The 134,552-nt window shown below is 53.3% G+C and overlaps 11 protein-coding genes, 1 long non-coding RNA gene and 1 other non-coding gene across 22 annotated transcripts; 7 read left to right on the forward strand and 6 right to left on the reverse strand.

Moving 5' to 3' along the window:
- The first annotated feature begins 20,235 nt into the window (after nucleotides 1-20,235).
- Fis1 (fission, mitochondrial 1) lies at nucleotides 20,236-24,263 on the forward strand. The gene is made up of 5 exons (XM_047533903.1): nucleotides 20,236-20,392; nucleotides 21,235-21,367; nucleotides 23,164-23,240; nucleotides 23,627-23,732; nucleotides 23,954-24,263. The coding sequence occupies exons 1-5, from the start codon at nucleotides 20,348-20,350 to the stop codon at nucleotides 24,049-24,051; spliced, it is 459 nt and encodes a 152-aa protein (XP_047389859.1). The 5' UTR covers nucleotides 20,236-20,347; the 3' UTR covers nucleotides 24,052-24,263.
- Trnaa-ugc (transfer RNA alanine (anticodon UGC)) lies at nucleotides 22,085-22,158 on the reverse strand. Its single transcript has one exon. It is a non-coding gene; the product is annotated as a tRNA-Ala (tRNA).
- Nucleotides 24,264-25,251: 988 nt separating the features above from the next.
- On the forward strand, nucleotides 25,252-30,359 carry Cldn15 (claudin 15). 5 transcript variants are annotated; one of them, XM_047533902.1, is made up of 6 exons: nucleotides 25,252-26,332; nucleotides 28,602-28,766; nucleotides 29,116-29,161; nucleotides 29,650-29,731; nucleotides 29,813-29,929; nucleotides 30,010-30,359. In XM_047533902.1, the coding sequence occupies exons 1-6, from the start codon at nucleotides 26,218-26,220 to the stop codon at nucleotides 30,079-30,081; spliced, it is 597 nt and encodes a 198-aa protein (XP_047389858.1). In that variant the 5' UTR covers nucleotides 25,252-26,217; the 3' UTR covers nucleotides 30,082-30,359. The 5 variants fall into 5 exon arrangements, with proteins under 5 accessions (XP_047389858.1, XP_047389856.1, XP_047389854.1 ...); XM_047533900.1 differs by having other exon boundaries at nucleotides 25,255-26,325; nucleotides 28,671-28,766; XM_047533898.1 differs by having other exon boundaries at nucleotides 25,263-26,325.
- Nucleotides 30,360-32,250: 1,891 nt separating this feature from the next.
- Nucleotides 32,251-39,223, reverse strand: Znhit1 (zinc finger HIT-type containing 1). 3 transcript variants are annotated; one of them, XR_007106073.1, is made up of 6 exons: nucleotides 38,349-38,866; nucleotides 34,582-34,752; nucleotides 34,106-34,185; nucleotides 33,822-33,991; nucleotides 33,562-33,731; nucleotides 32,251-32,667 (listed from the first exon to the last, which is right to left on the reverse strand). XR_007106073.1 is itself a non-coding variant. In XM_047533140.1 (5 exons), the coding sequence occupies exons 1-5, from the start codon at nucleotides 39,105-39,107 to the stop codon at nucleotides 33,710-33,712; spliced, it is 462 nt and encodes a 153-aa protein (XP_047389096.1). In that variant the 5' UTR covers nucleotides 39,108-39,223; the 3' UTR covers nucleotides 33,538-33,709. The 3 variants fall into 3 exon arrangements, 2 of the variants coding, with proteins under 2 accessions (XP_047389096.1, XP_047389095.1); XM_047533140.1 differs by lacking the exons at nucleotides 32,251-32,667; nucleotides 38,349-38,866 and adding an exon at nucleotides 39,089-39,223 and having other exon boundaries at nucleotides 33,538-33,731; XM_047533139.1 differs by lacking the exon at nucleotides 32,251-32,667 and having other exon boundaries at nucleotides 33,538-33,731.
- Nucleotides 38,903-46,261, forward strand: Plod3 (procollagen-lysine,2-oxoglutarate 5-dioxygenase 3). Its single transcript, XM_047533135.1, has 20 exons — nucleotides 38,903-39,010; nucleotides 39,042-39,410; nucleotides 39,797-39,888; nucleotides 40,028-40,164; nucleotides 40,270-40,433; nucleotides 40,562-40,674; nucleotides 40,836-40,899; nucleotides 41,401-41,498; nucleotides 41,674-41,775; nucleotides 41,915-42,040; nucleotides 42,137-42,258; nucleotides 42,473-42,577; nucleotides 42,649-42,774; nucleotides 42,992-43,133; nucleotides 43,240-43,353; nucleotides 43,513-43,581; nucleotides 44,631-44,735; nucleotides 45,116-45,262; nucleotides 45,482-45,607; nucleotides 45,824-46,261. The coding sequence occupies exons 2-20, from the start codon at nucleotides 39,293-39,295 to the stop codon at nucleotides 45,977-45,979; spliced, it is 2,226 nt and encodes a 741-aa protein (XP_047389091.1). The 5' UTR covers nucleotides 38,903-39,010; nucleotides 39,042-39,292; the 3' UTR covers nucleotides 45,980-46,261.
- On the reverse strand, nucleotides 44,286-50,109 carry LOC124970082 (uncharacterized). Its single transcript, XR_007106074.1, has 3 exons — nucleotides 48,846-50,109; nucleotides 47,399-47,474; nucleotides 44,286-44,767 (listed from the first exon to the last, which is right to left on the reverse strand). It is a non-coding gene; the product is annotated as an uncharacterized LOC124970082 (long non-coding RNA).
- On the forward strand, nucleotides 47,910-50,065 carry LOC124970079 (2-acylglycerol O-acyltransferase 2-B-like). 2 transcript variants are annotated; one of them, XM_047533136.1, is made up of 6 exons: nucleotides 47,910-48,069; nucleotides 48,276-48,454; nucleotides 48,572-48,776; nucleotides 48,947-49,121; nucleotides 49,217-49,401; nucleotides 49,581-50,065. In XM_047533136.1, the coding sequence occupies exons 1-6, from the start codon at nucleotides 47,988-47,990 to the stop codon at nucleotides 49,913-49,915; spliced, it is 1,161 nt and encodes a 386-aa protein (XP_047389092.1). In that variant the 5' UTR covers nucleotides 47,910-47,987; the 3' UTR covers nucleotides 49,916-50,065. The 2 variants fall into 2 exon arrangements, with proteins under 2 accessions (XP_047389092.1, XP_047389093.1); XM_047533137.1 differs by having other exon boundaries at nucleotides 47,911-48,069; nucleotides 49,654-49,881.
- Nucleotides 50,110-50,314: 205 nt separating the features above from the next.
- Mogat3 (monoacylglycerol O-acyltransferase 3) lies at nucleotides 50,315-53,353 on the forward strand. Its single transcript, XM_047533138.1, has 7 exons — nucleotides 50,315-50,454; nucleotides 50,693-50,800; nucleotides 50,883-50,953; nucleotides 51,200-51,404; nucleotides 51,790-51,964; nucleotides 52,826-53,028; nucleotides 53,112-53,353. The coding sequence occupies exons 1-7, from the start codon at nucleotides 50,340-50,342 to the stop codon at nucleotides 53,264-53,266; spliced, it is 1,032 nt and encodes a 343-aa protein (XP_047389094.1). The 5' UTR covers nucleotides 50,315-50,339; the 3' UTR covers nucleotides 53,267-53,353.
- Nucleotides 53,354-66,497: 13,144 nt separating this feature from the next.
- On the forward strand, nucleotides 66,498-74,575 carry Nat16 (N-acetyltransferase 16 (putative)). The gene is given in 9 exon segments (XM_053743327.1): nucleotides 66,498-66,733; nucleotides 68,600-68,711; nucleotides 70,223-70,291; nucleotides 70,683-70,816; nucleotides 70,884-70,984; nucleotides 71,692-72,009; nucleotides 72,632-72,833; nucleotides 72,836-73,027; nucleotides 73,030-74,575. Coding segments are annotated over 7 exon segments (1,116 nt in total). The 5' UTR covers nucleotides 66,498-66,733; nucleotides 68,600-68,711; nucleotides 70,223-70,250; the 3' UTR covers nucleotides 73,158-74,575.
- Nucleotides 74,576-77,924: 3,349 nt separating this feature from the next.
- On the forward strand, nucleotides 77,925-82,676 carry Vgf (VGF nerve growth factor inducible). The gene is made up of 3 exons (XM_047534216.1): nucleotides 77,925-77,996; nucleotides 79,555-79,774; nucleotides 80,274-82,676. Exon 3 carries the CDS (start codon nucleotides 80,294-80,296, stop codon nucleotides 82,145-82,147), a length of 1,854 nt encoding a protein of 617 aa, XP_047390172.1. The 5' UTR covers nucleotides 77,925-77,996; nucleotides 79,555-79,774; nucleotides 80,274-80,293; the 3' UTR covers nucleotides 82,148-82,676.
- Nucleotides 82,677-83,516: 840 nt separating this feature from the next.
- Ap1s1 (adaptor related protein complex 1 subunit sigma 1) lies at nucleotides 83,517-89,288 on the reverse strand. Of its 2 annotated transcripts, none has more exons than XM_047534217.1 (5): nucleotides 89,203-89,288; nucleotides 87,254-87,432; nucleotides 86,556-86,664; nucleotides 85,531-85,668; nucleotides 83,517-84,260 (listed from the first exon to the last, which is right to left on the reverse strand). In XM_047534217.1, the coding sequence occupies exons 1-5, from the start codon at nucleotides 89,203-89,205 to the stop codon at nucleotides 84,213-84,215; spliced, it is 477 nt and encodes a 158-aa protein (XP_047390173.1). In that variant the 5' UTR covers nucleotides 89,206-89,288; the 3' UTR covers nucleotides 83,517-84,212. The 2 variants fall into 2 exon arrangements, with proteins under 2 accessions (XP_047390173.1, XP_047390174.1); XM_047534218.1 differs by lacking the exon at nucleotides 89,203-89,288 and adding an exon at nucleotides 88,692-88,804.
- An 11,891-nt stretch (nucleotides 89,289-101,179) lies between these two features.
- Serpine1 (serpin family E member 1) lies at nucleotides 101,180-109,130 on the reverse strand. Its single transcript, XM_047533892.1, has 9 exons — nucleotides 109,011-109,130; nucleotides 107,817-108,088; nucleotides 107,014-107,247; nucleotides 106,399-106,593; nucleotides 105,186-105,384; nucleotides 104,023-104,123; nucleotides 103,820-103,906; nucleotides 103,109-103,192; nucleotides 101,180-102,806 (listed from the first exon to the last, which is right to left on the reverse strand). The coding sequence occupies exons 2-9, from the start codon at nucleotides 108,085-108,087 to the stop codon at nucleotides 102,769-102,771; spliced, it is 1,209 nt and encodes a 402-aa protein (XP_047389848.1). The 5' UTR covers nucleotide 108,088; nucleotides 109,011-109,130; the 3' UTR covers nucleotides 101,180-102,768.
- A 20,611-nt stretch (nucleotides 109,131-129,741) lies between these two features.
- Nucleotides 129,742-133,164, reverse strand: Trim56 (tripartite motif containing 56). Of its 2 annotated transcripts, none has more exons than XM_047533651.1 (3): nucleotides 133,051-133,164; nucleotides 132,131-132,251; nucleotides 129,742-132,023 (listed from the first exon to the last, which is right to left on the reverse strand). In XM_047533651.1, the coding sequence occupies exon 3, from the start codon at nucleotides 132,020-132,022 to the stop codon at nucleotides 129,752-129,754; it is 2,271 nt and encodes a 756-aa protein (XP_047389607.1). In that variant the 5' UTR covers nucleotide 132,023; nucleotides 132,131-132,251; nucleotides 133,051-133,164; the 3' UTR covers nucleotides 129,742-129,751. The 2 variants fall into 2 exon arrangements, with proteins under 2 accessions (XP_047389607.1, XP_047389608.1); XM_047533652.1 differs by having other exon boundaries at nucleotides 133,036-133,143.
- Nucleotides 133,165-134,552: the final 1,388 nt, after the last annotated feature.

Consider the following 134,552-nt stretch of genomic DNA (forward strand, 5'->3'; position numbering starts at 1 on the left):
TGTTAACTCCTTCCTCACACTGTCAAAAGGGAAATCTCTGGACTCGGTTTCACTGAAGAATTCTACTCATATTTGAAGAAATATTAAGACCAAGTCTACAGTCTCTAGAAAATAGGAGTACTTCTTAGAAATGTATTGCTGTGACATTAAAGCCATTCAAAGACTAGAGACCAATATCACTCTAAGAATACTTTTTCTTCTTTTGTGGGGTGCTGGGGATCAAACCCAAGGGCCTTGTTATGGTTTAGCTATCAGGTGTCCCTCAAAAAGTCATGTGTGAGACAATGCAAGAAGGTTTAAGGTGAAATGATTGGGTTTTGAGAGTCTTAACCCCATCAGTGAGTTAATCCCGATAGGAATTAAATTAAGTGGTAATTGAAGGCAGGTACGGTGTGACTGAAGGAGGTGGGTCATTGGGGGCATGTCTTTGAGGAATATATTTTGTCCCTGGTGAGTGGAGTGGCGCTCTCTCTCTCTCTCTCTCTCTCCCTCTCCCTCTCCCTCTCCCTGTCCCTCCGTCCCTCCTTCCCTCCTGGTACCATGTTTCCAGATATTTTCCTCCACCACACACATCCACCATAATGTTCTGCCTCTCAGGCCACAGGAATGGAGTCGGCCATGTGTGGACTAAGACCTCTGAAACCGGGGCCCTCAAATAAGCTTTTTCTCCTCTAAAATCATTCTTATCAGAGCCTTTTGATCACACTGATGGAAAAGTTGACTAAAGCAGGCCTCATACATGCTGTACAAGTACTCTGCCATTGAGCCACTTCCCTAGCCTGTCTGACTAATATCACTCATAAATAAGATGCAAAATTCATCAACAAAATATTATCAAATCAAACCTAGCACCATATAAAAACAACTTTACATCACATTCAAGTAAGGTTCATTCCAACAATACATGGTTGGTTTAGTTTTCAAAAATCAAATAATATAATCCACCAAATCAATAGGCTAGAGAAGAAAAATTGCATTAATTGAAGCAGAGAAACCTTTTTTAAAAATTCAGCACCCTTGTGTTGTTTTAAAGAGAGAAACTCCAGCTAACTTGAAATAGAAAGGAACTTCCTCAACCTAATAAAAGTGTTTCTACAAAAAATCTATAGCAAATATGGATTTTTGAACCTATAACTAATGGTACATAATCATACATAACAGTTGACGTACTTAATGGTAAAAGACTGAATGCTTCCTCCTGAGTGTCCCTTACAGGCATGGTCCCAAGGGAAGTGCTATTGAGAATGGTGGGAACTTTCAGAGTGAGAAGTATTCAGATCTTTGTGGGTATGCCCTTGGAAGAGATTGCGGGGCCCTAGCCCCTCTGTCTCTTTGCTTCCTGGCCATTAAATGAGTGACTGTACCCACACTCTCACCATGATGAGCACCTTGCGACCCGCTCAAAAGCAATGGGGTCAACTGAAACCCCTGAAATTGTAAGTAAAATAAACCTTTTCTCTTTAGAAGTTGATTATCTTAGGTATTTGTAATAGTAATGAAAAGCTGACTAATGCATCTCCTAAGATTAGGGACGAGGCGAGGATTTCTGCTCTCATGACCCTTATTCAACACAGTACTGGTGGTCTGAGACAGCACAATAAGGCAAGAAAAGGAAATAAAAAGCAAGCATACTGAAAAGGAAGAAATAAAATTGTCTCTGCTTTCAGATGACATGATTGTCTACATAGAAAATCTCAAGAAATCAACCATTTTTAAATACTCCTCTGTGGTTGGGGCATAGCTTAGTGGTAGAGTACTTGCCTGGCATGTGAAAGGCCCTGGGTTTGATCCTTGGAACTACTAAAAAAAAAAAAAAAAATCCTAGCACTAATAAGTGAGTTCATCAATGTCTTAGTATACAAGATCAACACAAAAAATTGATTGTACTTGAACATACTAGCAACAAACAGGTAGAAACTAATTTAAAACAACTTTTACAAGCACTCAAATACTAAGATATTAATCTAAAAAAAACATGCAGGAATTGTGTGCTGAAAACTAGAAATGGTAACCAGAAGCTCTAAATAAATGGAGAGGCAAACTGTACTCATGTACTGGAAGACTTAACATAGTAAAGATGTCAGTTCCCAAATTGACCTGTAGACTTGATGTAATTCTTGCCAAAATCCCATCAAGAATTCTTGTAGATATTGGCAAACTTGTTTTAAAACATCCACAAAGGCAATGGACCTAGAACAGCAAAAAACCCAAAACAACAACAACAAAACTTTCGAAAAGATTAAAACAGGAGGTCTCACTCTACCTTACAGGTAAGTCTTTCTATGGAGGTAGGTATGGTGGTGCACTTCTATATACTCAAGAGGCTGAGGTAGGAGGATTGCAAATTTGGGCCAGTCTCAGCCACTTAACAAGACCCTGCTTCAAAATGAAATATAAAAAGGACTGGAGGTATAGCTCAGTAAGTAAAGCACCCCTGGGTTCAATGTCTAGTACCAAAAACAAAAGTGAAACTTACTACATAGTTCCAATAGTCAAGACCATATGGAACAGGTGGAAAGACAGACACATAAATGACAGACACAGAGCTCAACAGAATAGAGAACCTAGAAATAGACCCATACAAATATATCTGACTAGTTTTTTTTTAATTACAAAATAAAATTAATAAAGAAAAGATAGTCTAACACAAATGGTACTGAGCAATTTGACCTTCATAGGCCAAAATCAAACCTCAACCTAAACCTCAGAGCTTATGCCAAATTAAATCAAAGTGAACCGTAGACTTCATTAATAATGCAAAACCATCCACCTTTTAGAAGAAAATACTGGGACTTGGGACTAGTTCTGCTCCCAGAGGACATTTGTCAGCGTTTGGGGACATTTTCTGTTGGAATTGAGTGCCCAGTTGAGAGAGCTCATCACAAAACAGGAAGCCAAAAAGCTGGATGGGGCCAAACTCACTCCATTTTTTTTTTTTTAAGTACATTTAAAAATTTTACTTTATAGGGCTGGGGAGATAGCTCAGTTGGTAGAATGCTTGCCTTGCAAGCACAAGGCCCTGGGTTCAATCCCCGGCACTGCAAAAAAAAAAAAAAAAAAAAAAAAAAAATTTTATTTTATAGTACATTATAGTTGTACATAATTCAGGGTTCATTGTGACACATTCATAAATGCATATACATAGTCTTCTCCATTTCAGTCCCCCTCCCCTCTCCCTCTGCTCTGTTAGTCTTCCTTTTATTTATTTTTAATCAATGCATTATAGTTTTATATATATATATATATATATATATATATATATATATATATATAATTGGAATGCATTGCGGGTAGAGTCATACATGCAACTGGCAAACTTTGGTCACTTGAAGACTTGTTCTTTTTATAACCACTCAGTCAGGGGTCCCATGAGAACTACCTTTTAATCTCTTCCAAGGGCAGTGGTCCCAGTGAACCAGGCTCCACCTCTTAAAGACCCCCCACCCCACCCCGCACCGCCACACTGAGGACCAGGCCTCCAGCACAATCCAGCCCTCACGCCTGCTTTTCTTAACCAATTCCCCTGGCTACGCAATAAGCTCGTGCTGGGGACAGGCGAGGCTTCCTTTATCTTTGTCATCCTCATACTTCATATATGATGCAGACATATGGCGGGTCTTGAATAAAGGTTAATTTGTATGTTGAATTCCTGGTTTTGTTGATTTACTAGCTTGTGTAAGCTTAGAATTATTTCACCTCCTTGGTGAAATTTTATAGTGCATTTATACAGGCTCATCTGAACCTGTTTTCTTATATGTAAAACAGGTATAATTATAGCTATTATGGAGAATTATTGTGAGAACGAAGGGAGAATTTATCTCCATGCCAGCATACAGTAAGTACTAAATAAGTGGTACTTATGCACAGAAAGGTTGGCTTCTCTGCTCTGCCCTTTGGACTAAACATCTTTCATCAGGGTCAACTGGGACCTGTTTCTAGCCCTGTGAGGCTGTGGGCGTATGACCAGAATAAAGACCCCAGATCTTGCCAGGTGCGGTGGCTCATGCCTGAAATCCCAGCAGATCAGGAGGCTGAGGCAGGAGGATCGTGAGTTCAAAGCCAGCCTCAGTAATTTAGCAAGGCCCTGAGCAACTTGGCAAGACCATGTCTTTAAATAAAATATTTTTTAAAAGGCTGGGGATGTGGTTTAGCGCCCCTGGATTCAATCCCCAGTACCTAAAAAAAAAAAAAAAAAAAAAAAAAAAAAAAAAAAAGCTCTTCCTGAAGGGTCAGCAGGGTTGACTGATGTGGGTGTGGGGCAACCCAAGCCTGGACAGAGAAGGGAAGGAAAGTGCTAGGCGCTCACAGGTCTCTGACTCTAGCCCCTTTCTGAGCTTAGAGAACCACCACCCGCTTGCTTCTGAAGGGTGAAGTTCACCAAAGCTCAGCTCCGTGCCCACCTCTGACTTCTTTCCAGACTCCCCAGGCCCCCACACCAGAATGCCAAGTATGTTCCTAGAATAGTACAGAACAAGCCGAGCCCTCTTCAGTGCCTCCCTGATCACAGATGTGCTAAGACCTTGGGGAGTTCAGGCCCATATCTGGAAAACCGTGTCAGCATCCCGAGTGACTGGCAGAAGCAAAGGGGCCAGGAACGCACAAGGCTTGCCTGGGAGTCATATCCAGAAAGTTCTGGAATAGAAAAGATGAAGCCAAAGGAGGACTGCACTGTGCACTCACCAGGACTTCATAAAGATGTCCCTGCATAATTGTAAGACGTGAGCTGTCTGACTTTTGCAAGGCATGTTAGTTTGTGAGGGCCACCACAACCAATGACCACAGATGGTGATGTGAACAACAGGAATTTATTTCCTCAAAGTTCTAGAGGCTGGAAGTCACGATCAAGGTATTGGCGGGGTTGGTTCCTTCGGAGGCCATCTTCTCCCTGTGCCTCCACGGGCCTCGCCTCTTGTGTGCCTGCCCTGATCTCCTCTTCTTATGAAGCCCCCTCTAATGACCTAATTTTAACTAAATTTCCTCTCTGAAGACTGTTTCTAATGGAGTCTATTCTGAGGTTCTGGAGGTGAGGGGTTCACCTCTGAAGGTAGCCGGGGGCGGGACACGACTCAGCCCATCACATACATAGAGCTCAGGCTTCTTTGTTCGCTGTTGAACAAAACCTTCCAAATATAGAAAACTTATCTAAGTGAGAGATTTCTTCACCCTTTTCCTCTGCTTTTATCCTATTTCAGCTGTTAAATCAACAAAAGTCTCACATTTTAAAAATACCTTAACAATTCTGACATTTTGGAAGGGTTCAATGCCTTAGTTAGCTCTCAGATTTGCCCAGCTTGATAGGATCTTGTTTTTCAGAGAAAGCAGCCTCCTCAGCTCTTAGTCACAGCTGGCCTTCTGGAACATCCTTTCTAGCATTTGAATACTTCCAAGTGGTGGGAGGGGATGTCTTTTATATACTGGGACATTTTGAGTGATCTGGTTCTAAAGACATTCCTCTTTACAAATGACTGAGCTACCTGATTTTTTTTTTTTTTTTTTTGCCAGAAATAGATGATTTTGCATCAAAATTACTTTTGGAAAAAGTTGATCTGCCACATATCAAGAGAAATGATGGTGCATAGGAAAATGTCCATGGGCTGAGTCAGAGACCAAGGAGGACTTCCATTACTGGCTAGTAAAATGGGAGAAAATTACCTAACCATCTGATCATGTTTCATCAATTGAAAAATGAGAAGCTGAATTAGGGATCTTTGATCACTTCCTGCTGTAAAATTCTAAGATTTTAATATAAAACAACACACAACTTTCATTACACTGGCATCTTCCTAACTTACACATCAAATAAAGAATATTCCATGAAGCTCTGAACTCAACTCAAGCAAAACTGCCCAAACAATACCCATGTGAAGTAATCCTTAATGATGCAGAATTGCAGTCCATGGAAATGACCAGATTTATAGGGCACAAATAAGCTGCAGTAATGTCAGACTTAGCAGATATAATTGAACCACAAGACTTCCTCTTGCATTTGTCTTCTTCTATTTTGTGTTGCTATAGGAAGATACCTGAGGCTCAGTATTTTATCAAGTAAAGAGGTTTATTAGGTTCACAGTCTTGCTGAGGGCCTTCTGATATGGCAGATGATATCACATGACAGGTATTTGGGTCATATGGCAAGGGAGTCAGGAGGGACCACACTCACTCTCTTCTAATAACCCTCTCTCAAGGGAACTAACACACTATTGCAAGACCTAACTCCCTCTGCCAGACCAGTATTAATCCCTTTACAAGGGTGGTCTTACCCAGATACCTCCCACGATGCCCCACATTTTAAAGTTCCACACCTTTCAATACAGCTATATTGAGAACCAAGCTTCCAGCACATGGACCTTTGGGGGACAGGTCAAATGTGAACCCCAGCAGTATTCAAAACACATTCTTCAGAGTTGACCCTTGGGCTTCTTCAATGTCCTATGGAATTCTGAACTTGCAAAGTTCCATGTTCTCCTGTATTTATTACTTCTTAGATTTAATAAATATGTATTAAAAATGGCCTGGTATGGAAGAAATTCTTATACAAGTCAAAATATAAGACCACGTATTAAATGGCATTTCAGAATTACAAGGTACTAAGAGATTTCTGAGAGGCAGAAGATGACTTCAGAGAGATGACTAGGCACATTAAAAATCTTAGTCCTTGAAACTAATCTTTGATATAAATGCTCTGATGTTTAGTAAACTTTCAGTGTCCCCTCCAAACTCATTTCTTCACTCCGAATTCTCTGGTAACTAATAAGAGATGAGCTTGAATGGGAAGTTCTTTCACATTCCTTACATTCCTAAGGGTTTTTTCCAATAGGAATTCTCAGATGATGGATCAGGCTGGATCATGAACTGGAGGCTTTCCCACATTCCCTGCACATGTAACTTTTCTTCTTCAGTAGGAAATTTTTGATGGTGAGAAAGGGTTGAACTTTCTCCAAACGTTTCCTGCATGCTTCGCACCAATACTTTTTCCAGTATAAATTATTTGGTGCTGAATAAGTTTTATGCTTTCTCAGAATGCATTTACACATATGCTACATTTGTATGGTTTCTCTCTTGTATGAGTGACCATATGTTGCTCCAGATTTGAGCACCAGCTGGAGTCCTCCAACAAACATCGCACACACAGGGCCTCTCTCCACTGAGAATTCTGTGGTTCCCAACTAACCATGTGAGTCAGCTTTTTGTTGTGATCGAAATACCTGACAAGAACAGTACAGAGAAGTTTCAGAGATTTAGTCTATGATCACTCTGGATCCAAGGCGAGGCAGAAAATCATGGCAGAAAGGCATGGTGGAGGAAAACTGCTCAGCTCAGGACAGCTGGGAGGGAAGCAGAGAGAAAAAGGGAGGAGCCAGGGACAAGATATAATCTCCAAGGGCAAGTGCCAGTCAGTGATCTACCTCCTGTAGCCATGCCCCCTCCTGCCTGCAGTTATCACCCAGTAGTCCATTCACATTGTTAATCCATCAAATGAATCAATCCACTGATGAGGTTACAACTCTTATAATCTAATCACTTCACCTCTGAACACTCTTACATTACCTAACACATGAGTTCTATGGAGGACATTAAAGATCCAAACCATTACAAGTTCTGCCTGAAGATTCCTTCACCTCTTTTACAGTCATCTTGTTTCTCTTTAGTGCAAATCCTCTGATCAATGTGGAAGAAAGTAGAAAAATCAAATGAGGGGCTGGGGAGATAGCTCAGCTGGTAGAGTGCTTGCCTCACAAGCACAAGGCCCTGAGTTTGATCCCCAGTACTGAAAAAAAAAATCAAATGAAAGATTTCCCATATTCAAGATATTAAAATGTTACCTCTCTGATATGAATTATCATATACTGAATGAGTTGTTATTTCCCTGAAAGTTCTTCCACATTGATCACATTCTTCTCTTGTGTGAATTACATACTGTCATTCAAAGTTTGGACTCTGGTTGAAGGTTTTCCCACGTTTATCACCTTCACAGAATTTTGCTACCTCAAACATTCTTATGTCTGATAGGCTCTGAGTTTCACTGAAATGCTTTCCCACATTCCTTACATTCATATGGCTTTGCTCTGATGTGGATTCTCTGTTGTATAAGATGTAAAAGTTTTCCCATACTCACTACATTCAAAGATTTTTATCTTCTGCATGAATCATATGTTGTGTTCCGAATACTGCTAAATACCTTGGGGTTTCTTTTCCATAAAAACTGCCTGATGTATAATAATCATTGAGCTCAGACTGCAATTTCTACTCCCAAATTTTTCTTATGCTGCTCCAAGTTGTTTCTCTAATCACAGACATGCTCAAACTCAGACATGGCTGTGTGGACGTCATCTCAGTGCAGTAATGGGTGATTTCATTCTGCTTCTTAGTCAGCATCTTGTTCTCACTTCCAGCCTCACATGCATAAAATGTAAATATCATCAGTGCCTGTTTCTTTTAATCAGTTTGTCGTCACTGTGACCAAAAGACCTGACAAGAACAATGTAAAGGAGGAAAATTTATTTTGGCTCACAGTTTCAGAGGTTCCAGTCAGCTGACTTGATAGCTCTGAGCCCAGGGTGATACAGAACATCATGGTGAAAGGATATGGTGGAGGAAAGCAGCTCAGGACATGGTAACAGAAAGCAGAGAGAGCTCCCTTACCAGGAAAAAAAAAAATAAACCTTAAATGAATGCCCCAATAACCTACCTCCTCCAACCACACTCTATGTGATTACAGTTACCACCTAGTTAATCCATTTCAGTGGATTGATCCACTGATTAAGTTCTAACTCATAATCTGACCATTACATCTCTGAACATTCTTGCATTGGCTCACACCTGAGCTTTTGGGGGACACCTCATAGTTAAACCATAACATATTGATTAGATATCCATGGAGTTTTAGATATGAGCTTAACTGTTTGGGGATGTTAATACAGTATGACAGTATTTGTCTCTGAAGCAACTTTACTTACAGTAAGCAACAGAAATTTTGTGAGTTGAACATAATAGGTAAATGGGCATCCTGTAAAAATAGCTTCAAGTTTTCTAGTTGACAAATATACTGATCATGTATATACATGATGGTGGTGGTGATGGTATGTTGATTTTTCTGTTGATCTATTTATCGATGGCATCTAGTCAGGGCTTTCTTCAGGATGACCTCGAAACAACTGACTAAAATTGGCTGTCTCAGATACTTAGGAAATTGGAGTGAGAACCCTATGAAGACAAAGTGGGGGAGGACCAGCAGAGGTTACAGAATAGCTATACAGAAATGATTGAGGGATGGGGAGCTGGTTGGAAGTGGGTGAAGCTGGCTAGGTTTTGTATCCTGAAGCCGTGTCTACACACTACACCTTTAGACTTTAGGAAGACTATCATGTGACTTGTTGGGGTGGTTTGGGGAAGGGAGGCTAATGGAGCCCATGGGGAGCTAGTCCTCATAGGCCATTTCTGAGGCTGCCACAGGTCTGCATCATCACAATAATAATTTAAATTCTGATCCAGAAGCAAAACATTCAGTAAGAGTATTTTTTTCCTTTCTTATAAAAGCAAAATGGGGGAAATAGTTTAATATTATTAGTAGCTTTAGACATTAAAAACTATATACAAAGCCACTAAGTATGCTGGTGATACCATCAAAGATAATGATCATAATTGGATTATCACTATTACCTTTTAGATATTTTTATTTCCTTTTAGATTTTTGGGAGGCAGATACCAAGAATGCTGTCCTTAACTGAGCTGAGTCAACTCTGGACTCATTTTTCCACCAATAATCTGCATGTATTGGATAAATATTAGCTAAATGAATAGGTGAGTGAGTGAATACATCTGGACTCTCTCTTGTGGCTTAATACTTATGCTTGGTAAAAACATTGCTGACTGTGTTTGAGTTTAAGGGAAAAATTGAAGGACAAAATAAAATGGAATATGCTGACAGATATTTGATTTCCAACTATTCATGCTCAGGGATAGCAATGGAAAGAATCACCTCTTTTACCCATCCTGGCCAGGAAAGCGCCCCCTTATTAGCACTTGACCACGAGAAATGAGGTGTTATGTTTTTGTCATTCTTCTGACTGTCAGTCACAAAGGCAAAACAGAAAGAAAACAATGGAGCCAAATGTGTACAGCAGGAAGGATGACCAAGAGGAAGTGAAGAAACAGAAATGGGAAGTTCAGGAAAAACACCAAGAGTCAGGTTAAGAAACCAGTCTAAGGAGGATGTTAGATCATCAGTGTTCATCCCAAATGGTACAAGACCAGGTGTTTTAGTCAGATTTGTGTTGCTGTGACCAAAATACCCAATAAAAACAGTTTAGGGGAGGAAAAGTTTATTTGGGGCTCATGGTTTCAGAGGTCTCAGTCCATAGATGGTCAACTCCATTGCTCTGGGCCCAAGATGAGACAGCACATCATGGCGGAAGGGCCTAGTGAAGAAAAGTTGCTGCCCTCATGACAGCAGGAAGCACTGAGAGGGGGAAAGGGAAAAGGGCCACAGAGAAGATGCACCCTTCCAGGGCATGCCCCCAGTGACCCACTTCCTCCAGCCATACCCCACCTGCCCGTAGTTACCACCCAGTCAGTCCATCCAAACTAGAATACACTGATTAGATTATAGTTCTTCTAATAATTTCATATCTGAATATTCCTGCAGTAACAGGAACTTTTGGGTGACACCCCATATCCAAATCATAACATTCTGCCCCTGGCCCCCAAAAGCTCATGTCCATCTCTCAATGCAAAATTCAATTTGTTCATCTCTAAAAGTCACATAGTCTTAACAGTTCAAGCATTGCCCAAGTCCAAAGTCTTCTTTGAGACCCAAGACAAATTCTTTGTTGTGAACCCCTATAAAAACTGAAAAGCAAGTTACATATACCTAATATACAGTAGCACAAGTGAATATCCCCAATCCAAAATGGAAGAATGGGGTACGGGAAGAAGAAATGAGGCCTAAGCAAGACCAAAACTCAGCTGAACAACACAGGTCCGGAGATTTTGTGCCTAACTTCTCCTATAGCAGCTAGGACACGTGGGTAAGAGATGTTATTCCTAAAGGACTTGGGCAGCCCTGCTCGTTTAACCTTGCTGGTTTCAGTACACATGGGCTCTAGCCTGGCTCTCTCTGTACCCAGCAGCTCCTTTCAGCAGATGGTTCACATTACTGGCATCTCTTAATTCCTGGTGTCTCATTCCTGCTTCGGCTTCACTTTTACAGCTTCATGCATTGCCCTCTCAGGGACAGCCTTTAGGAACTCTGACCCTGCTATACTCTGCCTGCACTCCCAGGCCTTCCTTTGAAATTCCAGTGACCACTTAACTCCAGAATCCTGCATTCCTTGGGAACCAGCAGCATGTGGTCAACTCAAGGTCTGCTGCCAGTTCACACAATACCTGGTTCCCCTGGGAACACAGCTGCAGTGGCCTCTGAGTGCCTGCACAGTTCAGCATAGTGAAATAACTTCCTTGGTGCCCCTGTGAAGGCAGGACACCCGCATGATCTCTTCTCAAAGGAATTTTCTCTTCTATACCTTGGTGCCTATAGTGGGTATGGTCTTGCAAATTCTTCAGATGCCCTCGATCCATCTTTCCTATCGTCTCTGTGCAAAGTACTTAGCGTATTTTTAGTGGTTGTAATATTTTCTTTCTTTTTTTTTTTTTTTGAGGTACTGGGGATCAAACTCAGGGCCTTGTGCTTGCGAGGCAAGCACTCTACCAGCTGAGCTATCTCCCCAGCCCGTGGTTGTAATATTTTCAACAAGCACACCTTTCTTGGTCCTAGCTTCACATGTGCTGTTCTGACATTTTTTAAATCAAACTTTAGCTCCATTTTCTGCTCCGAATTCTCACAGTAAACCTGGCTAGAAACTACCAGCAATATCCGTGCCACTGAAGGAATGGTGTAATTCCTTGAAATATCCCCTACCAGAGTAACTAAATTCAGCCTCACATAAGGTCTCAGAACATGGGCAACATATAGACAAGTTCTTTGCCAGAATATAACATGGCAGCCTTTATTCCAATTCCCAAGAGTCCTCATCTCCCTCTAAAACCACATAAGCACAACCCACATTCCTGTTGGCATTCTGGTCTTCTGAGCTCCCACCAGAATCACCCATTAAGCTCCACTTACAACATTCTAAAACTTTTACAGCTTGCATCTCTAAACTTTTCAAAATTCCCACAAACCAGCTCCAAAGGCTTCTGAACAACATGGTCAGATTAGACATGGCAACAACCCCACTTTTGGGCATGAATTTTGTTTCAGTCAGCTTTTGTGTTGCTGTGACCAGAATACCCAGCAAGAACAACTTAGAGGAGGAAAAGTTTATTTGGGGCTTACAACTGCAGAGGTCTCAGTCCACAGATAGCGACTCTGTTGCTCTAGGGCCAAGGTGAGGTAGCACATCATGATTGAAGGGCCCAGTAGGGGAAATCTGTTTCCCTCATGGCAATAAGGAAGGAAGAGAACGGGGGGAGGACCTTAGGCTTCATGGAAGATGCACCCTCCCAGGGTATACCCCCAGTGACCTGCCTCCTCCAGCCACCCCACATGACTATAGTTACCACCAGTCAGTCCATTCAACCTAGGATGGACTAATTAGGTTACATCTTTCATCATCTAATAATTTCATCTCTATTCCTGTATTAACAGGAACTTTTGGGAGACACCTTATATTCAAACCATAATACCAGGCAAGAGGGAAAAAAGTAAAAGTTATAGAAAAGCTTATTTAACTGAAAGGAAATAGAATATTAACTGTGATGCTTATTCACTCTACTACCTTGTTATAGCAGTTGAATTCAAATATATCCTCCTTTATGTTGCAATGTGTTCCTAAGAATCAAGATGCAAAGTTGTGCGTAGTTTTCCAACTAGTAAATTTGCACTCCAGACCAGAGACAGAGCATCAAAAATAATGACATCAACTAATAGTACAGCACAAAAGAAAGGAATCAGGCTTCATAAGATGACTTGCCTGTTAGCGTTTCTTTCCTATGGGCTGAGGCCTGGAGGCCAGGGTCTCAGTGACCTTATCTCTATGCAACATTTATGTATGATGACAGAAATTAGCACTCTTCAGAACAGCATTCTGCTCTGCCTGCTTCACTTTCGTTTTTAACTTAAACTTGGAAAAGTGAATATAGGAGGGTCTTGGAGGCTCGTATTGATAAAAGGCCCAGAAATTTGCTGTGCAGATCTTCAGGACTGGAATGCACCTTCTTTAAACTATGCATTAGAGTAATCCAGAAATGGGATGACATTCTGAGGAACGGAAAGAATGGTGCTCACGAGCAAATGTTAAGAGGGTGATGGTCTAACCTCTGAGGTGAGTGGCTCGTGTGGAGACCATTTGAAAGGAGTTTAAGTCAACTAGTGGAGACGCAGAAGGGGAGATGGCAGGGAGAAACGAGATGATGCATGATGCTCCTCTTAATCTTTGCCTAAGGCAAATATAAAACTACACATACACGTGTGTGTGTCCGTGTGTGTGTGTTGTTTTGTTTGTTTTGGTCAGAATAGCCCTTTCCCAATGCTAACCACGTTGAGAATCTGACGAACGCTCTTTCCCGCCTCCGGGGCGCACCTCGCCCCGCCCCTCCACCAAATCGCGCGCGCTAACTGGCCAACAGGGTTCCCGGCGCCCTCCCCAAGCTTCATTCGGACCCGCCTCCTCGTGGAGGGCAGCTACTACGCAGACGCAGACGACGGTCTCCCCACGGGTCGCTCCGGGTCCTCCAGACCACCGAGCCCTCCTCCTAGAGCATCCCCTGTGGGGATGCCCCTGGCCTCTCTCTCTCTCTCTCTCCCTTCCTCGGGAGCCAACGGATCAGCCACCCGGAAGTGCAGGCATCCCGGACACCGAGGGTCCGTTGGGAAGGCCTGCTGTGGCTCTTTCATTCACCCGACGGACGCTTCCCGGGGGCCTGTCCTTTGGCAGAGAGACGAGCGGGGCGCAGTGCGCGTCCGCATAGAGGGCCGTCCTCCAGGGCGCGGGCCGCTGTGCCTCCCCGGAGCTGGGTGGAAGAAACTCTCCTGGAGGGCAGCGGCCCCGGCCTCGCGTCGCCCGCCTTGTAGGCCCGCGGGCCTTGGCGGACGAGCAGGGAGCGTTCCGAGTCGAAGAGAGGCGGCCGTCACGAAAACGTGGGCCCGGAGATGGGGCTGGAAAGGTAAGCAGGGCGATCCTGAAGGGCTTCGTGTGCGTGGTGGGAAAATCAAACGGGGCCCCGAGTGACCTAGACGGCGTTTAAATCAGGACATAGCGGCTCTTGATTTTCACTGGGAAATACAGCTGGCAGCCAGGCAGGGTCGAGGCGGAAAGATGTGCAGGCTGGTTGTTGGAGCGTGGTGACAGAATGGAGGCGGGGACGGCCCGACAGTATGTATTGGTTAGCAGCCTTGTTTCTCCCCTAAGATGTAGCCTCCATTCATTCCTCTTGTCTAGCACTTAGAAGAATGCCTGGCACATAGTAAGGCCTTTGCTGGGTGGGTACATGAATGAAGGAAGGAATTTGCATTTCAAATTCCAACTGGGAAGCAGAGGGAACAGATTACTGAAAATTGGTAGAACACATAGTGGAAGCCTGGTGAGTGGGGATTCGGTGAGCTCTGTGTTGGGCCACCCACTGGACAACAGGCAGAACGGGCTCCAGCTGCTGGTGGGCTCCAGGGAGGGGCCCAGAGCCCAGAATCTGCAAATACCCAAACAAGTATCAGTTCAAGGTTTTAGTCTCACCATCTGAAATGTTAACTTCCCACATGACTCAATTTGAGAACCACATACCTGTTGTATTTTATTTAGAATCCTTCCATCTATGTGCATGGGATCAATATGACTAATTTTAAGGCTGTATAGTTTTACATTATATTGATAATCATCATTTAATAAAACCATTCCCTGGCATTTTTGTTGTTTGTTTGCCTTTTTAGAAACTGCAGAAATTATTATCTTCATGTCTTGCTCTTTTTTAATTTTTTTCACTGATTATTTTCACAAAGGAGTAGATAAGTTAGCCAAATATTACATCTTTTTTTGGGGGGAGGGGGAGAGTACCAGGGATTGAACTCAGAGGTATTCGACCGCTGAGCCACATCCCAGCCCTATTTTGTATTTTATTTAGAGACAGGTTCTCCCTGAGTTGCTTAGTGCCTCCCTGTTGCTGAAGCTGGCTTTGAACTCACAATCCTCCTGCCTCAGCCTCCCGAGCTGCTGGAATTACAGGCACGTGCCACCGCGCCTGGCCAAATATTACATCTTCCTTGTAGCTCTTCCTGTATACTTCATTGCTTTCCAAAGTGTTAATAATGACAGCAGCAATGTCTATGTACGCAACAATTATGAATTGAGTATTTCCTGGTTCTAGGCACTGAGCTGGGCAGTGGACAAGAAGCTGGCCCTCATGTAGTTTCCAATCTGGGACAGGAGGCCAGCTTTACACCCATCTCACGCAAGTATATAGTTACACACCGAGAAAGAGTGGGAAGGAAAAATATAGGCCATCATCCAAGAAGTTGAAATCCGTTTTGTAATAATTTCAGCAGAACTAGTGGTAGTTGGGGTTGGGAGTTCATTTTTAATCTTACTCTACTAGTTAAAAAATGGTTCCTCAGGATTGCTTTGCCTCTTTTGGTTTTAGACTAACCTGAATTGTTCCTTCCTGGTTCACCTACTGCTCAGGGGAAGTAGTGGGAGATAGCCCTAGTCCACAAAAAAAGGGCCAACATAGGCCTAAATTTTTCACAGATGAATAACTAGAGTATAATCAAGAATTCATCCAAACCTTTCTTCCTACTTTTTCTTTCTTTCTTTCTTTTTTTTTTTTTTTTTTTTTTTTGTGGTGCTGGGGATTTGAACCCAGGGCCTTGTGTTTGCGAGGCAAGCACTCTACCAACTGAGCTATATCCCCAGCCCCTCTTTCTTTCTTTTGGTACCAGGAATTGAACCCAATTCACCACTGAGCCACATCCCCAGCCCTTCAATTTTATTTAGAGACAGGGTCTCACTGAATTGCTTAGGGCCTCGGCTAAGTTGCTAAGGCTGGCTGTGAACTTGCAATCCTCCTGTCTCAGCCTCCCAAGTCACTAGGATTACAAGCATGCCCGTTGCACCCAGCTACTTTTTCTTTAATTGAGTTTTCCTCGCTAAGCACACAGCCCCATCTCTTTTCTCTTAACCTGAAAAGGCAGCAGGAATCTAGTGCACAGCGAGACTCAGGTTCAAATCCCAGTCCTCCACTTCTAGTTCTGTGACAGTGGGCAGATGACAGAACTTAGCCTTAGTTTCCTCATGGGTCAAGAACAGCGCCTTCCTGGGTGTGATTTTTGGCCACACATCACGCACCTGTGGGCATTCCATTATGTGGGAAGAAATACACAGAGCAGAATAGGGTCTGTGGCTCCCACACCCTAACAGGACCGAGTGGCTCCCAGCCATTCAGTGTGGCCAAGAAAGGAATGTGCAGAGGATGGCGCCTGGTCTCACCAAGACCACCTGTCAGTGCAGGCCTTTCCCCAGGAGGAGCCTTTGGGCTGAGAACTTGGACTAGAGTGGAAGTTCACCAGGTCCTGGTGTGCTGGTCTCCTCTCCTGCCTCTCTCCCTCTTGAATAGACTTCCTCACCTCTGTCACTTCAGCTGTGACCAGCTCTTGGCCTTAGGGAGGGTCCTGTCCATGGCCTACTCTCATTCTGGCCCTGGCAGCCTTTCTTCACTCCAGGCAGAGGAGCCTTCCTTAATGGTGGCTCCTTTCACCCCCTCGCTTCAAACCCGTCAGATGGAGACTTCGATCCCAGGCCTGCCCAGCGCCTCCAGGCCCTCCCTGGGCCTCCCATGACACTTCTCTGTCACCCTTTCCTCTGCTCATCCCTCCTCTTACACTGGCTTCCTGGCTGGCCTCACACAGCCCTCGTGTGCTCCCACCACAGGGCTCTCGCCCCCACCTGTCCACCTGGAATGCTCCGCCATCTACCTGGCAGCTCCCTCACTCGTGTTGGGACTCTACTCGGGTCACCCGCATGGCCGCCTTCGCTGGGCGCCTGTGCGGCTGCATCCTCCTCTCTGTCATCCTCTACCCTCCCTGTTCTTGTAGCATGTTCAGCTCCTGGCTTCGCTACGTGTAAGTGAAAAGACAGTGTCCCTGCTCTCAAAACACTTCTTTTTTAAATTTTTTTAAAATTATTGATGGACCTTTATTTTATTCATTTATTCACATGCGATGCTAGAATCGAACCCAGTGCCTGTCACGTGCTAGGCATGTGCTCTACCGCTGAGCCACAGCCCAGCCCACTCAAAACACTTCTGACCCCAGGCAGTTCTCCAGTTCCCCGAGGACACCATCTGGGTGCCCCACAGTTTAGTCCTGACACAATCTATCCACTGTTAGCCTCTGATCCACAAAGAGCTCAGTCCCAGAAGACTGTCTTCCCCTCACGTGCCAGTCACGAATCCCAGGTTTGCTACCTGTTACTTCTGACTGTAGCTGTTAATTGGGAGTTCCCATAACCTCCTCCCCAGGGTTGATAATTTGCTGTAATGGCTCACAAAACTCAGGGACACACTTTGCTTACCGTTAGCAGATTATTATAAAGGATACCGTTTTGTTAGCAGCTGAATGGGAGCGATGCCCAGGGCATCTGTGGATGCTGCACCCTCCAGCACTTCCATGCCCTCCCCAACCCAGAAACTCTCTGAACCCTGGAGTGGAGGGATTTTTATGGAGATGTCACCATGTAGGTGTGATGAATTATTAACTCAGCCTCCAGGCTCCCTCCCTCCCCCCCAGAGGTGTGGGACTGCAAGTTCCAAGCTTTTTTTTTTAATATATATTTTTAGTTGTAGGTGGACATGATACCTTTATTTTATTTTTATGTGGTGCTGAGGATGGAACCCAGAGCCTTATACATGCTAGACGAGCACACTGAGCCACAACCCCAGCCCAGTCTGAGCTTTTAATCATGCCTGCTTTTTCAGTGCCCAGCCCCCATCCTAGAGCTGTCCAGGAGTCACCTCATTAGAACAAAAGATGTTCCTCTCACACAGGAAGCTCCAGGGCATTTAGGAGCTCTGTGTGAGATGCTTTTATTATTCCCAGGAAAACAGGAATTGGGGCAGAGACCAAATATGTATTTCTCATTTTGTCATAATATTTTTATTTATTTACTGTTGAACTTTTCTGTTTTCCCCTCAAAAGTGTTAACTATAAGAGCTCAAACAGGAATTTTACCAGTGCTATCTATATAATTAAATAGTGCCTGTTTAATTATAGGAGGGACTCAGTGGGTGTTGAGTAAATCGAATCCTGAATGAACAAGTGAGCCAGATGAGAAAAGAAGGGGACAGATGTCCTTGATAGCAGGACCTTCACATGCAGGGGCCTGCAGCCACTGGGGGTTTCAGAACTGAAAGAAGGCCTGTGGGGTGAAGTACAGCCAGGGAGAGGCAGTGACGGACAGAGGCGGCAGAATATCGTGGACCAGACAGAGCACCTTGTAACTGTGTTAAAAATTTTGACCTTTGTTCTAAGGGCAAAGAGAAGCCATTAGAGGGTTTCATGTCAATTGAGAACTTATTCTACAGATCCTCTGACTTGTGGGTGGTAAATCGCTGGTAGTGGGGTACATGACAGGAGAGGACCGTGGGGTAGTTGTTGGAGTCATCCAGGCAGAGTTGGGGATGGGAGCTGTTGAAGAGGGATGATCTAGATGTAAAACAAACTGGGGCTGCTTCCCCTCCCATGACCAGACGTGGCCAGCTGTGCTAGCTGCACTGGAAAAGACAGCTCTTCATGGGCATAGCATTGAACCAACCGCCTGGGGCAGTCTTCTTCCCCTGTATATATTTTCAACAAATCGTGATGGAGCTTTTGCACCTCATGTGCCAAGAGGTGCAGCAAATAGAAAGATGAATAAAGGTGCAGCCACCCGCCAAAGGAGCATCCTTACAGGGAACAGGGCTCCTTGGGCCTTTTTATACTCCCTGCCTCTACAATGCTGCCCTCCTGTCTTCCATCTTGTTTTTGCTCTTCTGCTCCATCTTGAGTGCACCTTGTATCCTCTCTGCTGGTCCCAGTGCCCAGCCAAGGTCAGGTGCTCAATACATCTTTGAATGTTAATTTTTCTCAAGTATTATGCTAGTGGGCTTCAGGAAGCCAGTTCCCCAAACCGAGGTTTTTCCCTGAGTTTATCGAGCTCCTGATGTCAAAGTTGTGGACATCCTCTATGGCATCCTAGCCAAATAGGGAAGAAGAGAACATCCCTTGCCTACTTGACTCAAAAGACTAGTATAAGAGTTATACAAAAAAGAAAGAAAAAATAGTAAAGGGGCTTTGCAAACGTGAAAGGTGTGTGGACGGTAACCCCCGTGCTTGTACTGCCTCTTTAGTATTATTCGTTTTATTTTGTAGTTATTCAGATATTTATTGAGCATTCCCTATGGGCCTGTGCTAGGTGCTGGGTGGACAAGATAGTCTCTGCCCTCATGGAACTTACATTCCACTGTGTTCTAGAGCCCTGTGGGTCAAGGTGAAAAGAATCTGAAAGTCACTAACTACCCATCAGTGCACAGAACCCTAAAGCCCATGGATTTAGCAGCATGGGACCTTGCTCCTCGGCTAACTTCTCACTGCCTGTGACCCCAGGTGGCAGGTTTTCCCACTCAGGCACACCCGGAGGATGGCTGAGCTAAATAATATTTGAAAGACTGCACCCTGCAAGTAGTGGAACAATAGCTTTTCTTTAAGTTCCCATTGGTAGTGTCTGCTGTGACTATGAACCCAGTCTCTGGGCGTGGATTAACTGATTCAGTTCTCTGTCCTCTTGCATTATAAGGACCAGCAGAGGCCCTGGAAACCCTAGTACTAGTTGCGAGTTTGTTGCAGACAGTGAAGTCACTTAGCCTCCAAAGTCCTAGATTTATGTGTGTATATACATATGTACTGGATTGAACCCAGGGTCGCTGTACCACTGAGTTACATCCCCAGTCCTTTTTATTTTTTATTTTGAGACAGGGTTTCGCTAAGTTTTGAGGTACTCACTGAGTTGCCGAGGCTGGCCTCGAACTTGCAGTCCTCCTGCCTTAGCCGCCCTGTCACCACGCTGGGCAGAGTCTTAGATTTCTGCAGAGCGGATGGCAGGAAAACGATTTGCCCTCTGCGTAGTACGAGGCTGCAGGGACAGGTCGGAGTGTGTGCACTAGCGCCCCCTCGGCCAACTGCACGAGGAGGGGCGGAGGGGCGGGGCCTCGCCCAGTCGGGGGCCGCATCCGCCCGAAAGCCGGAAGTGCCTCTCCGCCCCTGCCACTAGACCATGGAGACTGTGTCACAGTAGAGTCCGGTGTGAGGATTGCGGGGGCAGTGGCCATGGAGGCCGTGCTGAACGAGCTGGTGTCTGTGGATGATCTGATGGTGAGGCCTGGTCCTGAGGGAGGCAGAGGGAAACGTCGGAGGGCGGGTCCTGAGGAGAACAGGGCAGGGGCTAAACCCTCTCTCCGGCGTCGGCGTCGCTGAAGGAAGCCGAACTACGGCTCCCGGCAGCCTCTGCGGCACCCAGCTCCTGCTCCGAATTGCTCTTTGTCCCAGAGGCTGATGGGAGTTGTAGTTCTTGAGTCTCCTCACCTCAGACATAAGGCCTGGAGTCTGAGGATGGAAAGGGTGACAGGTTGTGAGTTCGTGCAGAGTTGTAGCTGAGGATGCTCCTTCGGTGGCGGGGGAATACAAGGACTCTCATAAGCTTTAACACTGAATCCAGCATGGGGCTAAGTTCACAGGGTGCCAGATCTCAATCTTTGTATCTCTAGGAGATAAGCGCCGTTTTTAATCCTGTTTTGTAGATAGGATAAGGTCCAGTCCCGGCAGGGCGGGGCAGTGTGGGCCAGCAGCCTCAGGCTAGGAGTGCGTAGGCTGTTGAGCAGTTCGGACAGTGTGTTTACTGTTCAGCCGCTTGGGGTCAGCTGCTCCTGGAGCGGTGCCTGGAGCTGCCACCAGGTGGCATCTCCACTAGATACCAGTTGGGGGTGGGGTAGAGGAAGGGGCTCTCCCTCCGGGGAGGTCGTCCAGCAGCCCAGAGAGCACAGTACTTGGATCATGGGGTGGAGATGGCAGAAGCTGGGGTGCTAGGTACCAAGACCTGCGAGAGAAAAGAGACAGGGACAGGAAGATCGAGTGGAACTGGGACATGAGCAGCAGGTCCAGATGGAGTGGGGTGACACCCTTGATTTTTAAGTGATTCCTCTCCTCTCTCATGGCAGAAGTTTGAAAAGAAATTTCAGTCTGAGAAGGCAGCAGGCTCGGTGTCCAAAGGCACACAGTTTGAGTATGCCTGGTGCCTGGTGCGGAGCAAGTACAACGACGACATCCGGAAAGGCATCGCGCTCCTCGAGGGTGAGGCACTGGGCCGCCGTCACTGTGCGCTGCGGCATCGGTCTACCCTTCTCTACTGCCCTTGGCCTCGTTTGCCCCCTTTGTCCCAGCACTGGGATTCTTTTCATCATGGGACCTTACCTTCCAGTACAGTCACTTCATAGTAATTTCTAGTAAATGCACTGCAGCAGAGGGCTGCACAGTTGGCCCTCCTTGTCTGCGGTTCCACATCCGTGGATTCATCCAGATCAAACATTTGAGATAAAAACAAAGCAACAAAAATGTTTGCTGAATATGTGTGGACCTTTTTTACTTACCATGGTTCCCGAAACAATACAGTATACCAACTGTTTATGTGTGTTAAATATCATAAGTAACCTAGAGATAATTTAAAGCACATGGGACATGTGTAGGTTTTATGTAAATATTACAATTTATGTAAGGAACTTTAGCATCTGTGAGTTTGGGAATCTGATGGGGCTCCTGGAACCAATCCCCCAAGAATAACATGGGACAACTTGACCAGTAAAGGATGCTTGTTGTAGATCTGTAAAACTGAGTCTTTCTTTTTTTTTTTTCTTTAATATTTTTTAGATGTTGATAGGCCTTTATTTTATTCATTTATTTATATGTGGTGCTAAGAATTGAACTCAGTGCCTCAACACATGCTAGGCAAGCGCTCAACCACTGAGCCACAACCCCAGTCCTAAGAGTCTTTTTTTTTTTTTTTTTTTTTTTTTGCGGTACTGGGGATTGAACCCAGGGCCTTGTGCTTGCAAGGCAAACACTCTACCAACTGAGCTACATCCCCAGCCCCTGAGAGTCTTTCTTAATGCAAAGACTGTCACTCTCTATTTGTCTGTTTGCCAGTTCCGATTGTTCAGGTTTATTCTACACCAAGGAACAGAGGTGGAAGTGGTTGCTGGGCATTGCTAGTGTAGTCGAGGAGACAGTAGACGCTTGACGCTTGGAAAATTTTAAGCACCTGCAGAACTACTTAGTGGCAGATGCTCATGCGTGAGTACAGCCAAGCTTCAGTCCTTTGGGAAGTCGCTGAATTGACAAGTAGTCAGGTGGGGGTTTTCAAGGGAGGTGAGTTCAAGAGGCGGGAGTACACACCCTTTTTTTTTTTTTTTTTTTTGGTGCTGGAATTGAACCCAGGAGCACTTCACCACTGAGCCACACCCCCAGCCCTTTTTATTTTTCATTTTGAGATGGGGTCTGGCTAAGTTGCTTAGGGTCTCACCAAGTTGCTGAGGCTGGCTTTGCTCCTGAGTTGCTGGGGTTACAGGCATGTGCCACCACACCCAGCTTTATTTTATTTTTGTTTTGAGGCAGGGTCTTACTATATTGCTTAGGCCCTGCTAAGTTGCTGAGACTGGCCTTGACTTTGTGATCCTCACATCTCCGCCTTGCGAGTCTCTGGGATTGCAAGTGCGTGCCATCACACCGTCTGTTTATAAACATTTGTTTTAGCAATAATTGGGCAGTAGGTAAGTGCATGGAGTACACAGCAGTGCCAGGACTAAGTGGAGCTGCCTTTCAACTCCCTGTGCCTTGATTTCCTGTCGGTTCTCACAGATGGACCAGAGTTGACTGTAACATTGATTTCAGGGTGTCTGTCACTGCACTGTTGTGGCAGCCCCCACTCATGGTGCCCCAGAGCTCTGGTTGAGAAGCTGAGAGTGACAGCAGCTGACATGGAGGCCCAGGCCCTTCCCAGGATCTTAGAGGGATCTGGAGCATGGCAGGGTCTCTGGGGTGCAGTATTAGGAAAAGAAAGACGCTGTTTCACCCTCTTCTCTCCGCCTCCCCAGAACTGCTGCCCAAAGGGAGCAAAGAGGAGCAGCGGGATTATGTCTTCTACCTGGCTGTGGGGAACTACCGGCTCAAGGTAAGGCCTCAGGGCCTCCTTCCCATCCACCTTTCTTCCCGTGGTGGAGCCCTGAGCCTCCAGAAGACTGAAAAAGGCAGTAGGCTGGGGGTGGTGTCAGGTCACCCAGGCAAGTTGATACCAGGACAGTTTTCAGAGGGATCAGGGTGCCAAGGGTGTGGGGACCAAGGTGACGTCAAGATTGGGGTGTAGCCTCAAGCTTGGGCTGTTATCTCCCCTGGCTTATCACCCCAACACAGTTGGGTTGTTTGTGGACTCTACTCCATCGGGTGGGGCTGGGGAGAGTGGGGAGGTCGAGGGAGGAGACTGGGCTGGAGGAGGGAAGGCCCCTGCCTGCAGGAGTCGCGGAATGCCTGTGACAAGCAGGTACATTTCCCCGAGTGCAGGAGTATGAAAAGGCGCTGAAGTACGTGCGCGGGCTGCTGCAGACGGAGCCCCAGAACAACCAGGCCAAGGAGCTGGAACGGCTCATCGACAAGGCCATGAAGAAAGGTGAACGCCTCGCCCTGGCTAGGGACTCTTCCTTCCTGGGGCCTCCCCCGCGGAGAGTCCGTAAGGACCCCTCCAAGCAGCCACTCCCCACCAAGAGCCTGCACCCCCAACTCCAGCAGGAGGCGCATGTCTTCTGTGGAGCTGCAGGGCCAGAGAGGTCGCGGCCGGGGTCGTTGTGGGCTGGCCAAGCTCTGACAGCCTCCTCCTTTTCCATTCCCTAGATGGACTAGTGGGCATGGCCATCGTCGGAGGCATGGCCCTGGGCGTGGCAGGACTGGCTGGACTCATCGGGCTTGCTGTGTCCAAGTCCAAATCCTGAAGGAGAGCACACCCGCTCCTCTGCCCAGGGCACCGGGAGCTGTGATGGACATTCAGCAGGGCCCGTCCATCCTCGCAGGCCTTCCCTGTTCTTCCCTCGAGTCCTCGTCATCGTCCTCTGTGGCCTTCAACCCTGTCTCCCCAGACCTGTTGTTCAGCCCCAAGTCATGTGCCACGTATGAGTGTAAATAAAACTGGGCTGTGGCTTGGGAACCTCCGTGCCTGTGTTGAGGGAGGGGGCTCACTGTGCAGAGTGGGGCTCATGCGAGGCCCTTCCTGCCCTGCGCCCTCTTGCTCCTGCCCTCCGGCCCATGTGGGGGTCTCCTTTGTCCACTGAGCAGTCCAGTCCACACCCTTCCTTCCTCCCCTCCCCTGAAGCCATGTCCTTGAGCAGCAGCAGACAGCACAGGACATGGCCTTTCCATGGCCCCAGAATCCTGGGAGAAAGCCGCCAGCAGCGGGAAGGGCATCCGAGGGGAAGGCTGGGATTTACGACTCCGGTCTCCTCTGACCCACTCAGCTGCCTCTCAGCACGCGGACTTTTCCACTGCGGGGGCCCCACGGGCTTCCTCCACAACCTCCGCCCTTCCCTCCCTTTGTCTTCCTGCACCTCCCCTTCCTCCTTACCCCATCCTTCTCCTTAGGGAAAGGGGGGCCCTGGTGGAGAGGAAGCTCGCTTGGCATGGAGGAGGCAGGGGCTTGCGGGGAGGCTCGGGGCACAGAGTCCCAGTCCCAGCTGATGGAACAGGAGCCCAGGCTCCACCCAACCCACTTTGCCCCACGCCCCACGGTGCCAGGCTCCGCGTGGGCCTGTGCTGCAGCCTGCATACTTCTCGTTCCACAGCCCCTGCCAGGCCGACTGGGTTGGGGAGGAGGCACCTGAGGGAGTAGGAGGACCTGGCGCGGGAAAGGGGCACAGGGCATGCGCCTCCAGGCCAGCAGTGTCCCTTCTGCCTGGGACTGAGCCACTTGTCAGGAGTGGACTAGAGCTATCAAAACCCAGGCCTCAGAGCAGGTGCTGCCTGACCTGAGGTGGGAACTCGAGGGGTTTTGATCCACCGTAATTGAGTTGGTGATAGTTCCTGGTAACTCTCAATTGCTAGGAGAGATTAGCCACAGGATCATGTTCTGGGCCTGTGATCTGCCTCTTGGGGCCCCTTGGCAGCAGGATCAAACTCGATGCCGAGAGTCAAAGGTCAGCCCAAAGGGGGAAATTCAAGTTCAGGAAGTTTGGAGGAGAGTAACTGCTGGCCTCACCTCTGTCCTGCAGCCCTCAGATCTGAGATGGTCCCCAGGCACGCAGCAGTTGGTGTGTGTGGGGAGCTGTGACCTGTGGTCCGTTCTTAATACAGCTACAAAGCCAGCAGAAGGGTCTCCAGCCGAAACTCGCTTAGTGGAGCTGACACCTCGACCCCAGCTGCTTTGGTGACGGTGGCTGGGCTGGACCCCAGAGCAGCTGCTCTCTCCCACCGCCTTCCCCTTCATCTTCGGAGACACAGGTGTCCCCACCCCTAGGCCTTTGTGGTGGCGGTTCTCCCCATGCAGAGGGAGCAGCTCTGTCCCCGATCCTCCACGGACGGCATGTCAGGGTTCACTCTGCCCCTTGTCGGGCTCCTGTCTCAGTCACCTCTTCTCTCCTTGCCCCTTTTCCATCCTCTGGCCCCAGATGAAAGCTGAGTCAGAGAGAGCCGCTTCCCCTTGGCTCCTGAATCCTCCCGGCCCCTCCTTGGCCGGATCCGTTAGTCTCCTAAGTCCTCTCCCCCACCCTGGCGGGGCGGGGAGTCCAGGGCAGCCTGGAGGCTGGGGGAGGGGGTGGACTTTTGGCCGTTTATTCCCTCCATCGTCAACAGCCACTGCCACACCGGCTTGGCTTCTTCCTCTGACCTGTCAGGAAGCAGAGAGACCCAGAAAGGAGGGACACGCACGAACCTGAGCCCGAGAAGGCAGGCAGAGGCCGCGGCCAGATTCCGCTCCTTAGCCAAGCCCTGTCCAGTTCCCAGGGGGCTCCACCCCTGCCCTTCTCTGGGGCCCCAGCCCCTTGGGGGCCTGTGTCCCAGGATGTCAATAGCTGTGGAGACCTTTGGCTTCTTCATGGCAGCCCTGGGGCTGCTGATGCTGGGGGTGACCCTGCCAAACAGCTACTGGCGTGTGTCCTCCGTGCACGGGAATGTCATCACCACCAGCACCATCTTCGAGAACCTCTGGTACAGCTGTGCCACAGACTCCATGGGAGTCTCCAACTGCTGGGAGTTCCCGTCCATGCTGGCCCTCTCTGGTACGGGGTGAGGAGAGCTTCGGGGAGCAGCGGGAAGGGGAGGACAGACTCGGAGAGCCCCAAGGGAAGGGGTGCCGCCTTGGGTCTGACCTTGGGCACCAAAGGATGCAGGAAGACGGGTCAGGCTCTGGGTCCCAGGCTGCTGTAGCTAAGAGCGCTGGACACTCCAGCCTGGTCCTGGAGTGAGACCTTGTTACGCTTGGCCCCTGGTCTAGTGTGATCCTCCCTCAGTGGTTATTAGAGCAGGCACCAGGTCAACTCCTGCCTCGGCTAGCTGTGTGCCTCGGGTGAGGACAGAGTGAGCTTGGTGTCGGTCACCCACAGGGACGCCAATAGCACCAGCCCTCAGGTGCTGGTGAGGATCTGCAGACCCTGGCTCTCTGTTGTCGTGTGTGCACGCAGTACATTTTATTCTGGGTGGGGTCGCTGGGTTGGCGGGGTGAGGAGGAGGCCCTATCTTGGCCTCTTGGCAGTTGATAGGAGCAGGCCTCATTAACCTCCCAGCATCCACGGGCTGGGCAGCTGGCCTCCCTGCTGTGCCGGCTGTAAGGGGGCTCAGCAAGGCCAGGTGAGTGAAGGAGGTGCCAGGCCAGCCTGACTGTATGGTGGTGGGCGCGCACCTGCACGTGTCTGGGGCTCATACTACGAGCTCAGCCTGCAGCTTCCTGATGGCCACAGCTCCGCCTGCTGCCTGCTCACTCCTGTGACTGGCCTCAGTCATCTTCCCCCAGAGCCTCCTTTCAGTCTGCCCCCCATGCCAGAGACCAAGAGCTGATGGCATGGACCCCCTGCAGGCCCCCTTCCAGGCACTAAATGGCAGGTGATGGGTGGGCGGGGAGGAACTGAGGCCAGCACAGGCCCCAAAACTGTCCCCGAGAATGCCGAAGAGCAGTTGCTGGGCCTGGCTGGTCTCCAGTGCCCGGCTCTTCGCAGACCCTCAAGGCAGCTGTAGGGCTTCGTGCTTTTCAGCCATCTCTCCAGGCCCGCGCGCAGCGCAGGTGTTCTGCACAGACTTGTAAAAGCTGCGTCCAGTCCAGACCAGCAGCCTGGAGTCTGAGTGGCCAGGAGAGGCAGTGGGGCAACTGGCTCAGCAACCCAGCCATCCCACTGTTCCCGCCCCTGGTACAGTGAGCCTGGCCACCAGAGAGGGCCCCACGTGGCCCTGCAGCAGAGGGCCTGCAGAGCCCCTGGGCTTCCCTTCCGCCTGTGCGATCCGAGTCGTCTGCAGTAGCCTGCTGCTGGGCTGGTGGCATTAGCCTCATTTTACAAAAGCTGAAAAACTTCTGCAGGGTTTGAAACCCGCCTGGAGTCACAGAGGTGGTGGAGGATCCGAGCCCAGGGCCCAGTTGATTCCTGCATGGCCCATTATGGTCCAGTGAAGGATCCCAACCATCATTCTGTCACCTCCCAACAGCGCACCCCCAACCTCCATTTGGCCACCAGAGCTCCTCAAGGACTGAGAGTTGGGGGCAGGGAGGGAGTGACTGGGAGTCAGAATGCCCTTTCAGAGAACTTTGTCCCTCCTCCTGGTCCCCAACTTCAGGCCACTTACCTCTTCCTGGCAGGGACCCAGCCTTTCTCCTTCAGCACCCATGCTGCTGCCCCACCCGGGAAAGGGGTGCAAGGTCCTTGGGAGTGCTTAGCAACTATCGAAGACAGAGGGGAGGAGGGGCCCGCAGCTTCCCCCAGCTTTGCAAAAGGGGAAACTGAGACACCAAAGAACGTGAGCTAGACAAACTTGGATGATCCTGGACCCAGGCATCCCACCTTCCAGGTCAGAAACTGCCCTTGACCCTCTGCCGCAGGCCACTGCTGCCCCCTTCAGGTTACTCTGGGAAGAAACTCAGTTGGAGGTGTCAGGCTAGTGCTTGGGGCTCTGGGTGAAACTCGGAGAGCAACCCTGCAGGGAAGGGGAGCGGGCTCGGGGCAGCAGATGGAGTGGCGGGTCTCAACCAGCCTGGCGCTGCCCTTTGCCTCAGCTTGGGAGGAGGGGGACTGCTAGCCTCCGCGGGCTAGAGGTCCAGGGCGCTGCAAAATGCTCTGCGATGCATGGGACGCTCCCCGGGAACCAGGCATCCAGCCCGTCAGTAGTGCAGCCCTTAAAGGGGCGTCAGCAGAGTGCACCGGAGGAAGGGTCCTGATGCACAAGGATGGAGACTCAAGAACCTCGAGGGATGACAGCAAGACACTGAGCCTGAGCAAGGGCCCTGGGGGCTGCTGTGGGTCAAGGGCAGAGGAGATGGAAAGGAAAGGCTGACGCCTGCGCCCCTCCCCAGGGTACGTCCAGGGCTGCCGCGCTCTCATGATCACCGCCATCCTCCTGGGCTTCCTCGGCCTCTTTCTAGGCATATTGGGGCTGCGCTGCACCACCATTGGGGGCATGGACCTCTCCCGGAAAGCCAAGCTGGCAGCCATTGCAGGAGCTCTCCACATACTGGCTGGTACTAGGGGGAAGGTGTTGGGTGGGCTTGGGGCGGCCCTTGGCCAGACCCCGGGCTTCCTGCCCCATCTCCAGCTCCCCGCTCCTGGTGCTTGCCGCTCCTTTCCCTTCGCCCTCCCTGCTGGGCTCTTCCCTGGCTCCCTGCCCACCCCCCATCTGAAGCCCCCCAGTCCCGTCCACAGTTGAGTCCATCAGCAGATTCTTGAGCTCCTACTGAGCCAGGAGTGAAAGGAACCTGGGAGCAGAGTGAGCTCCTCCAGAGTCAGGACCCCTGCCCCGCCCCACAAACTGTACAGTAACAACGCCTTGACTGGCCACTTCCACACCATCACCTCTCGATATGCCTGCAGGGCAGAGTGGGAATTGTCCTGTTCCAGATGTGAAAAGCTCTGAAAGGTCAGGTGGCTTCCTGGGGCACAGGCCCCAGCAAGTGGAGTGGTGACAGCCCAGGGCTTGGCGCGGCATTTGGGATTCCCAAGGAAAGGGCTGCCAGGGCATGGGTGGGGAGACTTGGACAACTCAGCTTTGCAGGCTGGGCAGGACAGATTCCAGGTGAGGACAGGAGTGATGGCCCTGGGGGTCAGAGGGAACAAGGCAGGTCTGGGGCGAGCGTGGTCGGGACTGGACAGAGTGGCAGGAGACGGGAAGAGGGCTGGGACTGTGGTCAGGAGGCTGGACTGAGAAAGTTAAGTGAACAGTTGACGCAGGAAGGGGAAGGTTTGTAGGCTGGAGCAGAAGAAAGGAACTGAATGAAATGGTTGCCCTTGAACGTGATGCCCTCCTCCTACTCTGGGTGACTTCCGCATGCCCCTTCTTACACCCCCGCCACCCCCTGCCTGGGCCACACTGACCCAGGACACTAGTGCAGCCCTCCCGCCTCCCAGGGGCCTGCGGGATGGTAGCCATCTCCTGGTACGCCGTCAACATCACGCAGGACTTCTTCAACCCCCTCTACGTTGGAACCAAGTGAGTGAGGAGCCCGCCCTCGGGGGCAGTGCCGGTGGGGCTCGGCCCCGACTGGCGCTCACCTCCTGGCCCCCCACCCAGGTACGAGCTGGGCCCTGCCCTCTACCTGGGCTGGAGCGCCTCCCTGCTCTCCATCCTGGGTGGCATCTGCCTCGGCTCCACCTGCTGCTGTGCCTCCCAGGAGGACCCCACTGCAAGGTGAGAGAGGGGAAGGACAGGGTGGAGGGCAGGGGGCGAGGGTCGCAGCTCCCTGTGACCCGGCCCCCTTCTCCCAACAGGGCCCAGCTTCCCTACAAAGCTTCCGAAGCTTCTGCAGTCGTGATGCCCGCCACGATCTCGGACGAAGGTGACAGCAGCTTTGGAAAATATGGCAAAAATGCCTACGTGTAGGAGTTTGGACCCATGCACCCCATCTGTCCCCCACTGGCCAGTGGAGAGGGTCCTTAGGACCCGGGACCCATCTTCCCTCTAATAACCTGCGGCAGGCTACACTCCAGGCTCCGCCTGTGCCTGGAGGCCCCTCCCAGGCCAAGCAGCTCCAGAGAACTCACCTGGCCCTCAGAGAGAGCATGCGGGCCAGGGCGCCCCGTTGTGTGTTCTACATAAATACTTGCATAAATAAATGTGTCCTGTGACTGTGCTGCAGTTGAGGGTGTCAGGAAGCGGGCGGCCCAGCACAGGGGAGGGCTAGGGCCAGGGAGTGACTCATTTCTTGGACCCCAGGCTGTCATTCTGTCCACCACTTCTGGGCTGTCTTGTCCAGCAAAATAGAGGCGTTGCAAGTGACTTCCAGAGGGTGGCACATAATTACTATTAAGAGTCATCGTGGACCAGATATGGGAAGCCCCACCTCCAGGTTCTTGGAAATAGCAGAGATTCCCGGGATCAGCTGGTGACAAGAAGCCACTCCTTCTGCTGATATCTCAGAGCTGCCCAAGGGGACAGTTGGTTGAGAGCAGTTTCTTACCTGGGCCTGAGTGGGGACATCAGACACAGGCAGCCCCTTTGGAGTTCTGGGTCATTAGCTGGGTATGATGCCTATACATCTCTCTGGGGAAGCATCAGTAGCTTCCAGAAAAGGCTCTGAAGGCCTACTATGTGCAAGGCTTGAGGGTGTCCCGTCTCAGCACAGGCTGGGGGTAGGTGTGGCACGGGCCCAGCTCCACCTGGCACCCATTCAAGACAGGAAAATGAGGCCACAAGACAGAATCCTGGCATCCACTGACAGCAGAGGGGACGAGGGCAGAGCCCAACATGCATCCCCTGCAGCACAGGCTTGGGGGTGCCCCGGTCCCCACAGCAACCCTCACCCTTTCTCTTCAACCTTATACCCCCCTGCACCGGCTCTGTCCTGCCTGCCTCTTCTCGTCCCCTCCTTTCAGGAAGATGAGCCCAAACCAAGTTCCACAATTGAGCACTCAGGCTCGTGTGCCTTAATACAGTCCGAGACTTTTTCCATTCCTTTGTCCATCACGTGGTCACACGACTGAAGGGCTTGGGCACACTTATCCCTTTACACTACACTTGAGTTTCTTCTCACCAGACGCTGGGGTGGGCACCAAAACATGAACTATGCCCTCAGAGAACTCAAACTCGGGGCAAAGAGGAATGTCAACCGCAGGCTGCCGTCTGGCTCTGGGTGAGGTAGCAACAGCTGTCATACTGGGCGCTCACAGGCTGCTGGGTACTGGGAACACCTAGGAGGTGGCTGCACCAGAAGCTGAGAGGCAAAGGCTCCTGCCCCAGCTGCACAGGCAGGAAGCAGCAGGGTCAGGACTCCTCCAGGGCTGAAGAAACGACCGCCCTGCCTCCCAGAGTTCAGCTCTCCCAGTTCAGTTAAATGCAATGCCCACTGAGCTCTTTAGGAATAAGCCCCCAGTTTCTAGCCTTCCCGACGCTCACACCAACCTCTTCTTCCTGCGTTCCCAGGAAGCGTGGTGCTACTCCATCATGACACTAGGTTTAGCTTCTAGAAACTTTTGGAATAGTGTAGATTTCCCAAAGACCAGGCATCTCCCAAGAGAGTAAACAAGTTTCCTCTGGCACAAAGAACGCTAGCAAAAATTGTTCAGGCCTCTCCTTAGAAAGTTCTGGTTTTAAATCGGAATCTATGCTTCTTAACAAGAATGTTTGTGAATGACCAGGGGAGCCAATCAGCATCAGAGCAACAAGAGGTCATCGGGGTCAGGCACCGACCTCTCAAGGTCATTTGGGAAGGTGCTGTGAGGAGAGATCTTACACCAAACAGAACCTATGTGACTCCATTTATAGTAACAATATGAAACAAGGCCCTTGAAGGTTGGAATGCACAAAGAGGAGGCCGTGCAGACACGGGGTCTGATGCACCTTCTAGTCAAGAAGGGCTTTTCTACGCCCCTTTTCCAGTCTGTGTACTTCCTGGTGAAGAGGAAAGATGAATAAAAGGCTTCAGACCAAGTTTCTTTTCCTGGAAGAGACAACAGGCCCAGGCAGGAGTTGCTGCCACACACTGAGACTCCTGGTGTCCCGTTACTGCTGCTAACAAACCATCTTGAGACTCAACAGCATAATTCCACTATTTTATTACACACACAGACTCTAGCTCGGGTCTAGACAGGCACAGCGAGATGGCGTCTCTCTCTGTGTTGTGAGGTCACAGTGAGGGAGATGGAAGGCTGAAGGTGACTTGACGCAGGGCAGAATCACCTGGAGGCATCCCACCCCTGTGACTGAAGCTGGGCTGGGGGACTTGAAGGCCTGGTTCCCCTGGTCCTGCACAGGCCTCTCTGTGCCGCCTGGACTTCCTCACAGCATGGTGGCTTCTGCTTCAGGGTAGCTGGATTTCCTACTGAATGCCTCAGGGACCCAAAATCAAGCATCCTAGCCACAGGGCAGGTCTATAGGTGTCACAGTTGGAGCAGTCATAAGCCTGCCTTGATTCCAGAGGAACACCCCACCTTTTGATTCAAGGATAAAGAATCTAATATCATTTTTAAAAAATCACACCAGAACTCTCTAAACCCTGTCATGGACACCAGCTCCTGTGACACTGTCACTAAATACCACTTGGCCCACCACAAGTTTTCAGAGAAAGGGAAAGCAGGTCCCCAGAAAACACTGTCCCAAAAGCAGTGAAGAGCCTAAAAAGGTGCCTGGCATTGTCCTGGCTGCCATCTCATTAACATCTCATTAAGGTCATTTGCTCAACAAATACTCCCAAAGCCCCTGCCTTGCGTGGCTTAACAGTTCAACTCCAAGGAGCTTAAGGGATTAGGGCTTGCGATCCTCAGACAAGGTGAGGCTGAGAAGGTCTAGACCCACGCATGCAGGGCCACAAGGCCAAGAGCGTCTTCCAGGCTGATAATTTCACACAACACCAACCCTCACAACAGGGGCTTCTAAAGACAACTGCTCCCTCAGACTGGTGGCAGCAGGGATAAAGGCTCACCTGGCCACTCCCATTTGGCCAAGTGCCAGATGATAAGACAGCACTGGCTCCTGCACAGTAGCACTCTGCATCCACGCTCCAGCCCTCACCCACTTCCTGGTTACCCAGCCCTGGAACCTAGCTGCATTTCAAAAATACTAGGAGGAACCAGTGAAATGAAAAGCAAAAACAATCAATATGGAAGAAAAGGCATAAAGCACCAGGTAAGAAAGGCAGAGACAAGACAAGAGTGGCAGGAGAGTGGGACAAAATTTCTCATGGTCAGGGACACAGAAGGGCAGGGGTAAGTGAAAGGTCAGAGGAAGAGAGAGCAGTGAGTAGGAGCAACAGGTGGCCTATGACCCTCACCCCCAAACACCCCACGACCAAGCAGGCTGGCTCCTGGCACTAGGGCTTTTATTACCACAGCACTCTGCAGGCTGGGCTCGGCCACTGGACGGCCCCAGGGGCAAGACTGGTTGTCCCTACTGGGAAGACAGAGCACAGCGCCCTCTGTCCAGGAGGCGTCCTTCAGTGACGCATGGAGGCCTTCCTCTCTGAAGACCCCAGGCTCACACGGTCCACTTCAGACACCTGCAGATGAACAGGAAGGTCAGGAGGAGGAAGAGGTCTAGGCGGCCACAGAGGAGGCAGCAGGCGTGGACGGGGAGGCCGCAGGCTCACCTGGTCTCCTGGTGGGTGCCCAGGCAGCGCACAGTGCAGTACCGCGCTCCGCAGCTGACGCAGGTGTACGGGGAAGGGAAGCCGCACACAGCACAGAAGGGGCGCTGGGGCCGGGACGGGGGCCCTGCGCAGGCTGTCAGGTAGTTGGGGCCCTCCGCCACACTCAGGTTCTGCAGAGACAGGGGAGCAGGCTCCGTGACTCCCCCACGCAGCCAACACCTACCAGGCAGGATCTCCACGGGCTCCCCCTTCCCACAGGTCCCCCCCGAAAGTGCATCTCTCACCTGCTCCTCCAGCAAGGCCTGGAAGTTTTTTCGGAAGCGAAGTTTAAAATGATCCCCTCGAGTTTTCTTTTTTTTCTTTCCTAGGAGTCACAAGAGATGAGTAGCTTGACAACTGCAGAGAAAGACAGCAGCTTTCTCCAGCTCGCCACAGGGCTGCAGTCCTGGCCGCACCCTCGCCTGGGGCCTGGGTCTGCCCCCGATACCAGCCTTTGCCCTTTATCCCCCTCCACCAATCCAGGCCCCCGTTAGCTCCATGCACCCCAAATCTAAGGCCCACATCAGCTCCTCTACTCCATCTTCATCCTATGTACTCGAGAAAACTGAGACACGGAAAGGGAGGACGGCGGCTAGGGCCGAGGAGCCAATCGCTGGAAGGTCCAGAGGGCACTCCAGGGCCAGTGTCCTTCCACAGGCCTGACCTGGTCTGCTCTTCCCCTTCCTCAGCCCTGCCCTCCCTTTCTCTCACTCTGCCTCACCGGTGTCTGCATCGTCGTCAAACTGAGGCAGCCTCTTGCCGAGCTGGGGGAGGCCTGCGTGGGGGTCATCCTGGAAGTTGTCATTCTCCAAGGCCTCAAGCTGCCTGTTGATCCGGCGCTGCCGGGCAGCCCGGTCCAGCACCCGCCGCTGTCCAGGGTCCTGGGAGCGAACTGGATGGGGCAGGGCGAGAAGAGTCATGGGGTCAGAGAAGAGGGAGCTGGGTGTCTTGAGTGTGAGCAGCAGGTGGGGAGCCATGTCCTCTGGTCTCATCCCAGTCGCCACGCTGTGTGCCCCATCTCCTGGCGTCAGTCCTCTGGCACTGCTTCCTTCCAGCTGGCCAAGACCAGTTCCGTTCCTCGTGTGCTAGCGAGCACTTCCCTAGCATTTCCTGCTTCCAGTCAGTGAGACCCCTCACTGGTACAGAAGCCACACAACGGTGCCCACGCGGAGGCACCACGCACCAGGGTCCCCCAGCTGCACTGGGACATGCCCCGGGTCAGCCTCACGGCTACCTCTGAAGAAACAAGGCACAGACACGTCCCCTTTCAGGCCGCCCTCTCCATTCCTGCGGTGTCTGCCTCCCCAGGCTTCCCTGCAGCTGGCGTCCATCCCCAACTTCAGTGCCTTCTAACCCTCCTCAGCTCAACCTTCTCCTCAGGAGAAAAACTCGCTGCCAACATGTCTGCCATGTCCTAACCACTCCTTCGAGAGTGGTGTCTGACTTCCTCACCTCCCACCTGCTCCTCAGCCCCCAGCAACCTGATTCCCACCTGACCATTCCATGCAGGCCACTGATGACCGCCTAGGGCCAAATCCAGAGTGCATTTCTAGACTAGTTCTTCATCTTGAATTTCTATGCCCTGTGACTGTGCTGTCCGCTTCCTGAGGGTCAGAGTCACTGTTTTCTTGGTGTGTTCAGCCTTCCTTCTCCCTCTCTGGCTTCTCAGCTTCCCTCTTGGCTGCCCTCCCTGTCCCTGAGCCTTTTCTGCCCACCCCTGCTCTCTCAGTCTACACCCTCTTCCCACCATGACTAGCCCAAACACAGGCTCCACCACTCACACACGAACAACTCCAAGCATGATTATCTTGGCCCAGAATCCTCTCCTGAGCTCCAGAACTGGCTCCAGGACATCACGGCAGACCCACTGATTGCTGCCCCACAATGCTGAATATTTTCCCATTCAAGTCTGTTTCTCCCTGCAGCCTGAGTGAATGGAAGCACCTGCAGACATCCAGACCTGAACCCTAGCAAATTATGTTCCCTCTCTTTCTCCATTAGCACATCAGCTACTCACCAGGTTGTTAATTCTACAAAATATATCTTTGTTTCTTAGACAAGTACTTACTGAGTGTGTGTTAAAACCATGATAATACTGGTAGCAGTGCCCGTAGCCACCACTTGCTGGGCACATAGTCTGAGGTTAGTCTTCCCTATCCGCAGGTCTGACATCCATGGATTCATTTGACCCCCAGACAATATTTTTTTAAAATGCACCTGCACTGAACGTGTACAGACCTGTTCCCTAAACAATACAGGACAACAACTATTTCAATAGCATTCACATTGTATTGATTTAAAGTATACGAGAGGAGACACATAGGTTATGTGAGTATACTACACAATTTTACATGTGAGACTTGAGCATCTATGGATTTGGGTATCCAGAGGGGGTGTCCTGCAACCAATCCCCCACAGATACTGAAGGGTGACTTACTAAACTCTTAGCATAAACTAAATTATTTAATCCTCACAACAACCCTTTGACATAGGTATAAGCTCATGTCAATTTATTGTTTATTGTTCAAAAGTTAAAAAATGTTTTCAAAGTTTGCACAACTAGTAAATGGCCAGGTCAGAACCCAATCCCAGAACCAACCAGCATCAAAACATGCATTTTGTTTGTTTTATTTTGGTTTTGGTGGTACTGAGGACTGAACCCAGGGGTGCTTTACACTGAGCCACACCCTCCTACCCTCTTTTGTTTTTAGATATAGGGTCTCAGCAAATTGCCCAGGTTGACCTGAAATTTGTGATCCTCCTGCCTCAGCTTCCAGAGTAGCTGAGAACAGGTGTGCGTCACCACGCCTGGCTTAACACGCTGGGTCTTGATCACTGCACAATGCTGCGTCCCTCCTGAGTGCTGGGCAGTGCCCGAGCAAGGACATACAGTCTTGTGGGAGCACAAAGGAGTAAATAAGCAAGCACGTGTCTGGTTGGGAAAGGAATAAGGGCCACAGAGCACAAGACAGACACACCCACTGGGGCCTTGGGGTGGTCAGGGACGATTTCCTGGAAGGTAAGTCTAGCTTGAGGCCCAAGTCATGAGTAGCCTGGTGGGAGGGACCAAGAAAGGTGGTTTAGGCCTTGATGCCAGCATGGGAAAGGCCTGGGTGGGAGACTGGGGTGCCTTAAACGAACTGAGGCAAGTTCAGCATGAATGGGGAGTATAGCAAGTGGGGTAGAGGTTGAGCTGAAGACAGGCCAGATCCTCAAGAGTTCCACGTTTAAGTATTTAAAGGAATTTAGACTTGAGAATTTTATTGGAAAAACAGGGAAAGCCAGTGGCGAGTGCAAGTCAAGTTAGCAGTGTTCTGACCCTGATTTCTTTTCCTCAAGACGACTCAGTATCTCCTTCAGTGACCTTCCAGTCTCTAGACTTGCTTTAAACAATAAGCTAACCACTGATCACATGTGGTTACTTATATTTAATGTAATTAAAAGTTCATAAAATTTAAATTCAGTGCCTTGGTTGTACTAGCCACAAGTCATGTGTCCAGTAACCACACGTGATGAAAGTCCTACTTTTTTTTTTTTTTGGGTACCATGGATTGAACCTCACAGACACTTTGCCACTGAGTACATCTCCTGCTCTTTTTATTTTGAGACAAGGTCACATTAAATTGCTTAGGGCCTTACTAAATCGCTGAAACTGGCCTCGAACTTGCGATCCTCCTGCCTCAGTCACTGGAATCTCTGGGATTACAGGCATGCCACCACAGAGTCTGGTCCAAGGCCCCACACTCAACAGTACAGATCATGAACACTCTCATCACCACATAAGATTCTCCTGGATAGTACTGTTCTAGCGCTTGCAATCCATTCGCCCCGCTGAATCAGCCAGAATTGCCTTTCTAAAGGATAAACCTGCTTGGTCACGCCCCTGTCTTAAAATCTTTTGATGGCTCTCCACTGCTTCTCCGTGGAGTTCAAACTTCTCGGCAGCGTATATAATACCTTTCAAAACTTCACCTTTTCCCATTCCTCTAGACCGTTACTGTTGGCCTGCAAGCTCCAAATTATGAACGGGATTCCTAAGTGACTTGCTTTTACTTCCTTTCCTGCCTGTGCTCCTGGAGTGCCCCGCACCTCCACGGTGCGAAACTTTAACCCGACTTTCAAGACTCAATTCAAGCGTTTATGTCTCCCCTTCTAGTAGCTGGGGTGGGTGCCTGCGCCCAGGCGCTGTGCCCCGCTCTGCCAAGGCACGTATCACTCTGAAATGCAAGGCACTCTGAAGTGCAAGGTAGGTCTGGGGGTCTGTACCGCCACAAAGCCAGTTCTTGCATAACAGGGCTCATTCTCTTCTCCATCCCTAGCGCTCGGCTTGGGTCAGGTATCAATAAAACGTGAATGAACGGTTTAGGGGCTGCCCCAAAGCTAAGACCTTAGGGTCAGTGAAGGGATTTGAGACGAATAACAGGGTGAGTCCTAGGCCGGGTTCTGACTTGAGAGGCTAAGGGGGCTAACCGCCGGGGGCTCACATACCTGAAGTTTTCTTCTCCACCATTTGCGCAACACAGTTGCCGGAAGAGCCTACTGCGCACGCGCACCAAATCCACAGCCGCGGTAGAAAACCGCCCTTTCCGGCGGCGCTCGCTTGTGCGCGTGCGCAGAATCGGCCCTCACTACTTGGAATCATTACGTGATGTTCCCTTGGAGACAAGCAAGCTTTCCGCCATGTTTTATAGGGGCAAAGCTACTTCCGCTCTCAGTGTAGTTGTGAGTTTGGTGAGAGACCCGAAATGGGGGTCTTTCGAGAAATGTTATTGTCCTTGGGTCCCTCTGAAGGTGCCATCATCCCAAGGACATGTTCTGGAGTATTTGCCCGCGGCGGTAGATGGAGCGGGCTGGACTGCGGAAGAAAGCGGCCTAGCTCCAGTGGGCAGACTGAGGGGTCCCTGCAGACCTGTCCCAAATCAGCCTCCGGCTCCCCCGCGCCGCAGTCCCGCCGCGGGCCCCTCGACCTTCTCCCTCCGTGCCGCCCCTCCGCCTCGCTGCCCCCGCCTTCCGCCTGGCGGCCCCGGACAGGCCTATGGCCAGGACCCGCCCCCGCGTCCCGCCGGACCCTCCGCACCGGATCACTTCCCCTCGGCGGTTTCGGCTTCCTCGGTGTGGGGCGGGCGCAGACCGCAGCCTCGGCCCCTCCCCGCCCCGCGCCCCGCGCCCCTCCCCGCCCCGCGCCCCGCGCCCCGCGCCCCGCGCCCCGCGCCCGGGACAATCCTCGCCTTGTCTCGGCGCCTGCATCTGGAGTTTTCTGCAGCCTCGGGTTACGTCTTTTTTCCAGGGCGGAGCCCCAGCGCCGCTCCTCCTCCCAGCGGGAGGCTCCGCAGACCGGGTTCCCCATTCCCAGAACCTTCTCCCGAGTTGGGATCCGGACGCGCAGCCCAGTCCGGCGCGGGCCCGCGTGCGGCCCCGGCCTGCTTCCCGCCATGGCCTGGACCGGCCTGAGACCCCGGCTCCTGCTGCTGCTGCTGCTGCTGCTGCAGCCGTTGCCTCCTGCGGCCTCCGCCTCCGACCGGCCCCGGGGCAGCAAGCCGGTCAACCCAGGTGAGGACCCGAGGAGCCAGTGGACGCCGGGCGGACGTGTCTGCTGGCCTGGTCAGGGAGGTTCGGGGGCTCCAGGGGGTGTCGGGTCCCTCCCTGGCCCTGCACGCTCCTGGGGGCCGAGTCACGTGGCCCCCGCCCATTCCCCACCTTGAACTGGGGTTTCAGCCTCTCCAGGTGAACTGACCCTGAATTTCTGGATGTCACTTCCACGTGGCTGTCACTGGGGTCGAAATGTTCGTGGGCGGGAAGAATTTAAGAGGGTACTGGAAGGAAGAGGAAAAGGACATAGTGGAGTTTGGGAAAGGGATGGGGTCCTGCAGAGAGCCAAGCACGTGGACCAGGGGCCAGCCGGGAAATCTCAAGTACCAATTCCTGGCTGATCTTAGAGAAGCTGCTGGTGATCACCGTGGCCACCGCCGAAACAGAGGGATACCGGCGTTTCTTGCAGTCTGCGGAGTTCTTCAACTATACTGTGCGGGTGAGGAGGGGCCCCTGGGTGAGGGTTGCCACAGGAGGAGTGGGCTGAGAACTGGGGGTCCAGGTCCCCACAGTGAGCCTGGTCAGCCCTCACTCCTTGGTTTGTTGGACTCCTCCCTGGCATGTGGGTCTTCCCACAGACTCTGGCCCTGGGAGAGGACTGGAGAGGGGGTGATGTGGCTCGAACAGTTGGTGGAGGACAGAAGGTCAGGTGGCTAAAGAAGGAAATGGAAAAATATGCAGACCAGGAGGACATGGTCATCATGTTTGTAGACAGGTAAAGGGGCTTGGGATAGGGGGAAAGGAGAGGGAGAACATGAGGAGGGGCAAGGATGCTGAGGTTCCTAGTGGCCTTCTGTTCATCTCCGCCTTCCTTGCTCAGCTATGATGTGATTCTGGCTGGCAGCCCCTCAGAGCTGCTGAAGAAGTTTGTCCAGAGTGGCAGCCGCCTGCTCTTCTCTGCAGAAGGCTTCTGCTGGCCTGAGTGGGGGTTGGCAGAGCAGTATCCTGAGGTGGGCACGGGCAAGCGCTTCCTCAACTCCGGTGGTGAGTGGCAGAGTGCCCAAGGCAGAGGGGCCGAGTGGTGGGGCTACAGTGTTCCAGGTGCTGAGGGCTGGGGCAGAGCGGGCCCGGCCCTGGAAACCTGGGGTTCTGAAGTCACCGCCTCCCCCCAGGATTCATTGGCTTCGCCCCCACCATCCACCAGATTGTCCGCCAGTGGAAGTACAAGGACGATGACGACGATCAGCTCTTCTACACGCGGCTCTACCTGGACCCCGGGCTGAGGGTAGGTGCATGGCGGGGGGCACACAGCCCGTGCTGGTGGGAGGCCTCAACCCGCACCCTGCATGGGAGAGAAGACTGAAGGGGGCTTGAGACGTAAGGAGAAGAGGGTGGGGATGATGCCATCCCGCCCCCTTCCTCACCCTCCCCTGCTCATCCGTCCAGGAGAGGCTCAGCCTTAATCTGGACCACAAGTCCCGGATCTTCCAGAACCTCAATGGGGCTTTAGGTGAGGAGGAAGGCACTCTCAGGGGGGCCACGGGGGGCCCTGCTGCTGGGGGTCCTGAAAGGGAGGGGCTCCTGGTGGGACTGGGTTGGTTTTTGGCTCACCTGGGCGTTGACCTCATCAGACACCTGAGTAAACCGCACCGTGCCAGTCAGAGTAACGGAGGCAGCAGTGGGCAGCCCGGCTTGTGCCCAGGTACCTGCCTGGGCTTTGCCTCTGTGATCCCACAAGGGGAAGGTACCTGGCTGTCCTTGGCCAGAGGCGGACACTGCCCCCAAGGGCTAGTGGCCGACCCCAGGTCATGTAGGAGGCAAGCGGAGAAGCTCTCCTGGGTGACAGTCGCTGGGCAGAACTGTGGAGCGCAAGGTCCCAGTAGAGCCACTGACTGGGGGTCTTGCAGCCCAGGCACCCTCATCCCCTGGAGAAATTAGGACCCCCACATCTAGAAGAAACTGGCTTGGCAGCTCCCAGAGAAAGGGAGTCTAAAACCTGGCCTTCCCCCAGATGAGGTGGTTTTGAAGTTCGATCGGAATCGTGTGCGCATCCGGAACGTGGCCTACGACACGCTCCCTGTTGTGGTCCATGGAAACGGTCCCACTAAGGTGCCCCCAGTGGCCTCTGCCCTTGCCTGCCCCAAGTCCTGGGTGCCCCCCTCCAAGTCCCCGAGTGACAGAGGTGCTGGGAGAACTTCTTCCTTTTCCTGCTGCCCTTTCCCTGCGGGCCTGACCTCCACCCCTGGATGCCTCCACCTCAGCCACTCCCTGTCTGTCCTCACAGCTGCAGCTGAACTACCTGGGAAACTATGTCCCCAATGGCTGGACTCCCCAGGGAGGCTGTGGGTTCTGCAACCGGGACCGGAGGACACTCCCGGGGGGGCAGGTGAGGAGAGGGTGCCAGGGTGGGGCAGGAGAGCGCATCGGGCAGCAGAGCTCCTGGGTACCCAGTCTGGCAGGAGGGCAGTGGCCAGCAAGGGTGGAGGGGGCCTGGGCCGCCCTGAGCCCGCTGTCGTGTCCTCCAGCCTCCCCCCCGGGTGCTGCTGGCCGTGTTTGTGGAACAGCCCACCCCGTTCCTGCCCCGCTTCCTGCAGCGGCTGCTGCTCCTGGACTATCCCCCCGACAGGATCGCCCTCTTTCTGCACAACAACGTGAGACAGCCCAGGCCCCTCCCGCAGCCCCTGCCTGCACCCCCTCCCCAGCCCCCCGGGCGCCGCCCTCGCTCAGTCCACCTCCCCACCCCCCAGGAGGTGTACCATGAGCCTCACGTGGCCGACTCCTGGCCACAGCTCCAGGACCACTTCTCAGCTGTGAAGCTGGTGGGGCCAGAAGAGGCCCTGAGCCCGGGCGAGGCCAGGGACATGGCCATGTGAGTGAGTGAGTGCCAGGCGGAGGGTGCTGGCCGCCACCCTCAGTGGCCCGGACCCCGCGGACACCCTCCCCGCCCTGGCCCTCCACAGACAGCGCAGACCCTGGGGTGGGACCACCCCGTCTCCTCTTGCGGGTAAAGGAGGGCCCACACACCCCTCGTCCCCTCCCCGCCCGTTCCCTGTCCGGCTCATCCGTGTTGTCTGTCGCCCCAGGGACGAGTGTCGGCAGGACCCCGAGTGTGAGTTCTACTTCAGCCTGGACGCCGATGCCGTCCTCACCAACATGCAGACCCTGCGCCTCCTCATCGAGCAGAACAGGTGGGCCACCCTCCCCGCACAGGCTCCGGCCCCAGGCCTCCGCCCGGCCCTCACGTCAGCCTTGTCCACAGGAAGGTGATCGCACCCATGCTGTCCCGGCACGGCAAGCTGTGGTCCAACTTCTGGGGTGCCCTGAGCCCCGACGAGTACTACGCCCGCTCCGAGGACTACGTGGAGCTCGTGCAGCGGAAGCGAGTGTGAGTCTTGCTGGGTGGGAGGAGACTCGGGGCCACTGTGGCCACAGGCAGATGTGCCATGGCCCTGGGGTAGGTGGTGGTGACCAGTGGTGCTTGACAGGGGACGTGAGGGACCTTCAGGCTCCGGGACCGGGGCGCCTGGGAACGGGGCCTCTGGGGTGAACTGGGCAGAATCGGGGGTCTCCTGCCGAGCTGACCCTCGCATTGCCGCCTGCAGGGGCGTGTGGAATGTGCCCTACATATCACAGGCATATGTGATCCGTGGGGACACCCTGAGGACGGAGCTGCCCCAGAGGGAGGTGTTTTCGGGCAGTGACACTGACCCAGACATGGCCTTCTGCAAGAGCCTGCGAGATAAGGTGAGCAAGTGGCCTGGGCACTGGACCCTGGGGCTCAGCGCTGGATGTCAGGGGCAGCCACCTGGTGTCATCTCTGCCCTTCTCACACCCACCACCCCCGTGCCAGGGCATCTTCCTCCACCTCAGCAATCAGCACGAGTTTGGCCGGCTCCTGGCCACCTCCCGGTACGACACAGACCACCTGCATCCTGACCTCTGGCAGATCTTCGACAACCCAGTCGTGAGTGGGGGCCCCTCACTCAGGAATGCAGGTTCCCTTTGCTCAGGAGGACGCCAGCATGTGAGGGGCGCCTGGGGAGGGTCCCGCGCTGCCTGGGGAGGGGCGGCCCAGGCGGGAGGGAAGAAGGCTCCTCTTAGCTGCCCCCAATGCTCCCCACAGGACTGGAGGGAGCAGTACATTCATGAGAACTACAGCCGGGCCCTGGACGGGGAGGGGATGGTGGAACAGGTGAGCTGCTTGGGACTGACCGCCTGGAGGCCATGCCTCTCAGGTCCTCCACGAGGACTGGCAATTCTCAAACTGAGTTTCCCGGCACCTGTGGGCGCTCTGCTCAGGCCAGAGGGAGGCAAAGGCTGAGCAGATGGGGCTGTAGCCCCAGCTCAGGCCTTAATCACAGGGGACGCCCCTTTTGTCCTTTGAATATGTAGACGTTTCTCAACTTATGCTGGGGCTGCATTCTAGTAAGCCCCTCATAAAGTCCTCCATTGTAAGTTACGGACCCTCCACGTTGGTGTTATGGGTGAAATGATACCTTCAAGAGGGCTGCAATGCTGGGCGCAGCCAGGCCTATCATCCCAGTGACTCAGGAGGATCGTGAGTTCAAGCCAGCCTCAGCAACTCAGGGAGGCCCTAACAACTCAGTGAGACCCTGTCTCGAAATGATGGATGGATGGATGGATGGATGGATGGATGGATGGATGAATGGGGATTGGATGGATGGATGGATGGGTGGGAATGGATGGATGGGTGGATGAATGGGGACTGGATGGATGGATGGATGGGTGGGGATGGATGGATGGATGGGTGGGGATTGGATGGATGGATGGATGGGTGGGAATGGATGGATGGGTGGATGAATGGGGATTGGATGGATGGATGGATGGGTGGGGATGGATGGATGGATGGGTGGGGATGGATGGATGGGTGGGTGGGGATGGATGGATAGATGGATGGGGATGGATGGGGATGGATGGGTGGATGGATGGGAGATGTAACTCGGTGGTAAAGTACCCCTGGGTTAAATAATCCCCAGTACCGAGAAAGAAAAAGTGGGAGATTCACCGTGGGAAACAGCTATGGTAGCACTAAGGCTCTGGCCTCTCGCCACTGTGCCCTGCACCTCCCTCTGTGCAGACCTGTCTTGCTGTAGCCCTGGACCTGGTTCTTGGCCTGGCCTGTCCCCCAACTTGGGTGGCCCTTCCCCCAGCCCTCTCATCCCCTTGCCTCTTCACTGCCCATCCCCTGCGAGAGTCACCCAGCCCAGCCCTCCTCTGCAGCCGTGCCCGGATGTCTACTGGTTCCCGCTGCTGTCAGAGCAAATGTGTGACGAGCTGGTGGAGGAGATGGAGAGCTATGGCCAGTGGTCAGGCGGCCGGCACGAGGTGGGGCAGGGCTCCTGGGGCGGACACTGGGTCTGTGGAGAGACCACAGCGTTGCGAGTGGGTGCGGAGAGGGGACCACTGCAGGGAGGTCCCAGGGGTATAGCACATTCACTCAGGGCGCTCAGTGGCTGCTGGCCCAGGCTGTGCAGGTTCCAGGCCGAGCCCACAGGTCCTTGGCCCAGATGTGGGAGGAACCCGGGGCTTCCCAGGAGAGGCCACAGCTTCCTGAGGCTTCAGGTGCCCATGAGTCAAGCTCAGAGACAGAGGAGGAAACTGTCGAGGTGCAGGGAGCGTGAGCATCAGGGCTGGGGACCAGGGAAGGAAGGGGGCCTGGGCTGCCCCCAAGGGCCTGCCAGAGGCTCAGTGCCCACCGCCCACAGGATTCCAGGCTGGCTGGAGGCTATGAGAACGTCCCCACTGTGGACATCCACATGAAGCAGCTGGGCTACGAGGACCAGTGGCTGCAGCTGCTGAGGACGTACGTGGGGCCCATGACCGAGAGCCTGTTCCCCGGCTACTACACCAAGGTGGGGCTCCGCCACCACGCCTCCCCCAGCCCCAGGCTGGTCTCCATGCAGGGCCACTCTGCCCCCTCCAGAGACTCGGGTCCCAGCTGGGAGCTGCTGTAGGAGGGGAGCCAGGGCTGGCTCTGACGCTGGTCAGCTGTGGTCCCTTCCCTGGCCCCTCCGGTCAGAGGAGCCCTTGGCCCCCAGCCTCCCTGCAGCCTCTCCCTGGTGTGCCCACAGACCCGGGCGGTCATGAACTTCGTGGTCCGCTACCGGCCGGATGAGCAGCCCTCCCTGCGGCCACACCACGACTCGTCCACCTTCACCCTCAACGTCGCCCTCAACCACAAGGGCCTGGACTATGAGGTGAGCCCGCCCCTGCACCCAGCCAGCCTCACCTTGGGACCCTCCTGGCCCCTGGCTGGGCCTTCGGCACTTGCCAGGTGTTTTGTGAGTGTCGCCTCCTGGATGCCTTCTGGGGGCTGGCTCCCTCCACACCCGCCCTCTGCTGGCCTCTCCCCACATCCTGCCTGCCCCCCACCCCATGCCGCTCACCCTCCTTTTCGGTTCCCTTCTCCCCAGGGAGGCGGTTGCCGCTTTCTGCGCTACGACTGTGTGGTCTCCTCCCCACGAAAGGGCTGGGGGCTCCTGCACCCTGGCCGCCTCACCCACTACCACGAGGGGCTGCCCACCACGCGGGGCACTCGCTACATCATGGTGTCCTTTGTTGACCCCTGACAACCACTCGGCCAAACCTTTCCTGCCTTCGTGCCTTCTTGGGGGGCCTGGCCCCCCATCCTTGGAGAGGTGGCTTGGCCCATCTCCTCTCTTCCTGAGTGTTTGTCCTGTGTGCTGGGGACGGAATATGCCACCTCACCCTGACCCAAGGCCCTCAGGAAGCTCCTGGAGCCCCGCCCCTCTCTGCAGCCCCCAGGGGCTCCTGGGAAAGGACTCCGGGTCGTCCGCTGTGATAAGTTATTAAGGCTTCTCCGCCCCTCCCAGTAAAGGAGGATTTGTAACTCTTGAGTCCACGTGTCATCTGTCCTCTATCTGTTGACCCTGGCCCCCTTCCTGACGCCCAGAGGCGAGGGGAGGCCCTGATTTACCTCAGACAGGAGGAGGAGAAGCCAGGTGTTGCCCTGGGAGGAGCACACAGCTTCCTGGGCCCCCTCCTCCATCCTCTTTGCCGCCTGAGCTGAGAGTGCCTGAGAGGCTGGGGCACAGGCAGGACCCCAGGTCAGTTGCAGATGGGAGCCCTGAGCGGGAGGGTGGCAGGCCCTGACCAGCCTCCAGGGACAATGCTGGGGAGGCGAGTCCCCTGGAAGCCTGTGCTCTGGTGAGGAAGGGCGGGGTGAGCCCTGCCTGCGACCTGCTTTTACTGGGGCAAGATCTGGAGATCCCTCTGAAGGTCGAGAGTCCTCCCCAGGGAGCTTCCCGGAATAGGGGCTAGGAGGGCTGGGGGAGGGGAGAGACCTCCTGGGAGCAGGTCCTGCTTCCAGCCTTTGGGGGACCCTGGTGACAGCAGCTCATGCTCCTTCAACTTAGTCCTCCCAGCCCTACACCTAACTCTGAACTCATCTCTCAACTGCTGCCTTTGGGAGGCCTTTTAAAACTAAACCTTCCCTGGGACATTCCTGCCTGGGGCATCTCCCCACCCGCAGCTGGAATCCTCCTCCCTCCCCTGCCCGGCCTCCCTGACAGCCTCCTCCTGAAGCCTTCCCTCCTGGTCAGTGGGGCTGATCGCTTTGCCCCGGGTTGAGCATCTCTCCAGCCAGACTTTCAAATCCCTCTCACCTCAGCTGCCACCACCCTTTTGTCATGTCCTTTGGGGACAGGAGAAAACACTTCTTGGCAAGATCCCTGGATGGGGAAACCTGCAGGAGAGTGAGGCAGGGACAGGGACAGAGTGTACCCAGCCTTTGTGATGGGTTCCGAACACTGGGAGCTGGCTGTGCCTGTCTTCCCCATTCATTGACACCTGAACTGCAGGTGCTGTGTGAGTCACATGATGGGCAGGCTAGCTGTCCTGTCCACTTGTCACTTAACAGTCTGGAGGAGATGACCTTACTCAGAGAACCGCCCCAGTGAGGGGAAAGTATTTCATGGTACCAGAACATGTCACAGAGACACCCATGGGGGAGGGATGATCATCCATACCTAAAGAAGTGACATTCATCCTAGTGGCTCCGGAGGCTGAGGCAGGAGGATTGCAAGTTCAAAGCCAGACTGAGCCCTGTCCAAAAAAAAAAAAGAGTGACATTCCCTCACACACCTTCCAGGGCTCTGGTCAGTGCCAGGGAGGTCATGGTGATATGGTGGTCTCCAGGGCTTCACCACAAAGCTCTCCTTCCTGGGGTGACCCCCACCCAGAGGCTTGAGCTGCTCCTTAAGGAATAGACCTTCCCACAGTCCTAGCCCCCAGGATCGGGCCTGGTAACTGGATTTTTGAGTTGTTCTCCCTGGTGCGGAGAGCCCTGTCCTAGCAGAGGCCAGAGGCTCTGACCACCACAGGGCTCAAGCCCCTTCTCCAGGCTCCTGGCCACACCCCTAGTCATTTTGGTGTGGTCTGATTGGCCACAGCCCGTGAGCTCAGTGAGTGATCATCCGCCTTATTCAGGCTCAGAGGCTCAGTGGGCAGGTCAGCAACAGGGGCGGAACCAGGGCAGGGGTCAAGGTCAGTGGATTGGGCCAAAAGGGGGGTCATTAAGCGGGTGCAGACTGTCTTCCTCCCACTCCCTGCTGCAGTATGGAGGCCTCTCCCAGGTTCCTTTGCGGGGGTCTCCAAGCCTTCGCAGTCCTGCAGTGGGTCTTCTCCTTCTTGGGACTTGGTGAGTCCCCAGAGCCTGAGGATCCAGGCAAACCTGGCGCCCGGGCTCTACTTCCCCATTCCCCAGAGGAAGGCTATGGATCTTGGGTCCTGAAAGGAGTCTAGGAGCAGGTGGAGGGAAGGGCCTGAATACCAAGGAACCAGGAAAGGGCCCTAGGGCAGCCCCGCTTGAACACCTGGACTCTGAGTTGCCTCCCTGTTCTCCAGGCTCCGTGTGCCTGGTGGCCTTGCTCCTTGCTCTCCTCAGCCGGGCCTGGATCCTCGTGGTCCTTTACCTGCTCTGGCTCTATGGGGACAGGAACACACCCAGGGTTGGAGGCCGGCGCTCTGCCTGGGTTCGAAACTGGGCGATCTGGAGACATTTCCGTGACTACTTCCCCATATCGGTGAGGGCCCGGGGCAAGGCGTACTGGGTGGGGAGGGGGCTTCAGAACAGACTCTTGGGACAGTCCTCCCCAAAGCCCAATCTCACGGGCTGGATGGGGGTGCCCTCTGCTTCCCAGCTAGTTAAAACCGCAGAGTTGGATCCCTGCCGGAACTACCTCTTTGGCTTCCACCCTCACGGGGTCCTGGTTGTGGGGGCCTTTGGCAACTTCTGTACAGAGGCCACTGGTTTCTCCCGCCTCTTCCCGGGCCTCAGGCCACACCTGCTCATGTTGCCTTGCTGGTTCCAAATCCCTATCTTCCGGGACTACATTATGACTAGTGGTAAGGAAGAGGAGTCCAGGCCCCGGACTCCCACCCCCTCACCACCCCCCAACCCCCGCTGTCACCTACCAGTCTCTCTCCTGAGGGGGCTCCTAGGCCGGGCTCCCCCTTCTCAGGCCTTCCTCTGAAAACCCAGGCCTCAGGTCCCCTAGCCTCTGCCCTCCCCCCAGGGTTGGTCTCCTCTGACAAGGCCAGCGTTTCCTATCTGTTGTCCTGTTCTGGGGGCGGCCAGGTGGCCGTCCTGGCCGTGGGAGGGCCCCTGGAGGCGTTGGAGGCAAAGCCCGGAGCATTGAGCTTGCGGATCCGGAATCAGAAAGGATTCGTTAAGGTGGCCCTGGAACACGGGTGAGGAGCCCCGAGTGGCCAGAGGGGTCCCCGGGGCTGCCCACGGGGGAGGAGCGCCCGGCAGCCAGGAGTCAGCGGCGCCCCTGCTCCCCCAGGGCCGCGCTGGTGCCTGTCTTCTCCTTTGGGGAGAATGAGCTCTTCCGGCAGTTGCCAAACCCCCCGGGCTCCTGCGTGCGGAGGGCGCAGGAGGCGCTGCAGTCACTGCTGAGCGTGGCCCTGCCGCTGTTCCACGGCCGCCTGGGCCTCCTGATGCCCTTCCGCTCGCCCATCCACACCGTCGGTGAGCCCCGGCCTCCGCCCCTGCGCTCCCGGGCCCCAACGCCTGCTCCCCGCGCCCTCCCCGCCGCGCCCTGCCTAGGGCCTGGTGTCTCGGCTCCGCGCCACGCGTCTGGCACGTCCGGCCTCGTCTTCCAGGCCAGCCTTTTGCAACCACCCCAGCCCTGAACTCTGTCCCGGCAGATCCCTGCGGCCGGCTGGCTGGGGGCGGCCCGAGCATCCTAGCGACCGGCCCTTCATCGTGTTCCTCCCCCAGTGGGCGCAGCGATTCCGGTGCAGCGAAGCCCGCGGCCCAGCCGGGCGCAAGTGGACGCGCTGCACGCGCTCTACGTGGAGCGGCTCACGCAGTTGTTCGAGGAACACAAGGAGCGCTACGGAGTCCCTGCAGACAGGCACCTGGTCCTCACCTAGGCGCGCCCTCCCGGCCCTGCCCCTTCCCCTCGGTGACCGCAGGTGGGGGAGTGGAATTAAAGATGGGAACAGAGCGCCGCGTTTGTGTGTTTGTGCCTGGTGTGTGAGTTCGGGGCGCGCCCGGCACTCCTGGGGAGCCCTGACTCTTCCAGAGACCTCAAATAACCCGGTCGAGGGCCTCGGCTCGGCTGTGGTGGAGATCAAAGCCTGGTTGGGGCCCAGCCCCCACCCCCAACGTCGCCTGGGACCCAGTGAGGGGCTGGCGGGCTCCTACCTGTCCACTCCCTACCTCAACTACTCGGCGCCGGCACCGGGTGCCGCCCTCCCCTGCACACCCACTTCCCCGACTCCCAGCCCCGCCCAGTGGCCTGCCCAGACCAACTGACCCAAGAAGTTCAAAGATCAGTCCAAGAAGCCTAGAGACTTTTGAGGCTCCAGGTCCAAAGATCCATCTCCCCACTCCTCCACACACTTGCCACCAGCCAGAGTGCCCATACCTCCATCATCTCCGGGTCCTGAAGTTCTGCTAGGATGGGCATCTCCACAGTCCTTCCGTCCCAGCCCCCGCTGCAGGTGAAAACCCTGCAGAAGCAGGTGCTGGAAGTCCTGGGTGCCTACCAGTATGTGCTGACTTTCATCTTCATGGGTGAGAGGACAGGGTGGGGCAGGCGCAGGAAGCCAGGGGAGAAGGGACCTGAGGGAGGATGGCCAGGTGGCTGGTCTGGATGCCTGAGGGCCAAAGGACAGGGAAAGGGCCAGAGGAGGTGGCCATGGCTTGATGTGGAAATGCTGGGAATGGGGGTGGGGCGGTGGGGAGGGGAGAGGCTGGACTTAATGGCCGAATTGCAGAAGCCAATCTGGTTTTCTTGGTCACCTTCTCCCAGGCCTGTTCTTCACCCTTCTTGTCTTCTATCTCCTCTTCACATCGCTCTGGTCCTTCTCAGTCCTCTACTTGGTGTGGCTCTACCTGGACTGGGACACACCCAACCGAGGTGAGCTGGGGAGAGGGGCCCAGGTGGTGAGAGGTGAGCTGGTGCTGCTAGGGACCCTGCTACCACCATCTCCACCCTGCAGGTGGAAGGCGCTGCCTGTGGATGAGGAACTGGACTGTTTGGAAACACCAGAGAGATTATTTTCCAATCAAGGTGATGGGTCACCACCCAGAGGAGGGTCTCCTCCCACTCCCCACACCCTGTCCTGCCTCTTCACCCTTCCCATCCTGGAACCTGTGCCCTGCTGCCTAAGCTCAGGCAGTGGGGCTGGGGGCTAGCAGGGTGGGCCCCCCATGTCCTTGACCCCATCCTAGGACCTTGACCTCTGAAGCCCGTTGGGGGAAGGACACCTCTTCTTGGCTGGTGTCCCGCCTCCTCACCTTGCCCAATACCCCACAGCTAGTGAAAACAGCCGAGCTGCCCCCAGACCGGAACTATGTGCTGGGTTCCCACCCACATGGGATCATGGGTACGGGGATCTTCTGTAATTTCTCCACCGACAGCAACGACTTCTCCCGGCTCTTTCCCGGGCTTCAACCCCGGATAGCCGCACTGGCTGGCCTCTTCCGCCTTCCAGTCTTCCGAGAATACATCATGTTCAATGGTGAGCCTGAGGTTCAAGGGGAGGAGGCACCCATGCCTGGGCCAGAGTGCCCCTCCAGCCCCAGAACTCCCCCGTCACCAGGACCCCCACGCAGAACGGGGACCTGGCCCGGACATGGGCATAGGGTCGCCATGGACACCAGTTGGGCAAGCTGGTGCAGGGCCCAGGGAGGTGGGTTTTTTTTTTTTTTTCCGGTGCTAGGGATCGAACCCAGGGCCTTGTGCTTGCGAGGCAGGCACTCTACCCACTGAGCTATCTCCCCAGCCCAGGAGGTGGGGTTTTGAAGGGACGGAATGTGGGGTCACCCTTCCCATACTGGAGGGTGGGGTGAGGGGCTGGGGAGTCACCGGGAGGTGGTGATGGCTCTGGCCGCTCGTGTCCACAGGAGTGTGTCCCGTGAGCCGCCAGAGCCTGGACTTCATCCTCTCCCAGCCCCAGCCTGGGCAGGCGGTGGTCATCCTGATCGGGGGTGCCCAGGAGGCCCTGCATGCAGTCCCAGGGGAGCACTGCGTCACACTCAGGAAGCGCAAAGGCTTTGTGCGCCTGGCCCTGAGGCATGGGTGAGTGACCAGCGGGAGCCCCTGGTCGTCCGAGGGACCCCGTGCTTCCTCAGCCCCTGACATCTAGGTCCCCATGACCAAGAGTCGTGTCTCACATCTGGAGGCTCCTTCAGCCCTTGAGCGTCTTTCTCTCTCCCAGTGCTGTTCTGATCCCCCGGCTGCCCCCTCGAGTCGGGCTGGGTCATAGTGCAAGTGGTGGGGCCCTGCGGCTCCGAAGCCCTGACCCTGTCTCAAAGGTCAGACCGTGGGCTTTTTCTTTACCTGTGAACAGGGACATTGCTCCAGGTCGTAGACATAAAGACCAAAGGGGAGAATGCCTATGGGAAGGCCCACCCCACAGTCACGTGTCATGAAACGTGAGCCCTTTCTTCTAACTCATTCTTTGCAGCCACAGTCGCTTGCTTCAGAAGGCCCTGGAAAGTGGCATCAGGAAGCATGGCGAGGGCCTTGCAGACCCTCAAGGTGCTTACCTGGGAGCTGTCCAGGAGCTTGAACACCACCCGGGACAGTCAGCTTTCCATTGCTATGACAAATTATCACTGAGATAATCAACTTGTGAAGAGAAAAGAATATCTGGGCTCACAGTTTTGGAGTTTTCAGTCCGTGATGGGTTGACTCCACTGCTGTGGGCTAGTGGCACGGTAGCGCATCGTGGCAGAAATGTGTGGGGGAACAAAACCACTTGCCTTGTGCCGACACCAGAAAGAGAAAGGGAGAGGAAGAGCTTAGAGTCCTACTATCTCCTTCAAGGCCACCCCCACGACCCAGGCCTCCCCACCTCTCAGCAGCACGCTCTGGGGATGGAGCCTGTCACACCCAGGCCTTTGGGAGACCCCTTCCCGCTCTTGCCACCCTCCCCAGGGCCTCCCTGGTCCCTGTGTATTCCTTTGGGGAGAACGACATCTTCAGACTGAAGGCCTTTGCCGCGGGCTCCTGGCAGCACCTGTGCCAGGTGACCTTCAAGAGGCTCGTGGGCTTTTCTCCCTGCATCTTCTGGGGCCGCGGCCTCTTCTCGGCCAGCTCCTGGGGGCTGCTGCCCTTTGCTGTGCCCATCACCACCGTGGGTGAGTGCCATGTGCAGGGAAGGACTGCAGGGGCTGTGTGGGCAGCGGAGGCCCCTTGCTCACCGGGGTCCCCCTCCCTGCAGTGGGCCAGCCCATCCCCGTGCCCCAGTGCCCCAGCCCCACGGAGAAACAGGTGGACCACTACCACACGCTCTTCATCGAGGCTCTGGAGCAGCTGTTTGAGGACCACAAGGGACGCTGTGGCGTCCCTGCGTCTACCCGGCTCACCGTCCTCTAGCCCTGGCCTTGGCCTCCCTGCTGAGCCCTGAGCCCAGGGCGAAGATGCCTCCACCTCCCGCCATGCTCTGTCCCCCAATAAATGTCAGTTCTGGAAGCGAGCGTGTCCAGCTTTGTGACCCTTCCCCGTGGGCTGCACAGCCACCATCTTCCAAGCTCAGACACTGGATTCTCCTCCCGGATCGGGTTGGGGGTGGGGGGTAAACTCTGCTGTGTGACCTTGGATAAGTCTCTCAACTTTGCTGACCCTCTCTGTAAATAAGGACATTTGCTCAGCTAAGAACTGTCAGCTGTGGTTTACCTTCCACAGCGCTGGAGCGGGAGGCTGCGTGGAGAGATAGCTTTGAAGGGTGAGCAGGATTTAGGGAGAGGGAGAAGTCAGGGTGGGTGGGGGGGTATCATGAGCAGGACTGAGCATTCAAGGGCACCTGGGAGCGTGGAGGCGTGGGGTGACCCCCAGGTCGAGGGACAGAACCAGGCATGGAGCTTGCTTCTAGAGTTCCTTGGGAGCTGTGGCTCAGGTGAAGCCAGGACTTAATTTCGCTGTGCTTCGTTCTCCTGCAGAGCATTAGGCTCAGCGGTATGGACTGTGAAGGTCAAACGAATTAAGGTTTAAGGACCGAGAACAGAGACAGGCATACAAAAAGAGCCAGTGAATTTTCTCTCATCCTTATAACCATCACCATGAAAGCTCTATGGTCTAGCCAGGTGTGGTGGCACATACCTGTATCCCAGCAACTCAGGAGGCTGAGCAGGAGGACCACAAGTTCAAGGTCAGCCTGGGCAACTTAATGAAATCCTGTCTCAAAATAAAAAAAGCAGCTGGGGATGTAGCTCAGTGGTACAGTGCCCCTGGGTTCAATCCCCAGTACCACAAAAACAAAAAACCAAACAAATCCTTCATGGTTTGTGAGTCCTTGTGTGGCCTCAGCATCTGTTAATAGTTTTCTTTCTTTGTACCAGGGATTTAATGCAGGGGTACCTAACCACTAAGCCACATTCCCAGCCCCATCTTATTTTGAAACGGAGTCTCACTAAGTTGCTTAAGGTCTTGCTAAGTTGCTGAGGCTGGCCTCAAACATGCAATCCTCCTGCCTCAGCCTCCCGAGTTGCTGGAATTGTAGGTATGCACCGCGCCTCCCGGATATCAACTTTTGTCGGTCCTATCTGCTGACTGGCTTTGTGCGGGTAGCCAGGTCTAAATCAAGAATGACTTGTCGGAATGTAATTGGAACTGTAACTTGGTTTACCTTCCACTGTCCTCTAATATGTATTCATGGAAGAATTTCCCCTTGTCCCTGGCTGGTATCTGGCAGGTCCCTGACTCATCTGCTCATCCTCAGGCACTAAGTTCTACGTTCACTTTCAGCTGGTGCTGAGAAGCGATCAGGATCAGTGGAGGTGGTCACCAGCACTTCGATCTTCACCCAGAGCTGGCTGCCGGGAGGACAGCTGGAGAGGCGTGGAGTTGACCTCTTTCCTCTCTTCCCCGGCAGACTGCCATTACCAGCCCCGCCTGTGGTCGGCATGTGGGGGGAGATGGAGAAAGGCAGCCAGAAAGTTCTCAGCAAACACAACAAGATCGCCCGTCTCCTCTGGGCCTCCAGATCTCGAAGGCTGGTTTCTTCTCTTCATGGATTCTTTCTTTTCTTTTCTTTTTCTTCTCCCCTGACACTTTTGTGTGTGGTTCTGGGGGTTGAACCCAGGGTCCAGTGCTTGCCAGGCAAGCCCTCTGCCATTGAGCTGTGCTGGAGCCCCTTCTAGGGGACATTCATGGATTCTTCGGAGGCCTCCCTATAAGGTTTCTCTGGTGGCTCTGGGGCCAGACTCTGGGGCTGTACCAACTTTTTATCTTTTTTTTTTCATACTGGGGATTGAACCCAGGGGCACTCAACCCCTGAGCTGCATCCCCAGCCCTTTTTTGTATTTAGAGACAGAGTCTCACAGAGTTGCTTAGGGCCTCATTAAGTTGCTGAGGCTGGCTTTGAACTCATGATCCTCCTACTTCAGCCTCCCGAGCCTCTGGGATTAACGGTGCCTGGCTGTACCAAGCTCGTTGAGTCTTGGAGCCTCTGTTGCTGATCTTGTCAGGGTAAGTGTGGCCCTGTGACCCTCATAGCACTCTGACATCTCCTTTATCTCCAGAATGATCCCTTCCATGGGTAAGGGGCTCGAGGGTCACTTCTCAACCATCTGCGGTGAGTGTACTGCCGGTGGTCTGGACTGGCCTCTTTGGGAAGCGGGGCCCACTTACTGTACAAGTTGGGCATCCCTAATCCAAAAATTTGGATCCCAAATGCTCCCTGATTGAAACTCTCCAACTGTGGACATAACAATATGGATGGAAAATTCCACCCCAACCTCATGCGTGGGGTCAGAGTCAAAAGACAGCTACACTAAAAATCATTTATAAAATTACCTGTAGGCTATGTGTCGAAGATGTCTGTGAAATGTAATTTTGTTTAGATTTGAGTCCCATCCCCAGGATACCTCACATGCACATGCAAAATCCCAAAATTTTTAAAAAATCTGAAATCCCAAACACTTCACATCCCAAGCATCTTAGCTAAGGGAGACTCTGACTGTACCTTACGCCTCAGCTTAATGTAGACTGTAGTGCTTTTCCTCTTGTGCTTTTCTCTGGGCTTTTCTCCCTAGGGACAGAGGCACCAAGTTCAAGGGAGAACTGGCCACCAAAGGCCACAGGGGGCTGTGGAGGTTAGGTCCCGTGGGCCTTCTGCCAAGCTCCCTGACCTTCCTTCTCTTCCCATGAGCTGGGGGTGCCTCTCTCCAGGGAGGCAGGTAGGTGAAGAATGGGGTCTTTGAACGGCAGCAGTGCTCACTGCTAGACCACCCCTGCAGAATGGGGTCTTCATATGGGCCTGGAGGGACTGGAGAGCAGAAGGGGCTTCACTTCCTGTCAGACCCTCTCGGCAATCCAGGACCAAGGAGTCCTGGGTGTGGGGTATGGAGAGGGACTGGCTTGAGGTGGGAAGAGGACCAGAAGCCACGTGGTCCAGCCAAGAGAGAAGACAGGTCTGTCCAGTAGGGGAAGTGGGGTTGCTTCTGGAGACAGAGCTCGGGTCCTAAGGCAGAAGCTGCTCCTGGGTACCTGTGAAGCCAGTTGGGCAAGTTGATCAGGGAAGGACCCGGGGTCTGCTCTGGGTACAGGGGAAGAAGCAGGCAGGGAAGTCATCTCCATGCGGAAGCGTGGGGGTGGGGAGAGAGAGGGCTGCAGGAAGCAGAGGGTGCTGGTGGAACCCAGATCAGGCTGGCTCTGGGGCACATGGTGTCCCCACACGGGTGCTCAGATGGGCACTGCCGAGGATTGTGGAAAGACTGGGACCAAGGAGACAGCCTGGACAACACAGGCCTGGACAATACGGGGCCTGACTCTCCCTTAGGATCCTCCTGGGGCCCCTTCAGCAGGACGAGTACCACATCCCCATTCATCTCGCCAGGGTGGCCAGCGTGGCCACTGGGACCACGTTGCCCATGTCCTCTCCTCTACACTGCCAACCTTTGTCTGCACGTGTGGCCTCCCTGTGCCTCCCCAGCATGCTCTGCTTCCAGGATCCAATCCCAGCCTGGCCGAGGGTGAAGGTGGTCTGGTCCCCACTTCCCTCCACGTCATCTTGGACGGGATGTGGTCTGAGGGGCTGGAGCTCCTACAGAGAAGAGTGGAGGATCCATGCGCTGGGTCCAAGTCTCACAGCTCCACCTGTCTAGACACCGGACTTCCATGTCAGCACCAGGGCACCAGCCTGCAGGACAGGAGCCAGGCGAAGCTCTCAGGAAGGCCTTTTGAAGATGCACCTCAGTCTCAGTCCGCCATTACCCAGCAACTGCCACCGTCAGGGTCTCACTTGGCACTGAACCCTCAGAGCGCTGTCAGTCTGGTCACTGAGCTGGGTGTGGCTGATGAGTCAGGCCTTAGACCCTGTCAGGAATCCAGACTCTAACCCTGAGCGGCTCCAGCCCAGGCCTGGGGGCAGGGGATGGTCCCCACTGGTTCCAGCCTGCAGAGCCCAACTTTAGAAACGTGCCCCGGGGCTGCTCCAGGTCTGTGACAATGGACATTTACTGGGGGAAGAAACAGGGACAGTCAAGTGGAAGGCACAGAAGCCCAGGGAAGATAATCAAGGCATAAAGGGAAAGGTTAATTTCGGCTCATGGTTTTGGGGGTTCCAATCAATGATCGGTTGTTCCTGTTACCTGGCACCTGCGATGAGTCAGCACATGGCCTCAGGAGAATCTGGTGAAGCGGAACTGCACATCCCATGACCAGGAAGCTGAAGAGGGACGAGGAAGGGACTGGGGTCACTCTACCCCCTTCAAGGGCATGCCCCCAGGGCTCAAGGGCTTCCCACGAGGCTCTACCTCTCAAAGGCTCCACCACCCAAAAGGACCCTGTGCGTGTACTCCGGGGCTGCACCCTCCAGAGGTGGTCTCTGGACGAATTAGAAAAAGAATGCTGTAGTCCGGCACGTTGGTGCGCGCCTGTAATCCCAGCAGCTCCAGAGGCTGAGGCAGGAGGATCGTGAGTTCAAAGCCAGCCTCAGCAACTTACCAAGGCCCTAAAAAACTCAGTGAGGCCCTGTCTCTGAATTTTAAAAAAACTTTTTAAAAAGGTCTGGGGCTAGGACACAGTGGCAGAACGCTTGCCTAGCATGTGTGAGGCCCTGAATTTGATTCTCAGCACTGCATGTGAATAAATAAAATAAAGGTCTATTGACAACTAAAAAAATTTTTATTAAAAAAGGCGACGGGGCTGGGAATGTGACTCAGGGGTGAAGTACCCCCCCCATTGCCGGGTTCATCCCTCGATGTGCTGGGTGGTGGCAAGCATTCCCTGTGGGATCTCCTCCCCGGGAAGTGCAGATGCCAGGTGCGCAGAGAGGCGGTGCTGGAGTCTAGATTGCCCCAAGGGTACTGGTTCTGAGTTTTCTCTCCTCTTCAAGAGGCCTGGGCCCCACAGCTCAGGACTATGCAGAAGCTTCCTTGTGCCATCTCTCCACCCATATAGATGGATAGGACCTCCCAAGGCTCTGTGATTTCTCCTTGCCATCTGGAAGAGTCTAACTTGAGTACAGGAACTAAAGAAGCCGTATGAGCTGCACTGGTCACCCGGCCTCAGGGCGTGTTCTCTCCTGCCATCCTCCATGTGACCACCAGAGGGCGGTCTCCACACACAAGGCAAATCGTCCGGCTCAGGCTTGGAAATCCTTCCCTGGCTGGCCAGTCCCAGGGCACAGGATGGGTTCACCGTGCAGCCAAGGCTACGTGTGGAGCAGGCTACTGCTCAGCCCTGGGGGTTAATCAGGCTCTTCCCTCCTGCCCCTCTGTCTACAGATTCATCTTCCACCCACCACACCTTCCCTGACCTGCCAACATGCCAAATGAGTCAGGGCCCTCTGTTGCTTGTTCACACTCTTCCTAAAGACCTCTTGTGATGCTTCTGTGTTGCTTTCAAACACCTGTCTGTCCAACCCCGGGACCCGTAAGAACAGTAACTGCATTGGATCGCAATGCATTAAACATGTTTCAATCCCTGGCTTCATGATGCTACTAACAAGAATAGCCGATCACCCCTGAAGGGTGCTGAGCAACCAACACAATTCTGAAAACTAGCAAAAGGAAGCATTGAAGTATTCATCTTGTCTTTCCTTCTCAACTATGTCTCAGGGTAGTTACGGTAAAGAAGGACACGTGTTCTTTCTGGAAGTATTGCAGTTACTCATAAATAAAAGAAGGCAAAATGATAGAATAGTTCCACTTTTCAACCCCTGATAAGTTGTTGGGGCCAGGTGTGGTGGCACATGCCTGTAATCCTAGAGACTTTGGAGACTGAGGCAGGAGGATCTCAAGTTCAAGGCCAGCTTGGGCAGCTTAGTGAGACCCTGTCTCAAACTAAAAAATGAAAAGGACTAGGGATGGCGCTCAGGGGTACAGGACCTCTACTTTTGATCCCCAGTACTGAAAAAAATGTAGTATATATATTTTAATTGGAGTCGTCTTTTTTTAATTTATTTTTTGTTTGTTCTATTTAGATATACATGATAGCAGGATGCATTTTAATTCCTTGTACACAAATGGGGTACAACTTTTCATTTCTCTGGATGTACGGAGTTAAGTCTTGATAATCCATGTCTGATAAGATTCCATCAAGATAACTAGCCCCTGATTGAAAAATGCAATACCACCTATATGAGATTCTTTCCCCAAAAAACAATGTAATGTGAGCCACGTGTATAATTTAAACTTTTCTAGTAGTCACCACTTAAAAAGAAATAGGTGGAATTGATTTTAATAACACGTTTTATTTAGCCTAATATATCCAAAATATTATTTCAATATGTGATCAATGTAAAAATTGTACTACAGATATTTTATTTTTTATTTTTTTATTTATTTATTTTGTACTGGGGATTGAACCCAGAGGTACTTTACTACTGAGTCATATCCCCAGTCCAGTTTTTTTTGGGGGGAGATACCAGGATTGAACTCAAGGGCACTTGACCACTGAGCCACATCCCCAGCCCTATTTTATATTTTATTTAGAGACAGGGTCTCACTGAGTTGCTTAGCACCTTGCTTTTGCTGAGGCTGGCCTTGAACTCGCCATCCTCCTACCTCAGCCTCCCAAGCCACTGGGATCACAGGCCTGTGCCTCTGCACCCAGCTTCCCCAGTTCTTTTTATTGTTTTAGTTTGAGACAGGGTCTTGCTAAGTTGCTGAGGCTGGCTGCAAACTTTTGATTCTTCTGTCTTAGCCTCTCGAGCTCCTGGAATTACAGGTGTGCACCACTACACCCAGATTTTATATTCTTTTTAAACTAGGTTTTTAAAATCTGGTTTGTAATTTACACTGGCAATGCATTTCAGTTTAGATGCTAAACATCTGTTGGAAATACTTGATCAGTGTCTTGGTCCATTTGGGTTTCTGTAACAAAATACCATAGAGTAGATGGTTTATAAACAACAGAACTTGATTTCTTATGGTTCTGGAGTCTGGAAGACTAGGATCAGGGGACCACCAGATTGAGTGTTTGGTGAGGGTCCTCTTCCAACACCTACTCACTTAACCTTCCACAGTGGGAGGGGGACAAGTGTGACTCCTGAGTCTCTTTTATCAACGCACTAATCCCATTGATGAGGACTCCGCCCACAGGACTCTATCACCTCCCAAAGCCCTCTCCTGACATCTTCCTCTTCACAGTGAGGATTTCTGCATGAATTTGGGGAGGATGTAAACATTCAGACCACCTGAATGTGTACACAGAATATGTTAAATTCACAATCAAAAAGGAAAATTCACCATTGATGAAGTTATCCTGAACATTCCTGAAAGTTTTCCAATAACTGAAATCAGTGAGCTCTTTTAAAAATCTCAATTAGTTAAAGTTGGCTTAAAGGTTCAGTCCCTTGGTTGTACCACACATTTCAGGGGCTCAATAGTCACGTGTGGGTAATGGCCACCGTAATGGACAGCACAGTCCACAGCACAAACAGGGAAGAGAAATGTGCGTAGGGCCATCCTGGGGGCGTGGCCAGATCGCGCAGTCGGGGTGGGGCGAGTCAGCTGGGTGCTTACCTAGTGTGCTTGAGAGCTGGGGTTCTGTCCCCAGCACTACAAAAAGGACAAATAGTCCAGATGGTGGAAAGATTTACAGGGCAAATCATCTTATTTCTACAACAAAGTTGGGGAAAAAAGACACAGGGACTGGGGATGTAGCTCAGTGGTAGAGTTTGTGCTGAGAAAAAGAGAGAGAGGAGAGGTGGGGTTAGAAAAGGAAAAAGTAGACTAAAAGAAACCTAAAATAAACATCAACTGTGTCAATTACCTGTTAATTTGTAACAACTTAACTGCCAATCCAGAAGCTTAAAGCAACAAACATGTATTGTTGCAGTTTCTGGGGGTCAGGAATTGGGAGGGGCTCACTGGGAGTTCTGATGCGATTATGCAGTTGCCCAAAGCTGAGATGGTCTGCAGGCTCCCGAGGAGCACCTGGGGCCAAAAGTTCCACTACCAAGTTCACTCATGTAGTTACTGACGAACTGAGTTCTTAGGGTTGGACTGAGACCTCAGTTCCTTGACGGGGGGGGGACCTCCCCTCAGTCTGGGTTTCTCCACAAAGAAGGTGGTTTCCCCAGAGCCAAAGAAATGACAGAGACAGGACAGAGAGGCAGAGATAGAAAGAGACACAAAGTCAGAGACAGAGAGGGAAGCCGTCTTATTTTGTGTTGCTATAACAAAATATAGGATGCTGGCTACTTTGTAAAGACCAAAGGTTCATTTAGCTCATAGTTCTGAAGGTTTAAGAGCCTGGTGCCAGAACTTTTCTGCTCTGGTGAGGACCACATGGAGAACAGCATCACCGTGGCAGGAGCATGTGCAGAAGATTCAGGGGAACTCATTCTCCAGGGTTCTGATGCAGACCCTGGAGACTGATCCGCTCCCTTGAGACAGCATTAACCCATTCGTGAGGGTTGAGCCCCAGTGACCTTCCATGAGGTCCCACCTCTTAAAAGCCAACCTGCTCTACAGGAACACACTGGAGACTGACTGCTTCCAGCCCATGGCCGTCGGGAGACAAGCTACATGCAAACCAAGGCAGATGCCAACACAAAACTGCAACCTTTCAGTCTAGAAGTGACTGCATCCATCCACCTGGTCACACAGACCCACTCTGGTACAATGTGGAAGGGGCCATACAAGGGTTGAATACAGGAGGCAGGATCACGGGGCCGTCCCAGAGACTGACCACCACATCCCCAATCCCGATGTCTAGTGTCATTTGGATCCCAACATAAAGGGACAACACCTTTTAAATGGCATTTATACGGTGTTTGAACACTTGCTTGTTATTGGTGTAATAATGATATTAAAGTTATCTATCTTTAAAGGTCCTTAGCTTTTAGAAATACATACAAAACATTTACCAGTGAAATGATAGGATATGTAGAAATTATTTCAAGGTATTAGGGATGGGCTGGAGTTGTGGCTCAGTGGTATAGCGCTTGCCTGGCATGTGTGAGGCACTGAGTTCGATTCCAAGCACCACATACAAATAAAATAAAAGTCCATCGACAACTAAATATATATAATACACACACATACACATATAAATAGATAGATAGATATTAGAGGAGGTATAAAGTACTTGAATATACAGATTAAGCAATATCAGTCAGGCATGGATAATTACTGAAGTCGATTTTCTCTCTACCCAATTGGGTGACTTTAGATAGATGATAAATCTGGACTTACTGTTCCCACCTTCAGATTGTAACATTCACTCATTCATTCATAGCACTCAATGAGCACCTACTATGTGCCAGGATCAAAGGTAGTAGAGGTATAGAGATAACTGTGACGTCATCTTGGTTGAAAGAGTTCATGGCCAAGCTCCATGGTTTTCCATTTCTCTGTCCCTGATTCATGAATCTCCCGTGGGTGATGCTAGCATCTGAGTCCCGACTGCAGAGTAAAGAAGAGAGGTTTCTACTGTGCCTGGATTCCAAAGAACAAGCTGCAAGGCATCCCGCTTGAGAATTACAGCTCCAGTTGGCTAGATGATGGTTCCTACCATTAACTGAATCTCCATGCCAGAGACGCTTCACATACGTATCTGATTCAGTCCTTACTGGAAGTCAGGGGCTCCGTCCTCGTTACAGCTGAGGAAGCTGCATCATGACTCACCGGCCAATGTGTGGCATCTGTGTACAGCCTGCCTTCTGGGATGATCTGGATGATTCCTTTAAGCGCTATAATTCTGAGTAAGGCTCCTAGTCACTCGCCAGCTCTGTCTTTGGGCCAGTTATTTAACCCTTTAAACTTCGGTCTCCTTTGTTATCTGCAAAATCAAATGTTTGTGAAGATTGTAAGGAAATGAACTATCAAGCTCAGTTCCTGTAAAGCGGCCTGGTCTTTTATTTTGTTCCTCTTTCTAAGTACAGATGTGGTGAAGAGAGCTGAAGACAGACCGGAAGACAGTCAAGATTTGACTCCTGGGGGTGGGAATTGCCCAGCTAGAGGAGGGGTCGCTGGATGAAGAGAGCTGAGGGAGAGACACAGGCTCAGCTTACTTCTCACAGTGGGAGAGTGGCAGGAGAACCAAAAATCTGGAGAAGGAAACTCTGGTCCCCAGAATCTCAGGATGCAGGGATCTTCAGGAGCCTGGGGATGCAGATTCATGGTGGCCAATGCAGGGTCAAGTTGGGGGGTGAAGAGGACATTTAGCAGGCCAAATTGAAGTGACGGGGCTGGGGCTGGGGAGCGGCTTAGTGATAGCATGCTCACCCAGCAGGCATGAGGCCCTGGGTTTGATGATCCTCAGCAGGGGGCTTGGGAAGAAAGAAGGGGAGAGAGAAAGAGAAGGGGAGTAGGAGGACTGGGATCCCCTTTACCATCCACTGATGATAGAGCATATCTGGTCCAGAAAGGGGACAAACAATTGGCTCTCCCAACAAAAGACTGAAATAAACCAGCACCAAGGGTAAAAATCCAACATGCAGGACCTGAAGGTAAGTGTGCAAAGAGCATTTACAAAATTTGGAGGAGCTAAAGGACACCTCCGGAATCCACAGTACCAATACTCACTTTATGGTTTCAAAGAACTTTCCCATAGCTTGTCTCATGGGACCTCTAATGGGTGAGAAAGCAGTGAGATCTGGACTTGCAGTCAGAGGACCTGATGGTGCCCCTTACCAGCTTTGGGATCATGGTAGTCAGATTTCCATTACTGTAACAAAATACCCAAGATAAACTACTTAAAAAGAGGAAAGGTTGGGCTGGGGATATAGCTCAGTTAGTAGAGTGCTTGCCTTGCATGCACAAGGCCCTGGTTTCAATCCCCAGCACTACAAAAAAAAAAAAAAAAAAAAAAAAAAAAAAAAAGGAGGAGGAAAGGTTTATTTTTGGCTCACAGTTTCAAAGGTTTCCATTTGTGGTTGCTTGGCCCTGTTGCTTTGGGTCTGTGGCAGCACAGGGATGACTTGGCAGGAGCATGTGGTAGAGAAGATCTGCTCCCTTGGGCTGGGGTTGTGGCTCAGAGGTGAAACACTTGCCTGGCACATTTGAGGCGCTGAGTTTGAGTCTCAGCATCGCATATAAATAAATGAATAAAATAAAGGTCTATCAACAACTGAAAAAATTTAAAAAAAAAAAAAGAGAGAGAAGATCTGCTTTCTTCATGGTGACTGGGAGCAAAGAAAGAGAGGAAGAAAACAGGGTCCCAATATCCCCTTCGAGGGCATGCCCCTAATGGCATAACTTCTTGCCACTAAGCCCCACCTTCTAAAGTTTCTACCATCTTCCAGTAGCATCCCAGGCTGGAGACCAAGCACTGACTCTGGGGGACTTTTCAGATGGAAACGATGGAAGGCATTTGACCCAAGTTGCCGAACCTCTCAGAATTTACTTTCCTCTGTAAAGTGTCTAAATAATCACACCTACCCTCATCGCCCATCCCATGCTCAACCTTGGCTGGTATCAAAGTTCAGGGCACTTTGCTGCATCCTCTGGACACTTAAGGATGCTGAACACCACTGGTTTTCTCTGGCTGGTGGGGGCATCCAGGTTAAAGTCATCTTTTAACTCTCCACCACCCCACCATCCTCCAGGGGCGATCTGGATGGGAGGATGTTACCCTAGAAGTCTCAGAATGGAGATGGAACCAGTTGATTGGCTCAGTGAGTAGTCTGGGACTTGTGGTGCCATCTTGCTTCTGAGTGGTTGGGACATAAGGAGAAATTGGAACTTTGGAAAACTTTCAATTCTGATTGGTTGTGGGGACTGGAAATGGGTGAGTGTTACACCAATCCGGGTGGCCAAAGGTGAGGCTCCTGGTGAAAGGGGTGGGATTCGAGTATGATTGACCTCCCTCTGGTCACTAGTATCTTTTTTTCCTGGAAATTTAACTTTTGTAAGAGTTTTCTGCAAGGGTGCACCTTGCAGCATTAACTTATAGTTTTGTGGCATGCCAAGTGTTAGCAGTTCAGAAATCAGAAATGGGGAAGTTCTAAAAAAAAAAAAAAAAAAAAAAAAAAGTTGAATGACTTATCTGTTACTTTTGGGCCCATGCAGGCTGCAATCCCACTCCCTGATCCTCAGGCCTTTAGCCCTGGGTGTGGCTGTGTGTGCTTCTAGGATCATGAGTCTCCACCTTATCACATTAGCGCAGCCAGTGGGCATCCATTTGCCAGGTTATGAAGACAGCCCCTCACAAAGTGCAAAAAGGGAATGAGACAGGTAAGCCATAAACCTGGGTGGGAAGAGGGAGTGGAGTGTGAGAGTTGGGCAGTGCAGGGGGACCTCCAGCAGGCTTCAGGACCAGCAACATCCCCCACGTCCCCTGACCACTTCACACTTATGAGGGTCTTGCCCACCATTGTCCTGGCTCCATCTAGGGTGGACCTACAGGTATGCTGATCTCACTTTGTAGGTAACCTAGGGAGCCCCTCAACTGTTAAGAGCTGGGGTCCCTAGGTTACCCAGGTTGCACTAGCTCGTGGACACACAGGTCCATGCTTCGTTTTCCCTCCTGCCCTTCTTTTCACACACACAGGGTAGCAGGGGTGTGTGCCACTTGGGCTAGTGCACGTGCTGTGCCTGGAAGTCTTCTGGTACTGCCCCGAGGGGGCCTGCGGCCTGAGCCAGGGAGAGAGGTGGACCAGGGCCCTGTGCACCCAGGGGGACAGGGCTGCTCTCTACCCGCATCCTCGCAGTGCTGGGAGGATCCAGAAGTAGGCCCTGCTCAGCTGGGATCAGTCTCTCCACTTCTGCCTCTTCGGGTCCCTTGTTTCCGGTCTTTTCAGCGTCTTCCGAATCCCTCTGCGGCCTTTCTTACTTACTAGCTGTTGGTGTTGGAGAGAGGACTCGGAGGATTCTGTAGAGGGTGGCCCCTGGTGGAGCGCGACTTCGGGGCTGTTGGGGACTCCTGGACCCACAATAGAGATGCTGTGGGGCGGGGTGATCACTAAGCCAGAAACCAACTCTCCTCCAAAACCCAAGACACCCCCACGCTCCCTGCCCGGCTCCCCAGGCGGGACAGGAGGCGGGATCTGCGGGACACTCTTCCCAGCCACCCCTCAGCGCCGGCTGCCGCGGCCACGCTGCCCTGGTTTCTCTGCCCCGCCAGTCCCCGGCCGGACTGGAGTCCGCTCCAGATCCGTCCCAGGTTTCCCCCGCGTCGCTGGGATCTCCGCCCCTCGGAGCTGCCGCCGGGGCCGCGGGCGCAGCTGAGCGTCGCCCCGGGAGACGCGCGCGCCACGCGAACCCCGACCCGCTGTCAGGCGCTGAGCGGCGCCTCAGACCCCACGTCTGCATTCGAAGTCCGAGTCGGGACCCGATGGCGCGGCCCAGTACCGGCGCATCCTCCTCTCTCGGCTCTCGGGGTTCCCAGGGGCCCCGACTCCGCACCGCGGGTCACCTGCGCTTCGCAGCCCCGCGTCTCGGGCTCCCGCAGGTAGGGGCGCCGCTGCGCCGGGGCAGGGGGCTGGCGTGCTCCGGGACCGCTGAATAGGGCCAGCAGAAGGCCACCGCCCTCCAGTGGACAAAGCGACCGCGCCCCCTACGGCCCAACCCCCGCGTCCGGTGACCTAGAAAACTAGAGGAAGACTTCGCCTCGGGTGTCCAAGGCGCTGTCCTCCACCGCCATCTCGCTCCCACCTGTCCTTAGGGTCCGATGCCAGGGGGACCCCTGCCAAGTAGACAGCCGCCCTGGGAATCCCGCTCCCGCCTGCTCCGCCTGGAGTTCTCACGCCGGGAAAGGGGAGGAGGGCGCACCCTCACCCGAGCAGACTCTCCCCGACAGCCCCCTCCGCCCCGATGGCGGCCCTCCGGGACAGACCCCCGCTCCGCCTCGCTGGGCCCTCTTCCCGGTCCCCTGCCTCTGCCCCCGGGGCTCCTCAGCCCGCCCCGCTTCATCCTGTCCCCCCTCTCCGTTTTCAGTGTGTTCTCTTCCAACCTCCTCTGACTTTATCCTCCCCTGACTCATGCCCTCCCTCACGGACACCCCGGGAAGAAGTGGGTGTGTCACGATTTCTATTTATGGTCCCCCTGGGAAGGAGGTGCCCTGCTAAGAATTTTTTTCCCCCTGACCGGGAGTCAGGAGGTGTCACGACTGATTCCCAGGGGGTGCCTCCTCCAGCTCCCTCTCTGGTCCCCTCCAGCCCTGCATCTCTCGAGTCTGCCTTTGTCTCCTTTCTGTCTCCTTCCCGTCCCTTTGGCTCCCATCTTCAGGCTCTTTGTGTGGACTCCTTCTTTGTCTCCGCCTTGCACATCTTTCCTCCCTTCCCTCTGTCACCTTCCTCCCCCAGTTCTGAGAAGCCATCAGCCTCAAGGGCACCAATATTTCAGGTGTGTGGGGTGCTGGTGGAAGTGGGGTGGAGGGGGGCTTCCAGCATGCCCAGCGCTGACTCCATCATCCACTGCCCTGGAGCGATCATTTACATTTATGAGATTAAAAGAATGCCCCCAAGGATGTGGGGATGAGGAAGGATGCCTCCCTACCTGGAGCTTGGCCCAGGACTGCCCTGAACTACATTTCCCACAGTGCCCTGGAGGCATGGGCTTGCCTCTGCCTCTACCTCTGCCTGGACACCTTAAGGAAGTTAGTTCCAAAGTGCCAGGTTAGAGGGTGTTGTGCTGGGGGTTGGGAAGAGTAGGGAGCAAGATTTATGGGACCAGCCAGCAGGGGCTGTGCACACTTATAATCCCAATGACTGAGGAGGCTGAGGCAGGAGGGTTGCAAGTTCAAAGCCAGCCTTGTCAACTCAGGGAGACCCTGTCTCAACATAAAATATTTTTAAAAAGGTTGAGGATGTGGCTCAGTGGTTAAGTGCTCCTGGGTTCGATTCCTGGTATTAAAAAAAAAAAAAAAGATTTATGAGTTTAGCACACAGTTTGGCTTCTGGAAACTCTGACCTACCTTGCTCTCAGTATTCACCTCCCCTAGGGTTTAGGGACCTTGGAACCTTTGTTTATGTCCCCCACAAGGGAACAAGGGTAGAGGGAGGGCCTGGAAAGATGAGGGATGTCCCGGAAAGTTCTTCCTTCTTTCCTGTGACTCCAGGAACTCCCCCGCTCACTTCTCGCTCCCTCACCCCCATCCCACACAGCCCAATCTGAGATGTAGAACAGTCATTTACAGGGGGCTCTTCCCCCTCTTGAGTCTCTCCATCCTGAAATCAAGGGAGGGAATGGAGGCTAATGTCTTGAATTAGGCAATGTCTTGATGGGTTTCAGGTACAGGTTGCTCAAACTTTGCCCCATTGTGGACAGTGGAGTATTCCTGGAGTCACCACTGAACCAGCAGCTTGTACTTCCCCAGGACCCAAGAATGGCTAGCTCAGGTTGTCTGAAGATGCAAATGGAATCCAAGAGTTAACCTGCACATCTCCAGGACCCAGGTCCCCAGAGTCTGGGGCTTAGATTGGTCCCAGGTATGTAGTTCTGTGTGTTGGTATAGAGATTGCTGGCAATGGGTAGGGGAGTGAGCGTCCCCCCCACCCCCTGCCCCGCAATCCCATCTCTGGTTCTAGGTCAGTTTAGACCACCTGGGACCTCTGACTCCCAGTATTTCCTCTCCCCATGCTTCTGGCTAGCTTTCACGACCCAGATACACCAAAAAGAGGTCTCCTCTGCTGGCCTAGGAGTCTAGAAAATGTAACTTTTAGTCTGGTTCTGCCCAAGCCAAGGCACCTTGGGCAAGCCTTGGTTTCCTTACTAAGGAAAGGAAAGGGTGTAACCTCCTGGTCACTAATGGCCCTTCAGACACTCTAACACCTCTGAACCTGGATCCCCCTCCCTCTGATGATGCTGGCCTGATGCTAGGGAGAGCCTTAAGCACTGAAATCAGATTAGAAAGAACTGGAAAAGAAAAAGGGACACAGAGCGCTCCTTTTGAAGCTCTGTGTGAACAGCAAATGTTTGCATCAGCTGTATTTAGGGCATAGAAACCTAAAACCACCCCCCAAATACCCCTTAGTTCCCCAAACATGGGTCACTTTTTGTTTGTCTGTTTGTTTTAGTATTAAAGATTGAACCAAGGGGCCCTTTACCACTGAGCTACATCCCCAGTCCTTTCTAATTTTTATTTTGAGAAAGAGCCTCCCTAAGTTGCAGAGGATCTTGCCAAATTGCTGAAGACGGCCTTGAACTTGCCATCCTTCTGCCTCAGCCTCCCAGTTTGCTGGGGTTACAGGCAACATGAGCCACTACCCTTGGCTATGCTTTGTTTTTAAAAATCTGGCCAAGCCATTATTATCCCCAACAGAGTAGCTGGTCTGTGTCCGCTGGTAGGTTGGTTAATGGAGCTTTAATTTAGGTTATATGAGAGAGTGTTATAATTGGCTGAAAGTGAGAGGAGGGAGGATTGGATTGGTTGATTTGGAGGAGACAGGTCTGGAATTAGGAGTCATCCAGACTTGGGTAGGGGTGCTTTCTCTTTGGCTCTGTCTCCAGGAAGGGAAAATAGAAGAGAGTGTTGGATCCATGGGGCGTTGATCCAACCCCAAAAGAAGGACTTTGAGGAATGGCAAAGGCAAACAAATTCCTGAGTAGGAAATGGTGCAAGAGATTTTAAAAAGAGCAGAGACAGAAGGGGAGGGCCTCTGCCTTTCTGTCCTTGGAGGGGAAGTGACTGGGCAGAGGGGCATGTGTGATCATGGTGGACGTTTGGTTTGCTGGACCTACAGGGCCTATTTCAAAATCACCACTGAGCCCTGGAGCGCAGCCAAAGTCACACTATGGGGAGGCAGAATAATTTCAAACAAGAGAAGGTAAAGGGGGTTTGACTGGCCCAGGAGAAAAGGCATGACTTATTCTAACGCGGCTGTCCATCTGCACACTCCTGTTGCTTGTGTTTGCGTGTGTATGTCAGGGGGTTGGGGTGGTAGATTGGAGCAGTAATATGGAGGAGCTCTGGGGTCTACATCCTCCTCCTTTTGCCCAGGTGACACGATGGCAGTGCGAGGAAAGGGATGTTAAATCTTCTGCTCTTCCCTGGGGAATCCTCTCACAGGTAGGAATTTTTCCTGTTGTCTTTGCAGAGGTCTTGAAGAGGAGGTGGGCCCTCCAATTTTTTGCTCCTCCAAGAGCCTCTTCTCTTTTGTCCAGGTCTCTCTAGGAGCTGACTGGATATGGAGGGGATCTGGGGCTAGTCTCTGGGGAACTCGCTAGGGGCTCCTGAGTTTATGACTGTGGAGGATATCTGGTAGGAGTGGAGCAGGTATAACTGGGATATCTGGGAGCTGGTGGGAGGAGGAAAGGATTTGAAAGCCCTCCATGACCAGGGTCAGTATGGGGAACAGAAAAGAGAGTATGTGTGTAGGAAGGGGTTATTGGGACTGTTTTGTAGGGAATCAGATATGGAAACAGGGGCCTCTGATCCTGTACTGGATTTTCTTCTGCAGGGTAATGAAGCAGGAAGCCAGCTGTGCCGCAGCCGCCTTAGAGGTCCCTAAACCAGAAAAGAAGCTCCAGATGTGAAGATGAGCTTCAAAGTCCAGCCACAGGAGACCCAGGCCAACTCCAGATCCAGATCAGGGCTTGAGGCTGAGACCAAGCCTCCAAGGGCTGATCCAGGGCCTGAAACCCAGGCCAAGTCTTGGGAGCCAAGCCCAGAATCAGATTAGGACCTGAGGCAGAGACTGATCGGTTGAACTAAGTGGTGGCTACAGAAGGGGAGTTTGAGGAGGTGCTGGCCCTCTCGGGGGCATCTACGGAGCCTGAACTACCTCCCGGGTCCAGTCCACACAGCTGGCCCCAGGATCCCAGGATCCGTCTTGCCCAGTGGTGCTAGCCAGGCGAGATGGAGGCGTGGTGAGAGGGAGGGGGCGGAGCCTAGGCGAAAAGGGGTGAAGTCAGGTTTGGGGGTTTGGATCCTAGGCCAGCTTTTCCCCGTCCCTCGTCCGTTTACTGAGAAAATATAGCCTGTTTTGGGACCAAGGTACAGGACATGCGGATCTAGGGGCTAGGTCAGTGGGGTGTGGTCAGTAGGGTGAGGTGTGGATAAACTAAGGAACCAAAGGGATCAGTGATAGCTTCGGAGTTTGAGGATCCCTTTGAGACTTTCTGGGGACAGGAACACAAAAAAAGGGGAACAAACAAGAGGAAGTAGCCTACAGGTGAAAGCACTAGACTGGGACCAGGACCTTTGAATAGATGGAAGTCTAGATCTGCCTGGAAGCGGAGCGCAGGATGAACTGAGCTGGGGCTATGGGCGGGGCTAAGAGCAAGCAGGGTTCGCGCTAAGGGGCGTGACAAGCTCCTGGGGGTGGAGCCAAGAAAAGAGGGCGTGGCTAGCAGTCAGGGACATTGTGCAAGCTGTGCTAAAGCTTGGCAAGCGGTGGAACAGCCCCCGATTGTTCTGCCTAAATGCTGAGGAGAGGTCCCTGGGCTGCCCGCGTCTGGGCTGCCTAGGCACTTGGGCGAGGCCGAAGGAGAACTGTGTGCGAGCCCTGGAGCGAGAGGCCTGGCAGGGGCAGAGGGAAGAGGGGACATCCTCTCGGCCTGGGTCCGCCGATCGCACTGGAGTCTTTGAACATGATCGATACCCGGAAAACCCTGCTAGTGGAGGGGCTGCGCTTGGCGCCCTGGGAGCGCGGCGAGGGTGTGTCCCTGCTCCTGCAGCGCTTCTGCGCGTAGCTGGTCAAAGGACAGCATCCGGGGGTCGGGGTGACACGACTTACCGACTAGGCCCCCCGGGAGCTGACCGAGTACCGAGTAATCATCAAGCAGGTGAGAAGGACCGGGGAGCGCGACGGCCGGGCCTTCCCTGGGGCACCTGGGCGTGCGTCTCCAGGCCCAGCCCACCACCGGTTTTCTTTTGTTCTGGGTTTTACTGAGTGGAGCGGCTGTTAGCCTTGTCCCAGTCCTTACCCAGAGGAAGTCAGCCCCCTACTCCCAGCCCCAAGCCGTTAGTCCTTACTTCCCGACTTCCGTGACCCTGCCTCCCCTACATTGATCCTGACAGTCTTTAGGGACCCAAACATCCCAGTTGGAGCCCTTTCCCTCTCTCTCGGCCTCTCCCACTTTACTTATTGATTCTCTTCCCTCGGTTTCACCCCCTCGGATATCCAAAGACCCACAGCCCAGGTCTCAGGGCTGCTCCATATTGATCCCGCCTCTCGTTGGGGATCCAGGTATTCAGAGCCATTACCTCTGGCTCATCCCTACTGTCTGCCGGGACCCAGGCTTTAACGAACCTCACTCTGCCTGGTGCTTTCAATTCCGACCTCCCGAAGGGCCCCGCTGGAAGTCGGTGGGTTTGAGTGTGGAGTGAAGATGCGGAGGAGCCTGACTCTCCAGCGACCCCCCGCCCGCCCTGCGTCCGCCACGCGCTCACTCGTGCCCCGCGCAGGGCATCTTTTTGGTTCGGTTCAACGCGTTGGCGCTGCTGGCAGGGCTGGGCGCGCCGCTGGCTGCTCTGCAGACCTCTGGCAACTTCTCGCCACTGCTCCCGGAGGCCGTGTCCAAGTCAGGCAGCGAAGTGGCACGTCTTCTGCTGTGGTCCTCCGTGCAGCGCGACGTGCTTCCGGGAGGGATCCTCGTCCAGGACCTCCAGTCCTGCACCTACTGGCAGCCAAAGGCCTGGAGTGGCGCTTGCTCACGCTGTGCACCAACCCCTTCCCTATCCCGCAAGGCGGCGACCGCGCGTGGAGCTCCCACAACATCGACTGCTTCAGCAGCGACATTGGGCAGGTGCAGAGCCAGCTGCTCTGGCACCTGCAGCGCCAGATCCCACGTCTCGCCGTCCTCAAGTCATGTGCCAACTCTTCCTAGAGCCCCAGCTGTGATCACAGCTGGCTGATTTCTGCCAGACCGGCCTAGGGCTTGAGCTGGTCAAGGGTTATACTGAACCGTACCTGCGGGAGGCCCACATCTGAGGCCTCTCTCCCTATAGTGGAGCAAAGAAGCACTTAGTCCTTCCTCAAATCCCCAGCCAGCCCCGTGCCTACCATTGCCAAGCTCGGCCCCCCTCAGAAGATGGCTGGGGCCCCTACCTTTAGTGTACATAGGTCCTTCCTTCCCTATTCTCAACTCTGCCATCCTCCAGCACCCCCATGCCCTTTCCCACTCTGGACCTAAGCCTCTGAGGATGGGGGAGCCCCTTCGCCATATTACCCACTCTTCTCTTCCAAGAAGTGATCGCTTCAAAGCCCTGTCCATCTTCCTGTCATTCCAGACTTCTCTCTTCTGTCCCCTTCAGATGGAATCCACAGAAATGTGTGTGATGCCCAGGTTCCAGGGGGAACACAGTCAACCAATCCATATTATCTCTCTTCCTCTTGCCCCTTCTGAAGCTTCAGAACTGACCCAGGTGCCCCTTCTCACTGACCCCTCAGTCTTCTCTGCCTCTAGATCAGTGTCCTCTGCCTGCTTCTGTCACCCCCATTTTCTTCCCTCCTGGACGGTCCTGACACTTAGCTCCTAAGTACCAGTTTTTCTACCCCTCCCCCCTTTCTCTGTTCCTTTCCCCATTGCCAGAGACAGATGTTGTAAATAAAATATATTTATAATTATCCCCCATTTGGGATCCTGTTTACTCATGATGATGCACTTTCCTGAACTTGTCACCCTGGCTGGGTTTTGCTCCAAATTGGCATGATATTATTTCTCGAGGGTCCTTTCCTAAGGCCCCTAACTAACCAGGGGTTCCAGCTGGAAACTGGTGCAATGAAACCTGGCATAGGGGCTGTCCCTCAGCCTGGCATAGGGACTGTCTCCTGGTTACAACCAGTCTGCTTTCTAGGAGGTCTGGAACTCTCACCTCCCTGTACTTCTGCACACTGTTCCTCTGGATCGTGTAAGTTTTTTGGAATTTGAGAGTCTTCTATTTAAATGCTGTAGTAACCACTGCCTTTGTACAGTGCCGTCTCCTAACTGGATTCTGAGCCAAAGTCAGAAGGAGAAAACAGACTCAGAAAGATCCCAGTGACTTCTTTGAAGTCCCTCTCAGTAGCTGGGAGCCCAGCAGGGCCTAGAACCCAGGTGTGACAAGACCAGAGCATGCCAGAACATTGTTGTGTGTGTTGGTGTTAGCTTTGGACTTCTTGTTGGACAGTGGACAGTTGCTAGGGAAGTGTCGATCCAGCTCAGGGTTTGCTGGGGATGGAATTCAAGACGTGGGCAGAGGAGGGCGCCAGTGGGTGGGAAAAGGTGGGCCAAGGGAACAGCGACTGTTTGACTATTCACAGTTCCAGCTTTGTGGCTAGCTGCTCTGCCTTGGCTGCCTCCTGTGCCTGATCATGTTGCCACCTCCCTTGCCATTTCCACCATGGCTGTATGACAATAAAATGGACCTTTTGCCCACCCTTGTGTGTGCTTCCCTTCTTCTTAGTGGGGAGGGATGAGACATATTATCTTCCCCCCTTCCCCAGCAGCCTGTATTAGAGAGGATCTCTAAGCCCCGTGGCAATGGGGCTAATGACTTCCTGAGGGGGGGGGGGAGCTGGGGAGGGCTGCTGGCCATTGTGTGCCCCCACCTCCACCAACCGGAGGAAAGAAGCGGCTGCTGAGAACCCAGGCGGGAAGCAACGCGGCGCCCGGACTAAGCCCAGGCTTGGCTTTCCCTTGGACCTGGAAGTCGCCTGCTATCCAAATTCTGTGGGATCGTCTCCCAAGTTCACCCTGGCATCCAGGAACAAGCCTCTCTCAACACCAAAATCCAGGCGCCTAACTCCCAGCTCTCGACTGGCTTTCCAGATTTCTGGGTGGGCAACGCGTGGTGGGGGGAGGAGGTGGAAGGAGCCTGGGTACCGCCCCCACTCCCCCGGGAGCGGAGCTCCAGAGCGGCGGAGACTGCGATCCCGAAAAGTGACACACGGGGGCGCCAGGACGAGTGCGGACGCGGGCGAGGCATCGCAAGGTGGTTTCCGTCCGTGTGAGTGTGTCCATGGGCGTCTTTGTGTGTCTGCGTTTCTGTACCTATGTATACAAGTCAGGGGGTGTCTGGGTGGATGCATTCGGGGCAACATACCTGTTGTACCCCAGAAACAGGTACCCCGGGTGGCTTTTTGATATAGATAATGCTTGATATGTTACTATGTACGTGTAGACGGGGAGGCAGGCGACTTGTGTATATTGTCGCGTGTGTACGGTGCAGACCGTGTGTCCCTGAAAATGCGTCTTTGATTTTTGAAGTCGCATTTCTTGAGGGTTCTGACCCCGCTCCTGCCACTCTGTAAAAGAAATGAGGGCTCTCAATTGCCCTGGACAAACCTTCAGCATAAGTCTGAGTGACTGTGCTGGGCTAGGTGTGACATTGTGTTTGTTAAGTGGGTGTGTCTCAGAATCTTAGTGTAACTCTGTATGACACTGTTGTGTGTGTGACAGGTGGATTTTGGAAGGGGCTAGATCAGGTTTATGGATGTGCACAAATTTCTTGTTACTTTGTGGATATCACCTTTGTGGTGTTTGTGTGTGTGTGTGTGTGTGTGTGTGTGCGTGTGTGTCCCTTTCTCATTCTCTCCAGGAGTTGTCTCTCTGTGTCTCTCCCATCTCTGTCTCTCTCTCTTTTTCCTTTCCTTGGTGACTCATCTCTGCGGCTTTGCCCTCCCCCGGTTTGCAGGGTCTCCCCTCCCCCACTCAGGAGTGGGTGGGGGTCTGAGGGAATGGGACCCTGGGATTAAAAATGAGAGTAAGCATCCCCTTCCCATTGCTCATCATTCCAGACCCTCCAGTGGCCCCCAGCCCTCTCCCCTGCCCCTTCCCAGGACTTCCCACCCCTGGAGTGGCTAGGGAGTAGGGCAATAATGTATGTATTCTAAATGGAGCCATTTTCAGGGGGTCTTCAGCACCTTCTTTCAGTTCAAAGTGGAGACCCCTGCCCTCTCCTAAGTGCCCCCTCCCTGCCTGTCCCCCCATATGGCTGACGCAATGAAAGGCTGCAGAGGTGAGTCACCGGTGGGGGAGGGGGAGGGGAAGAAGGGGACGATGAACTGCGGGGGCCCTGAGCCCCTGCCCTTTCTTTCTCTCCCGGCTTTTTCAGGGAAAAGACTCCATGTTCTGCCCCTCGCCCCTGGTTTTCCAAACCTACAGCTTTGGATCACTACTTTGATGAACCCCATCTTCTCCTTCTACCCTCCTGGAGAGTATGGGAGAATCAGAAACAAAGATAAAGAGAGATGGATTCATACAAACAACTCAGAGCAAACACCAGGCAACCCCTCCAGGTCCCCATCTCAGCTCTGCCATTTCTAGCTTTCTCTTCATTTCTTTCTTTCCTACCATCTTCCTCCTCTCCCTGATCCCAGAACCTATCCCCAATTCAGATCTCTTCCAGAAGTCCCTAGAGGCAGTAGGTTATGAAGGGCACAGCTCATCCCCTGAAGGTGCAGATGTATGTGAATGAGCTGACGCAGGTAGGAAACCTGGAGGAGAGAGGGAGACCCACTGTCCAGAGAGCACATTCAAGAGTCAGATTATGGATTCACCAAGTCTATCGACTTTGGTGCCCCACGTTTCCACATTGCCTCCTCCACACCTTTCCCCATGACAGCTGAGGCTCTGAGATATAGATGTCTGAGAAGGTTCCCTGGGAGCAAGTGGAGGCATGGAGGGGTGGGGGTTGGGCAAAATGGAGGAATGGGGAATGCTCTGAAAACCAGGGGCAAGGACCCACAACTTGGGGGCTCCAGATAAATAACTTTTCTGAAGCTTTATTGCATAGAGGTCGAAAAATGAATAGGGGGAGGGGCAAGAAAGATGAAGGTACTTGGAAGTCCATGCAATCAACAACATATACCAATAGGCATGGAAGAACCCAGATAAATGCACAAAGATACACATACATACATACACGTTCTTGGGCACCACCAAGCCAGGCACACTTTTCAGACACCAACAGGTGCCCAGAACTGGGTGCAAAGACTCCAAGTTGCACAGGTGTACAGACATTCCAAGGAGATCAGATCGCACACCGACCCCTGGAAACAGGCAGAAACAGTCGCCCAGGTTGGAAGAGAAGATCCCCTATTTAAATTGGAAAACTACCAGGACCATCCACTCTCAATCTGATGAAATACACAATTTGTTCCCCTCATGCCCTTTCTTTTTCTTCCCCACGACGGGGCTTCTTAATTTTTGTACATATGTACAGAAAGAACTGGAGGAGGGTGGGCAGTGATCTGAGAAGAGGCACAGTGGGGGCCCTGACACACATGTGCGTGCACACACACACACACACACGTCTGTGCAAACGCACAAACCCAGGAGTATATAGAATGTGTCTAGGTGCCTGTCTCCCCTCTTCCTGAGTTTGAATCCTTTTTCCCATCACTCAGACCCCTTGGCTCCCTCCCCCACATGTCTGAGACATCTCTCTGATTCATTCAAGGTAATGTGACCCCCTCCCCACACCACTGCTCCTGTAATGCCAGTCTGAGAAGACGGTGAGGGGTATGAGGGGGAGCCCGAGGGGCAGGGGAGGCCCTGGAGAGTAGTGGGGGTAGGGTGTGAAGCACTGCCAGGAGGGTCTCTTTTCCTTTGAATTCTCCAGTCACCTTGGTTCTCAATAGTTTTCTCCTTTTTCCTTCTCCTTTAGCCTGCTTTTCCCACCTGCTCCAGGTTCCTTCCTTCCTTCCCCTTTCCCTGCCCCCATCTCTTCCCTTTCCTCTCTCCACTCCTCCCCACCTCTTTCCCCGCAGAGCTGATGGGCTTTCTTCTGGGAAAGTCGAGCCATTGATGGAAGCGAGAAGCCTCTTCTGGCTGTAGAGGGAAAGCACGTGAGTGTGCAAGTGTGTGAGTGTGCGAGTGTGCGGGGGGGACTTGGAATAAGGGTCAGTACTAGGAACGGATGAGGAGGGGGCTAGGACTGGCTCGGAAAGAGGCTCTGAGCCCCTGCAGAGAGCCCCGGTCCTGGTTTCCAGATTCTCAGGGTACCGGTGCCTTGCGTGTGCCCACAAACACCCCTGTGTCCGCAGTTCTTGTGTGTTTGGTGTGTGTCATTGTGACTCCCCCCTTTCCCTGCCCACGCCCCCGCACTGCTCTCCGCCTGCACCGCAGCCCCCTCCAGCCTCCCTCCCTCCCTCCCCTTCATTCCTGCAGTGGCTGCTCCCCTGGCCACCTTTCCCTCTCTCCTACCCCCTCCCCATTTCCGTCCTCCCCCCACCCCCGCCCACGCCTGGTCTCCCTTCACCGGACCCAGCTCGCTGATGGATTCTCTCTGCGCAATCTGTGCGTCATCGCCCCCCACTCCCGGAACCTCTAACTGTCCAAGCCCCCAGCCCCAACCCCTCTGGCAGGAGATACGGTCCAAGGGTCTGGTGGCAGAGAGGGTCTATCGCTGACGTTGCAGTCCCCCTCCCATTGGGTTCAAACCTTCCCTTTAAGTGGTGGAGAGAACTGGAGTTGAGTCACCCCCCTACCTGCGCAACCCCCTCCCCACCTGGTCTGGTCTCGCCCTCCAAACGTCCTTGGGTAGGGGGAGCAGAGGGAGGGAAAGAAGCTGGAGGAGGGTGGGAAGTGGACTAAGAGGCACAGCGGGGGCCTTGACATGCAAGGCAGTCAGCCGGACAGAAGGACAAGGCACACCTTTTTCTCCAGACACGAGTCGGTCGTGAACAGACACGACCCAGAGGCACACATCCTTAGTCTTCCCTTTTCTTTTCCGACTCGGACCCTTTCCAATGTGTACCAAAACCGCAAGATCCACCCATCTGCGGGGACCTGAGCCAGCACCCCGCAACGCAGATCCGCGGACAGCGCCCGCAGGCGAGCAGATCCGCCCCTCCTCTCAGGTTCACGCCGTCCTTGGGCGTGTTCCCCAAGGACCGTGAGGTCGAGGGGTAGGGAGCCCAGCCCCCTTCCCAGCTTTCAAATTCTTATCATCCCCCTCCCCAGTATTAATCTCCTACTGGTGCCCAGTCAGACGCTGGGGGTGCCCCCTTCCTATTCAGTTCAGCAACGCGAGCTCAGCAGCTGCAAGTTGTTTTGTAATCCACCCTCCCGCCTTCCAGCTCCTCTGCATCCACCCTTCCATTCACTCTCCCATTCATTCATTCATCCTTTTCTCCTCGTTCCTCCTTCATTCATTCATAGCCCCCTGCCCCGCCCGTCTCAGCATTCATTCATTCATTCATTCATTCATTTCCCGGAGCTTGGCTAGCGCACGCCCCTCCAGCTGAGGTCCTCAGTGCGCAGGCGCAGGCCCGGAGAGGAGCGCACACTCCAATCGCTGGGCGTCCTCCCTCCACCGGGCGCCCGCCCGCTTCCCCATGAATGAACATTGACGTCAATGGGGCGGGGCGCACCCACGTGATCCCGCGCGCTCCCCTTTATAAGGCGGCGAAGGCGCGGGCGCTGTCCAGCGTGCTGAAGCCCTAGCGAGCGAGCAGCCGGGAGCTGTGCCGACCCTGCTGAGCCCAGCCCACTGGACGCCAGACCTCGACCGTCGCTCTTAGCCCAGCCACCGCTCGAAGCCAAGGCGGACGGGTCCCGATCTTCCCTTGTCCCTACCCTGCCCCGACCCTCCTCTCCACCTCCCGCATCGTGACACCGGCTGGTAAATACTCCGCTGTCCGTCCCCCAAACCCTGAGCAGCCGTGGGTGTGAGGGAGGGTTCTCTCTCCTCCCGGATGGGGGTGTTAAAAACACAGCGGGGAGCCCCTGGTAAGGGTCCCTGGTAAATAGGGGAGTCGCAGCTTTTCTCTTGCTGCTGAAGTCGCCCACGCACCATCCGGGGAGTCCTGTGGGGAGGGAGCAGAGATTTTTCCCCCCTTATCCTTACTGCTTAGTACGTGGGCGCTGGCAGTGAGATGGCTCAGGGAGGGGGCGAAGAGCACTGGGTGAGAGGGTTGCAGGCGATCTTTTCCCATTTACACGACTTCAGAGATCGGCACATCTTCCTCCTTTGCTTCTAAACGTCCCTCTTCTGGGTAAGGTTAGGGGAATGAGGGAAGCCCCGGATTTCCTGCTTGAAGGTGGGGGAAGGGATCGTAGAATTAGAGAGCAGGGAATTCTTACAGAAATCCCCTCTTTATTTGGTTCCTTCTATTTTTCAGTCTCCGGCAGCCCCTTGGTCATGAAATCCCTCAGGTTGCCGGCTTCCGCCCTCTTCTGCTTCCTTCTACTGATCAAGGGGTTAGGAGCAGCGCCCCCGGGGCGCCCTGAGGCGCAACCTCCTCCCCTCAGCTCTGAGCATAAAGAGCCAGTAGCTGGGGTCGCAATGCCCGGGCAAAAGGATGACAGCACCCCAGAGGTCCGAGCCGCTCGAAATTCTGAGCCGCAGGACGAGGGAGAGCTTTTCCAGGGCGTGGATCCCCGGGCGCTGGCCGCGGTGCTGCTGCAGGCACTCGACCGCCCGGCTTCGCCCCCAGCGTCGGGTGGCTCCCAGCAGGGGCCAGCGGAAGACACAGCAGAAGCTCTGCTCACCGAGACCGTGCGCAGCCAGACCCACAGCCTACCGGCCCCAGAGACCCAGGCACCCGCGGCCCCGCCTCGCCCTCAGACGCAGGAGAACGGTCCCGAAGCGGGCGACCCCTCCGAGGAGCTCGAGGCGCTAGCGTCACTGCTCCAAGAACTTCGAGATTTCAGTCCGAGCAGTGCCAAGCGCCAGCAAGAGACGGCGGCAGCAGAGACGGAAACCCGCACTCACACGCTGACCCGAGTCAATCTTGAAAGCCCTGGGCCCGAGCGCGTATGGCGCGCTTCCTGGGGAGAGTTCCAGGCGCGCGTCCCAGAGCGCGCGCCTCTGCCGCCCCCCGCTCCCTCGCAATTCCAGGCGCGTATGCCCGAGAGCGGGCCCCTTCCCGAAGCCCACCAGTTCGGGGAAGGAGTGTCCTCCCCAAAAACACACCTGGGCGAGGCTTTGGCACCCTTATCCAAGGCGTACCAAGGCCTGGGCGCCCCCTTCCCCAAGGCGCGCCGGCCAGAGAGCTCACTCCTGGGCGGCTCCGAGGCGGGGGAGCGCCTACTACAGCAAGGGCTGGCGCAGGTAGAGGCCGGGAGGCGGCAGGCAGAAGCCACGCGGCAGGCCGCAGCGCAGGAAGAGCGGCTGGCCGACCTCGCCTCCGACTTGCTGCTCCAGTATTTGCTGCAGGGCGGGGCCCGGCAGCGCGGCCTGGGGGGTCGGGGGCGACAGGAGACGCAGGAGGAGCGAGAGAACGAGAGGGAGGAGGAGGAGGCGGAGCAGGAGCGACGCGGCGGGGAGGAAAGGGTGGGGGAAGAGGATGAGGAGGCGGCGGAGGCCGAGGCCGAGGCGGAGGAGGCGGAGAGGGCGCGGCAGAACGCGCTACTGTTCGCCGAGGAGGAGGACGGGGAAGCCGGAGCCGAGGACAAGCGCTCCCAGGAGGAGACGCCAGGCCACCGGCGGAAGGAGGCTGAGGGGGCAGAGGAGGGCGGGGAAGAGGAGGACGACGACGAGGAGATGGACCCGCAAACGATCGATAGCCTCATTGAGCTGTCCACCAAACTCCACCTGCCAGCCGACGATGTGGTCAGCATCATCGAGGAGGTGGAGGAGAAGCGGAAGCGGAAGAAGAACGCCCCTCCAGAGCCTGTGCCGCCCCCGCGGGCCGCCCCCGCCCCCACCCACGTCCGCTCCCCGCAGCCCCCGCCTCCTGCCCCCGCCCCCGCTCGAGACGAGCTGCCGGACTGGAACGAAGTGCTCCCGCCCTGGGATCGGGAGGAGGACGAGGTGTTTCCCCCTGGGCCCTACCACCCTTTTCCCAACTACATTCGGCCGCGGACACTGCAGCCGCCTGCGGCCTCGCGCCGCCGCCACTATCACCACGCCCTGCCGCCTTCGCGCCACTATCCGGGCCAGGAGGCCCAGGCGCAGCGCGCGCAGGAGGCTGCGGAGGCAGAGGAGCGCCGGCTGCAGGAGCAGGAGGAGCTGGAGAATTACATCGAGCACGTGCTGCTCCGGCGCCCGTGACCCGCCCCGGCCCCGCCCCCGCGCGTCCCCGCCGCGCGCGCCGCCACTCCCCCCTCCGTGTCGCTCCTCCGCCCTCTCGGTGTTTGCATGCGCCCCGGCCCCGCCCCTCGGCCGCCTCCCGGCCCCGCCCCCGCCCGCGGGCCGCTCTGCCTCCGGACTGTGCCGGGTCCTGCTGGACCTCTTCCCGGGTCTGAAGCCTGAACACCCAAAACTCACGGGCTACCCGGGACCAGCCCAGGTGGGCGGGTGGTTTGTGCGAGTTCCCTCCCCTCGGCGGGGCCCGGTCCCTAACTAGTCTCTTTAGGGACCTCCCCGTCCGAAACCGGAAAAAGCAGTTCCAATTAATTGTGTTAAAATATGTGTCTGTCTCTCGCCCTTCGGGCCTCTCTGGAGCCTCTCCGCTCTCTCCAAATCGCTGTGAATTTACCCCTTCTTTCCTCTCACTGTTGTAAATACCCCCCACGGAGGAAATAGTTTTGCTAAGAAATAAAAGTGACTATTTTATTAGGACTTTGTTCTCCATTATTCACCCGTCCCCTTGGGCCTGTGAGGTCCTTCCCAAGGGGCGGTGAGGGAAGCGCCAGCTACAAAACCCATCATTTCTTGCTATCCCCAGACCAAAACGAGGGTCGAGTCGGGGGACAGTGAAATCATATTGGGAGGGTGAATGTTTCCCACTTCAAGCGTGGGGGTGGGGCAGGTTAGCCACTGCTTCCCAGGACCCGCAGGAAAGTGGGAATAGTCAGCTGTCCAGTATGAAGCCACAAGCTTCCAGACCAAGGCACCACACATCAGAAGCGGCCACTGTGAAACTCCGTGTCCTAGGTGGTTCCCAGGTGCCACTTCACCCGCATCTCTCCCTAACTGCTCCATGAATTCCCTTGTCCTAGGTACTTTTGACAAGAAATGGAGAAGGACTGGCAGCCACAGAGACACCCTGCTGTTAAGCTGTTTCTCAACCCTTTCCTAAGCACAGACACCCTTGAACTCCTGATTCCCTTGCCAAAAGAAACTAAAGTGTTCCATGAGGAAATCTTAGCAGAGTGGACATTTTCTCTAGGAGTTGCTCCTGCCTGGGTGAAGACAGTGGTCAGAGGCGCTGAGCAGCCCAAACTGGGTAAGAGGGTCAGATCAAGTATGGAACTCCTAGTTAAATTTCAATTCCAGATAAACAATGGATCTTTTTAGAACAAGTGTGTCCCCAGCGACTGCATGGGATACACTTCTAAAGTATTTGTTGTCTGTCTGACATTAGAACTCAGTTGGGTACCCTGTATTTTTTCTTCCTAAGTCTGGCAATGCCATTCTGGGAAAAGGCTAACAGGTAGTGTACCCTCGGCCTTCCTTCACAAAGCAGAGGCAAGCCAAGTCCAGAAACACTTTTTCCTTTTATTTCGGAATAAAGGAAATAAAGGTGGACACTTTGCCCGCCCCTCCCCCTTAGCTCTTGCCTCACCCAGAACAGAGTGGAGGAGGCACAGGGCCAGTGTCCCAGAAAGCCTGCCCTTCCCCCAGCCCTTCCTTCAAAGTGGCAAGGTTAGAAAAAAATTAACTATGTTGTTCCTGCCCTGGCACTGGACAGGGGCCCCACGATGGCCAAGGAGGAGGTGGGGGCAGGTGAGGGAAAAGGCCCCCTCCCAGCAGAGAAGCTGCCCTGGCTGGCTAGGGGGAGGGGTGGAGGTAGGTTTTGGGGCAGAGGAGAGAGAAGAGCCCTGAAGACCTTTTCCCTTTAACCTGACATATTTATATATTTACAGTCATAAGTGGGGGAGGATTTCTGGGTGACGTTGGTTCTTCAAAGGCAGGGAATGACAGCCAAATAGCACCCCGTCTTGGTCACATTTTCCTGCCTCCTAGCTCCGAAAGCCTTTAGTGGGAAAGGTGGGGGTGGAGCAAGGGAATGTTTGAAGGGCCGGAGCCCACGGCTCCCTCCAAAGGTGAGGCGGCAGAGGAGGGGCAGCTGGGTCCCACCAAGAGAAGGGCCCTGAGGGACGCGGGAGAAGCAGCTACCATGCCCTGCCTCTCCACCAGCTCCCCCAGCTCCACGGGGCCCGGCCGGCAGGGGCTATGCCAGACCCATCTCCTCCAGCACACTGCGCGGCGACTCATCCTCCTGAGGCAGAGACAGACAGGGTGACGCAGAGACACCACGAGAGGCAGACAGGGTGGGCGAGACAACCGGCAACCACGAGGAAGGTGGCGGAGTTGGGGGCACAGAGAGACACAGGGTGGGAGAGAGAAGCCAACATGAGCCCAAGGCTGGAGCGGCTGCGAGCCCTCAGGCGCGCTCACCAGCCTCCCAGCACCACCCCAGCATCCACAGTGGCACGGAGGGTCCAGGCTGAGCCCATCACCACCCAGAGAACCCAAAGCCAGGAGCTGGGTGAGCAGGGGGCTTGGCCTCGGGGCAGCTGGGATGGGAGCAGGAAACCTGCTTTCTGCGGGGCTGGTGGGTAGATAGCGGGGTCCTAGTGTTCAGGATTGGGGGAGGTAGTAAGAGGTTGTCACCAAGTCCCCGAGGGAAGGTGAACTCGACTGCAGAGAGATGAGTCATTAGGGTCTGAGCAGAGCACTAGTAACCAGGGTGGGGGTGTGTGCCAGGGCACGTGTGTATGTGTGTGTGTGTGTGTGCGCGCGCATGTGTGTGTGTGTGTGTGTGTGTGCGTGTGTGTGTGAGAGAGAGAGGGAGAGAGAGAAAGGGAGAGGGAGAGAGAGAGACGGAGGAACTGGACCGGTGACATGTGGGTTCAGTTTTACCCTTTCTCCTCAGGCAGGGATGAACCCCCCTCCGCCCCTTTCTCCCCCTCCTCAGAGCCAGCTCAGGTCGGCTTGCTCGTCATTGCAGATTCCGGTGACTCATCTCCCTGCACCAAAGCTCAGCAGTGGCACAGCAGAGAGGGGGCAGGCAGCAATGGGGTGAGGGCGGGGGTGCTGGATAGCAGGGGGACCAACATCCAGGCACCCTCCACTGCAGCCCCCAACCCTCATGTCCTTCTACTCCTGCAGAGGCTTTTGAATGTGTGCGTTTCAAAAAATCAGGGAAGAAAAGACTGATCTCCCAGTGGCCCTGTCCAATTCTATAGAAACCCTCGACAGCAAGAGAAGCACTGAGGAGTCAAAGGAGATTCAGCTGGGAGAAGACACCTTGGGTCTTGGGGAGAAGAGAGCTTGGAAGGAGGGGACAGTTGGCACAGATGTGTGATGGTCCTTCCACCTCCCACTCCAAGGGGTCAGGGCTTGAGGGCAAGCTGGGCAGATGGGCGTGGTGGGGGCCAGACGCCGCAGGGAAGGGGGCCCCCTCGGTGGCGGGCAGGGTGTCCAGGGGGAGACAGGTCCCCTCTGCTGTGATGCTCTTGCTCCTCCTCACTGTCCCCGGCCCGTACCTCCTGCAGCAGGTCAGCCTGTTCGATAGCCTTCAGCACACTCTTCTTAGAGGTGTCCTGGACGTCCCCTCCCATCAGAAACTCATCGAGGATGAAGTAGGCCTTCTCGAAGTTGAAGATGATGTCCAGCTCGCACACCTGGGAGGGGAGGAGTGGGCAGAGTGGCCCATCGAGGTGTGCCAGTCCCCCGTTTTCCCATGGCCACTCCTTACCATGGGTTCTTGCCCTGGGTCTCACTCAGTACTGGGTCTCGCTTTTTTTTCCCTTCCTCTTGACTCTTCCCCGCCCATCTTGAAATGTGAATTGCCTTGTCTGTCCTTGTCTGTGGTTCCTGCTGAACTGCCTCTAAAATCTGCACTGCTGTTCCCACCAGAGGCTGTGCCAGCCTCCATCCCTGGCATTGTGGACAGGAGACACTGGTCCATGGGGTACAAGATTTGAATCCCAGGCAGGGTTCTGCCAAGACCCATGGAGTGTCTCAGCCTCAGTTTTCTCATCTGAAAATGGGGTTATCCACACCTCTTTAAAGGATGGAATAGGAGCAAAGAGAACCCCACAGGGCTTTGTGGAGTGGGATACAAATCATGGAGTCATTTTTATTCCTCATCCAGGATCTGAGTTGTCTGCCAAGCCTCAGGGTCCACCCCAGATCGGTTAATTCGGATCTCTAGCGTGGGACCCTGGGCATTACTATATTAAAAACTCTCCACAATACAAAGCCAAGGTCAGAACCACCGAGGAAATCTGAACTTGGTTTCTTCCTTGCACAAGAGGTCTGAGCTGAGCTCTCTGTGGAGATTAAGTGGCAGATTCTGCCCTCTCCCCACCCCACCTCAGCCCTGGGCTTATTAAGGGGCACAGCTAATAGGCTTAAAGCTTAAAAGGGGAGATTAATTACTGTTCTCATTGCTTCAACTTCATCTCTCCCCTGAGACTTCCAGAGTAAAGATGACTTAGATGGACCCTGGAGTTTAGCAGAAAGGGGGATTTCTGGGTATAGAAACTGGGGTGAGTGGGGGACTTACACTGCCAAAGTATTTGTCCAGGAGTTCCACGTATCGGTGGATCAGCTCCAGGGTGATGAGCTCATTGTCTTGGCCCTCAATGGCGCAGCAGAAGTAGAGGCTGGCATATCTGTGGAGTGGACATGTGAGACAGCTGGCAACTGGCGCTGGAACCCAGGTATTCGAGTTTAAATCTACTATCGGCCCAAGGTCTGTGCCCCAACTGGACACAGGCAGGTGGCTCTCGGGTATGCAAAGAGTAACTCTGCCTGCCTCTCCGAAACAAGTAAGGACGCATGCTCTTTCCTTCTTGTCCTCTGACCTGCTCAGTTTGACTCAGCAAAACCTGAGCCAACTAATTGACCTGCTCAGAAAAGGAACTGGAAAGGGTATGTGTGGGGGGTGTGCCTGTGTGCTGGGAAAAGTGGGACAAGGCCTCTGACTGGTGAGAGAGAGCAAGGGACATGTGCAGTGGACAAGATAGAGCCTATAGGGACAGAAGTGTGTGTGTGGCAAGTGCCAGGCTTGAGCAATACCAGGCAGGGAGCAAGAATTTCTTCAAGGGGTGTTTGGAGAGGAAAGGAGGTTGGTGTTCATTGCTGTTCTCAGCACACAGCTCTCCCTGACCCAAGAGGCACCTATTTCTCAGCCATTTCAACTCTTTGCCAAACTTCAATCCAGCAGGATCTGGACGGGTCTGCAAGCAGGTGGGAAGTCACCTCTTATAGACAACTTTGAGGTCCCTCCACTCCAGAAAGCTGCACATCTTGGGTTTTCGAGCCAGGACAACCTGCATAAGCTCCCGAACCATCTTCTTCCGCTCTTTGTCTGACGTGGCCAGGTACCATTTTTGCAGCCGCAGCTTTCCCTGACGGCTGAACAGCAGCATGAATCGCATCTAGAGGACACGGAGGACCAGAGTAGAGGCTCGGAGATTTGGTTCTGAACCTCCTTCCTCCATACCCACAGCTCCCAACTCAGTCCCCAGATTCTCTGCTCACAGCTGCTACTTTCTTAAAAAATCTAGCCCCTGGCTCTCAACTCTGGGTGTTCCCACCATCAGGCGACTTTCCTTCTGGGGGAAGCTGTAGCTTCGGCATCTGTCATTTGGGTTCAGATCCTGGCTATAGTTGGGTAAATTATGTCTTTGGGTCTCAGTTTCCCTATCGGTAAGATGGAGATGGTAAAAGTCCCTCCCTTTCAGAGCTGTTAGAGGAATTATATGAGTTGATATAAGCAATAGTGCCTGGCACATAGTAGGCATTGTAACGTGTTATTATTTTTATTCCCTAATGCCTGTTTCCTACCCTTGCTTTCCAAAGGAGATAAAATGCCTAACACGGTGACAAGTGGTGCCGAGTTAATACAAAGAGATGCCAGTTCTCTTCTGTGCTCCTTGTACCTACCACCATGCTGAAGTGGGGTACTTTGTCTCAAGCTACCTCAACTTTCCACCCTATCCTAGTCATAAGCCCTTGCCGATGTCCCTAACAGTGTCCTCCACTGAGTCATACGCTCAGGGGTATCCTTCTCTGTATATGTACATGTGTCCAGCACAGGACTTGGTGTCAGGATGATCAAACTTCACCCTCCAGTCATTTGATCCCTAGCTTTTCTCTCTACTTCCTTTTAGGGTGCCTCCTGCTAAGACCCACACCTTTCTCCCTTTCAGTCTCTCGCTTAGGACAGGGTCATCCAGGGTGGCTCCCCTAGGAAAAGTCTGTGGAACAAAGAGCAAACTGGGTGTGCAGCCCTCACTACCTCGTGCACCCCTGCTCCCCAATTCCGGTGCCCCTTCCTGGACTCATTTGCTCCCAGCAACTCCCTTCTCCGTGGATATTAGCAGAGCTGGAATCCCTGAGTGTGTGCAACAGTACTGGTTTAGTAGGTTAAAAATCAGAATTCGGAGAACTGCTTTTTTGTTTGTTTGTTTGTTTTTTGCGGTTTTTTTGGGGGGGTGGTGGGGAAGGAGGAGAACCGAGGGGCCCCACGGAGCCCGGGTGCAGCTAAGACGGGGGTGGAGAGCCAGCAGGAAGACGGAAGGCCTGGGTTCCGGAAAGAGAATAGACTGGGAGGCGGAGAGCGAGAGCCCCGGAGCCGGGGATCCCAAAACCTGGGTCCCCAGTGCAAACCCTCCAGCCCACTCCGCCTCCCCACCTCAGCCCGGGCTGGGCACGCGTGGCCGGGAACTGAGGCGGGACGTTCACTCCTCGGACCCGGAAACGACGCCCTCCGACCGCCCGCTTCCCCGCGGGTCCCGATCCTGCCTGGGCCGCAGGGAAGAGCGTTTCGGTGACCCGCGACCCCCGCTCCCTCTCTCCCCGAACAGACCCCGCGCCCCTCTCCTTCCGGCGCTTCCCTGCGGCAGGGGTCGGGGCTCCCTGGACCGAGCCCCGAGCCCTGAGAGCTTCTCCCGGCTCGGGACGGTCCCGCCGCCCCCAGACAGTCCCCTCGGGCCGCACAAATGCGCCCCCTCCCCGCCCCTCTCCCGAGTGCCATTTCCATCTCTTCCTCCCCAGGCCGGCTCGCCCACCCGCTCAGAGGAGTGGGTCCTCTGAGGACCAGAGGGAGGAAAGAGCGGCTCCCAACGAGGGCGGCCCCCGAGGACCCCCGCAGGTGCAGCCCACGCCCCTCGGTTCCCCCTCCCCTCCCTCTTCGCACAGCCTACCATCCTGCAGCCTCCGGCTCGGCGCGTCCCTCTTCGGCCACCGTAGGCGCCAGCTCCACTCCCTTTCTTATCCTTTCTCTTCCTTCCCTCCCTCTCCGCCGAAGCCCCGCCCCGTCCCGCCCCGGCACGGAGACCCATCTCGCGGCGCACTGCGCAGGCGCCAACGCAGCGGGGCGCGCGGGCGGGGCTGGAGGCGGAGAAGCGGAAGCCATGGCAACCAGGTCCTTGACTTCAGCTTTGAGAAGCTCAGTCGTCATGGTAACAAGGCTATCTTGTGGGTTGGTTGGAGGATGGGGGAAGAGGACAATGAGGTCCTCGCGCTTTGGAGCCTTGGGGGAAAAAGGCGGGAAAAGGGGTAAGAGGTGTCGTGGACTTTGCGGGGAAGCAGGGAGGACCAATGGCAGGGAAACAGGTAGTTAAGGGGGAGCAGGGGAGAATTAGATGAGGGGAGGTGACATTACATGGAAAAGAGGAAGACAAAGGGTGGTGGGGGCATGAGGAAAGTATAGAGCTCAAGTGTGCACTAAGAATCTACTAGAACAGCAGTCTATTAGAGAGAAATATATAGGAAGCAAGAGGGATGAGAAGAGAAAAGAGAAGGCTGATACAAAAGATAGAGGGGGAAAGAAAAAGAATCCTAAAAGGTTAGTGTGGGTCAGCACTGAACAGGGGAGGTGTAAACATGAGAACAGTGTAAGCTGTAATAGGAGCCTTCAGTGGGGGGTGTCCTAAAGTAAGGGAGTATGGATTTAAAGGACAACCCTTGGGCTGGGGATATAGCTCAGTTGGTAGAGTGCTTGCCTTGCGTGCCCAAGGCCCTGGGTTCAATCCCCAGCACTTGAAAAAAAAAAAAAAAGACAACCCTTATATTTTATGTTGAAAAATTAATAACTCTAGTTCCCCTTATCCTCCGGGGATTATGTTTCAAGACCCCAGTGAATAAAACCAGATCCTTCATAAAGTATGTTTTTTTCCTACACATACACACATACCTACCTACGATAAAGTTCAGTTTACAATGTAGACACAATAAAAGATTAACATCAGTAATGGAAAAGGGGAACAGCTGGGCAAGGTGGGATACTCCTATAATCCCAGCAACTCTGGAGGCTGAGGCAGGAGGATCACAAGTTCGAGGTCAGCCTCAGCAACTGAATGAGGCCTTAAGTAACATAGCAAGACTCTGTCTCAAAATAAAAAATAAGGGGCAGGGGTTGTGACTTGGTGGTAGAGCGCTTACCTAGCACTTGTGAGGCACTGGGTTCCATCCCCAGCACCACATACAAATAAATAAATGAAATAGAAGTATTGTGTCCATCTATAACTAAAATATTTAAAATAAAAAGGGCCAGGGATATAGCTCAGTGGTAAAGCACCCTTTGTACCAAAAAAGCGGGGGTAATTATAACAATATACTGTAATAAAATTGCCAGCATCATTACTCTTGGACTTTGGAGTGGTTATTCAATAAGCTGTGGGTTACTTGGACACAAGCGTTGCAGACTGCTGCAGTCAATCTGACAGCCATGGTGGCTACCGAATGACTAATGGGTGGCTAACATATTCAGTGTGGATACTCTGGGCAAAGAGATGATGTGGATGGAGCTAGATTACATGAGAATGATGTGCAATTTAAAATTTATAAATTGTTTCTTTCTGGAAAATATCAGTATTTGGGGACTAGAGTTGATTGCAGGAAACTGAAACTGAAACTACAGAAACTGTGGATCAGGGGGACTACTGTATCTATCTCTAGATCACTGTTGGCAACCAATGATGTTTTTATTTTTGAATAGCACTTGAAGCACTGGTTGGTGAAATCTTATCTGTCTTCATTTTTCTTGTTCTTTGTCAACAACAATTGCTACTAATAAAGTGGAACAATTATGATGACATACTGTAATACAGTTGCTACTTTTGCACTTTAGAGCAGTTATGAAAAAAAAGTACGGGTTCCTTGAACACAAGGACAGCAGTATTACCACAGTCAGCCTGATAACCAAGGCAGCTACAACGACGTTGTTGGTAAATGATGAATACAGAGAATCTGTGCCCTGGAGGTAAGATGCTCCAGTGGCAAGAGGGTGGGCCTAGGTCACCTGTCATGGAATCTTGTCTCTAACCCTTACTTATATATATGACTGGGCTAGGCATGGCTCAGTGGTAGCATGCTCGCCTAGCACATATGAGGTCCTGGGTTCAACCCTCAGCACCAAATAAAAATACAATAAAGGTACTGTGTCCACCTACAATTAAGAAAATATATTTATAAAGAAGTATGGCCACAGGTGAGTCATTGAACCCTCTATCTTGTTAGGAATCTTGCAGGTGGTTTCAGGGATTAAAGGTAAGATATAGAAAATATTTGACACCTTGTAAACACTTGATTATAGTAGCTATTAGTTTTTCTGTTTCACTCATTTCTTCTGTTTTTTTATTCTTTGTTTTTCATTTCCCTTTCTCCTCTGCCTATCCTTTATTGCTTGCTAATGGCGCAGTCTAAGGCATAAGGTATATAGCAGGGATATCTTGCTGATGGCGTGGAGAGTTGACTGAATAATCTTGGCATTACTTATTAGGTAAAGAATAAGACCCATGAAGCAAATTGTTAGAATCAGAAAGGGTGAGTCATTATGGAGTTTAAGGGAAAGGACAGAAAGCAAAACACATAAAAAGAATTGGGAGAGAAGAGAAGGCTGTGTAGAAGGAAGTATGAGCATCTGAGGCGAAGAGACAGCAGGCTGCCAAAGTTGGGAAGCTCTAGAGAGGTCAGCTCCAACACTCCTTGGATAGCTGACACTTTCTAGAATTCCTCAGCTCAGTGGGATAGGTCTAATTGCAGAGAAGATAAGATGAACGAGGGGACTGTTAGAAATATGGGTTTGGCTCATGTGGAATAACAGAATTCAAGTGGCTGAGATGAGTTAGAAAGTGGTAGACTGGGTTTCTTCTTCGTTAGTGAATGGTGGACTTGGAGAATCCAGGAGTGAGTGCAGCTGGTGCCCGGAGGTGAGTTCCGACTGGATGCCGTGGGCAGATGGGAGTCATTATGGTTGTCTGAGCTGGTGAATCACTCGGTGCACGCAGTGTTAAGAACATTAATCACTTAGTAATGTGTGGCGCAATTTGAAAGGACAAAATGGAAGGCTGGAAGATGATCAGAGAGGCAGTTTTGGGCACCCAAGTGCAAGGGTGAAACGGGGAGGGACAAATCAGAGGTACCTGTGGTGGACCAACCAGCGGACCCTGATGAGTCATCTAAGTGGGACAAAGGGAGAAGACTCAAGGAGGGGCCGGAGGCCTAGTGAGGCCCTCTGAATAACTGGAAGAGGCGAGGTTCTCCGTCACAGCGAGGGACAGTGCTTGTACTGTCACCCGCCAAGTCACGCTGACACCTCCCCTTGCTTTTCCTCACGTGGCTGTCGAGGTGGTTCCTGCAGCGTTTGCAGGGTGGCCCAGCTGGAAGCCTGGCATCCTTTGAGTCTATCATCTGCGGTTTCCCTTTTTTGGTGCCTGTGACACTCACTTTTGGTCCGTTCTCTAAGTAATTGCCTTAGTCCATTTGTGCTGCTCTAATAAAATACCTCCAACCAGCTGGTTTACAAAGAACACAAGTTTATTTCTCAAAATTCTGGGGGCTGGAAAGTCCAAGATCAGGGTGCCAGCTGGTTTGATGTATAAGGGCTGTTCTCTGCCTCCAAGATGGCGCCTTCTGGCCGTGTCCTCACATGGTGAACAAGACCAGAGGGGCTACGTGGAGGGCAGGCTGGGCCCTGCTCTGAATTACTCCTTGATGTAAGGAAAAGCAGTTTTCAGGCTGTGCCTAAACCTGAGTTACTCCGTTTTGTAAAACAGTAGTTTTACAAAAGATATTTTGCCATAAGCTTCTCCATTTTGAGTGTCAGAATGAAATGACTCTACACCTTGTTTGTACACGTAAATAACACCATCTGCCTGGCACAACCATAAGGCACAAACTGACAAATAAATTAACCATGCTAATAGGAATGACCACCTATGGACTAATGGAATTAGTCAGAAGCGCCTGGATGCACGAGTGTATCAAATTCATCTCCGAAAAACCAGGCCCCATGAGTTCATCAAACACCAGCCCCCTCACTTGAGGCCCATAGAAGGACAACTGGACATGGCAGCACCCTGACCCCGTCATCTGGTCACTGGTCAGGAGCTTTGCCCAGGAAAATTGCCACAGTGATGGACTGATTTCCTGTCCCATCGGGCTTCCTCAGAGCATGGTTTCTCCTGCCTGTGACGGCCACGTTCAGCCCCCTTCAAGCTGATGCTCTAAACTGCTATCCATCTGGACCTTGGCCTAGAATAAGTTCCTGCATGTTGAACAAGCTCTTTGGTTGGTTCCTGATCTTATTCGATCACTCACAGGAGCTCTGCATTAGTATCTGCTGTCTGCCTTTATTCTGAATCCCTGTGGCTGTCTTAACCCTTAGCCTTCTGTGACACACGGAGTGTGATGTGTGACTTGAGTGCAATAGATATTAGAAATTAAGATTAGAACTTGAATTTGCCCAACTTTTGCCTATCAGGTGACCCACAAGTATTCAGTCAACTGCAACTGATGAAAGTGGGGTAGCGTGTGACTTTATTGTCATTCGTTAAATTCTGACACTGTGGAAAGACACAAACATGTTAGGTCTAAGTGAGTGACCGTGTGCTCACAACAGGCTGAGTAAATAAATATAAATAATCAAGAGGATGAAATCCCTCAAGCTCTTTTATAAGGACACCTAATCCTATTCCTGAGGATTGCTCAGTCACCTCTCAAAGGCCACCTGCTTAATACTGTTGCATTGGGGATTAAGTCTTGACCTGAACTTTAAAGCAGACTCCATTGTTCAAACCATCGCAGAACTGGGCATGGTGGTGCATGTGGGAGGTTTAGGCAGGAGGATAGCAAGTTCAAGGCCATCCTGGGCAATTTAGTAGACCTTGTCTCAATATAGAAATAAGCACATAAAGACAAAGGACTGGGGAGCACCCAGTGGTAGAGCACCCCTGGATTCAGTCTCCCAATACTGTAAGACAAAACATAACAAAACAAAACGAGACATAAAAATAGCAACAGTTCATAATTCCCTGATGATGTCATTTGCATTTTTTTAAAAAAGTTTTTTTAGTGATAATTTATATGGAAGCTTATCGTATGCTGTTACCCTCAGTCCTGTACATTTGTATACTTTCTGTGGTAGACGCTTATCATTCTTTTTTGTCTCCCAGACTCTAGACCCCCTTCTTACAGTTTGGGAACTCCCCATCTTGAGTCTAGGGGGACATAGATCACCATCCCAGTACAGCATTGGAAATTTCCAGACACTGTACTTTGCAACCTCCTTTGTGGGCACAGCATATGCATGTCTGGTGGGCTCTTCCCATCTGTGCACCTGCCTGGACTCTGGTCTAGGAGGGGGTGAGGTGATGGAGGGCAGGTCAGACTCTAGCAAGGGCAGAGGATTCCTGGGATAGTAGTGCAGTGGTGCTGGGGACTGTCCTGGGTCCAGTGAGGGGATGGATGTAGGGGGCACAGCCGGGATTCGGGGTTTTATTCCTAGTATGAGACTGGAGACTTGGTTCCCCGAGCTCCCTAATTTCCTTTTATGCTTCAGTTAGAGTTGGTTTACAGCCCGGCGTGGCGGCCGCCTCAGCTACTAAGCGAGGCCCTAAGAAATGTAGAGAGATCCTGTCTCAAAATAAAAATTTAAAAAGGGCTGGGAATGTGGTTCAATGGTTAAGCGCCCCTGCATTCAATCTCTAGTACCAACAAAACCAAACCAAACCAGAGTTAGTTCCTGTAGCATCTGCATTCAATCTCTAGTACCAACAAAACCAAACCAAACCAGAGTTAGTTCCTGTAGCATCTGCATTCAATCTCTAGTACCAACAAAACCAAACCAAACCAGAGTTAGTTCCTGTAGCATCTGACCGAGAACTGACTGGTGAACTTCCTCATAGTGCCTTGTCATCTGCTGACCTCATCTGAGAGTCAGCCTCATCCCTTCAGCTCAACTGCAGGCTTCCGTGGATGGAACCGAACACATCGCCCGCACAGAGCTGGTTGAATGGCTCCAGTTCTGGTCTACGTGGACTATTGTTCTGACTTGAGGGCATGCCCCAGACTTCATGTGCTGGCACCTGAACTCCTGTGTGTTGGGAGGGGGGATCTTTAAGAGGTGACTGGGTGGCTAAAGGGGATCAGTGCCTTTCTCATTCCTGCAGGGCCAGACTGGTTACCTAGAAAGGGTTGTCATAAACCAAGTCCACCCTTCCCGTTCCCTCTTCTGCACAGGCCCAATCGCCCTTTGGTTTTCTTCCGTGAGTCGAAACGGCAGCAGGCCTCTCTAGAAGCCATGCAGATGCCAGAGCCATGCTCCTGAACATCCCGGCCGCCAGAACTGTGAACCTGAATAAACCTCTGTTCTTTATAAATTACCCGGGCTTAGTTATTCCATTATAGTGACAGAGAATGGACAAAGATAGTTATCAAATATGAATATTTAAATCTCACTTCTTACCCAGAATAGATTAAATTCTGATTTCTTATTGAATGCTGTACATTTCACATCTGCTATTCCTGCTAGAGGATAAACGGCCTTCTCTAGATGTTTCGGTACAGAGTGGACACCTGGCAGGTGCCTGCCGTCTGTGTGTGGATCCCCCATGTGAAGGGTCCGCTGCCATCTCAAACTTCACTTGCCACAAGTGAGTTGCCACCTCCTTCCACCTTCCTGTGAATCCACCCCATCTCTTGATTCCCCATGTGGCTACTGTCACTGACTATCCCTATGCTCACAGGCTATAAGCCTGGGACTCGAAGGGTAACAAGAAAGGACACACACCAGAGAGACGGGAAACACTGGCTGGGTTATCTGAGAGGGAGAGAGCAACAGAAGCCCACCCAGCGACTTGGGACAGCACCCTCACCTGTGTCCCCAGAACCTGTCTTTTGCCATGATTTTTCCTTTGTGCTTTTGCTGACACCGTTTTCTAGAATGTTCTATCAGACCCAAATCCATCATATTCATCCTTTAAGATTTCAAACATCTGGTCCTCTGGTGAACCTTATGTTCTAGTCTGGACTAGAGCAATTGTTTCTAGAATGTTCCTTTTGATCATTCTTGCCATGGCATGCAAATCCTTTCAGCTTTCTGGTGTCTGTTCTCCTTAGGTATTAAGAAGCATCACTTATTCTTTTTCTTGATGCTACATAGTACCTAATGCAACGTTTGGTTCTCAAATAAATTTTTGTTAAAATGGATGGAGTTCAAACAAGACTTTGGTTGAAACCACAGCTGCTTTGCTTTGGAGAAGAGCCTTCCATTAGAGTCAAAGCGACATCTGGTGGTGGGGGGACAAAAGGCTGTGTTCAGGAAGCTCTCGATCTGGCCGGAGAGGCGGCAGGTGTAAACGCACAAGGTTCTGGTGACTGGCATGTGAGGGCAGCACTGTGGTGCTCTCTGAGTCCTTGGTGTCAGGGGAGACTTGTTGCTGCTCGCATATGCCACAGAGAGAAGCAACAGCACAGCAGCAAGCACAGAGATGCCTGCTACCTGGGTCTGTTAGGTAATAATACCAGTAATGGCGGGAGCTGGGCCCAGTGGCACCTGTAGTCCCAGTTGCTCAGAAAGCTGAGAAGCTGAGGCAAAAGGATCTCTTGAACCCAGGAGTTGGAGTCCAGCCTAGGCAACATAGCAAGACCTTGTCTCCAAAAATATAATAATAATAATAATAATAATAATAATAATAATAGCAAGTTACTTAACCTCTCTATGTCTTAGGTTTCCTCATCTCTCCATGAATGTTTGCCACTATCATTACAACAAAACTTACCTCAGGAGCCACTTCAAAAAAGGGTTTGGAAAACAGATAGTATCTCCTGGATCAATCTTGTCCTGATAGAATATTTTTACCTTCAAGGGACGTCTAACACTCATGCCCGTGGCCCTCGATGGTCAGGTACATAACCTCATGGTGTGAGATTGACAAGAAATTCGCAGAAACGGTGGCCAGAGGCAGGTCTTGTTAGTGTTTCATCCCTAAAGAACTAGAGAAAGGAAAAAAAAACTTTGAACAGCCAAGGAAGGGGGCCAGGGCGAAGTCAAACCGGGGGTCAGGCCTCGCGCTGCGACACCGCATGCTCTTCTTTGTCCTCGCAGTTTCAGAGAAGCTGAGCATGCTGTTAAGTGGGGCAGTTCCTGATGCAAACTTCCCCTGTGGACAAGGGGGCCTTTTGAAGAATTCTTGTCTCTTGAACCTTCTCAGCATGCATGGCCAGTTTTTGAACTGTATACTACAGAATTAGAGCTAACTTGTCCTGGTTTTTGAAACATTTTGTACAAAAAGAGTCTCTTTAGGTTTCTAAGAAAATACGTTACAAATGGGTCACTCTTCAGTCCCCAGCCCAAATCCTGGAATTGGTCATATTTCCAGGGTATAAAGAGGTCAAAGGATGTACCTGGGTTTCAGTGTCCCTGAGTTCTTGGACTCTTACCTTCAGGACCCTCGCTACCCACTGTGAACTCAAAGTGGGATCTGCGAAGAGGGTAAGGCAGGAAAAAGGACACTCGCTACCAGCTGAAGTTCTGGTCACAAATCCCAAAGCAGAGCTATCTTGTGAATCTGATTGGGCCAGTGTTTGCGTCTCTGGGTTAAGCTGGCCAAAAGTAGGCCCGATGACCTCTAGGGTCTTTGATTCTCTAGCTCCACAACTGTATCTTAGCCCTACAAACTTGCCGGTTGCACAAGGAGGATAGCACAGGAAGGATGTAAACTCATGAGGTTAAAAGACTACCTCTCTGTGTCCTCCGAAAACTTGGAAAGGAACCACCATTTGACCCAGTTTTCCCACTCTTCAGCATATACCCAAAGGACTTAAAATAAGCATGCTGCAGTGATGCGGCCACATCAATGTTTATAACAGCTCAATTCACAATAACTAAGCTATAGAACCAACCTGAGTGCCCTTCAACAGAGGAATGGATAAAGAAAATGGGGTATATATACACAAAGGAATATTACTCAGCCATAAAGAAGAATAAAATTATGGCTTTTGACAGTAAATGGATGAAACTGGAGACTGTCATGCTAAGTGAAATAAGCCAACCCCAAAATACCAAATGCCAAATGTTCTCTCTGATATGTGGATGCTGACTCACAGTAAAAAAGGGAAGATTAGAAGTTCACTGGATTAGACAAAAGGGAATAAAGGGAAGGGAGGGGGGATGGGAATAGGAAAGACTGTGGAATGAATCAAACATCACTTTCTTATGTTCATATATGAATACACGACCAGTGTAACTCCATATCATGTACCACCACAAGAATGGAATCCTAATGAGAATAAGTTATACTCCATGAATATATGTTGAAATACATTCTACTGTCATGTATATCTAAAAAGAACAAATATTTTTTTTTTTAAAGACAGCCTTTGTCTCTAAAGTGGGAGTAACTGTCATGAGTCACCCATTCCAGTCTCTTGCCTTGGTTTCCTCTGGCTTTCTAAGGAGAAGACCCTTCCTTCCCAGGTTGGTTGGACTTTGGGGACCCTCTCACTACTGTAGTCTCATGGGAGAAGAGAAAACTTGACAAAGGTGAGTCGAGAGGGAGGAATCCATAAGGAGGGGGTGCCCACATTTTAACACACCACGTTGCTGTGCCCATGAATGCCCTGCTTGGCCCTTGGGAGGAGCAGGGCGGGGAGGTGCTGTTGACATGATTGAGTCATGAATACCTAGCAGGGTTTACTCTCAAACATATTATGATCAGAATCTGCTCCAAGGAAGTCTAGCATCATTTAAGAGAGAGAAAAGAAGATACTGTGAAGGTTCTTTTTGTTCACAGAATAAAATCTATCTTTAGTCACAGCAGTAGGTTTCTGTAGGAGTTGTGAAGTTTTATTTAAGCTTAAGAAAAGGTAATACTCTCACCAGGCAAAATGGCCACTTTTGATTGTTTTGCACCATTTGAAAATGTTTGTATTACAAAATCACATAATTTTAGGAATGGAAGGTTCTTAAAGGAGACGGTCACACCATGAGAAAGTTACTCTGTGGATACTCGAGCGCACGAGAGGGTGTCTACCGCAGCACTGTTGGTGACAAAGACAGGCAATGGCCTTCCTTGGTGGGTAAGGACATCGATAGTCCATCTATATACACAGCTGGCAAAATGACCCGGGAAAGGCCCCAGCAGGCGTCATGAGGCAGATAAGGCAAGCGGTACCACGCCACGTGCCGTGCATCTCCATGTACCGTGATTTTATTTGTGTGAAAGAAACAAATTTTTAATATGCTTGTAAATGCTTAACGGAGCTCTCAAGGAACACCCAAGAAACTGGGGGACTCTTACATTTCTACTTTTATCTTTTAAACTGATTGGATATCTTACTATAAGCATGTGGGGTTTTTTGTTTTTGTAATTTGAAAAAGTCACTGAATCTGCACCCTGACCACTGATGCATCTCCATCAGTCACCTGCTGTCCTTGAATCCTGCCAGGGACAGAGAACTCACTACCTCTTAACCCCAAGACAGTGTTTTGATGCAGAATGCATAGGTGCTTAGTTCCTATTTAGAAATGAGCTGGGCATCCAGAGGGCTGGATCTATAATCCTATAGATTATGGGGGGGGGCGGGTACCAGGGATTGAACTCAGGGGCACTCAGCCACTGAGCCACATCCCAGCCCTATTTTGTATTTTATTTAGAGACAGGGTCTCACTGAGTTGCTTAGCACCTCGCTTTTGCTGAGGCTGGCTTTGAACTCTTGATCCTCCTGCTTCAGCCTCCATGCCTGGGATTATAGGCATGCACCACTGGGCCTGGCCTATCTTTATAGAATTCTGGAGCTGGATGTCACACAATGTTTTTATTTTTAGTTAAAAAGTTAGTTTTGAATGTGATCAGAAACTAATTGGGGGAAGTATTGTCCTCTGCCAAGAGCTTTCCAAGTAGCAGAGGGGGTTGAGGGGTGTAGCTCAGTGGCAGAGCGTTTACTCAGCATGCAGGGAGACTCTGGGTTCCTGATTTCCATCTCCAACACTAGAAAACAAACACGTGTACACACACACACACACACACACACACACACACACAGAAACCCTGGAGGAAGAGAATAAAAGTCTCTCAGGAAATTGTTTGAAGGAGGCTATTAAGAGTACATATAACAAAAGAGCTTTGTTTTCAAAGCACCTGATTTCTAGGTGCAGGTGGGGAGTAGGAAGTGCCTGCAAGCATCATGGCCAGGGAGTGGGGCTTCGCTTTGCCCCAGGAAGGCTATCTAGGGAGTGTCGGGTCCAGGGTGGCAGTGGCTGGATTGATTCAAGGGCAATCCTAGGTCACAGGAGGGTGACTTGAACTGTGGCCAGAAAGATGGGGAGGAGGGGTGGGTGACGGGGGCATTTGGTGGTGGAAGGAAATACTCTTGAAAACCTGTAGGGACAGTGTGATCAGGCCCACCTGAGTGGGTGGAAAGCGTTTGGGGGTTCCTTTCACTTTCTCTCTTTTTTTTCGGTGTTGGGGTTTGAGCCCTGGGCTTCAGGTGTGGGGGGCAAGTGCTCTACCACTGAGCTGCATCCCCAGCCCAAGACTTGTAGCAACTTTTGGGGATGCTAAGGATTGAACTCGGGGCTTTGTGAATGCTAAGCATGTGCTCCGTGCTCCGTCACTGACTGCACCCCAGGCCCTTCTTTCCTTTTTGAGGATGGTTCCCAGGGGAGAATCAATATCCCCACCCCCACCACACACACACACACACACATGTCTTTGTTGCAGACCTGTGGTGACCAGCCTCAGGAACTGACCCCCGGCAGGTCAACACACCTGTGTGCCTGTGAATGTGGTTTTCACCAAGGTTCCATGCCACCAAAGAGGTCTGCCAGCCAGCAGGGTTTCTGTTCCTGGTACCATGCAAAACCTAGAAGCTGAAAGCAGGGACTGTTTTGGCACATTCTTTGAACTTATTTTATTTTTTTTAAATAAATTTTTTTTACTTATATATCAAAAGTGAAAAAGCATATAATTCAACACAACTTCGAGAACGTTCGGCCCCACGTTTGGGGACTCCTATGGTGACTGTCACTGTCCAGTGCATAATGAATTCAGAAACAAACAAACAAACAAACAAACAAAAAACAGTGAATGAGGCTATTTCAGAGAAGAGGGTGGCGGGATGACTCAGCTTCCATGAGATGACATTCTTCAATAGATGGGTCTTCGTGCTGTACCCCAGCTGGTCGGTTTTCAAAAAGATGAATTAAGGGAGGTGGTTGAGTCCGAGCTAGCTGTCTCCTCCATCCGCCCCCCCCTCACGTGTCCACTGCTCACACACAGCAGCCGGAAATGACACATTGAAGTGAGTCACCACTGCGGCTGTGAGTCACCCTGTAATTGGGGAAAGTTCTGTCCTGGTAGGTCATGCAGAGCCTTGCATTTCTGCTCCGAAATACATTGGAAAAATCTGAAGCCATCCTGTCCCCCCTCGGGTCTCTCTCACCCACCCCATCCTTTTGGTACCCAAAGGGGTCTGCGATTTGACCACCTTGGCAGGGGCCCTAAATCCATCAAGTGGAAGAGAGGCGCTGTGGGGTCAGGCAGCCACAAGGTGGCAGTGTGCACTCCACCACCACGCAGTGCCCACAGGGGGTGAGGGTGGAGTGCCAGGCTCGGGGACACATGACACAGCCCTCGGAGGAACACTACGTGCAAGTCTAAATAACGCTTTTTCCTTAGCCCTCTTTCTTGCCCACAAGGGCAAGGCTGAGATAAATACTCAAACACACCCCTGGCGGCCCACCCTGGCCACCAGGAAGGAGGTCTGGGTGAGGAGCCGGGCACACATCTGACCTTTCTTCCTCTATTCCTACAAAAATAAAGTTTATGGGAAGCAAAAACCTGCTTCTATGAGTAAACAAGTCACCTACACTCCAAAATAACATATGCAGGATGCTTCTGGGGAGGGTGGGGGCGGGGAGGCTCAGCGCGGTGGGCCTGCGGTCTGCTGTCCGGGGCCCCGGGACGCTGTCAGTGCCAGCGTGGACGTGGAGATGAAAGCGCCTTCCGAGGGCCTTCTCTGGCCTGTCGCCAGCCTCGGCAGGGGTGGCAGACAGCGCAAGAGTGACAGCAGCGTGACTGGAACACAAATGGTTCCTAGGAGCTCACAGGCTTCTGCAAGCCCCTTGGTTCCCTTCTGCCAGGGCCTCCGTGGGACCCGGGGCTGAAGGCCGAGCCGGCAGGGAGATGGGCAGATGCAGCTGCGCCGGAGGATCTGCGGGTTTTACGGTCTGGCCTGGAGACCTTCGTGCTGCAGGGGTCTCTCCAGCTGGGGGGTTGGACGCGAAGATCCTCCCACTCCTGAGAGAGGCCGAGGTCTAGGAGGTCAACTGGACAGAATTTACCACTGGGGGTAAAAAGAGACAAATGCCTTCTCTCTCTCTCCAGAAAGAGTCATCAAAACAAAAATTCCTTTCTCCGGAGTTGGTTCCTTCTTTTTCGATACATCTCCAGTTTAGTCCCAGATGGCAGCTTCTTGTCCTCGGGTCAGGGCTCCATCACTTGGCCCATGAAAAGGACTGCCCCTGAGGCGGGAGAAGCGAGGGAGTGGAGAAGAGGAAGCGTGAGGTTTACGGATGAACTGAGACCTGAGCAGGTGGGCGAGCTGTCTGGGGTCACAGCAGCATACGGGGCCAGGTCAGGACTGGGGCCCCACCACTGTGTGGTCTGACGCAGGGCGCTGTCCCCTCCCGGGACAGGAGTGGAACCAAGCTCTATATTCTTTGCCCAGAGTCCTCGGGGGCAGGGGACTGGAGGAAGTCTACCTCTGTATGGACTTGTGTACCCCACACAATAAGGTCGGGGGGACGGAGGACCCCGTGCTCACCTGTGGGATTGTGCCGAACCACAAAGAGGAAGGGTCGGTCCATGACAATCTCCTCAGGCGCCATGCGGGCTGAGACCAGAATGGCTAGAAGAGAAGGACGATGTCTTAGGACAGGGTTCTCTGCCAGTGCCTGTACTGATCCCAAGGGCTCTGGTGTCACCAGCCTTCTGTCTGACGGCAACTCTGGGAGGTGACTTTCAGGAGGATTCTGTTTCCTGGAATAGGGGTCTTAGGAGTTTAGGGATGTCCTCCGAGAACTAGTTTCCTCCAGGAGTTGGGTCGATATCTCAGTGGTTCACACACACACACACACACACACACACACACACACCCCTAAGCCCGTCAGTTCTCCTTCACAAACTCCTTCAGTTCTCATCACACTGTGGGACCAGCCGAGCTTTCCTTTGGAGGACTTATCCACGTTCAGGGGCCTCGGGAGGACTCATGGGTGAGGGAATGGAGTTCCAGGGAAAGTGAGTCCCCTTTCCAGACTGGGAAACAGGTGTGGGAGGGGGATGACAGGGCCATTGTCCTCCGCATGGGAATTGTGGTCTGGGCAGAGAGGCCCGCATGGAACAGGGCAGCGGGTCCACTGGATCTGGGACTTGTTATCCTGCAGGGTGATGGAGGCGCCTGCTGGTGGCCCCTGCTGGTGGCCCCTCCTGGCAGCCCTGGCTGAGGCTGGTGGAGCCTCCCCTGGGCGGGACTCACCTGTGGAGGAGGATGCCACCGTGCCACTCTCGTTCACCTCGATCTTGACTTTTTGCAGTGCTTGTGACACGTGGAGAAGCTCTTGGACTGCAGCAGAGAGGAATACAGGGCCCATGAGCCACCGTCTCAGAGCATCTCCTTCGTCCTTTTCGGGGATCCCAGTACCCGTGGGGATAAGAAAGCGGGAGGGAAAAGTCTCTCACCTGAGAGACTCGTGAAGTCCGCCTGGATGGGGCTAAACATGTCGGTCATCCCCAAGTCCTCCAGGGGCTTCCTGAGGTCAACTTCAGTTTCCAGGGAGAACCTGCAGGCGGCAGAGGGAGGGGAGACAGCTCAAGCTCTGTTCCTCCTACTGGCAGCATCTACCTCTCCCTGTCCCCAGTCAGGCATCCCCAGGGACAGACCAACAGGGTAGGAAGTCATGGGAACATGGATGAGGCCTGTCGGTTTTTCAAATCTATTTGCAGAGTCTCTCCCTTTGCTGGAGGTTTCTAATATTAATGAACGTTCTTCTTCAATCTCCTCACCCCCTCGAACCTGTGACTAATTACTTTCCTCAAATAAGGCGGTATTTTAAGCATAATTTTATTCAATCTGACTAGGGGGCCAAGGACGAATTCTCCTGCCAGGATGTCTGAATAAAAATCTGGTCTGCAGACTGTGTTTCGGAGAGCTAACCCTGAAGAGGACTCAAGCAGGGAGGTTTGGGGCACTCTCTGCTTCCCAACAGGGCACGCCTGATTATCTGGCTTTTTATGTGTGTGGCGTGTGAGAGAAACAATCAGCTAACCAGTTAAACTCTCCTCTTTCCCCAAGCCTGTCATTTTAGCATCTGAAAGTTTGGGGCAAGCCTGTGGGAATGTCCCGGCATTTCTGGAATTACCAAGCCTCAGCCTTCTCCACCCCCTTTGCTTTGTAGAAGGATTGAGAAAATCTGCTCTCCTGGAACTCCAGCCAGAAGCTCAAGTTCAGGCTGCCCCATCTCCAAAGTGGTTCCTTTTGTTCCATCGGTAGGATGTTGATTCTAGGAGGTGGGGGTGGGAATACTGTCCTTCCTGTTCCCTCCACCATTTCTCCAGCTCCTCCCATGGCTGGCTCTCACTGGGTATTTCTGAGGGTGGTCAGTGTGGGGACAGAGTCTAGAAATCTCCCTCCAGAGGAAACAGGCAGAGGGATGATTTGAGGAATCATAATGGAACCCAGGCCAGAGTACTTCCCTCCAGCCTCCCACATGTGTCCTGACTCGGCAGGCATCACAGATCTGGGAAACTCAACACGGGGGCAGTGATTTCAGGGAACCAGGAGACAGAGGAGAGGCACATGGTGAGGTCAGGACATTGGCAAGCGTGGCGTGGGGTGGGCTTACTTGGGCAGAACCAGGAGGCGGGGCAGCCTGGTCATGTTGCCTTTCCACTGGCTGATGAGTTGGGCATCCAGAATGTTGGTGAGGGCAGAGAGGGGCACGTCTTTCTCATAGGGAGCTGCGATGAACATGCTGAGGGTCTCCCCATGGTAGGGCAACTCCAGGATGTCATAGTAGTGGCCATCGGGGGTAGTGAACTCAGCTGTAAAGATACCAAGATGGCGGGTTGGAAATGGCTCCAGCCCTTATTAAAACAACCCAGCACTGGGTTTTCAGCTAGTTTGCCTGTCTTCTCCACTCTTTCTGGAAGCCAAGCTCCATTCCAGCTTGTTTGTTTAGTATTAGAGTCTCTCTACCACTAAGTCCTTTTTAAAATTTTTAAAAATCGGAAACAGGGTCTCACTAAGTTGCCTGGGCTGGCCTTGAATGTTTGGCCCTGAGTTGCTGGGATTATAGGTGTGCGACACTATGCTCAGCTTCTGTTTCAACTTTTGAGGCTTCCCTTCCCCTTGTTCCCATTCCACGTTTGTCTATTTGTTGTCCCCTTGACCCCTGGTGCTGGGGCATGGAACCCAGGGCCTCACACAGGCTAGGCGAGTGCTCTACCATGGAACCACATCACAGTCCACATGCAGTGATGTTAGTGGTGTTTGTTGGTTTGTTTTTCCTGTGCTGGGGATGGAACACAGGGCCTCCCGCACCCTAGGCCCTTGGTATAGAGCCCCAGTCCCTACTCGATAGTTTGATTTCCATTTCCCTCCTCTTCTGAAAATTCAATGTCTTCTGTTTTGACCTTCTTGACCTTCACTGGCCTCCTCCCTATACCCAGTCACTATTTCATTCCAACCCTCATCCCCTTAATCTCAACTCCCACGTAGCCCTTCTCCCAGTAGGATTTATCAGCCCTATGTAATCACATTACAAACCCAGAAGTGGAGAGACAAGGTTAGGTGGTTGATTAGACGTGGGCCCGAGGGGATTGCTAGAGTTTGGCTTCGTCTGGTGTGAGAAAAAATAGTCCTTTCCTCTGCTCTCATTATCCAGTTGTCTCCCACTTGGGAAATATTTGTCAAAACTGGGGTGAATACTAGGGTTAAAGGGAAACACTCCCTGTGATCCTTCTCCCTCAGAGAGCCACATTTTGGATATTCTCTGGGAGACCCCGGGATGAGGGGCCCTCTCTGTGAGACGTGGGGAGGGGGGGTCTTGTACTTACTGTAGTTAAACTTGTTGGTCTGAGACATCATGGGCACAAAGACAGTGCTGCCATCAGACTTGTGGAAGAGGCGGTGGTGGGTGGCCAACTCCGGGAAGGGTGTCTTCCACTGGCCATTGAAGTAGAGGGCGTTCACCAGCACCAGGCGCGTCAGCTGGTCCACAGCCCCTTTGCCAAGTAAGTCACCGATCATACCTATGGACAGCCAGGCGTCAAAGGGATCCAGTTAGGGAACGGTGGGGGGCGGGGAGGTGTTAAATGGAGAAGTCTGACTGCTTCCAATTTGATCCATCTTCCTAAGTCTCAGGAAGTCTTCCCCTCGCCACATTTTCCTGATGCTAGGATCCTGTTCACGATCAGGGTTGGAAACTTCACCCTGTCCTTTGTCCCCATACTACCATCTGGTCATTGGGTGTCTGTGTTACTGCTGTTCTTACTAAATCTCACTTTACAGGGATGCCTTTTGTGTTGGTTCCTGAGCAAGTCTAACTAAGGAAAATATCAGCTATGGCGTTCTGGTTCTAAAGCACCTGTCTCCAGGACAGAGGATGCTGAAGGGGGTGGCTGGGAGGCGGCAGGCCCTCGGCTCCTTGGCTCCCTTTCCCTGCCGCTCACCTTTCGTGTGTCTCTTCACCCAGTCGTTGATGATGAATCTGGCTCTGTCCACCTCTGAGAAGTCCACCTGCTTGACTGTGCTCCGGAACAGCCTGAAGAAGCGGGACATGAAGCCCTGGACCAGCTTCACATCCCGCTGGACGAAGATGGCGTCCATGGTGCTGATCTCATCCTTGTTCCACGGCCCTATGAGCTCCTTGTACAGTTGTCGGAGGGCCAGGGCCATGCCCTTCTCTGTGCCGAGGCAAGGACAGAGCGTGTTACATTCACGTTGGGCCGAGGACTCCCAGGTGGCCAACCTCCCCCAGGAGAGGGCCAGCCCTGCTCGGATGTCCAAGGTTCTTCTGCCCCCTCAGGGGTCTCTGGAGGGAGGGTGCATTCCAAACCATGATCTCTTCCTCTCCCTTCTTTAAGTCTTAGGTCCTACGCCTTTCTTCGGTTTAGAATATTTTTCTCTTTTTTAAAGTTATAAACCCTAATTTTTATAATAATGGTTACACCACACATTTCAAATAATTCTCTTTAATATTTCCACAGCCCCTGGGTGGTAGGCATTTTTAGTACCCTTATTCCATAGAGGAGGAAACTGTGGTTTAGCGGAGTTAAGGCACCATAATTAATAAGTCTGTTCCACAGGTCAAGGGCCCAGGATACAGGATGTGTGGAAAGAAGACGGGGCAGTCCCTGTATTGTACAAGGGCTGACCTGGCTGAGCGGGAGCCAGCCGTTCCCCAGCGGCTGGTAGGTTGGGCCCTACTCTTTGCAGACCGCCTGACTCTGCCTCCCACTGATGCGTCTCTCACCATTAATTTTGAATCCCATTGCTGCTTGAATCTGCTGCCGGGTTTCTCCTCCAGTGGTGGCCTGCAGCATGGCCAGCACTGAGGCCACCCCGTAGGGAGAGAAGACCACATTGCGGTCCTTGGAGGCCCGGGCCACCTGCTGAAACACCTTCACTCCAAAGTCTGTGGCCAGTTGGGCTGCCTGGGACTCATGCGGGTGTAGGGTGGACCCTTCACCAAAGAGGAGGGCCAGGCCCAGCGCCAGGCAGGCGAAGACTGGAGACAGCTGCATCCTAGAACAAGTGGAAGAGGATCCCATGAGGGAATGTTCTAGAAGATGGCTGAGTGGGCAGCCTCAGGCCAGCCTCCCCTTGCTTGCTGCAAGCTGGAGACAGATGAGCAGAATAGGTTCCAAGTCATTACAGGATCAGGATGAAACCATGCTGAGCCTGTCAAACATGGCCCCATCTGACTCTTTTCACTGGGGTCAGCTCCAGAGAGTCTTAGACCTTCTTCTTCTTCTTCTTCTTCTTCTTCTTCTTCTTCTTCTTCTTCTTTTTTTTTTTTTTTTGGTGCCAGGGATTGAACCCAGGGACACTTAACTACTGAGCCACATCCCCAGCCCTTTTTTATTTAGAGGCAGTGTCTCACTGAGTTACTTGAGGCCTCACTAAATTGCTGAGGCTGGCTTCAAACTCACAATCCTCCTGTCTCAACCTCCCAAGCTGCTGGGATTACAAGCATGCGCCATTGCGCTGGGCTTAATCCCATTTTTTACCTGTGAGAATCTTGCAAAATTCCCAGTGTATCTCCCAACCCCTCCAGGGTGCTGAAAGGCTAAATTATAAGTACTTCCTTGAATAGCACAATGCTTTCCAATTCTCTTATCACACTTCCCCCAAGATAGCTTCATTTGAGTTTGCAGCATGAAAACCCCCTTTCTTGAGGTGGGGAAGTGGGGAGTATCTTGCAGGTGAGGGACAGAGTCAAGGTCCTTATTTCTGAGTGACAGGGTTGGTGATGGGGCCTGACCACCCTCCACACTCACTTGCCATCACTGCCAAGGTGCCAAGGCAGAATTGGCTTGGAGCTGCAGGGGCTCCGGGGGAAAAGTACAGAGGAAAAGTAGGGATCGTGGATGCAGGAAGTCCTGGGAAGTGAAGTTGGCTGCCCTACGGCCCAGGTGAGAGATGAGGGAGTTTGCTTTTCTCCTACCTGAAGTTCTCAAAGCTGCCTTGTGACTGGCGGTTTGTCCTGCTGGAGTTGCGGCTAGCTAGCAGCTGCTGGAGGAGGGGGTGTGGCCTTCCTTCTTGACAGCGCTCTTGGCCTTGCAACCAGACACAGCTGTGCTCCTCCTGGGCCACAGCTTCCCTTTATACCAGATGTGGGCAGGAAGTAGATGAACTCATGTTGCAGCCCCACCCACTTTCTGGCTCTGGAAGTCTGTCTGAACCGCCAGCCAGGCCCCCCTCCGTGTGCCTCCCCCTCCAGGGCTTGCCGGGGCGTGTGTGCATGTCACTGTGTGTGTACGTGTGTGAGAGGGCTTCGGAACAATTGAGCAAGTCCTGATTGCCTGAGTGAGTTCATGGGCCTCCCTTGATTTGACCACCCTGCTGCCCGTGTCCCTCTCTCTTTGGTCAGCTTGACCCCTGGCCGTGCCAGATGACCCACGATGACCAGGGCTCAGGATTACTTCCCTAGTGCTCAGCTTGGGGACCAACAGCCCATGTTCCCCCTTCTTGCTGGAGAAACAAGTGGCTGAGGAGGTATCCAAGAACCTAGAGGACCTCTCCACCCAGCTCCCTGGTTAAACTCCTGAAAAGCATGCTCCTCCCCCTCTGGGGCTCAGCCCAGTGGCCCGAGGGCATGCAGTGTGCCCTGAGATTGTCTGGGTTCTGACTGTTCCAGAGGACCGGGCCGTGTGCCCGCCCAGTGTGCCCGCCCAGCCCCCGGTGATTCGCGGCTGAGTCCCTCCTTGGGTCCAGACTCTCTTGGTGCCCCTGAGGGCTCTCCTTGTGTCAATAGCACTGTCTGGCTTGGGGTTTGAGGTGTGCTGGGTGGGGTAGTGGTGGCTAAAAGGGACCAGGGGCTGCCATGGTGAAGCCTTGGCAGGGAACTGGGAGTTCAGCATGTAGGTTTCATTTCTTCGAGCTGCCTCGTGACTGCGCGGGGCGGGGCCTCATCCTCCTCCGCACGTGGACACTCAAGGCTGGAGCCCCGGGAGGCGGGTAGAAGGAAGCAGGGTGTCAATTCATGGTGGGCTTGTGGGATGTGCTTTTCGGGGATTGGGGTTGAGAAGGGAGAGTGACGCTGAGTTCTTTTGGGGTGGACGTCAGTGAGTGTTTGAAAGTAGGACCAGGGGAGTTTGGCAGGATAGGGTGCCCGAGGCCATGTCTCCTGGATGCTGTGAGTGGAGGGGCCACAGGGGAGTGCACAGGGGTCCTGCAGGGAGATGAGTGCCCTCAGCTTCCGGGTCCATGCACCGTCATGCTCCATGTAGGTGCTGGGTTTCAACAGGCGGTATCCATAGAGACAGCTGATGGCAGTCACAGGATATTTAAGTGGGCGGCGGCATCAGGATATTTGTTATGGATTTTTCTGTAAACAGATACCAAGGGCAACCACAGCTGAGTGGCTTTCCCATCCTGACTCTGCCTCCAGTTGGGTTTCCTCCGCTGCTTCTTGGAGTTGGGTGGGGGTGGGGGCGGCGGTGGCGGCAGAACAAGGGAAACCTCAGTTGGAAAGTGAGGGTCACAGACACAGGAGAGGACTGTTCCTGTGCATCTGTCTCTGATTATGTCTTTTTCCTTTTCTTAGTTGTGGTCTGAAGGGCCTCAGAGGGTGGTCAGCGGTGAGGGAGAGACAGTGGCCTTGACCTCTCTGAGGGAGGAGACATAAGGCCTTGCTTCAGCTCCACCTCCTACCCCCAGAAATGTCCCCAGAGTGGTGCCCTCCATCCTTAGGGATCAGAGGGGAATCCTGGGAGTCTGGGTTGGGAGTCTCAAGCCCCTAGGATTCAGAAGACAATGAATGTGGTCACTCTTAGAAGTGGCCCCTCCAGGTGCCCTGGGCCAGTTTCTCGGTCACCTTAGCAGAGCCTCCCTCCCTTCCTCTGGGTCCTTGTCACAAGCTGCCAGGCCTCAGTCATAAAGGCCCCAGCTGTGATCTGTGGATGACCTGGGCCTGGCCAGGCAGAGGTCAGTTCCGTCCCTAATCATGGGCCCAATGCCATTCCACAAAAGACACTCTTTCTGGGGACAGGAGAGCCGGGGAGCAGCTCTAGGTCTGACTGGGGCAGAGGTAGGGGGCACATTGTCCTTTGGAAAAAGGATTGACTCACAAGGGGACTTTTCCCAAACTGGAGGGGACCTATAGATGTCTGGTGGGCGGGTGTCAGGAACTGAGGGAGTCCTGCTGGAATGGGGTGCTGAGCGGGTTTGCTGACGTCCTCTTTGGCTCTGGTGAGCTGGGGCTGCCTCCACGGTCCAGAACCCAGACCTGATGGTGGTCCCTGCCTGTCCTCTCCAGGCACACGGCCTCATCTCCCTTGGAGACGTAGAAGAGCTGGCCTTCTGCTCGCAGGGTGCAGCTTCCTGCAGGCGGCTGGGGGGCTGCTCCCCGGAAGCCTCCCCATTACGCCCTTCTGGAAACCTAGCCGGACTCACCCTGTTGTCACTTTCGCTTTTTACCCTGAACCCCAAACAGCTCTGACCCAATCCTCCAAGCCTTGGCTCTTTGGTAAGGGGTCAAGAGGACAGAGAGAGCAAGAAAAGTCCCTGCTGTCGAAATAACTGGATCTCTGGTTTCCGGAGGGTTAGAGATAAGAGAGAGAGTCCATGACGGAGCTGCAGATTTCTGGGGAAGTTCCAGTTCTAGCTAACTGGGAAAGAGAGCTCTATCTGACCCCCAGCAGGTGGTTCGTGACTGGGTCAGTGTCTCATTTTCCGCCACTGTCTCCTACCCTCACGTAGGCCCTGACTCTACTGGGCCCCAGGTCACCTGCCTCCTGGCACCTGTCAGCTCTTGCCCTCTGGCCTGCTCTCTGCTCTTCCTCTCCCATTCTCTCTCTCACACCAGCCTCAAGCTCACTCCCTCTCTTTTTCACTTTCCTTTGTCCCTGGGCGTGTGATCTCTCCCCAGGCTTCCACCTCCTCTCTGCTCTCTGACTCAAGCCCTCTTTCCCTCTCCTCCACCTTCCAGAATCCCTTTTACAGGCAAATGTTCTGCTCCAAGCCCTTCCTGTGGGAAGAAAGGGCTGCCTCCCTCAGTTACACAGACTCCCTGGAATGTTGGACCCAGCGCCCTGATGCCTGCTGATTTCAGTGGGAGAGCTGGGGGCGGGAGGGAGGCAGGGTCCTGCTAACCCATGGCGCTATTTCTGGACGGGTGGCTCTCCAAACAACACAACACCCAAAATAGCCTGTGTTTGGGCTTGGCTCCCTCTGTCCCTCTCTAGGAGTGAGCTGAGCTGAGTGTCCTGTGCCTGGGCTTCTGCTCATTTAGAATCCTGGCCCTGGAACAGCCCGATGTGGGGCAGTCACAGCTTATCCGGTGCCCCCTCCTCCAGCTGGTTCCTCACTTGCCTGTTTCCACAGCACCCCAACTTTTCTGCCCTCTCTAGCTTCTGCCCAACCTCTCGCCTTAAAAAATTTTTTTTGGTACCAGGGATTGAGCCCAGGGGTGCTTCACCCCTGAGCCATATCCCCAGCCCTTTTTGATATTTTATTTAGAGACAGGGTCTCGCTGCGTTGCTTAGGGCCTTGCTCAGTTGCTGAGGCTGGTTTTGAACTCATGATCCTCCTGCCTCAGCCTCCTCAGCTGTTGGGATGACAGGCGTGCGCCACTGCACCCAGCTCTGTAAACTCTTATTAAAACACTCAAATACGCACTGTCCTTCATTATGTAACCCTTGCTTGTCTGAGGTTGCCTTTTCCTCCAATTTATAGTTTCAAAACAGGGCTGAAGGAACCATATAAGCCAGGCCTGAGGTTCAAAGAGACTCAGAGATGAGCTTATGGTCACACAGTGACAGTACCATAAATGGAAGAACCGTGATCATGGAATTGGACCCAGCCTCCGGGCAGGGATCTGACACTCAATGACTATGTGTCTTAAGGCAAAACTTAACATTTCGAGCCTCAGTTTTCACTCTTTTTCTTTATTCTGTGGTGCTGGGACTGAACCCAGGGTCTGGGGCATGCCAGGCAGGTGCCGTACCGACCTCAGTGTCATTATCTGTAAAACACACAGATCGTGATTCCCAGCCTTTGGAGTGGTGAGGTTTGTTGAAATGGCATCAGTCTGATGTTGGGAATTTCTAGGCTGTCACTAAGTGTCCCCCACTCTCAATGGGTGGCAGCACCAGGACAGGAACCCAGACAGCCTGAGCCGACAATTTTGATATAATGTGAGCTCTGAGGGAGGAATGCTTAGGCCTTCTTTTTGGCTTCCCTTAGCGATGAAATGCCTGGGCAGCGGATTGATTGGCAGTTTACCAAGAGGGTGGCTGCCAGCCCCGTTGTCCCTTTCAGGCCAGATCTTCCTGCTTCCATTCCAGTTCTGTCACTCACGGTGGCCAGCTTAGCTTCTCTGGGCTTCAAGATCCTGTGTGGACACCCCTGATATACAGGCACATCCTGCTCCCTTGAACATTCCAGGGATGAGGGCACCTTGTTTCACCAACAGGTAAAACTGGAGCTGAATTTGACGGGGCCTTTGGACCCATTCTTTGTCACCACATCTACCATGACATGTCGATTCCCCCGAAACACTCGATGGCTCTTATCCAATGGCACCTTCCCCTGTCTGGAAGTCATTTCTGCACTTGAATTCAATGTGGCGGTCCACACATCTTAGGTATCCTTATTTCCTGAGGGCATTTAGTGCCAGGCTTCTCATAACGTCAATGTGCAATGAGAGCAAATAATCTTCATGGACCTCAGGCAAGAAGGAGGCTCCTTGGGTCCCAGCGTGGCCACTGGGAAGTCTGATGTAAGGGAAGCGTGGGGTGCATGTAGATGTGACCACAGAACCAGACCATGTCAGCAAGATAGACTGCAGGGCACATCAGGGCCACCCTGGCTAGATTCCATCCCTCTGTCCACTTCTCTAACTACGTATCTGGATTGTCTGGCTCTGATTCACTTTCCTTCATCCTTACCAGAACTTGTTCCGCATTCCCTGCATGCCTAAGTCTCCTTTACATCATGCTCTGGACACATCCTGTTTTAATTTTACCCTGGTTATGTGTGAATCTTGGTTTCCTGACGTGGCTAAATATTCCTTGATGGTGTGATATGCAGAAATGTCAACTTCTCCCTTTCCTGAAGGGGTGTTATGTACACACTGGAGACAAAAGATCAACGTGCATGAAATGATCACAGAAAAGCGTAAACCTGTCTGAATGAATTTTAAATTTAATGAGTTGGAGGTTTAAGGGTGGAGACATAGAGATTATGGACTCTGGAGGGGAGGCTTGGAGGAGGAAGTGAGGCTGATGCTGGGCTGGGAAGAGATGAAGAGAGGCCACTCTGGATGGGGTGGCTTGGGGAGGCACACAGTGAAGAACAGGAGGGCAGAAATGTTCCCTCCTCCTCCACATGTCTTCATCTCTAGAGAGCAATCTTCCCCTAGTCTGTCTTGCTCTCTTGGTGGGCCTTTGTGTGGTGGGTCTTTTCCTGGATTCTTCTACCCACCTTGTTGAGAGAGATGTCTGGAACATGACTCTTATCCTGAGCTCCCACTGAGCTGGGCAGACAGACACCCAGAGAGACAGTGATGGGGGTCAGTGGGGTCTTTGTGGGAGGTCCCAGAGATGAAGCAGCCCTTGAGGTGATACAGTACAGATGGAATTTGCCACGGGGACCCCAGGGGCACCCGAGTCACTGGCCATTCCTTTTTTCCCAGCTCTCTCGCCAGATGAGACTCTTGCCTGTCTCTTCATCTGAGTCACCCTAGGCCCCCGTGGCTCTCCCTGCCATTGTAACCTAACCAGACTGCTGCTTGGCTTGGCTTGGCCTAGCCCAGAGCCCCTCCTGAGCCCCTGGTACAGTTCAGCTGTTATAAGTGCTGGGGCAGCAGGTGCCGTGCCGGAGGATGGTAAGGAGGACCTGGGTGGCTGCCTTCCCTCTTCCTCTGACACAGCTGATTGGAGGGCTGAGCAGGATCCTCAAGATCTTCCCTGAGAGGGGTTATGGGACCCTCCAGGACAGACAGGGGTAATACTGTCCTCGTTTTCAGGAGCGGGCTCTTTCGCCTCTGTCCTGAGCAGCACCCTCCACCCCAGTGCAAGCCGAGGTCCAAAGCAGACCCTCCAGGCTGTCAGCCCTTACACCCCCCACCCCCCGGACTCAAGGCCCAGCCTGAGAATAATGACACGCTGTCCTCCGAGGCCCCTTCCTGGAGGGCTCTGCTGCATCCCCGCTGTGTCCCCGGCTCTGTCAGGAACCAACGGGGCTCATGAGTAAGGCTGATGCAGTCCCAACGAGTAACTGTTATTCACATGGCAGCCTGGCCTTCCTGGGGGCTGGGGTGGGGGCTGCTGGGGGGCGCTGAGGTGGCAGGTATGAGGCAGCTCAAATCCACAAAGGGTTCTGGGGCCCCTTCCACCCCTCAATTGGAAGGGCAGGCTGATCTGGGTGCCTCTAACAGCTCAGGAATCAGACTCGGGCTCTTTTCTGGAACTGGCGAATGGGCTATGGCCCAGGAAACCAGAGAGACTTGAGCCATCCGCCCTGCCTCTCCCACTTCTCTCCGACCTTGAGAAACCCCACAGGAAGTGCCATGGGCAGAGGAGTTGGTGGATGTGTTGGGCAGGCCCACCCCCTGCCTGGGGATGTCTTTGGAGGCTGGTCTCAATCTCAGCCTGTCTGTCTGAGTTCACTGTCTTCCTTCCAGCCAGGAGGGTCTTGCATCAAATCTAGATACAAACAGATTTGGGGATGTGAAATCCAAGGTGGTAGAATATGTCCCCCATCTGTGTGGAATCTCCTCGCTGTCCACCCCGGGCTTCCACCCTGGGCTCACACTGCCCCACTGCATAAGGACAGCTTGCTGCCCATGCTGGGCATCCCACCCATGGTGGACACCACAGGTCACTGAAGAAGAGGCCCTGACCAAGCAAGAACTTCCGCTTCTGCTTCCTGCTCCAGTCCTTTGCTCTTCTCGGCCCTCGGACTCTTCATGAATGGTCAAGCTTCTGGCTAGTGGCCAGCCCTGTCTGGACAGGAGGAAACCAAGATGTGAAGAGGAGAACACTGAGTCCTCAAGAGCAGAAATTCCACCGGAAAGCAAACAATGCTCAGGGGGAGACTCACCCTCTAGGGAGCAGGGGGCAAGGAGAGGGACAGGCCCTTCCTGCTCTGGCGGGGTAAACAACCGCGGGCTGGGCAGCCCAAGTGTGAACGCCAGGATCCAAGCGAGAGGGCTGGGTAGGCCCCGCTTGGCCCACCTGGAAGAAGCAACCCCTTTGAACCTTTCTCAGGCTTTCAAAGGCAGGTGAGCTTCTCAGGGAGACCTCAGGGCGGTCAAGGGCTAAAGAAGTCCAGCTGACGCTGAGACCAGGGTAGCCACATTCCTGCAAGAAACCAAGTAAGATGGCTTTTAACTTGGATTTCTATTAAGAAGTCCTCTGGCAGGATTTCCAGAAGCCAGAGCCTGCAGAGAGCAGCAGGAGGCATGGAGGAAGCCAGCCCAGGACCTCTATCTGAGGGTCCAGTGGGGACAGCTCCTTCCTCTTTCAGGGCCCAGACCCAACCAGGCATTAGGAATCCAGGGTGACAGCAGAGCATGCATGAGGCAAAGCTCAGGGTTCCCAGCCCAGCCTCCCACGCCCCCAAGACTGGAGGAAACACAGATGCCAAATCCAAAGACTCATGCCTGGCAAAGCCGGATTCACGGTTGCCCCATTCATCTGTTTAGGGAACTTTCCAATCTGCTTATTGATTCATTTTTACAATTTGGAGTTGTGCTTGCCTTTTCTTTAGAGTTTTAGAAGTTCCCGTCCCCAAAAGGCAGTAATGACGATGGCTAAAATACATGGAGCGGTGGCTGTTTGCCGGGACTTTTTTCTTGCTCATTATTTTATTTCATTTTCATGCAACTCAAAAATGGGTGCGATCACCAGGCAGAGCGCATGCCTGGAATCCCAGCGGCTCTGGAGACTGAGTCAGGAGGACCTAGAGTTCAAAGCCAACCTCAGCAAAGTAGTGAGGAACTCTGCAACTTATGGAGACCCTGCCTCTACAGAAAACATAAAAAGGGCTGGAGATGTGACGCAGGGTGCCATGCCAGCTCTACAGGTGAAGAAACCAACATGCAGACAGGTGGGCGTCTTGCTTGAGCTGCTGAGAGGGGTTGGCTCCAGCTCCCCCAGCCCCAGCTGGTCCTCAGCTCCTCAGAGGCCCCCACCTGCTCCCACCTGCCTGTCCCCCGAAAATCCTCCCCACACAGTGTGCCACTGTGCTCCCTGCCTCCCTCCCCACAGAGCTGCAGAACTGAGGACTGATTCCAACTCAGGTGTCCCAGAGTCACTCTTGCTTTTGAATTGTCATTCTGTGGCTTGATCCAGAAGGACGTACCCAGGAGCTTTGGAACTATCCTGTATCTGGGCCACCTCTGATGATTAGAACCCGAATCCTGGAATCCTGGTGTCTGGGTATTTTTGTTTTTGTTTATTATCAGCTGCACAGGTGTCTCTGGGACGGAGATTGCGGCCTTAGCCTGGATGAGGGAGAGGTGGGGCAGGTGGTGGAGGCAGATGGCGGGAGTCATCTCATGCTGCAAGGAGCCACCTGACTGGCTGAGGGTTGGTCAGTCTTCCCAGAGGCCCTGAGGCTGGGTTGCCTGGTGACGAAGAGCCACAGCCAATGAAAGGGGCTGGGGAGAAGGGCCTGGTGCATTGTCCTTTGATCCATTTACTCAAAGAGCTGTTTTTTTCTCTGTTCATGTTTGTGGGATGGTTTTATGCTGACCTTGGACTTCACACCAGACCCTGAGTGGTTAGAGAAGGAAGAGAAGAGATAAGAAGCTGGTCCAGAGGGCTGGGGGGGATCTTCACCCTCAGGGCACAAGGCCAGTGGGGACCTCAAGTGCATGGAAAAAGCCGCTAGTGAAATGCCCGGGAAGGGCTCTATGGGAAATGGCCTGTGAGCCAGCCTTTGAAGACAGAGGGTCACTATCCCAATTGTCATCTGCAAGCATTTCTGGGGCACTGCTTTCTTCTGCCCTGGAGCATAAAAAGATGGAGGGACTTAGGGTTCTGTTGGGGAGAAAAGCAGGCATTTATAAAGACCAGAAGCTTCCAAGGGGTTATGCCAGATACCCCTTGGGTGACATGAGGTGGGGAAACCAATAAGGGGATGTCTGGGGCTTGGGGAAGGAACCAGGGACCTGAGGAGTGTGGTGGGGCCAGGCGCCAGGATATTTCGGCTGGAGCGCTGGAACTACTGGGTCAAAGGGCCAGTATGGAGAGCCCCAGCGGGAGGCTTGGCTCCTACGCCAGAGCTGGAGGAGCCTCCCTGTTCCCACTCATCCTCCTGCCTGGACCTGCTCTCTTAGTCAGCACCTGTGCCAGGTGTCTGTCTCCCCTGCAGCTCTGGGGTGTGATGAGGCCCCCGTTATTCACAGCCTGAATGACAGCTGGCTCCCTCGGGTGCCCTCCCAGGGTACAGCCCGGCCGCCAGCTCACTACTGCCTTGGGGCTAGCTCCAGACCCAGACAACCCCAGTGTGCTGACATCAGCAGAAGCCTGGGGTCCTGCAGGGGACAACCCTCCCTCCTCCGGAGCCCCTCAGCCCTGAACTGGCCAGCTTCACGGAGGGATCAACTGTCCCAGGAAGCAGAGAGGCAACCACCATGTTTATAGGGCCTCCGTCCCTCAGAGAGGACTCCAGTGGAATTACAGAGAGCCCAACAGAGGGCATTTGAGGTGCAGGAAACTGGGAGGACCTCCTTCTCTGTCTGAGCCCTGGTTTAGGTTAATACGCACAGACACCATTCCGCTTTGGGTCTGTCAGGTGCCTGTTTTTTCCCCCGAATCGAAACTCCTGGAACGGCTCATTTTTTCAGGAAATGGCGTGCCTAACTGCCTATTGCTCTTGTCTGCCTTGGGTAGTAACTTATTTGCTCAGGGAAACAAAGGGGGCTGAGGGAGACAGGGGCTGAGCCCAGATGGAAAACCCCAGTCTTGGGAACTCCCGGTTGTTATTTCTGAGAATCCCGAGGGGCTTGTAGGGCAGAGGTCATGTTTGTGTCTAGAACGCTGGGCTGGTTTTCCGGACTGATTCAGGGACACGGCAGTGTCCTCACAGCAGGTGGACAGCAGCAGGGCTATCCCTCCTGGCCTGGGTCAAGTGCCCTGCCCTCCCTTTCTGACAGGGCTTTCCTGCCTGGTGTACCGGTAGTCCCAGTGGCTGGGTGGACGGAAGTGTGTGTGTGTGATTGGCATCTGCTGGGGCTATGATAACTGTGGGGCTTTCTTTGGACTTTCTGAGCTTGTTGACGAACCCAGTGCACCAAACAGGGAAGGTCTGCAGGTTCCACGTGGGGGGAAAGCCGGAAGCCAAGCAAGCTTTCATGAACAGGTGACATCACTTGCCACCTCTGCGCCCTCCCTGACCCCCCCTTGCTTTCCATTTCCCCATTATCCATCTCCTGCAGTTAGGCAGGATGGCTCGCTGGCCTCCTCCTGCCACTTCTAAGACCGGGGGGTCATCTGAGCCACTCCACCTACGCACACCCTGCCCCCCAGGATGTCCTGCCTCCTCTGCTTTCCCTAGCTCTGCGGTCCACAGCGCCCCCGAGGGCCTGGCCGCTCAGAGCCCACCCTTCCCCAAAGCCACCCTCACTTGTCTGTCTGTTCCGCCTTTGAACTTGGAGGCTCTTACAACCAGATGCGCACATGTGGAGCGCTGGTCTGGTCTTCGAGGGCACCACACGCGTTCATTTCATTTTCCTGCTGGACTGTAGGCCACCAAGGGGAGGGGTGGTTGGGCGACCGCCTTCCTCCCATGGTCCCCAGTGCTGCGCAGTGTGGCCGTGCTTGGGACCGACCGCCGTGCACCTGGAAGCTAGCAGCGCCTTCTGAGAATTCAATTAGGAAGAGACGCAGTTTGGGAGAGGACATTAGCCCTCATGGCAATTACCTAGGAGACTGTCTGTCTGTGAACATCCCAATCCAATTAGGGAGACCTGGGGAACCAGAGCAGCCAAGACGGTGACTGCAAACAGAAAGCTAACTGCATCCCTGTCCTCTGTCCCAGCGCAAAGGCCAGGGCCAGAAGCGGGTTCTGCACACTGTGAGGTAAGGGGGTCCAGAGAGACCAAACTGGGTGCTGGATCGCCAGGCTGTCCAGGGGACGGTGCCCAGCCTTGCAAACATCAGCGGCCAGGCCATGGGATGGGCGTGAGGATGCCTCAGGCTGTCATTTGATGACAACAGTCACTGAGGTCATCCAGCATCCTGGCCTCGTTCTAACCTAAGGCTCTGTAACTCTCCAGAGGCCCCCAGGAGAGATGCGTGTGTCTGGGCCTGGGGTTGTGGCTCTGTCCCAACACTGATATAAGCTGGCATTCTGGCTCCGTACACCCTTCTTTTTGGGTCTAGTTCATGTTCACTGGCTCCTGGGATTGGTTCATCTGCAGAGTTCACACGACAGCCGAGGACCAGCTGCTGGACTATAATAAAGTCACCGCAATCAAGTGACCTCATCTGGGTTACCAGCCACCTTCTGAGGCTGCCCATGACTTCCCTCAACAATTTTGCACTCGCTGTTTGCATTGTTCCTTAGAGGCAGGGTCCACCAGATCCTGCTGCATGGTGGACTGACTGATTGGCATGAGCAGAAGGGAAACAGCCCAGGTGATGTGTTTTGTCTCCAAACGGTGAGGGGAGGGCACAAGATCCCAAAGGGTAGGGCAAGAATGAATAAGTGGACGTTGATGGAACATCTCCCATGTGCCAGACTGTATGTTTACTTTCTGTCTCTCTTTCTCTCTCTCTCTCTCTCTCTCTCTCTCTCTCTCTCTCTCTCTCTCTCTCTCTCTCTCTCTTTCTCTCGGTACCAGGGACTGAACCCAGGGGTACTTGACCACTGAGTCATATACCCAGCCCCCCCCCTTTTTATAGTGAATTTAGAGACGGGGTCTTGCTATGTTGCTAAGTGCCTCACTAAGTTGCTAAGGCTGGCTTCAAACTCGCCATCCTCCTGCCTCAGCCTCCAGAGTTGCTGAGATTACAGGTGTGCACCACTGCACCTGGTTTATGTTTACCTTCTTAATCTCATTTATTTATCCCCAGAGCTCATGGTATATTTAACTGTGATCATTTTATACAAGGAGAACAGAGGTTCAGAGAAGCTAGTAACCCACCCAGAGGTCCCTCAGCCACTGAGGGGTGGAGCTGACCTTCAAGGCAGGTGTCCTGCCCTGACCACCTTTCTTGGGGAGGAAGGTGGGGGGATACAAGCGGGGAGGATGTGCCTTCTGTATCGGGACAGAGCTTCTGGATGGAGGGCTGGACAGGGCATGGAGGGCTTCGCTCCTCACCCACACCCAGCACTGGTAGCCCACCAGCGTCCCATGGGACCCCAGCCCACCCCTTAACATACCTCTCTTCCCCTTGGGGCGACTTCTTTGCTCAACTGATTTTTTTCCTGGCAGAAAAATAAAAAGTGCTATGCTTTGAACGTGTCACCAAATGTCATATGTGGGGAAAAATTTCCAAACTCATATGTCCATGTTATTTGGAAGAGAGGTGGCGGTCAGAATTAGATGAGGTCATGAGGGTAAGGGCCCCCAGGGTGGGACTAGTGGCTTTGTAAGAAGAGAGAGCAGAGCTGACAGGCTTGCTTCTCACCATGTGATACCCTCCACCATGTTAGGACATTGCAAGAAGGCCCTCACCCGATATGGGTGCCAAGGTCTTGAACTTCCCATTCTCTGGAACTGTAAGCCAAATCTACCTCTATTATTTATAAATGACCCAGTCTCGGGTGTTTTGTTACAGCAACAGAAGGCAGACCAAGACAAGGGCAGAAAGGGGAACTGGTAAGTGAGGTAGAAGGAGTTTGGGCCTATTATGTAAGTTGGCTCCTGGGTCTGATGGTCTCCTTGCCTTTGATCTGCAAAACTGGGGTGAGATGTACTGTTCCCGTGGCTCACTTCCTAACACTCATCCCTGCCCTCCACAGACTGTGTGGGAAGCTCCCAGGACCTGGCCTAGATCACTTTCCTGTGGGTTTCCTGCTGCCTGAGGCTGAGTTTGAGCACGGGAAAGGCCCTGCCTACCCTGCAACCCTAGTATTCCAAGATGCCACCTCCTCTTGAGACCAGTTCTGCAGGTTTAGGGCAGGCCAGCTCGAACACAGGTCCTTTCCTCCACCGCATCCACCAGCTTCTCTTCTGCCCAGGTTTCCATCCACTGTGATTCTCCTGCCAAAAAGATAATTCTCCCAACTGAGGAGAAGTCGCACATCACGGCCCTGAGATACTTTGGGAGGTGGGATGGGCTCATGGGAAGGTTGGTGGGGATTAGGTGGCTTCTGGGGCGTGGCTTCCCCAGAAGGCCTCATGTGCAGCCCTCACCAGGGCAGGAAGAGCAGGCCTAGGTAGGCCAGGGCGGGCTTTGGCCTCTGCCCAGCTGCCCGTGTGGCTCCTGGCCATCTTTCTTGTGTTACATAAGCCCTCTAGCCTCACCTCCCTCAGCTCTGAAGCAGGCACTACAGTAACACCTGCCTCTTGGAGCAGTGGAGACGACTAGAGGAAGAATATGTAGGTAGAAAGGGCCCTGATTCTGCGTAAGTACTCACAGGGACCTTCGTTTATTTATTCTTTCATTCATTCTATTTTTTTTTTTTTTTTTTGGTACTGGGGACTGAACCCAGGGGCACTTAACCACTGAGCCACATCCCCAGCCCTTTTTTATATTTTATTTAGAGACAGGGTCTCACTGAGTTGCTTAGGGCCTCACTAAATTGCTGAGGCTGGCTTTGAACTTTCAATCCTCCTGCCTCAGCCTCCCAAGCCGCTGGGATTACAGGCTTGCGCCACGGCACCCAGATCCTTTCATTCATTCTTGACTGCTGTAGCTCCGTCACAATTCTACGGGTTTAGGATCTATCCGCGCACAAAATAGACCAAGTCCCCTGTACTCAGGGGGCTTGCATTGTACCAGGGGTGGAAGTGGCAGGGGGAGGCAAGAAATAAACACTTGATTAAACATTATTTCAGATGAGATAATGAAATGTTGCAGTGGACCCTTCAAGTACCGTGGGGGGTGGGGTGGGCAGGAAGTTCCTCAGAATGAGGTTTTTATCTCTTCTCCCAGACTTTGGAGAATGTCACTCTTATTCATGCCTTCCTTAAAAGGAGTCGCTCTCTTTGGCCTCAGGGCCTCACTCCAGGCCCAGGGCTGCCAGCACCTCCCAGGTCACATCCAACTTGAATGCAGTGACTGGGTTTAGCACTTGTCAACCTGCAGATCTCACAGAATAGCTACTTACAGTGCACTCTGAGAATCACAAGTCCTTGTCCTGAAGTGTCTTGTAGATAGGGACTGTGCTGCCTGGGAACAGCCTACCGGACCCAGGGCCGCTGGGGGCAGCTATTTCTGAATGTGAAGAGCTGTCTTTTGAGTGGGTCCTGGAGCCAAATCAAACTCAGAGCCCCACTCCCCAGCCCCCCAGTGGGAGAGCGCTGCAGCTGTCTGTCCAGTGTGTGCCCAGCCTGGGAGACGCCCCTCAGCGTGGCCTCCTTCTGAGGATCTCATCAGGAGCCCCAGCTGGCCCCGGCAGAGCTCAGGAGTCTTGTGTCCATGGCTTCTTGCTGCGCCTATGGCTGTTCACCAGGGCTGTGGGCAGCAGAGGTGGCCCTTGGCTTCTCCCATGCACAGGAGGAGAGCCGAGGTCGCAGGGAGGAGGCTCGGCCACATGGCCAGGAGCATGAGGCCTTGTGTGTGTCTGACCACAGAGGCAGACGCTCCGCCTTGGGGTTTGGGGCTGGGAACAGGCTGTTCTGCCCACAGTCACCGCTCGGCTCACATGGACCGCAGCAGTGTCTCCGGCCCCCCGGCCCCCTCGGCAGCTGAGTCATGCTCCCCGGGGTTCACGGAGGCGCCTGGTCCAGAGCGGGCTGAGTCATCTGGTGATGAACTGCGGAATTCTTAGGCAGGCTGTCAGCACAGCGCCCGCCGAGGCCCTGCTCCCGCGCCAAGCCATTCGGAGGGAGAATTCCCTCCTCGGTCCTCATTCCTTCCCTGCCTTGGGGGCCCTGGCGGTGAGATCAAGACAGCGAGGGGGCCCTGGGGCAACGGGAGCTCCTTTTCATGCTTAGATTCCAGACCGCTGACAGGGGCGGGGCTGGTCTGTCGGCACAGGGATCTCAGGTCTCCTTTCATTCACTCTCATTTTGCAATGCGGATGGGAACACAGGGCTCAGGTGTCAGAGATGCTCAGAAAGGCAGAGGACCCGGGAAGGGCGGCTTTGGAATCAGAGGAACCTTAGCCTGAGTGTATATCATGAGCAAGCTTCGTCAAGCCCAGTTTCCTCGTCTATAAAATAATGGAGCGATTCCTACTTAGGGGATCCAGGTTTCCCAGAGGCACGTAGGTGGCACCGTCACAGCTATTTGGCCTGCCGTGTTTGATGGGGAGGCCGAGAGCTGAGGTCTTTCCCCTTCTTGCTCAGGAAAACTCAGAGGGAAAAGAGAGAGGTGCCTCGAGAGGACCTTGGACACAAGGCCAGGGGAGTGGGTTTGGCCATGGGCAGATAATTCTAGAACCTGATGCCCTTCCACCCTGCAGGATGGATCACAAATACCTGTGCTGGCCACAAGGTATCCCAAAGTACTTGCTTGGTTCCCCCAAACTAGAAAATAGGCAGAGACCAGTGTGTGTGGGTGCAGCCATGCTCACCCGGGCTCTCTCGCCCACGTCCCATGAGTCAGAACCCTACATGCATGTGGCCCTGCGTGGGCCGGGTCACCTGCTGGCCTCCCCCCAGGCGTAGAATGGAAGGTGTACATCTCTCCTCAGGGGACCCATCTGCCCTGCAGGAGGGAGCAAGCGGGGATGAGATGGGATCACAGATGGAGACTGGGCCCGCTGCTTCGGTTCCTGCAAAGTCACCCTAGGAATCTGCCTGGTCATCCCGGGTGCTGCCACCAGGTGGCCACGGTAACCTGAGTCTCTCTGGCTTCCTGGGCCTGGGTGTTGAAGGTTCCCCATACCCACCACCATCAGAGAAAAGCTTCCAATTTTTCAAAAGAACTTTATTAAGAAACAGAGGAAAGATACAAAATAAACAACCAAAGGAATGGAAGAATTCACAGCACAGATGCCTGATCCCTCGGCAACCCGGGCTGATGCGGGGACTCGGGTCCTGTTTCCCTGTCCTCAACCCAGCCTCTCTTGGTCACTGAACCAACCAGCTCAAACTTTCTCTGGACACACCTTGGGCTGCCTACCCCAAGCTCCCCAACCCTACTTCCTAAATTTCCTCTTTCTTCACCTGCTCCCCACCCAGCCCCTGAGGTGAGGCCTGATCCGACTTTACCTTCCAATCACCTTCCAACTGTAGGATCTGTGGTCGCTGGAAGACCTATTTTTCCTCTGTGAGCCAGCTGGGTGGACTGGTTCTGCTACTTTGGATCAAGTTATCTATTTTCCCAAGCTTGCACCTGAACTTGGTTTCTCTCCTGCTAGGAACATCTTGGGTGTTCTCCCCCACAGAGAAGTCTGCATCCCTCTCCCTTGGCCCACTTCACTCACAGGACAGCTCAAGTTCTCAGCTTCCCCACAAAGAAGAGTGAGTCAAACAGCTTGATCTTGCCACCCATGGATCAAACCCTGCCCATCTCAGGTCCCCAACCTCACCCATCTCCTCTGAAAGTTTCTCACTTCTCTCTTGGTCTTCTTGTCCTTTGGAATTTTCTCTCTGTAGACTCAGAAAATGACATCACTTTATAGACAGAGTAAGACTACAGTTTCAGGAGGGCTATTCCTTCCCTAATTATATTTTCTCTAAACTGTCGAAAGATTGGGTCACTCTTGCCATTTTTTTTAAAAAAATCTTTCTCTAAGTGTCTAGGTAATCAATCCTTTAATGAACACAGTCTGATTCTCAGCTGGCTTTTAGGAATGGCGTTGAATCTTAGCAAGCTGGCCATTGGTCCCTTCTGTTTCTGCGGTCACCGTGAGTCTCTTATATGGCTTCTGCTCAGAACTGCTGGAATGCAAAACACAACAGCCTCCTCCAAAGGAGAGGAAGGTTTACAGGTACCAGCTCGACCCAGATATTCTCGAGCTTCTATGTCAATGTGTGCCCATCACACCCCCTTCAAGCTTAAACTGATGGAGAAGAACAAGTCATTTGAACTTCTTTCTAACCAATAACTTGGAGTTCAGTTCTGTGGTGTACAAAATACTTCCCTCCGCCTCTCATTCCATCCTCACTGCAACCTTGTGAGGTGGGCATGGTGGACATTCAATTCCCAACTTACCCATGTACAAACTGAGGCTCAGAGAGGTTAGGGAACCAGAGCAAGATCACACAGCCCTCCAACAAAAGAACCAACACTCAATCTACGTCTCTGCTACCTCATTCTCCTCCCCTTTTCTGCACAAACATTGTGAAAGAGGTTTCTAGTCCTCTCCTCCAGAACCAAATGACATTCTCCTGTCATCAGTCCATGCACAACCTGGGCAGTCCCCATCAGGAAAAGGACAATTGATGAAACTAATTGTCATAGTCCAAATGGAGTAGGGATTTTTGCTGATACCAAAGTCCCTCAGTGCTGAACAGTGCTTCTGTGGGACTCACTGGGCATCCCAGGTCACAACTAAGGTGTTGAGGATTTTACCTCCAAATTAAGTTGATGCTTTTACCTTCTCCAGGGTTTCATACCTTTCCACCCTGCCTCTTGTGAGCAAAATTCAGTATTTCCCTCCATCTTCCAATGCCCCTGGGAAGTCACAAGGTACCTTCATCTCTTAATTTTCTCTGGGACTTTTGGGGGACATTACATTTATGAAGGCTTCTATTCCTGCCTTGCCCACTGGGACCATTTCACCAGGCAGGTCTTCTGCCCAGGGTCTCTGTGCATCTCTGGAGAACTACTGTTCCAACCCGGGAGGAGGACATTAGCCCCCAGAGCCACGTCTCCCAGGAGCCATTCCACACAGAAGCAGGCTCTCCCAATTTCATCTGTTTTTGACACAGAATCCAGTCTTGGGAAGCAAATGGTGGACTGTGTCCACAGTGCCCCCTACTGGAGATTTCCCACCAGAGACTGTTTTTGCACAGCTTGATTGATTAGTGCCTTGGCATTTCGGGGTGGGAGATTTCTGGAGTCAGACCATTGTCTCATTACTTTATAGACCTTAATTCATTTCACAGATGTTACTGAGCACCTGAAATGAGCGGTCACTGCAGACAGAGATACAACCAGGACAGACACTGTCTTGGCCTTCATATGACACATCTCACCCTAGTTGGGTCTGCAGAACTGTCCCTTGGTTTCCAGTTGGTCTGAGTAAGTGCGTGAACTCGACCAGACTTCTGCATTCTGGACATTCCACAATCATTCCATCACCTGCGGGGATTGCCTGACCTCTGCAAACCTTCCCAGGGTGATATCTTAGTCCATCACCATCGCTCAGACAGGCCCAGTTCTGGTGGCCCTTCCTCCTACTGACCCCCGGCCATCTGGGATTCTCCTCCTTGGCTTCTCTCTCAAAGGATAATCTCATTTGTTCTAACGGACACATTCATTCTGGAATTCAGTGGTCACCCTTGATTATCACAGAAAAAGGCGTATTTTCTTGAAGTAAATGTTCAAGCATATATGTTATGTCATGGATAATAATGTTAACTGAAGTAGAAAATGTGCGTATGTGGATAACAGCACAAAATAACTCGAACTCAGTCTCCCAGATCACTATTTACAAAGTCGGACCTATTTCCACTCGGTAATTTTTCAGACATATCTTTACCTTGATGCTATCACTATGTGATCACAATTCCAAATTCTCCTCTCCTTTTTGGCTTATGATTGCATCACATAAATATTTCTTCCAAATAGTCTTCATAGTTGCCATACATGAAGGTACTAGCTCATTCCCCCAACCGACCACAACCTACTTAGCAGTTACCCTGCAGCCGAGAAGCTTCCAACTAATGACACTAATACATGAGGCAGCCACAGATGTCTCTGCGCCAATATCTTTTTCTATTGAATGATTTTTCCAGAATGTATTCCCCAAAGTGAGATAAAGTATTCTTACAATCATTTTTTTTCCCACTTTGGTCAAATATTGCCAAATTGTTCTACAGGAAGTGTCGTTTATAGTGCCAAGAGGCTCCATATTTCTCCAGAAAGTATTTTTTAAAATTTGTTTTTGACAAACGCAAGTGGTTTTATGACTTTTTAAAAAATTAGCCCTCGACTACATGTTTCCTGCTGGGTGCATGGCCTATCTGGATCTTTGTCCAAACAGTTCTTAGTCTTTACCTATCCTGGAGACAGCTTCTCCTCCTCAAATCAATTCTACGTAGTTTTCTTATCTTGTTGGTTTTCTTTTAATCTCCATTATTCTTTGCTGGGAGCACATTTTTAATTTTTATATCACCAAAGTTGTCTACCCAGACATTGATGGTTCCCCCCACTTTCAATAAGTAAGAGCTACGCTCTCTGGAAGGGATTCTCTTTTCCCTACCCCTACTACCCTCCACTTTCCATTTGAATTGGTTCCGGATCCCTCTAGTTTTCATGCACGTTCCATCATCTGTGATCCCTACGTTACAATTCCCTTCTGCGTCCATCTCTCCACAGCCCCTGGCTAAACATGCGTCCACCGCCAACTTGACCACCTCAGCTCCACCAAGGCTACTGCTCGTAAAAAGAACCAGTGGCCACGGCTCGCTTCTGACTGGACCCTTTCCTCGGTTTTCCTACCTCCCTTCCTCCCATCCCCACTGCCGACTTCTCAGGTTCCTCAGCTGGCTTGGTACCTACCCCAGTACCACATCGGGCCGCCATATTGGCCTATGGAAAAGGACAGATCCCTTTCCCTAGTGCAGCCAAACGAAGGCTAACATTTCTCAAAAGGAATGTAGCTGAATAATGAAGGGGAAACAAACAGCCCAGGAAATGTAAAGAAAGCCTGTCAGAAGTGTTGCTTCGTGGAGATCTACATCCGACACAGGCCTTGCCTCAGAATGGCTCAGGTGGGGGTGCGTGGAGGTCTCCCCTTCTTGGATACTCAGAACCCCCGATTATTCAAACGACTCTGCCAGGTACGTTTCCCCGGCAGCCTATTTTCCCCACGGGCTTCGAGGCTACCACCTGTGGCCTCCGCTCACGTCTGCGTTTGGGCCCACAGGAAGCCCCCGCCATACTCTACTGAGAGCCTTTACTTCCCGAGTCTGGCCCTGGCAAGGCAGGTCACCGCCATTTACCTCAAGATCTCAGGCCTCTTCTGACCCCACCTCCTCCTGTGCCAGGCTGACAGCAGCCAGTTCGTGACTCTATTCCATAATGCCCACGTCTGACCTCCCCTGGGTCCTTCTGACTCAGAAGACGATGTGACCTCGCCTCCCCAGGACTCTCCCTCAGCCTCTCCATCAGGAATGGTTTTGAAGAATACAAATCAGGACACGTATACGAATCTCAGAAACCCGAACCATACTGAGGTGGCCATGGCGGTGGCGGTCACCCTTAGAAAGGAAGAGGTTCTGCTGGCTTCTAGAACTCTTCCCCACCCCAGTGCTTCTGAGAGCTATGGTCGCCCCACCACCCTTGGTCCCTGAACATCAGAAGAGGGGTTGGCAGTTTGGCATTCACGCTGAAAAGCTGCTGACCACTGCCCTCTGGGAAAATGTCCTTGGCCACCACATCCCACGAGGCTCCACTTCCCTCCTGCCCCCCACCCCGACGACCCCCCACCCCCATCAGAGCCCCTTTAATTGTCGGGAGAACGAACCCGGAAGACGTGGATGGTCCCATTACTGAGGGACACAACCAGGTACCTGCCGTCCACCATGGTGGTCACCCGGGGCTTTTCCAGGCCGTGGTAGGCTGTCAGGAAGTCGCCAAGAAGCGACCCTTTCGGATCCAGGATCACCACCTTGTTGACCTCTCGAAGGGTCAGAAAGATGTAGCCCTTCTTGTCGACGGACAGGGACCCTGGCTGGCAGCCATGCAAACCCGGCCCCCTATATTCCCCAAGCACCTGGCCCAGCCCGTCGCAGACTACCACGCTATTCTGCTGCCAATCTGACCCCACGAAATTGCCCTGAGGACTGGTGGTCAGGAAGACCAGCGCCCGCTGACCCCGGTTGGCCTTGCCCCCGGGGATGAACCGGGTGGCCAGGCTGCCTTCCATGTTGTACACCTCCACGTGGCCTGCCACACTGACGGCCACCCGGTCCCCACTGGGCAGTGCAGCCACGGCATGGCTGGCCTGGGAGAGGCTCAGGGCCCGGCGCCATTGCACCTCGCCGTCAGGGCTGATGAGATAGAGCCGCGCGCCGGCCGAGAAGGCCACTGTGCTCTGCAGAGCAGCCACGCTGCATGGGGAGCAGCCCTCGGGGACGGGCACGGTGCCCTTATAGTCGCCGTTGAGGGAGAAGCGCTTCAGAGCCCTGTTCTGCTCATCTGCCACCAGGATTTCTCGGGGGCCAAAAGGACAGAGCCCAGTGATGCGGGGAGAGCGCTTGTCTCCAGGCATGCGCGTGGGGAAGCTGCAGGAGAAGATGGGCCTGGGCAGGAGGCCCGAGCCCTCCAGGTTTGGCCCCAGGGCGGGGCTGGGCTCACGGGACATGGACTTGCCCCTGCCTTTGAACTTTCTCTTCTTGTTGGATCTGCAACCCCTCTCCACCTGGACGCCTCCATCTTCTTGGGCTGGCTGGGTGCTGTCTCCTTTGGGGGCTTGGGATCCACCTTCTCGGGGTGTCTTGGCTTTGTCCTCTTTTGGGGTCGGGGCTCCGTCCTTAACCTGGGACTGGCCTCCGCTCTGCCTCTCTGCCTTGGCTCCCTCCTCTCTCTGCCTCTGGGACTCCTCCTCGCCCTGGGCTCCTCCTCCTCCTCCTCTCCCCTTCTCCTTCTGGGGCTGCTCCTCCTCAAAGGAGAGCTGGAGCAGGTGGCAGTTCTTGTCCAGCAGTCCAGGGTGGAGCTCCAGCTGGGGCAGCAGGCAGGGGACGGGCCCAGGTGTCCAGGGGCTGCTCTGCAGCTGCCGCAGCCTCTGGGCAATGGCGCCCTCCAGGGAAAGGATCTCAGCCTCCCGCCCCAGGCTGAGCACCCGCCGCGCAAAGGCAGCTGCCACCCTGGCCACCTGCTCCCGGCCTTCTAGCTTGGCCAGCCTCTCCCGGGCAGCCTCTTCAGCAGCCTCCACGTGGGCCCGAAGCTGCCCCAGCACCTCCTGCTTCTGGGCCAGGAGGGCCCTGAGGACGCCCTCGGCTGCCTCCTCCACCTGGGTCCCCACCCGGGCAGCCTGCTCCCGCAGCCGGGCCAGCGCCTCCTTTTCGGCCACCCGGGTGGCCTCCAGCTCCACCAGGTTGCTGTCCACGCCGGCCAGCAGCTCCTCGAGGCCTGGCCTCCGCGCCCGCACTGCCTCAGCCAGGGGCAGGCAGGGGTGGTCCAGGTGGGGGTCCAGGCGGCACTCGCGGCACAGCAGCTGGGAGCAGGGCTGGCACAGGAAGCGCAGAGCCTCCCCTGGGTGCTGGGGACACTGGGCTGCTTGGCGCTCCCGGGCCTCCTCGTCGTACCACCCTGCCCTGTAGCCCACCAGGTCCACTACGCGGTGGCTGTGGGTCTGGCGGGTGCAGCGGTGCCCGTCGGCACAGGCCTGACACAAGTCATCGGCACAGTCCAGGCAACGGGCTGTGGCCGGCCCCCCGGCACTGGTGCCCCCTACCAGGGGACACAGGGCACAGGCCGGCTTCCCTGCACGCAGGTCTCCGCAGGCCCGGGCCTTCACCAAGTCCAGGAGCCCATTGACGAAGAAGTTGGTCTTGAAGGCGGCCACCCCCGCGGGCGGCACGGGCACTGTCTCCCGGCACTCGGGACAGCGGATGTGGCCGCTCTCGGCCAGCTGGGCCAGGCAGTCCTGGCAGTAGGTGTGCAGGCAGGGCAGCGTCTTGGGTGTGTGCAGCTGCTCCAGGCAGATTTTGCAGGCCAGGAAGTCGCTGCTCAGGGCCTCCAGCAGGGACGGGGAGGAGCCCTGGGAAAACATGCTGCAGCAGGGCAGGGTCGGAGGTCAGAAGGCCTCTCTACAGGCCTCCAGCCCATCCCCCCTCTCCCATCCTCAGCACCACAAAACTTCCCAGGCCTGGGGTCTCACCTGATTGGTCAGGAATTTCCTTCTGGCTTCCTGGGCCTGTCCAGTTCTTCTGGAGCTTAGGGAGCCTCCCTCTTCCTCTTCCCTTTCCTCCTCCTCTTCCCTTTCCTCCTCCTCTTCCTCCCTAGATACAGTCAACAAATGTAAACACGTAAATGCTGCTGGTGGTGTCGGGCCTGTGACACATGACAGGACCAAGAAGCCACGGCCTCCCGGAGCAAAAATCTAATCATCAGTGTACCAGGCCTTGGGGCAGGTGTGGCCCAAGCCCTCCCAGGGTGGCTCAGTACTGGGAACTGCCAAGACTGGGCGCTGGGGTGGGAGGGGCAGGCAGTGAGGACACAGCAGAGTCGGGTGAGCACGGGCACCTTGGGTCCAGCAGCTGGGGTAGGGTCTTGCAGTGGTGCCAGGGCCCTCACTGCCCAGGACCATCCACCAGGGGAAGGGGTCCCACTCCCTGCCCTGACTTTTCCTGAAATCCATCCTGGGGCAGATCTCCCCCTGCTGGACCTCAGGATCACCTCGCCTCTGAAGGGTAGGAGTTGTGAGCTCCCAGCACAAGTCGGAGAGGCCCTTCACACTGGGATTTAGTGGTATTTCCCCTTTGCCTGTGGGAGGGGAGCTCAGAGGGTGGGAGGGGGTCTCTCTTGGGGATCCTCAGGCCTCTGGCCATGGATAGGGGGTGTGGGGGCAGTGCTGTTTCCAGCCTGCCCACTCCTCCGGCCTTCCGGGTCCCTCTTTCCCTCTCTCCCCTCCCTTCCTCTCCTCTCTCTCTCTCTCTCTCTCTCTCTCTCTCTCTCTCTCTCTCCCCCTCCCTCTCTCTCCCTCTCCCTCCCTCTCTCTCTCCACCCCCTTCCCCCTCTCTGTTCAGCGCCACCCCTGATTTAGCCGCCCCCACCCCTCCTTACCCAGCCAGAGCTGACCTTAGGCTCCCGGAATGGCAGGGACCCAGGCCCGCACCGCGCTGGTTCTGGGTGCCTGAAACAGAAACAAAACTGAAACTAATGGGACTTGTGGTGCAACTTCCGTCCCCGGCCCGGGACACCGGCTCGGAAGGGCTCAGGCCCCGCCTTCTTCCCCACCCCAGCCCAGCGGGGCCGGCCCCCCTCCAGCACGCAGGCTCTGGGCCGGAGTCTGGCCGCCAGGTCTGCTGTCAGTTCCAGCCTCCGCTGCCAGCTGAGAGCGTGTGTGTCGTAAACAAGGCATTGCCTGGGGATCTGTTCTCTGGAGTGCCTGTGTACCGGGTCAGAAGGTTCATCTGTGGAAATGAAGGAGAGATCGTCGGTGATTCAGAGGCTGGGGTAGCTGGAGGCGGGTGCCCGGGTCAGATCTATAGCGCTGTGGACGCCCCAGCCTGGGGGAGGCCCTGTATCACACAAACCTTTGCCAAGGGACAGGAGAGCAGGCAGACCAGATAAGGAGCTCTCTGCGGGTTCAGACAAAGCTTCCTGGAGGAGGCATCCCGGGGAGGCGCATTGATGGAGGACACACGGGTTTGGGGTTCAGGGAGTCCTTCAGTGTTCTGGGAACTGGAAGCTATAGTGAATGCAATACCTGACCGTCCTGAGCGGCTTCCAGTAATTTAGGATGGTTTGTGGGAAGGGGATGTGTGGGCCATGGCAGATGGCCTAAAGAAGGGGTAAGCAGTCAGATCATCAAGGGCCCTCCTGTTTGACCGGAGGGAGTCCATGTTTTACAGAAAAAGCCCAAAGAACCACTGAAGGATAGTTTCCCCAGCATTTGAAGAAATATTTGAAGCACAAAGAAGATGGAAGGATTGCAGTGAACACTCAGACCCAGGACTGAAGAGTGTGGTTTCTGGTTTACTACCGCTGGGTCCTCATGGATCCATCCATGTTAGCCTCCCCGTGCCCAAATGACAGAATTTAAGTAAGAAACCGGACTGATGAGAACTCACTTTCTCAATAACCGAGAGGATAGAGGGAGGTGACTTCAGGGACCAGGTGAAAAGTGGAGTAGGGAGCCTGAAAGCAGCAGCCAGAGCAGGAAGTGGAAACCCAGGAGAAAGGGTCACAGTGGCCATGCCTGGCAAGGGCGGAAGGAGGAGGTAGCCAGGGCACTGGATGCCAGAGACCAGACCTTCAACCAGGATGGGGACAGAAAAACAAGATGGCCCCCAACTTAAGGCTGTTCAGCTTCTCTGCTTTATAAAGGTGTGTCAGCAATACACATTCAGTAGGCGCCACACTTTGTATTCTGAATCGTGATCTTGTGGAGGATCAAAAACCAGTTCCCTAAAGCAAAGGGCTGGGAAGTGACCCACAGAAACTGATCATCCCCTGCCCTTCTGTGCCTTCCTCCCCCTGGGGGGGTAAGCCATGGAAACCGGAAATTCCTCTTCCCCAAGGCAGGTCACAGAAACTAATATCCTTTTTCTCCAGTGAAAGCCATAAAGCCTACCAAC

Source organism: Sciurus carolinensis, chromosome 18, assembly GCF_902686445.1.
Source record: "Sciurus carolinensis chromosome 18, mSciCar1.2, whole genome shotgun sequence".
In the NCBI taxonomy this organism is placed as follows: Eukaryota; Metazoa; Chordata; class Mammalia; order Rodentia; family Sciuridae; genus Sciurus; species Sciurus carolinensis.

What these genes read in the sequence shown, in the direction of transcription:
- Vgf (XM_047534216.1), top strand. Translation starts at nt 80,294, where the DNA reads ATGAAATCCCTCAGGTTGCCGGCTTCCGCCCTCTTCTGCTTCCTTCTA.
- Plod3 (XM_047533135.1), top strand. Translation starts at nt 39,293, where the DNA reads ATGGCCTGGACCGGCCTGAGACCCCGGCTCCTGCTGCTGCTGCTGCTG. An exon ending in CTCGTGCAGCGGAAGCGAGT is followed by an intron (nt 42,775 to 42,991) that starts GTGAGTCTTGCT and finishes TGCCGCCTGCAG; the next exon opens with GGGCGTGTGGAATGTGCCCT. An exon ending in GGGAGGGGATGGTGGAACAG is followed by an intron (nt 43,582 to 44,630) that starts GTGAGCTGCTTG and finishes CCTCCTCTGCAG; the next exon opens with CCGTGCCCGGATGTCTACTG.
- Fis1 (XM_047533903.1), top strand. Translation starts at nt 20,348, where the DNA reads ATGGAGGCCGTGCTGAACGAGCTGGTGTCTGTGGATGATCTGATG. An exon ending in TGTCTGTGGATGATCTGATG is followed by an intron (nt 20,393 to 21,234) that starts GTGAGGCCTGGT and finishes CTCTCATGGCAG; the next exon opens with AAGTTTGAAAAGAAATTTCA. An exon ending in AGGCATCGCGCTCCTCGAGG is followed by an intron (nt 21,368 to 23,163) that starts GTGAGGCACTGG and finishes CCGCCTCCCCAG; the next exon opens with AACTGCTGCCCAAAGGGAGC.
- Cldn15 (XM_047533898.1), top strand. Translation starts at nt 26,109, where the DNA reads ATGTCAATAGCTGTGGAGACCTTTGGCTTCTTCATGGCAGCCCTGGGG. An exon ending in GTCCATGCTGGCCCTCTCTG is followed by an intron (nt 26,326 to 28,601) that starts GTACGGGGTGAG and finishes GCCCCTCCCCAG; the next exon opens with GGTACGTCCAGGGCTGCCGC. An exon ending in CAGGAGGACCCCACTGCAAG is followed by an intron (nt 29,930 to 30,009) that starts GTGAGAGAGGGG and finishes TTCTCCCAACAG; the next exon opens with GGCCCAGCTTCCCTACAAAG.
- Znhit1 (XM_047533139.1), bottom strand. Translation starts at nt 38,502, where the DNA reads ATGATTCCAAGTAGTGAGGGCCGATTCTGCGCACGCGCACAAGCGAGC. An exon ending in GGTGGAGAAGAAAACTTCAG is followed by an intron (nt 34,753 to 38,348) that starts GTATGTGAGCCC and finishes TGCCCCATCCAG; the next exon opens with TTCGCTCCCAGGACCCTGGA. An exon ending in AGGCCTTGCTGGAGGAGCAG is followed by an intron (nt 33,992 to 34,105) that starts GTGAGAGATGCA and finishes CTGTCTCTGCAG; the next exon opens with AACCTGAGTGTGGCGGAGGG.
- LOC124970079 (XM_047533136.1), top strand. Translation starts at nt 47,988, where the DNA reads ATGGAGGCCTCTCCCAGGTTCCTTTGCGGGGGTCTCCAAGCCTTCGCA. An exon ending in AAGGTGGCCCTGGAACACGG is followed by an intron (nt 49,122 to 49,216) that starts GTGAGGAGCCCC and finishes CTGCTCCCCCAG; the next exon opens with GGCCGCGCTGGTGCCTGTCT. An exon ending in CTCGCCCATCCACACCGTCG is followed by an intron (nt 49,402 to 49,580) that starts GTGAGCCCCGGC and finishes CTGTCCCGGCAG; the next exon opens with ATCCCTGCGGCCGGCTGGCT.
- Mogat3 (XM_047533138.1), top strand. Translation starts at nt 50,340, where the DNA reads ATGGGCATCTCCACAGTCCTTCCGTCCCAGCCCCCGCTGCAGGTGAAA. An exon ending in GAGATTATTTTCCAATCAAG is followed by an intron (nt 50,954 to 51,199) that starts GTGATGGGTCAC and finishes AATACCCCACAG; the next exon opens with CTAGTGAAAACAGCCGAGCT. An exon ending in CGCCTGGCCCTGAGGCATGG is followed by an intron (nt 51,965 to 52,825) that starts GTGAGTGACCAG and finishes CACCCTCCCCAG; the next exon opens with GGCCTCCCTGGTCCCTGTGT.
- Trim56 (XM_047533651.1), bottom strand. Translation starts at nt 132,022, where the DNA reads ATGTTTTCCCAGGGCTCCTCCCCGTCCCTGCTGGAGGCCCTGAGCAGC.
- Serpine1 (XM_047533892.1), bottom strand. Translation starts at nt 108,087, where the DNA reads ATGCAGCTGTCTCCAGTCTTCGCCTGCCTGGCGCTGGGCCTGGCCCTC. An exon ending in GACCAACAAGTTTAACTACA is followed by an intron (nt 105,385 to 106,398) that starts GTAAGTACAAGA and finishes GTATCTTTACAG; the next exon opens with CTGAGTTCACTACCCCCGAT. An exon ending in GGTTCGGCACAATCCCACAG is followed by an intron (nt 102,807 to 103,108) that starts GTGAGCACGGGG and finishes CTCCCGCCTCAG; the next exon opens with GGGCAGTCCTTTTCATGGGC.
- Ap1s1 (XM_047534217.1), bottom strand. An exon ending in CTCAAAGTTGTCTATAAGAG is followed by an intron (nt 86,665 to 87,253) that starts GTGACTTCCCAC and finishes TCCACTCCACAG; the next exon opens with ATATGCCAGCCTCTACTTCT. An exon ending in TGGACAAATACTTTGGCAGT is followed by an intron (nt 85,669 to 86,555) that starts GTAAGTCCCCCA and finishes CTCCCCTCCCAG; the next exon opens with GTGTGCGAGCTGGACATCAT.